At 33.2% G+C, this 143,250-nt stretch overlaps 12 protein-coding genes and 2 long non-coding RNA genes across 21 annotated transcripts; 2 read left to right on the forward strand and 12 right to left on the reverse strand.

The window, feature by feature from the left end:
* Window positions 1-6,187: 6,187 nt before the first annotated feature.
* On the forward strand, window positions 6,188-9,268 carry LOC140956087 (uncharacterized). The gene is made up of 4 exons (XM_073412273.1): window positions 6,188-6,457; window positions 6,523-8,137; window positions 8,569-8,729; window positions 9,035-9,268. Exons 1-4 carry the CDS (start codon window positions 6,188-6,190, stop codon window positions 9,266-9,268), a joined length of 2,280 nt encoding a protein of 759 aa, XP_073268374.1.
* Window positions 9,269-33,932: 24,664 nt separating this feature from the next.
* LOC118047507 (G-type lectin S-receptor-like serine/threonine-protein kinase At4g27290) lies at window positions 33,933-37,574 on the reverse strand. 3 transcript variants are annotated; one of them, XM_073412489.1, is made up of 7 exons: window positions 36,241-37,574; window positions 35,944-36,084; window positions 35,597-35,763; window positions 35,253-35,463; window positions 34,883-35,132; window positions 34,655-34,805; window positions 33,933-34,579 (listed from the first exon to the last, which is right to left on the reverse strand). In XM_073412489.1, the coding sequence occupies exons 1-7, from the start codon at window positions 37,517-37,519 to the stop codon at window positions 34,268-34,270; spliced, it is 2,511 nt and encodes an 836-aa protein (XP_073268590.1). In that variant the 5' UTR covers window positions 37,520-37,574; the 3' UTR covers window positions 33,933-34,267. The 3 variants fall into 3 exon arrangements, with proteins under 3 accessions (XP_073268590.1, XP_073268592.1, XP_073268591.1); XM_073412491.1 differs by having other exon boundaries at window positions 35,597-35,751; window positions 36,241-37,572; XM_073412490.1 differs by having other exon boundaries at window positions 34,883-35,120; window positions 36,241-37,572.
* A 12,209-nt stretch (window positions 37,575-49,783) lies between these two features.
* On the reverse strand, window positions 49,784-54,252 carry LOC118047508 (G-type lectin S-receptor-like serine/threonine-protein kinase At4g27290). The gene is made up of 7 exons (XM_035056816.2): window positions 52,756-54,252; window positions 52,170-52,307; window positions 51,805-51,962; window positions 51,396-51,606; window positions 50,786-51,023; window positions 50,569-50,719; window positions 49,784-50,285 (listed from the first exon to the last, which is right to left on the reverse strand). The coding sequence occupies exons 1-7, from the start codon at window positions 54,032-54,034 to the stop codon at window positions 49,983-49,985; spliced, it is 2,478 nt and encodes an 825-aa protein (XP_034912707.1). The 5' UTR covers window positions 54,035-54,252; the 3' UTR covers window positions 49,784-49,982.
* A 6,426-nt stretch (window positions 54,253-60,678) lies between these two features.
* Window positions 60,679-64,575, reverse strand: LOC118047488 (G-type lectin S-receptor-like serine/threonine-protein kinase At4g27290). The gene is made up of 7 exons (XM_035056794.2): window positions 63,273-64,575; window positions 62,584-62,724; window positions 62,238-62,395; window positions 61,753-61,963; window positions 61,434-61,671; window positions 61,209-61,359; window positions 60,679-61,128 (listed from the first exon to the last, which is right to left on the reverse strand). Exons 1-7 carry the CDS (start codon window positions 64,573-64,575, stop codon window positions 60,823-60,825), a joined length of 2,508 nt encoding a protein of 835 aa, XP_034912685.2. The 3' UTR covers window positions 60,679-60,822.
* A 4,793-nt stretch (window positions 64,576-69,368) lies between these two features.
* On the reverse strand, window positions 69,369-70,983 carry LOC140956124 (G-type lectin S-receptor-like serine/threonine-protein kinase SD1-1). Its single transcript, XM_073412464.1, has 5 exons — window positions 70,959-70,983; window positions 70,640-70,850; window positions 70,238-70,475; window positions 70,013-70,163; window positions 69,369-69,929 (listed from the first exon to the last, which is right to left on the reverse strand). Exons 2-5 carry the CDS (start codon window positions 70,689-70,691, stop codon window positions 69,624-69,626), a joined length of 747 nt encoding a protein of 248 aa, XP_073268565.1. The 5' UTR covers window positions 70,692-70,850; window positions 70,959-70,983; the 3' UTR covers window positions 69,369-69,623.
* A 359-nt stretch (window positions 70,984-71,342) lies between these two features.
* LOC140956181 (uncharacterized) lies at window positions 71,343-72,935 on the reverse strand. Its single transcript, XR_012171284.1, has 2 exons — window positions 71,612-72,935; window positions 71,343-71,484 (listed from the first exon to the last, which is right to left on the reverse strand). It is a non-coding gene; the product is annotated as an uncharacterized lncRNA (long non-coding RNA).
* Window positions 72,936-77,640: 4,705 nt separating this feature from the next.
* On the reverse strand, window positions 77,641-81,462 carry LOC118047487 (G-type lectin S-receptor-like serine/threonine-protein kinase At4g27290). The gene is made up of 7 exons (XM_035056793.2): window positions 80,160-81,462; window positions 79,471-79,611; window positions 79,125-79,282; window positions 78,642-78,852; window positions 78,323-78,560; window positions 78,098-78,248; window positions 77,641-78,017 (listed from the first exon to the last, which is right to left on the reverse strand). Exons 1-7 carry the CDS (start codon window positions 81,460-81,462, stop codon window positions 77,712-77,714), a joined length of 2,508 nt encoding a protein of 835 aa, XP_034912684.2. The 3' UTR covers window positions 77,641-77,711.
* Window positions 81,463-85,712: 4,250 nt separating this feature from the next.
* On the reverse strand, window positions 85,713-89,429 carry LOC140956182 (G-type lectin S-receptor-like serine/threonine-protein kinase At4g27290). Its single transcript, XM_073412772.1, has 7 exons — window positions 87,957-89,429; window positions 87,689-87,829; window positions 87,312-87,469; window positions 86,993-87,203; window positions 86,591-86,828; window positions 86,366-86,516; window positions 85,713-86,277 (listed from the first exon to the last, which is right to left on the reverse strand). The coding sequence occupies exons 1-7, from the start codon at window positions 89,227-89,229 to the stop codon at window positions 85,972-85,974; spliced, it is 2,478 nt and encodes an 825-aa protein (XP_073268873.1). The 5' UTR covers window positions 89,230-89,429; the 3' UTR covers window positions 85,713-85,971.
* A 1,215-nt stretch (window positions 89,430-90,644) lies between these two features.
* Window positions 90,645-91,624, reverse strand: LOC140956190 (uncharacterized). Its single transcript, XR_012171302.1, has 2 exons — window positions 91,260-91,624; window positions 90,645-90,931 (listed from the first exon to the last, which is right to left on the reverse strand). It is a non-coding gene; the product is annotated as an uncharacterized lncRNA (long non-coding RNA).
* Window positions 91,625-96,521: 4,897 nt separating this feature from the next.
* On the reverse strand, window positions 96,522-112,966 carry LOC118047511 (G-type lectin S-receptor-like serine/threonine-protein kinase At4g27290). The gene is made up of 8 exons (XM_035056824.2): window positions 111,280-112,966; window positions 110,694-110,825; window positions 110,323-110,480; window positions 109,889-110,099; window positions 109,255-109,492; window positions 109,030-109,180; window positions 108,653-108,949; window positions 96,522-96,649 (listed from the first exon to the last, which is right to left on the reverse strand). The coding sequence occupies exons 1-8, from the start codon at window positions 112,556-112,558 to the stop codon at window positions 96,641-96,643; spliced, it is 2,475 nt and encodes an 824-aa protein (XP_034912715.1). The 5' UTR covers window positions 112,559-112,966; the 3' UTR covers window positions 96,522-96,640.
* Window positions 97,655-100,533, reverse strand: LOC118047505 (G-type lectin S-receptor-like serine/threonine-protein kinase At4g27290). The gene is made up of 4 exons (XM_035056814.2): window positions 99,142-100,533; window positions 98,611-98,751; window positions 98,279-98,436; window positions 97,655-98,066 (listed from the first exon to the last, which is right to left on the reverse strand). The coding sequence occupies exons 1-4, from the start codon at window positions 100,421-100,423 to the stop codon at window positions 97,851-97,853; spliced, it is 1,797 nt and encodes a 598-aa protein (XP_034912705.2). The 5' UTR covers window positions 100,424-100,533; the 3' UTR covers window positions 97,655-97,850.
* A 3,059-nt stretch (window positions 112,967-116,025) lies between the features above and the next one.
* Window positions 116,026-120,154, reverse strand: LOC118047503 (G-type lectin S-receptor-like serine/threonine-protein kinase At4g27290). The gene is made up of 7 exons (XM_035056809.2): window positions 118,721-120,154; window positions 118,149-118,286; window positions 117,795-117,952; window positions 117,440-117,647; window positions 116,887-117,124; window positions 116,654-116,804; window positions 116,026-116,578 (listed from the first exon to the last, which is right to left on the reverse strand). The coding sequence occupies exons 1-7, from the start codon at window positions 119,988-119,990 to the stop codon at window positions 116,276-116,278; spliced, it is 2,466 nt and encodes an 821-aa protein (XP_034912700.1). The 5' UTR covers window positions 119,991-120,154; the 3' UTR covers window positions 116,026-116,275.
* Window positions 120,155-126,576: 6,422 nt separating this feature from the next.
* On the reverse strand, window positions 126,577-133,259 carry LOC118047502 (G-type lectin S-receptor-like serine/threonine-protein kinase At4g27290). 6 transcript variants are annotated; one of them, XM_035056807.2, is made up of 8 exons: window positions 132,616-133,259; window positions 131,899-132,384; window positions 131,306-131,470; window positions 130,922-131,079; window positions 127,840-128,050; window positions 127,504-127,741; window positions 127,240-127,390; window positions 126,582-127,145 (listed from the first exon to the last, which is right to left on the reverse strand). In XM_035056807.2, the coding sequence occupies exons 1-8, from the start codon at window positions 133,220-133,222 to the stop codon at window positions 126,840-126,842; spliced, it is 2,322 nt and encodes a 773-aa protein (XP_034912698.1). In that variant the 5' UTR covers window positions 133,223-133,259; the 3' UTR covers window positions 126,582-126,839. The 6 variants fall into 6 exon arrangements, with proteins under 6 accessions (XP_034912695.1, XP_034912694.1, XP_034912698.1 ...); XM_035056806.2 differs by having other exon boundaries at window positions 131,899-132,387; XM_035056808.2 differs by having other exon boundaries at window positions 126,602-127,145; window positions 131,899-132,245; window positions 132,616-132,746.
* Window positions 133,260-141,681: 8,422 nt separating this feature from the next.
* On the forward strand, window positions 141,682-142,029 carry LOC118047501 (calcium-binding protein KRP1). The gene has a single exon (XM_035056802.2). It carries the CDS (start codon window positions 141,682-141,684, stop codon window positions 142,027-142,029), a length of 348 nt encoding a protein of 115 aa, XP_034912693.2.
* The last annotated feature ends 1,221 nt before the right edge of the window (window positions 142,030-143,250 follow it).

Below are 143,250 nucleotides of genomic sequence, written 5' to 3' on the forward strand. Positions count from 1 at the left end.
GTAATTCTGTCCATAATTCATATGTTATTCTGTTCAGAATCTCGGAATATGCTCCAGGGACCAATTTGTAATTTTCCAAAGTTCGGGGACTAAACTGTAATTTTCGGAAATTGAGGGACCAAATTGAATTTTCGTCATCTTCAACCTCAAACCCAGAATTTCAACAGATCAACCACTGTTATCCCCTGATTTCTAACACAAATTCACCATTTACACAATTCATAACTCAAAATTATCACAATCTTCCATAATCAACTAAATCATCAATTAAACACAACAATCAACCCTTAACCTTCAATTTAATTCATCAATTTAAACCAAAACACAAATTCTCAAAACCCTAACATTCATCAAAACTGAAATTAAAGCTTAATTAACATATTATACATATTAAACAACCTAAATCTTACCTTTTCCACTTATTTCCTCCAAATCTCTTCCTTTTTCCCTTATTTTCCCTTCTTTTCTCTTCTTCTTCTTTCTCTCTTCTCTCTCACGGTTCTGCTCTCTAATTTCAGATCACTTTCCCTTTTTTTTTTTTTTTTTTACTTCCTATTTATATTTATCAATTTTTGTTCAATTACCATAATACCCCTTATTCATTTATTCCAACTTTAAGCCTCCAAGGGCTTTGTTGTAAAATCCTATCTTATTAATTTAGAAACATTACATATACAAAGAGGAAGCCAGCCAGTTTCAGATTACCCCAACACTGTCAAAAGGCTAGTTGATGAACTCACTGTCATTGATACTCCCATATGCATAGATGACATTACGTTATATATTCTCAATGGAATAGGAGCAGAATTTCGTGATATAGCAACCATGATACGAACCAGAGAAACATCCCTCACATTTGAGGAACTCTGTTGTAACCCACTTTTTGATTCATTAAGATTTTCTTGAATGTTATTTTATTTATATTATTATTCATAAAAATCTAAAAAAAATTCAGAAAAAAAAGTTTAGAATTCAAAAAAATATTTTTCTCGAGTCAACCGCATCTTTCCATAAAAACCTATTTCACCGGGTCAATATGGGTCAAACCATGTCGACCAGGGTAAAAAATGAGTTTTCGTGACGTTTCGGGTCAAAACCATCATTTTTTGTCAAAACCGTCATTTTTCATAAAAACCGATTTCACCAGGTCAAGAAACCATGTCGACCAGGGTAAAAAATGAGTTTTCGTGACGTTTCGGGTCAAAACCGTCATTTTTGGTCAAAACTGTCATTTTTCATAAAAACCGATTTCACCAGGTCAAGAAACCATGTCGACCAGGGTAAAAAATGAGTTTTATGACGTTTCGGGTCAAAACCGTCATTTTCGGTCAAAACTGTTATTTTTTATCAAAACCGAGTCAACCGGGTCAATACGGGTCAAACCATGTCGACCAGGGTAAAAAATGAGTTTTCGTGACGTTTCGGATCAAAACCATCATTTAAAAAAAAAAAACCCGATTTCACCGGGTCAATATGGGTGAAACCATGTCGACCAGGGTAAAAAATGAGTTTTTATGACGTTTTGGGTCAAAACATCATTTTTGGTCAAAACCATCATTTTTTATCAAAATCGAGTCAACCGGGTCAATACGGGTCAAACAATGTCGACCGGGATAAAAAATGAATTTTCATAACGTTTCGGGTCAAAACCGTCACTTTTGGTTAAAACCGAGTCCACCAGGTCAATATGGGTCAAACCATGTCGACCGAGGTAAAAAATGAGTTTCCATGACGTTTCGGGTTAAAACCATCATTTTCGGTCAAAACCGTCATTTTGGATCAAAACTGAGTCCACCGGGTCAATACGGGTCAAACCATGTTGACCAGGATAAAAAAATAAGTTTTAGGCTGTTTCGGGTCAAAACTATTATTTTTCGGTCAAAACCCGGTTCACTAGGTTGATACCCATCAAATTTATTTTTTATTGTGTTCCAATATAATTTTGTTTTTTTTTGCGGTTGAAACGAGCTTTTTCTAATACTGATTTAAGTTTTTAGTTTTATCCATATAAATATTTATTATTATTTATAATAAAATAAAATTAATAATTCAGAATTTAATTATAGTAGGTAATAGTTAGTTGATGCGGTGCATTATTTTCCTTTTCCTTTGAATTAAATGTGTTGTCCCCTACGTATAACCTTTGAATTAAATGTGTTGTCCCTAGTATTGGCTGGCTATAAATAGACTAGTGTATTATTTATATTTTTTTAGTTTTTTCTTCACCAAGATATTGATTTTTTTAAAAAACAATTTGAAAAATATCAAAAATATCCTAGCCGTTAGATCTAATAGTATTAATTGTGGACCTTTGATTTAATAGGATATAATAGGGCTTACCATACTAGATTAAAACCCAAACACATCTCGGCCCTTGAAATAATCTAAGCTTTGATCCCGTTGTGCCACGTCACCAGATGTACCGAGCTTTCGGTACACCGCGCCACACCAGATCTAACCCCTGCTCATCCGGACCGTCCGATCAACCTGCAGATCGAGTCAATCACAGCCGCATGATCTTTTCATCGGAGATCCAACAGATCACAGACTTCAGCTGCACCGGTGTACCGTGCTAGCGTTCACACTGTAGTAAAACCCAGAGCTTCTCTCTCCTCTCGCCGACGACTCTCTCTCTCTCCTCCGATCTCTCATCTCCGGCCGTTTGAAGCTTCCGAACCACAACATAAAGGTTGCTAACCTCCTATAAAGCAACACCCCGGCTGTTTTAAGCTTTTTCGCCGAATCATCTGGCCGGAAAAAGGCCGCGATCTTCGCCGACCACCGAAGCTTCAAGTCGTCGATTCTCCTTCTTCAGCCATCAACTGCCTTCAAGACCACCATAATCAGAATCCTCTACCTCAGATCTACCAGAATCGACCATTCGTTGGCCAGAAATCTCGCCGGAAAAGTTCGCCGCCGCCAATAGGAACCGCGCGTGAGCCACACGCGCCACCAGTGGCATTTTCGTAATTTTTCGAGAAATCCGAGGGTATTTCAGTCTTTTACCTATACAGTGGCACTCAGGTAATTTGTTTTTGGATTTCTAACATTTTTTTTTGTATATAAATTTTCTTGCATGTAAAAAAAGAAAAAAAATAAATATAAAAGGAAAAAACGACGCGGATCCAACACCCATCCTATCATGCCGTCGTTGATGGGTCCAAAGCCCAATTATCAAGTATGGTTATAACTATTTCCCAACGATATCACAATAATTTTTGTTTTTATAAAACGAATATTGTTTGTCGACACATCTCTTTTTACAGAAAAGGACCGATGTCAAAAGTTTAAATACCAAATATGGATTATGTCTATAATTTCTTTTTGGTAACTCAGACGTAATTCTTTTTTTAGGGTTAAACGTCAATATTTTAGACGAGTTTCCTATTTTTAAGAACTGATGTCATTAATTTTTTTTTTGATGCGTCTCCTACGAACGTTGTTTGTCGACACGTCTCTTTTTATAGAAAAGGACCGATGTCAAGGGTATTTATATCAATTATGGATTATGTCCACTATTTACTTTTGGTAACTTAGACATAAATCTCCTTTTTAGGGTTAAACGTCGATATTTTAGACGAGTCTCCTATTTTTAGGGACTGATCTCATTTTTAACGTGTCTTATATTTTTAGGGACCGACGTTAACCATTTTAAAAAACAAAATTGCAAATAAGCTCGAAATATAATATCATTTGATACAAATAAAAAACACACACAAGTAAGGGTAACCTTTCTCTTGAAAGGATGTTTTAAGGGTGGTGTCTACCTTTCCTTAATCATAACTAACCCAGTATCCGAATCTCTAGGACCAGTGTCTAATTTGGAATTTCTAGTTCCCTGATATTACTCTAACCCAGTATCCGAATCTCTAGGACCAGTGTTTAATTTGGGATTTCTAGTTCCCTCATATTACTAGATGGTGACTCCAATAAAATCTTCATTTCCCTCAATAAAAAAAAAAAACAAAATCTTTTTGTTAAATATAACAAAAAAACAGAGTCGTCGCTCGATGTCGTGTATCGATAGAATGGCGACTCCGCTGGGGAGCAAGGGTTGAACCAACTGCTTGTGTGTGCTTTTCATTTGTTTTTTTGTTGCTATTTATTTTTTGAGCATTTATTTTATTTGCACTATTTATTTTATTCAATATCAATTGTAAATCATTTTAATTTTTCAGATTGCATATGTATGCATGTTATTTTTTTGTGTATTCACACACTTCACGGTGAACCCATAAAAGCTCTGGACCCGAGCTCGTCCTTTTACGATTAGAAAAGAACGATTCAGGTGGCAAGTGTGACTTATGTCCACTGATGCTCATTTGGACTTTCGCTTGGATTTAACTCACCTTATGCAATGGGTATTGTGGAATTTTCTTCCCATACTCATGTTGTATAAGGTTAAGAGGCCGACTACCCCATGGGTAATTTGGGCAATCTAAGAACCAAAAAATATCTTTAGGGCTAGACTCAACTGAGCCAAATCTTATGAGCTAGATTCTATCAACTAGGATATACTTTTTAGGACACAAACAAATATCAATGCATTAACATACATGTTCATATACATTTTCATATTCTCATTAAATCTTCACCGATCCTTATAGGAAGTGTGAGATAAAAAAAAAAAAACCATTACTATTGAGGATTTTTTTACTAGATCAGAATTGAACCAACATGATGAAGGGGATTGTTTGCCATCAGAATATGGCATCAAATTTCTCCCCTAAATCGGTTCAAGTTCCTGTAGGTTTGGAGTCCTCAGTGAGAACTTTCTTAAGAGAATCTGATCTGGTCTGTTCCTCATCATAAGTTAAAGGAAAACTTGAAACAAATAACAAGCATGCATAAACCATATGACATTTTGCATCCATTTGTGCATTTCATTTAGTTTACTTGTATTCACTTAGGTTGAAATATAGGTCCCCCAAAAGACCATAAAATTCATTACACTCGACTGCGAAAGAAGATAATGGAGAACGAAGAAATGGCCCATCCAGAGGCTCATTATCAAAGAGAGTTGGAGAACATGAAAAATGATATTACGTGACTTACAAGTCTACTCGAGCAGGCCCTAATATCTAAGTCTGGGGAAGATACCTCTACTCAGCCGGCAATTGCAACTCTATTTGTATCTATGCCAGCAGCTCCTTTTGTATTCATGTCTCAAAATTTAGGGGCAAATCCCTCTTCATTTGAACAACAGTTCACTGTCAATGTTCCACCAGCACAAGTGCTAGTTACTGTAAACCTGGCAACTAATTACTAACATAGAATGAAATTCTCTAAATATGTCGATTAAGATAAATTGACCGCTCTGGAAGAAAGATTGAAGGCATTCGAAAGGGCAGACTTATATGATTCTGTTCATGTTGCAGAAATGTGTTTAGTTCCAAATGTAGTTGTACCCAAAGAATTTAGGGTACCAAAATTCATCAAGCATACTGGAACTGAATGCCCAGTCACTCATCTTAAATCTTATTGCAATAAGATGGCAGAAGTAGTGAATGATGAGAAACTTCTCATCCATTTCTTTCAAGATAGTCTTTCTGGATCGGCACTAAGCTGGTATACAAGGCTGGATAATACTAAGATCAAAAAGTGGAAAGATTTGGTAAAAGCCTTTGTGGAGCAATATAAATTCAACATGGAGGTAGCCCCGGACAGGTCAAGCTTGTTAGTCATGAAGAAGGGCAACAAAGAGACTGTAAGAGAATACGCTTTGAGATGGCGTGAAAAAGCATCTCATGTGCAACCCTCTTTGTTAGAAAAAGAAATGGTCACTCTGTTTTCTAACACTTTTAAATCTCCCTACTTTGAATACTTGGTGGGTAGTTCAGCTCAGCATTTCTATGATGCTGTAACTATCACTGAGAGAATAGAACAAGCGATAAGAACGGGGAGAATGTCAGAGCCTCCTGAGAAGAAAGGCTTTACTGGGAAAAAGAAGGATTCCATGTGAACAATGTGGAAGGAGTGTATAAGGGTATGAAAAAGAATTACCATCATTATAACTTCTAAATACCCACCCAACAAGTTACAAGTGTAAACTTCACTAAACCTTTCCTTACCAACCAACAAAATCAGCTAAATGACCAACAAAGTAATCAGATTGTTAATCCTCCAAAAAGGAATTTTTCAAAAGAACCAAGAACGATTGCCACCATTACCACTTCCCTTGGGAGAAATGTACTCAAAGTTGTTGAGCATTGAGCAAATAACCCTTATTCCCTTAACCCCACTGCAACCTCCATACCCAAATTGGTATAAGCCAGATATGAAATGTGAGTATCATGATGGCGTTGCTGGGTATAACATTGAAAGTTGTAATGCATTTAGAAACAAGCTTCTGCAATTGATAAAAGCTGGATGGATAACTTTTGATGATGCACCAAATGTGAAGTCCCACCATTTGCCCAATCATGCTGCAAGCAGTGGAGGAGTGAATGTTGTAGGAGTAAAGGTTAAAAAGGAAAGAGTTTTGAAGGTTTCCATAGAAATACTATATGGTATGTGGTACAGTCTGGATATTTATCTGAGTTTGAACCAGTGATGAATGGAAATAACTATTATAAGTTTCATGGCAAGGTGGGACATCACATTGATGATTGTGAAGAATTTCACCAAGAAGTGAAAAGGATGTTGACTTTCGGCATGATAAGGATAGGGAGTGAAGAAGAGAGCAGTGAAGTTGGGATAGTAGGCTGTCAGGAGAAAAAAATAAAAGTTTGTAGACTCCAACCAACTGTGGGTGGTCCACCAAAATTAATCCTGACCAGGCCTGTATGCACAAATAGTGGAAGTTATGGCACAATGCCTTACAATTATGGGTATTCTTTCAACATTAAGAACCCTACTCCTGTCTTTCACATTGAAATCGATGGTTTAACTCGAAGTGGTCGATGTTTTACTCCAGAAGAATTAGAGAGGCAAAGGAAAGCTAAAGGAAAAGAGATAGTTGATGCTTTTAAAAGTATGGAAGTGAACAAACCTATAAGTGAAGATAAGTCTAATGAATTTCTGAAGTTGGTGAAGTATAGTGAGTATAATGTGGTAGATCAGTTGAAGAAAACTTCTGCTAGAATCTCTTTAATATCACTTATCTTGAGTTCTGAGTTACACCATAAAGCATTGCAAAAGGTGTTGAATAAAGCATATATGCCACAGGATATTACTCAAGATACAATGGAACATTTGGTGGGAAGAATTCAAGCCTCTAATTACTTATACTTCACAGAAGATGAGCTAGACCCAGAAGGGACTGGGCATAACAAGCCTTTATACATCACCGTGAAATATAAAGACTGTTTGATCGGCAAAGTGCTTGTGGATAATGGTTCAGTCTTGAATGTGCTTCCAAGGCATATACTAGATGAGATGCCAATTGATGCTACCTACATGAGACCAAGCACGATGACAGTTAGAGCATATGATGGTTCCCCTAGACAGGTGATAGGGACCATTGACATTGAATTGTTTATAGGGCCTCAGATGTTTTTGATAACCTTACAAGTGATGGATATCCATCCTTCGTATAACATGTTATTGGGAAGGCCATGGATACATGCCACTGGGGCTGTGACATCATCTCTACACCAATGTTTGAAGTACATTATCAATGGTACTCTAGTGAAAGTTAAGGCAGAAGAAACCTTGTCTATGATAAGGAATGTGTCGGTCCCTTATATTGAAGCAGAAGATTGCAAAGATGGAAATCTCCATGCCTTCGAGGTTGTTAACACTGAATGGGTACCAGAGAATACAGTGTTAAGAAGACCAATGATTTCTGATACTGCCAGAATGATAGCTAAATGCTTTTTGAAACATGGGCTACCATTCCAGAATGATCCAATTACTGGAAATCTTGAGAGAGTCAACATAATGAAAATTAAGGCTGCTGATCAGAGGTTTGGGCTTAGCTTTAAGCCTAAGAAAGATGATTACCAGAGAGCTGCTAGGATTAAGCGAGAAAGAAGGTTGGCCAGAATGGAAGGAAGAAAGCCAGAAGAAGAAGACATTGTAATCCCACCCATCCATGTTTCTTTCCCAAAGTCAGCATATGTGATGAAACCTGAAAACATGATGGAAGTCTTGGGACAAAAAATTGTTGTCATGGATATCAACAATGTAGAGGAAGGTGAAGGAAAAGGCTGGAATTCTAATGACGAGCCAAAAACAGCAAAAGAAGATGAACTGTTACCATAGTTAACTGTCCACTCTTTAGAAGAGGCTCCAACTAACACCTTTGTGCGAAAGCTTTCGGTTGATGAAGTATTCCATAATTGGGAGATTGAAGAAGCCCCAGTTGTTTTCAAGAAGTAATGAACAAGTGTTTGCTTATATTTGCTTTTGTGTGCTTTGTGTGCTTTGCTTTGTAGTTTGCTTTGTGTTTTTTGTACCTAGTTGGAAATCTTGGCCCAAGATGTCAACATAAGGTCTTTTCATAATTATTGAGTCAGCTTTTAAAATAATATTGAGATCATGAATTTTCTTCAACAATTGTTATCTTCTTTTATTTTGTTTGGCTACAATATACGCATTTACACTAAAAACACCTTCCGCTTTCAGGAATTGAAAATGAATATTGCATTGAAAATGAATGGCCAAACTTTGATAAGGATGTGATTGCAATGGACGAAGAGGAATGGAATGAAGATTATATGAAAGAGTTTACTAGACAGATAAAACAGTCTGAGCATGCTTGGAAACCTGCAAAAGAAGAATTAGAGGTGATAAATGTAGGCACCGAGCAAGATAAAAGAGAGTTAAAGATTGGAACTCTAATTACTACAAAAGAAAGATGCAGTTTAACCTCATTACTACAAGAGTATATGGATGTGTTTTCCTGGTCTTATGCAGATATGCCTGGTTTAGACATTGATATTGTAGTACACAGAGTGCCTTGATAGAAGGATGTAAACTTGTCAAGCAGAAATTGAGAAGAACTCGCCCGGATATTCTACTTAAGGTCAAGGTAGAGATAAAGAAACAGTGGGATGCTGGTTTTCTAGAAGTCATTAAATACCCTTAATAGGTATCGAACATAGTGGTTGTACCAAAGAAGGATGACAAAATCAGAGTATGTGTAGACTTCAGGGATCTAAACAAATCTAGTCCAAAGGATAATTTTCTTTTGCCTCACATAGACATCCTGGTAGACAATGCTGCTAGAAGCTCAACTTATTCCTTCATGGACAGATTCTCCGGGTATAACCAGATTAAAATGGCTGAAGAAGATAAAAAGAAGACCACTTTTGTCACACCATGAGGAACATTTTGCTACAAAGTGATGCCATTCGGGTTAAAGAATGCTGGAGCCACATATCAAAGGGCAATGGTGACACTTTTTCATGATATGATACACAAAGAGATTGAAGTGTATGTGGATGACATGATTGCCAAGTCTACGAATGAAGAAGATCACGTTCAGATTCTAAGAAAATTATTTGATAGACTAAGGAAGTATCAGTTGAAATTGAATCCTGCAAAATGCCCATTTGGGGTGAAGTCTGGAAAGTTGTTAGGGTTTATGATAAGCAATAAAGGAATAGAGGTCGATCCTGATAAAGTGAAAGCAATTCAGGCTATGACAGCTCCTAAAACCGAAAAAGAAGTAAGAGGTTTCTTGGGACGTTTGAATTACATTGCACGATTCATATCTCAATTAACAGCAGCATGTGAGCCAATTTTTCGATTACTTCGGAAAAAGAATCCTGGTACCTGGGACAAAGATTGTCAAGAAGCGTTTGATAAAATAAAGCAGTACTTACAGAATCCACCTTTATTAGTGCCACCTATGCCTGGAAGACCTTTGATTTTGTATTTGATAGTAACTGAGGAAGCAATGGGTTGTGTGTTGGGACAACATGATGAGTCTGGAAGAAAGGAGCAAGCTATCTATTATCTGAATAAGAAGTTTACTGAATGTGAATCCAGATATACCATGATTGAAAAGCTATGTTGTGCTCTTGTATGGAGCACGAAGCGTCTTCGACAATATATGTTGTATTATACCACCTGGTTGATCTCAAAAATGGATCCTCTTAAATACATCTTTGAGAAACCTTACTTGTCAAGTCGAATTGCAAGGTGGCAAGTAATGTTGGCCAAGTATGACATTGTATACAAGACAAGAAAATCCGTAAAAGGAAGTGTAATTGCTGATCATTTGGCAGATAATGCTATCAAAGATTATGAGCCTTTGAAATTTGACTTCCCGAATGAGGATGTGTTGATAGTAGAAGAAGACAAAGAGAAGAATGATTGGTGGATTATGTATTTTGATGGGGCAGTGAATGTATCTGGCAATGGAGCAGGGGCTGTGATAATCTCACTTGACTAGAAGCAATATCCCATCTCAATCAAACTACAATTTGAATGTACTAACAATACTGCTGAATATGAGGCTTGTATCCTTGGGTTAGAAACTGCTTTAGAGATGAAAATAAAGAAGCTTGATGTCTATGGGGATTCAATGTTAATAATCTGTCAAGTGAAAGGCGAATGGCAGACCAAAGAAGAAAAATTGATACCATATCAACAATATCTCTCAAAACTGACTGAAGGCTTTGATGAGATAGATTTTACCCATATGGGAAGAGATAAAAACCAGTTTGTTGATGCTTTGACAACCTTAGCTTTTATGGCCAAAATTGATTACGGAATCGGGGTACAACCAATCCGTATTGAGATTAAAAATTTTTCAGCTCATTGTTGTTCTCTTGAAGGAGAAATAGATGGGAACCCATGGTTTTATGACATCAAGCGGTTTATCCAATATCAAGAGTATCCCTTGGGGGCATCTAAAGCAGATATGAAGACCTTGAGAAGGTTAGCCATGGAATTTTACCTGGATGGAGAAATTCTATATAAAAGATCATTCAATGGAACTTTACTAAGATGCCTAGATGAAATCGAAGCTAAGGTAGCATTGCAAGAAATTCATGAAGGAATTTGTGCAACTCATGCAAGTGGGCACATGATGGCTAGACAAATGCAACGATTTGGGTACTTCTAGATGACCATGGAGAAAGATTGCATCGATTATGTCAGAAAATGCCATAAATGTCAAGTGTATAGTGATAAGATAAATGCACCTCCAGTTCCTTTGTTTAATATGACATCACCATGACCATTTGCAATGTGGGGAATAGATATGATTAGGCCAATCAACCCAAACGCCAACAATAGGCATTAATTTATCTTAGTAGCCATTGATTACTTCATAAAGTGGGTGGAGGCCAGCTCTTATGCTCATGTAACTCAAAAAGTGGTCAAGTGCTTCATTGAGAAAGATTTGATATGTCGGTACGATTCACCTGAGAAGATAGTGACCGACAATGCCTAAAATTTTAATGGAAAAATAATCACAGAATTGTGTGTGAAGTGGAAAATTAAACATTCAAACTCGTCTTTTTACAAACCAAAGATGAATGGTGTTGTCGAAGCTGCAAACAAGAATATCAAGAAGATTATCCAGAAGATGGTAGTCACTTATAAGGATTGGCATGAGATGTTTCATTTGCTCTGCATGCATATCGTACAGCAATAAGAACATCCACTAGAGCTACACCTTACTCATTAGTATTTGGGATGGAGGCAGTGATGCCTTTGGAAGTAGAAATTACATCTCTGAGAGTACTAATATAATATAAACTAGAAGAAGCTGAATGGGCTAAAGTAAGATATGAGCAGCTAAACATGATAAGTGAGAAGAGGTTGGCTGCAATTTGCCATCATCAACTGTACCAAAGAAGAATGGCCAAAGCATATGACCGGAAAGTCCGACCAAGAGAATTCAAAGAAGGGGATCTTGTACTACAAAAAATCTTACCATTACCAAGTGAAGACCGAAGCAAGTGGGCACCAAACTATGAAGGCCCATATGTAGTGAAGAAAGCATTCTCCGGAGGGGCTCTGTTGTTAACTAGGATGGATGGAGATGATTTACCTAGGCTTGTGAACTCTGATTCTGTGAAAAAGTACTATGTATGATGGTTTCATCCAATCAAATCAATGAAGTTTTGGCCAGGAAATTCTCTTTGCATTATACCTCACCAAAAAACCCATGCATGATCTCAATGGCTCAACAATTTGATCTTTCAAACTTTTTACAGGAGAATCCATTCTTCTTAAATGAGGTTTTAAAAGAACTGATTTTGTTTGTGATTTCAATGAAATAAATCAATGATTTTGTTTGGAATAATGTTCAGAACAATTCCCTTGAAAGAGATGACTAAACAAGTCAAAAACATGCAATTGAAACAACTATCACCCAAATTATGTCTTGGATCCACATTTTATCAGCATGAATAATGGTTGGTAGTACATTAGTTTGTCATGGAGTTGCAACACGTGGTATCTTACAAATCCAAAGCATTACGCTGGATGTGGACAAAGTTTATTGGTTTTAATTTATCTTACTTGAAATGAGGAAAGACCATCTTTAATATTCCTTTCACTATCTTTAAAATTATCCTTTGCAGTCCCAATTTGAGCTAAGTCTATTTAAAGTTTTTTCTTTCACAATAACCTTAACTAAGATCACACCTTACACTAGGGGGCAAAAAGAGAAATATGATTAAGGAAATTGTCTCGAAGGCGTGTGAGCTTATAAAGAAAGTCTGACAACAAAGAATTCAATAAAACTCCTAACAATTGAGAGAATTCTTGACAAATATAGGAGTAATAAAAGAAAACAGAAGTTCCTTATTTGGAATATTTAGCCTCATTTTTGTTGTCAAGGTAGCAAAAGAAAATGTCAAACAAGATAATAGTGATCTATAGTTTATAAGCCCTTAAACACTTTTTTGAGCTTATGTAATGCTCTTTTTTTTATAGCCTTGAGCCATAAAATACATTACGTGCCTTTGAAGTCCTTTCTAATCAAGTAAGCAACCTGGATCAATAAACGGCGTTCTCAAAATATAAAAGACTTTTCTATAAAGAGTCATGGCGTAGCAAATAATTACTCATTATTATTCATGCTGTTAAAAAGAGTGTTTCTAAAAATAAAAGGCAAATTGTTTCTTTTCTCTCAAAATACCTTCAAGCAATCGCTTGAACACTTTGAAAACCAAAGCAGAAGGTCATCTCATCACTTACCTTCATCTTAGATTACTTTTACTAAGAGATTTGACATAAAGCCCCAGAGTGGCCTGAACATTGTTATAAACAGACATTGAGAGTTTCAGTTTTTGAGAACAAAACAAATCTTTTGAAAAATCATTTTTGGAAAAAGGTTTTCTTTGTAAGAAAAATGAATATATGGCACACTACAAGGCACCATTAGAAAATCAAAGATTCTAATGACAACAAGAGCAAAGGAGGAAATGAAATGAGGCAGTTAATTCTCCCAGGGGGCAGAGAAGCAGTTACCAGATCCTTAATGGCACAAATAAATTTGTTTCCCTAGTGGAAAATACACTTGATAAAACTGTGGACTTCTTCCAGCATGAGGACTGAAATAGTATGATTTGCAGTATCTATGAAAGGAGATTATTGACTCTTATAATATGATCAGTTAGACAACAAGATAACTGATACATCTTCAGTAAGAGAAATGTATATGAAATCCCAGGTGAAGCGGGATAATCCTCATATATTGACCATATGAATTGGTTAAAGAATCTTCAACATTGGGAATGTTGCCTATAGAACAATGTCGGGCCAGGTAGAAGCTAATTCTCTTAGTGAAGTTACCAATAGAGAAAAGTGCAGTGACTGTTGGGAAACTCAAACAAAGCTTATCTTAGAAAAATGAACAACATGGGTCGGCTTGAGTAGATTTGAAGTACTCGTGAATCAGAAGAGCTCACTCAAAGTCAAGATCCTCAGACAAGATGAACGGGGATCTATATTTCAAAAACATGGTAAGATGCATTGCATATCATCTAACTTCACGAGCATTGCATATTTGTTTTGCAGATATTTCACGAAACAAAATTCCTAACGGAATCCAACGAGATTCAGATGAAATGAAGTACTTTTAAACCACATCAAATATGGCAATTCCATAAAAGAAAAATTCATGAATGAAGACGAGAAAGATGGATTTTTATTCATGGGAAAAGGGTTTACAAGTACAAACATTAAACACTGCGAGGACGATTAGGGATATTTTCGTTTTGATGATCCATCATTACTCGAAATTCCTTAAATTGGTTAATTATGCGCTCCATCTGTTCCTCGAACTCGAGGTGTCGTGTGTTAACATAGTCCCTCCAAAAGTCAACACGCGCATTGAGCTCTTGGTTTCTCCTCTCCAATTCATTTATGTGACGTCTCTCATCACAGAGTCTTTTCCTTAAATTCTCAATCTGATTATGGAGCTCAGGAATTTGAGTATTCAACTCAAGTCTTCTGGCATGAAGACGCTCCGCAAGGTTCACCAAAGACGAAGTGGCTTTGATACTGAGAGCAAGTGACTGATTCACTGCTTCAATATCGGTCCTAGCTGCCAACATTATCTCATCACGAGGAAGGATCATGTCTCTAGCCACGGCTACAGCAATATCTTCATTGTCCATTACAGTATCCTCTATTGTAACTGGACGACCATTCACTTCAAAGGTAGTATGCCAAACTACAGGCTCTGCCGCAAGAACAAGGTTTGGATTAGCATTGGAAGAAGAGGAAGACATGGTTAAAACTTCAAAAGTTAAGAACTTTGAAAGTATTGAAAATACGAGAAGTTGATGATGTCTTTTGCCAAATACTACGTGATTTATAGGGAATTTGCTCCTGCCATCATTTTGAATAGAAGCACATATCTCAACCGTACATATAAGACTTTTTGAAGAAGCTTTCATCATTTTTTAGATCAATTTGCAAATCAGATCTTAATCGTACATATAAGACTTTTTGAAGAAGCTTTCATCATCTTTGAGATAGATTTGCAAATCAGATCTCAGCCGTACATATAAGACTTTCTGAAGAAGCTTTCATCATCTTTGGGATCGATTTGCAAATCAGATCTCAACCGTATATACAAGACTTTCTTGAGAAGCTTTCCTAATTCATTTACAAATCAAATTCCAATCGTACATACAAGACTTTCTTGAGAAGCTTTCATCATCTCTGAGATCGATTTACAAATCAGATCTCAACCATACAGGTATGACTTCCTTTATAAGTTTTCATTAACCTTGAAGCTCATTGCCGAAATCATTTTCAAGTATTTCACAAAACCTATATTGAAATCACTTTCAAGTATTTCACTATCGGGTAGGTCGCTTGAAACAATTAGACCACTTGCGAGTTTCCTCGTATTTTATCGTCGGGTAGGTTACCTGGAACAATTAGACCATTTGTGAATTTTCTCGCATTATATCATCGGGCAGGTCGCCTGGAACAATTAGACCACTTGTGAGTTTCCTCGCATTTTATCATCGGGTTTGTCGCCTGGAAAATAGGACCGATGTTGAAATTACTTTCATGTATTTCACAAAAAAAAAAAAACCAATGTTGAAATCACCCTCATGTATTTCATAGACGGGTCGGTTCAATAAACCATTGCTGAAATCACCTTCATGTATTTCACAACATTAATCTGAAATCACTTTCATGTATTTCATAAAACCATTGCTGAAATCATTTTTCATATATTTCACAAGACTAATGTTGAAATCACTTTCATGTATTTCACAAAATCATTGGTGAAATCACTTTCATGTATTTCACAAAATCAATATTGAAAACACTTTCATGTTTTTCACTTGGGCAGGTTGCCCAGAAGAATAGACCAACTGAAAAATCTGTGTATTTTTCAACACCTCCATCGTTTTTCTTTACAAAACTTACTATGCAAAGTCAAAAGAAAATAAATTTTCCAATGTCTTTGCACCGTAAGCATTGTAAAGAGGGGGCAACTATTGTAACCCACTTTTTGATTCATTAAGATTTTCTTGAATGTTATTTTATTTCTATTATTATTCCTAAAAATCCAAAAAAAATCGAAAAAAAAGTTTAAAATTCAAAAAAATATTTTTCTCGAGTCAACCGCATTTTCCCATAAAAACCGATTTCACTAGGTCATTACGGGTCAAACCATGTCGACCAGGGTTAAAAATGAGTTTTCGTGACGTTTCGGGTCAAAACCGTCATTTTTCATAAAAATCAATTTCACCGGGTCAAGAAACCATGTCGACTAGGGTAAAAAATGAGTTTTTATGATGTTTCGGGTCAAAACCGTCATTTTTTATTAAAACCGAGTCAACCGGGTCAACACGGGTCAAACCATGTCGACCAGGGTAAAAAATGAGTTTTCAGGACGTTTCGGGTCAAAACCGTCATTTTTGGTAAAAAACGTCATTTTTCATAAAAACCGATTTCACTGGGTCAATACGGGTGAAACCATGTCGACCGGGTAAAAAAATGAGATTTTATGACGTTTCGGGTCAAAACCTTCATTTTCGGTTGAAACCATCATTTTTTATCAAAACCGAGTCAACCGTGTCAATAGGGGTCAAACCATGTCGACCAGGATAAAAAAATGAGTTTCCATGATGTTTCGGGTCAAAACCGTCACTTTTGGTCAGAACCGAGTCCACCGGGTCAATACGGGTCAAACCATGTCGACCGGGGTAAAAAATGAGTTTCCATGTCGTTTTGGGTTAAAACCGTCATTTTGGTCAAAACCGTCATTTTAGATCAAAACCTAGTCCATCAGGTCAATACGGGTCAAACCATGTTGACCGGGATAAAAAAAAATGAGTTTTCAAGCTGTTTCGGGTCAAAACTATTATTTTTCGGTCAAAACCCGATTCACTAGGTTGATACCTATCAAATTTATTTTTTTATTGTGTTCCAATATAATTTTGTTTTTTTGCAGTTAAAACGGGCTTTTTCTAATACTAATTTAAGTTTTTAGTTTTACCCAAATAAATATTTATTATTATATATAATAAAACAAAATTAATAATTCAGAATTTAGTATAGTAGGTAATAGTTAGTTGATGCGGGGAGAAAAAATGAAAGAAGAAATTCAGTGAATTATTAATATTTTTTTAGTTTTTTCTTTACGAGAGTAAGATATTGATTTAAAAAAAAAAACAATTTGAAAATACCAAAAATATCCTAGCCGTTAGATCTAATGGTGTTAGTTGTGGACCTTTGATTTAATAAAATACAATAGGGCTTAGCACACTAGATTAAAACTCAAACACATCTCGGCCCTTGAAATAATCTAAGCTTTAATCTCGTTGCGCCACGTCACCAGGTGTACCGAGCTTTCGGTACATCGCGACACACCAGATCGAACCCCTGCAAATCGAGTCAATCACAGCCGTAGATATTTTCCAACGGCTCACAGATTTCAGCTGCACCGGTGTACCGTGCTAGCGTTCACACTATAGTAAAACCCAGAGCTTCTCTCTCCTCTCGTCGGCGACTCTCTCTCTCTCCTCCGATCTCCCATCTCCGGCCGTTTGAAGCTTCCGAACCACCACATAAAGGTTGCTAACCTCCTATAAAGCAACACCCCGGCTGTTTTAAGCTTTTTCGCCGAATCATCTGGCCGGAAAAAGGCCGCGATCTTCGCCGGCCACCGAAGCTTCAAGTCGTCGATTCTCCCTCTTCAGCCATCAACTGCCTTCAAGACCACCATAATCAGAATCCTCTACCTCAGATCTACCAGAATCGGCCATTCGTTGGCCAGAAATCTCGCAATTGGCTCATGGAGAAGAATGGCACACAGGAGAAGAAATGGCTCATGGACTCAACAACATCACATCACATTACCTCTGATCTTACAAACCTCTCAATTCACTCTGAATACAATGGAACAGATGAAGTAGTCATCGGTGATGGCTCAGGTTTGAAAGTAACACATGTTGGCTCCATGTTATTGAGCTCATTGTTAAAATCTTTTCTTCTGCATAATATTCTCTGTGTCCCAAACATACACAAGAATTTAGTCTTCGTTCATAACTTTACCCGTTCAAATAATGTCTACATAGAATTTCATCCATTCTATTTTCTTGTGAAGGATCGGAACACGGGGACAACAATACTTCGCGGTGACTGCCAGGATGGTGTCTATCCACTGCCACAACTATCATCAATCAAGAAGCCTTCAGCACTTGCACTTGTTGGTGAAAGAACCTCCCTTGATCGCTGGCACACACGGTTTGGTCACCCCTCCACCAAAATCTGTCGTTCCCTAATCAGTCGGTTTTCCCTTCCAGTTCTAGGCTCCAACCAAACTTTGTCATCTCTGTGTTCAGCTTGTCAATGCAATAAAAGTTATCAATTATCATTTTCCAAAACATCACTTACAACCACACATCCTCTAGAATACATCTACACAGATATATGGGGACCAACAGCTTCAACCTCTATCGATGGTTATCGATATTATGTTTTATTTGTGGATCACTTCACAAAGTATTGCTGGTTCTTTCCAATTCATCACAAAAATGATGTTCGTTCCATATTCATTCAATTAAAAGATTTGTTGAAAAACAGTTTGGTTTTCAAGTTAAAAATCTATACTCTGACAATGGTGGTGAGTACCAGAGTTTGCGTCAGTTTCTATCAGACCAGTCTATAAACATGCTTACTACTGCTCTACACACACCACAACAAAATGGGACAAGTAAACGACGACATCGTCACATTGTCAAGACAGGTCTCACATTGCATCATCAAGCACATCTTCCAGTGTCCTACTGGACACATGCTTTTTAAACTGCGGTTTATCTAATTAACCGCATGCCAACTTCATTTCTTCACAACAAAAGTCCTTTTGAAACCATCTTTGGTCGTCAACCAAATTATCACAAACTGCGCACCTTTGGGTGCTAGTGTTTTCAATGGCTCAAACCTTACAATCACAACAAGCTACAACCAAAGTCCAAAGCATGCATTTTTCTTGGTTACTCAAGCACTCAAACACACATATAAATGCATGGACATTCACTCATCCTGGATTTACATCTCAAAACATGTTGTCATGAAACTGTTTTTCCCTATTCTGCCTCCACTAGTATGTCATCACCATCACATGCAGGGAATCCCACAATTATCTCTACCATCCTGGTGGTTCCACCCTTAGGACAGATACCATCCAGGCAATCAGCAGAGATAATTGTTGCTCCTGTTGTTCCTCCAACTGCACCACCAACACAGATTCTGGATCCACCCCCTGCACCATCAGAAAATAGGTTAGTAATACAGCCACCATTGTCACAACCACCCACAAGACAACACAACATGATCACAAGATCCATGAACAACATCTACAAGCCAAAACAAATCCACCTCACCACCAAACACCCCCTCCCATAGCCTATAGAACCCACACGTGTCTCTCAAGCCCTGAAAGATAAAAAATGACGACAGGCCATGTCTGAAGAGTTCAATGCCTTGGTAAAACATGGCACCTGGGAACTGGTTCCATCCAACCCATCCATCATTCCTGTAGGTTGCAGGTGGCTCTTTCACATTAAACACAATGCTGATGGCATAATATCAAGATACAAAGCACGTTTGGTAGCTAAAGGATATCATCAACGTCCCGGCCTTGATGACAATAAGACCTTCAGTCCAGTCGTCAAACCAGTAACAATCAGAACTGTGTTACCACCATTGTCACAACCACCCACAAGACAACACAACATGATCACAAGATCCATGAACAACATCTACAAGCCAAAACAAATCCACCTCACCACCAAACACCCCCTCCCATAGCCTATAGAACCCACATGTGTCTCTCAAGCCCTGAAAGATCAAAAATGACGACAGGCCATGTCTGAAGAGTTCAACGCCTTGGTAAAACATGGCACCTGGGAACTGGTTCCATCCAACCCATCCATCATTCCTGTAGGTTGCAGGTGGCTCTTTCACATTAAACACAATGCTGATGGCATAATATCAAGATACAAAGCACGTCTGGTAGCTAAAGGATATCATCAACGTCCCGGCCTTGATGACAATAAGACCTTCAGTCCAGTCGTCAAACCAGTAACAATCAGAACTGTGTTATCCATTGTTGTTCAACATCGCTGGTGCATGAAACAACTGGACGTAAATAATGCATTCCTCCATGGGTCCCTACAAGAAGATGTTTACATGATTCAGCCCCCAGGATTTGTCGACTCCACAGTGCCCACACACATATGCAAACTACACAAATCCATCTATGGCTTAAAATAGGCACCACGTGCCTGGTATGACAAACTCAGCTCCTTTCTTCTGACACTAGGATTCAAGCAATCAAAGTCTGACTCTTCCTTGTTTATCTACTCAAAGCAAGACATCATCTTATTTCTATTGGTATATGTTGATGATGTGTTACTCACAGGTACTGATTCCCAGGTTATGGCCGATATAATACGTCAACTTGGTGCCCAAGTCTCACTAAAGGACCTTGGTGACCTGCACTATTTTATTGGGATTGAAGTGCAGCCAACTCGCGAGGGAATCTTCTTATTTCAACAAAAATACATCAGAGATCTCCTCAAGAGAACTAACATGGAAGGAGCCAGACCAATTCACACACTGATGTCCACCAAACCAACACTTCAACTCAATGATGGTCATCCTCTTGCAGACCAGAAACAATATCGAAGTGTCATAGGAGCCCTACAATACCTAGCCATCACCAGACCAGATATCGTTTTTGTTGTGAATAAACTTGCTCAATTCATGCACCAACCCAGTCAACTTCACTAGACTTCAGCAAAACGGGTACTTCGGTATCTCAAAGGCACAATCACTCATGGGATATCATTAACGCCCTCTATCAATCCTCATCTCTCCGGATACTCAGATGCAGACTGGGGCACTGATCCAGACAACAGACACTCTACCTCTACCTATCTCATATTCTTTGGCAACTGTCCAATCTCATGGAGCACAAGAAAACAACATTCAGTTTCCAGATCCTCCACAAAGGTTGAATATAGGGCCCTAGCCTCAGCAACTTCAGAACTCATATGGATTCACAATTTACTTCATAAACTGGGAATCAAGATGTCCCAACGTCCTAGCATCTTCTGTGATAACATTGGTGCTACTCAACTGAGTCAAAATCCAGTTCTGCACTCTCGCATGAAACACATTGCCATTGATCTGCACTTTGTTCGCGATCTGGTAAAGAAAGGAGTTTTAGATGTCTCCCATGTCAGTACCCATGACCAACTTGCTGACTTCCTCACTAAACCCCTTCCACGTATCAAGTTTCAAGCTATGGTAAACAAGATATGCTTACTCATCAGCCCGCCTATCTTGAGGGAGCGTGTTAAAGATTATACACAACACACATGATAATCATCCACTGCAGATAAAGGAAACCACGTATGGCGCATGCATATCCTCTTAAGACTCCCTGTCAACATACAACTCCAGCTGAAACAAACTTCTAGTCATTGTATTTACATTACATACAACTTGTAAGCTATCCTATAAAAAGGAATTCACATTAATAAAGAAAGTATGTTCAACAACTTTCTATATTCAGCACTGAAAATATATCATTCTCTATGACTAAAAATAGGACCAAAACAATCTTAGGTGCTGTTAAATAGTATAACACTAGATTGATTTCATGCGTTAGCGTAGTCGGCAAAATAATTTTTTTCTCAATATCGATGTTTGGGTGATGCTAGTATTAATCCACTAAACTCGATTAATTTAATAATATAATTAAAAAAATAGTAAATAAATGAATTTTAAAAAATAATAATGATTGACTACAAAACATGGATGCTTGATAATATAATGGAAAGATATCATCCTAATATTCTTAAAAGGTCTCAATAATCTTATTTAAAAATAAAATAAACATTAAATAAGAATGATATAACCCTATAAAAAGCAAAAAGAAAACAAAATTGAAACTTAATTCCCAATAAATAAAATATTGAAGGATAAATTTTTTTTTAAAAAAACCAGAGCCAACCTGAGTTAGCTAGCTAAATTTGCTATCTCATTATGAGACTAGGATACTTTTAATAAAATTATAAAACTCAATTCTCAAACTAATACAATGTCGAAAAGTGAAACTTAAAAAAAATATTTTTAAAAAAAAAAACAAAAAACAAAAAGAAAAATAATCCAAGTAAACCTAGGTTAACCCGCCAAGTCCGTAACCCCAGATATGAGATTGAGATAACCTCTTAAAAAAAGTGAAAAAATCATGAACCCGTGACCTTGAAAGAAATTCAATATTTCATGATAAAATTGCAAAATAAAATCAATTGAAAGAAAGGACATAAAACAAACATAAGTCAACTCGGGCTAACTTTTCAAATCTGTGACCTAAGTCATGAAGTCAGGATGACCCTATAGAAGGCATAATAAAACAAAATCACAAAGCACAATTCTCAATCAACAAAATGCTAAGGGATGAAATTGAGAAAAAAAATCAATAAAAAAACAAAAAAAAAAAACAAATAACAATTAATAGAATGATGACCAAATTTGATATAAAAACAAAATAAAATCAAATGCTGAGGGTTGGAATTGAAAAATGAATAATTAAGAGAATTGTACAAAAGAATAGCAATCAAAATAATAATAACCAAATTTGGTATAAAAATCAAATAAAATCAAACATTTAGGTATGAGATTGAAAAAAAAATTCAAATAAAAAAGGGATTTAAAGCAAAACAAATAACAATCAAAATATTGAGAATCAAATTTTATACAAAAAAAAAAAATGACATGACACTTTTTAATTTTGACATAAGTGGCATGCATCACAATGATAGGAAAATAGAAAAGAGGGAGGAGAAGAAAAAAGATCATCAACACCAAACTGTTGCTTTGTCACTGCCACACACCAACCTATTAAGGAGGTCTTGCAAGCCACTTCTAATGGTGCAATGGAAGTAGACGTTTGACTGCTATGATATGTTGCATATACCGCTTGAAGTAGGTGGGCATCTTACACATGCGATGTGTGTACCACTAGCCCTAACCTATTTGCTCAACCTAGTTACCCTAGTCATTATAATTATTTTAGTTTTAATTTTGGTCCATTAATACTTAATTATTCTATATCAACCAAATTTTATTTTTGAAAATTGAACATAAACTGAGCCCTAAAAATTTTCCTGAATGTTGTAAGACCCCTTATATTAAGGTATCCAAAACAAACTACCAAGTTAAATACCAAGTAAAATCAATTTAAAGGGATCAAATTGGAAAAAAAAGAAAGTTGAGGGACCAAAATAAAATAAAAAAGGAATTAAACCTCTCCCCTGATAGTATAAATGAGTCTTTTATTTTGGAAAAAAAGGTACTAAACATTTTTTTATTCCAAAATTTGGTCCCCGAAGCTGTAATTAATTGAAATCAATGAAAATGAATTTGATTTTACTAAACCGAGCATTAACCAAGCGATATAACATTTCCTTGACATATCAAGACCTCTATACACATGCATGAAAACAAATGACCAAGACCAATCACAAATCAAATCAATATTAAAGGATCAAATAAAAAGAAAAAAAATTAAGTGACCAAAGCATAAGAAGTCCTAAAGACTAAATAAATAAATATTTTTTGAATCAAGAATATTTGTCCTCACATGCATTAGTAAAACACTAAGCACATTTAGAATTGATCATCATTTCATTGTATGCGGATCAAAATCTAGTGATTGCATTAAAAAAACATATAAACATCTTGTTATTTTTTCTGCATTCAATAAAGTATTTGAAATAATGATTAAAAACTTGATCAATATATTAGTCAAAATTAATCGACTACTATATATGTTAATAAATAAAAATTAATTGGTGTGACTTATTAACCTAACAAGTCATGAGAGAAGTGGTTGCCCTGTTAAAAAACAATGAGGATCAAATCATATATGGACAAAAGTTCAATTAAAAATATTATTTAAAACAAAGCAAATAACAATCAAAAGAATGATAATTAAATTTAACATATAAAAAAAATTAAAGGAGGATAAAAATAAATAAAAATCCAATTCTATAAACCATTTTCAATAATAATAAAAAAAGATTATGGAACAAATACGAAGGAAAAACAAACTAAATGACTGGTTTGAAATTCTGAAATGCCATGTGCGAAAACCGAGGTTGAGAGAGAAAGAAGAAAAAAGAGCTCACCAACGCCGATCCAGAGGTTAGAACACCACATATACTGTATTGGAAGAGAGGGGTTACCAAGACGAATCCAACCATATCAAGGAAGCTCGTTGTTAATCGCTTTAATTCTTCACATACACTATCCAAAGGCAGCAAAGCACCTAACACGTGTTATGAACATGTTAGTCACCTTTTTTTAATATTTTATATTTATTAAAAGATTAAATTGCCTCTAAATCAACATAAATATAATAATAAAACCATTGTGAACAGACAAAATAGTCCTCCGATAACAATTTATTAATTTTTGCCTTTTAAGGGTATTATCATTATTTTATTGTGCTAACCAGATTAAAAATGTGAAAATGACCCTAGACGACAGTTAATGATTTTTTTTTTGTTTTTAAGGGTAATTTAGTAAATTAACCATGCAAAAAAAATATAAAAAACAGTTGTTCTCAAACAATTTACCAATGACCAATGGAATTTATTAAAAAGATAGAATTACCCTCGTTGGCAAGTTAGCTATTCTTTTTTATAAAGAGCAAAATGATAATTACAAAATACTAAATATTTTTTTTAAAAAAGCTATATAGTAATTTATATTGCACTATGAGTATGTGTACAACGTTTTTAACTGTGCATTTCACCCTTTCATTTTATTTTTTTAATAATTTATAAGATAATATATCAACCATTTGCATCATAGCGACCATAAACCACCAGCCCACAAGGTCTCTCTATGTTCGTTATGCCTCTTATTTTCTTCTTGCATTTTGATCTCTCCCCTTGAAAGAATTTGATCATCAAAACAAAGTGGGGTCCTTCCTGCTTGCTTTGCCTAAACCAAAAAAATACTTAAGGACCAAGACCAAATCAGCAATGGTATTTTGTTGAGACTTATCTTTAAGCCCAATTTCAACCCAAATCACAAGCAATGTAAGGTGACTTCAATTACTGTTTCATAGATTGAACCCATGATACAAGTTGAAAGGGAATACACGCAGGCCTTCATTGACGCACCTTACTAGTTGAAAGGAGACTTGGAGGTCAATTATATTTTTGTCAAGATAATTTGTTTAATTCTAAAAAGAATTTTCATGTATTTCTTGGAGAATAAGTTGATGAATAATTTGTCAAGATGGGTTTGGAGGTCCATTGACTCTGTGAAGATGGTTAGTTTAAGCTCTAGTTATTTTGGCTTATGATTATGGAGATAATAAATCTAAGATTATCATTGTTGATGATAAAAAATTATGCAGTGCTATTACTGTTTTTCATTTTTTTTTAATAATATTACTAATAGTGAATGTGATAATTATTATTTTGGTTTCTATACTTAAAAAGAAATTTAGTCGAATTTCTATAATTTAGTTTTTTTATATTTCAGCTTTTATTAAAGTACAAGTCGAGTATGAGAGTTATGGCGTAAAAAAAACTAGAAGGAATGCTAATTTTACTAAAAATTATTTCCAAATTTTAGATTTACGGGCTCCAACAACTTTTGTAACCAGGCTAGGCCTTGGCTCAGGACAACATCAAATGGGCCTTGAACAAGGGTTTAAGGATTAAAATCAAAAAAGAAAAGGATCATCCTACTTTCTCTAAAGTGCTGTCCCTCTCTGTCAGCATCGAAACAATCACAGAGCCTACAGAGAGAGAGAAATTATGGATTCGTTTTCTCCACATTCAAGTATGGGATCTGTGTCACCCCAAATTTCAACTGAAGACTTGAAGGACCAGTTAAAGAATCAACTTGCACAAGCTTATGCCCAGGAGTTCCTTGAGGTTTACTTGTTCTTTATGAATCTTTCTCTTTCTCTCTTTTTATGTGCTTCTACTATTGATGATGATTTCTTGGCTTGTTACGTAGTCTTTTTCTTTCTTTGCAATCTTTGGTGGTTTAGTAGGGAAATTTGTTTGCCTTTGGGTGGTTTTGGTATAAAAGATGGCTAAAGATAGATTTTTTATTTTTTATTTTTTATGAAAGATGAATTTTAGTTGATTTTTAGCTGAAAGGATCTATTTTTTTAACTGGGTTTCTTTTAATTTTGGTTCTTACGTGAGTGTAAAGGTTAAGTTTTCAATTTGAGGGAATGCATTTTAGGGGAGGAGGTTTTATCCCGTACTTGTGATAATAGTGAACTTTCTGATTAATGTGAATTGGTACTTGTCTCCTCTGTTTAAGGGTTATTAGAGAAGGACGCAATTTTGATATGTTAACAATATTTCATGCACGGCTTAGGTTGGATATTGTCATTAGAGTGAAGTCTAGTTGCCTGCCCTGAGTTGCTTGCTCAATTTTGTGCGAAGAATGTGGAATTAGAAAATATATTTTTGATTGTTAAAATATAATTTTAGGTGGCAGCTTTGTTGTGGATGTTGAGATTATTGCACATATATATACTTATGTGCTCTCAAATGAAATGATGAAGGTGAACTTACAGGTAGATGGGTTTCAGCCTAACAGTAGAGTTTGTGCAGCTTCAATTTTCTTGGAAGAAGTTTTATTCTGGTTACTTTAGTTATTTGTAATTAGAATTACAGTGGAGGTTGCATAAACACATGTGCCCTGATATTAATACCGAAGTTCCAGTTCATCATGTTATAATGTCATTAACAGGCTTTAGTTTCCTGGTAGACAGAAGGAAACATGTAAACAAATTTGTATCTTAATAAAGAGCAGCAGCGGTGAGCAAAAAAACCGATGAACCGATTAAACCGAGAAAAAAATAACCGTAAAAACCAAACTGTAAAAAAAAATCAAATAAATTTTTTGAAAAAATTTAGTTCGGTTCGGTTTCAGTTTCAGAAACATGAAACCGGAAAAACCCCAACCGAATCAAACCAATTCAATTAAGGGGGTACTATATATATATATATATATATATATAAAACACGTTCTTATTCTTAACCCTAGCATTCATACTCCAACCATCCTTCTCCTTGCTCCTAAGTCACTCCCTCAACCCTCACAATTCACACTTTCACTCACAGATCTGTAACGAAATAAAGTTAATCCATCTTTCATCCACAGCCAGCCACATCCCTCTCCCACACCATCTTCATCTTCAAACTAGCCAGTCAGCCACATCCCTCTCTCACACTCGACCTTGAATCGTATGACACTCACCACACAGGCACACCGAACCTCTAGAATCTAACTCTAGATCTAGCAAACCAATCAGGCAGTCACCTCTCTCTCTCATACCCTACCTTGAATTGTGTCACAACTCACACCAGGTATGATTTCTTTTTTTTCTCAATCTCTGTTTTTATTTTATTTTAACATATGCTCTATGATTCGGTATATTTATTGGTATATCTTTACAAAAAAAATTAGAGTTTGAGCTTAGAGTGGTATTTTGGTTGATTTTTTTTTTAATTTTAAATTTTTTAAAAAAATATTATTTATTTTATATTTTTAGATATATTAATATTAAAAATAATTTTAAAAAATATATAAAATATTATTTTAATATATTTAAAAAAAATAAATCTAAACTGCCATGAATATTCCAATACCAAAGAGACCCTAAATTGTAAGCATGAAAAAATGATTGTGACTAAAATAATTATAAGTTGACAACAACATTTATGTAAATTTTGACCGGAATATTTTTTATTATTATTAATGTGGTATTTTGAGTCAGTTTACGTATATTTTAATTAATTTTATATGTTCTAAAATTATTGATCATGTAAGTTTTCAGTGGCCCTGAGATTTATGAGACTCGAATTAGTAATCTTTAAGAAGTATATTTAGAACCTAACCAGTTGAGTTATACTCCTTAAAATTAAAAGAATTTAAAAAAAAATCCATAGAAATTTTCAATTTGACAGGGGATTGAGGGGGATATTTTAGTATTTAAAAATGTTTTTTAAAAAGTTTTAAAAAAATTAATTTTTTTATATTTTTATATTATTTTGATGTTTAAAATAATTTTAAAAAATAAAAATATATATTTTAATATATTTATAAATAAAAAATATTTAAAAAAACAATAATAACCGTATTCTCTCCCGGCAACTATGAGCATTCACGACCGGCTTCTCTCATTCTCAATTTTTTAAACACGGCTGGGTTTTGTGTTTGAATGCTACAGTCCAGTATTGGACTCGAATCCTGACCACAGTCATTGTTGTCGAGAACCAATATGGAAAGTTGGTGCACATTGCCGTGCACCATTGAATAGTCTAACCATCTTCACAATGCCACGCTGCCTAAAAACTAAGAACTTGCCTCGTCCCTCTGTTTACTTTTGAATTCGTAGTTTCTTCTCTACATCTATAGGTAAAGAACGAAGGAAGTCAAATCAAATTTTATTTCAAAACTATTGTAATGATAATTTAGTAAGATTTTATTATATTAATTATATAACACGCAATCTTTTAAAAATTTAAATGTATATATAACTTAGATATGTGACCTTGATCCACTACATGATATATATTTTTATTTTTTATAAAAAAAATTATATATACAACGTTTTTCAACGTAATTCTATAGTTTAGAAAATCTAAGTTTAAATAAAAAAAATTATACATATATATAATTAAATAAATCAAAAACTATATGTATGAATAAATAAATAAATAAATAAATAATCATTAACAATACTTAAAAATAAAATTTAAAAAATCAAGAAATACTTTACTTGGGCCTATACACGAGCTGGATCCATTTTGTCATGGCCTATATGTTGGCCTGCCCTATAAGCCTATCAAATTAGGCCTTTGATTTTTTTTTATTTGCAACTAAGATAGATGACATCCCCTACCTTATATTTTTTTATAAATAAATATTAGCCTAGATTTTGGCAAAAAATAAAAGGGAAAAGGGAAATAATTTAAATATAAATTAAAAAATAGAAAAGAAACCATAAAATAATAATTAATTAAAAAAAAAAAAAAGCAAAGGTCAAAGCGCTATTAGACCTGACAAGTTAGACCAGCTTGCCTCACCTATTTTTCATGGCTCATGCATGGGCCTGTCCTTGCAGGCACGTCTAATTAGGCCCTTAGGTTTTTTTTTTTTTTTTAAAAGAAAATCAGATTTGTCTAGATTCTGTTCACTTTAGTGACTAGAAAATTGATACTCATGTTTTTTTAACAAAAAACTTGTTTTTTAATTTATTTTGATCCAAAATATCTATAAAACACAATAATAATTGTGATAAAACTATATATAACCTTAAAAAAATTTAAAAACCAGCCTCAAAAACCAAAATCAATCCAAGCTCGGTGTTGTTTTTTTAATTAAATTTAAATATAAAAAAACATTTAAATATAAACTCCCATCATCAATAAAATCATTTAAAATAAATATCATTTGTTTTAATAATATAAATTAATATCAACAATTTATTTATTTTTTCTAATCCACCAGAATCTAACAACCTCTCTTTCCTTTGTCAACCTGGAAAATTCTACGACTTGCATGACCCGTAGCAAGTAAACTGTTAAATAATTGTTTTAAAAATTATTTGTCTTCAAGTATGTTATATCAACTTTTAACTTTTAATTGTAACAAAAAAAACTTTTAACTTTTAATAATAACTAGTCAATATCAGCTGTTGTGTGAGTGGTTCGTGTATTTTTTTTCTTTCATTGCAGAAAATTATACATATTTTTTAATATAAAAAACTATATTTTTTTTCAATGACATTTCAAAACTATGTAATGATAATTTAGTAAGATTTTATTATATTAATTATATAACACACAATCTTCTAAAAATTCATATATATTTACTCTTTATATATATATATATATATATATATATATATATATATATATGGTCATTTCAATACAACTTTTAATTATAACTAGTTATGTGATTTATGTTCTAAATTTTCATTTCTTATAAAAAAAAATTTGTATATAGAGGTGTTTTTCAACTTATTTTTATAATTTAAAAAATTTAAGTTTAAATAAAAAAAATTATATGCATTGTATTTAAATAAATAAAAAATTATATGTGTAAATAAAAAAATAAATAAAAAGTTATTAACCATACTTAAAAATAAAACTTAAAAAATCAAGGGATATTTTGTCATGGCCTATGCGCCAGCCTGATCTATTTTGTCAAGGTCCATGTGCGGGCATATTAAGCCTTTAAATTTTTTTTATTTGCAACTTAGTTATCTGCCCCAAATTGTTTTAAGAAAAAAATAGATTTGCCAGACTTTGGCAAAAAAAGTAAAAAATAAAATAATACTAATTTAAATATAAATTAAAAAATTTTTAGAGAAACAACCATAAAAAAATCATTAATTAAAAATAAATAAATAAAAAATCAAGCGCTACTTGTCTTTAACCTGTTTTGTCCGGGTCCATGTACAGGCCTACCTTAGCAAGCATGCCCGATTGAACCCTCAGTTTTGTTTTTTTTTTTTTTAAGAAAAAAGAAAAAAGAAGAAGTTAGATTTGCCTAGATTCCGGGCAAGAAGTATAATCATCTTCAGAATTCCACACTGCCTAAAAACTAAGAACTTGTTACGTCCCTCAGTTTACTTTTTGTAGTTTCGTCTCTACATCCATTGGTACAGAACGAAGTAAGTCAAATTAAATTATATTTTATCATTTTCATTTTAATTAACTCTATTAGAATCTTGTTCTTTGTTATTGGCCAGCCATGCAATGCGATCGTCATTCTAACTTTGATAGCCTTGCCGATGAATGTAAGGATTTGACAACTTTAACTAAACCATATATATATATATATATATATATATATATATATAATAAAAAAAAACTAGTGATGTGACCTACACTGCCTACTATGATAATATATTTTTACTTTCTATTAAAAAAAAAATTATATATACAAGTTTTTTAAATATATTTTTTTAGTTTAAAAAACCTAAGTTCGAATAAAAACATTTATGTATTCATATAATCAAATAAATCAAAAATTATATGCAAATAAATAAATAAATAAAGTTATTAATCATACTTAAAATAAAATTTGAAAAATTAAGAGACAAATCTAAATCAAGAAATAATATTGAAATACAAAATATTTACCCAGTTATGTTTGCTAAATTTTTTTAAGTAAACAATAATAGAAATACAAATACAAATTAAATTAATTGAATAAAATAAAAGGAAAAAAAAAAACCACCATGCTAGGCTACACATATTAAAAGTATTATTTGACAAAAATAAAATTCATCCATATAAAAGATAAAAATAAATTATAGATGAATCATAAAAACTCTTCAAATTTAAATGCATAACTTTAAAAAATTATTATTATTTAAAAAAGACTCTCCAAATAAAATGAAAAAAAAAAGGATACTAATTTAAATATAAATTAAAAAATTAAAAAAAAGTTTAGAAAAAAAAAAAAAAAAGAGCCAAGGTTAGGCATTGATGGGCCCATTTAGGCCAGCCTGTCTGCCTGCCCTGTTTTGTCAAGGCCCGTGCACAGGCAGACAACGTGTTTGGGTTTTTTTTTTTTTTTTTTCAACTGAGGCTAACGAGTCGTTCACCCAATTTGTTTTGAAGAAAACAATTTAGACAACACATCGTCTAATTTGCCCTAATTTTGGCCAATGTGGTGCCTAGAAAATCAGGGCTCATGTTTTTGTTACCCACAAATCTATTTTTCAACTTATTATTTATCCAAAACACCTATCAAACATTGTAGGAATGTTGATAAACATGTCTATGACCTCAAAAAACTGCTATAAAAACTAAAATCAATTGGAATCCAAAAATCAATCCAGGCTTTGATCTGTTTTTTCTTTAACTTTAAATGTAAAAACAAAATCACCTAAATGAACTCCCTTCATTAAATGGAATAATATGACATAAATATCATCTGTTTTGGTGGCCTAAATTGATGTTAATGATACTTTTCTTTCTCTATCGCAGGAATCTGACGACCTCTCTATCTCTTCTCTCAACTAGGGTCTAAAAATAACAAAAATAAACTTTTATACTAAAATTGAATTAGAAGAATATTAGGGTAATGAAATCGTATACTTTGTGTGATTTTTAAAGTTTAATGATCAAAGTGCGTCTTTTGAGAAATTTATGGAATGTCACCCATGTTTGGCGCCTTTTTCATTTTGATCCATCTTCTTTCAATCTCATCTTTTCATAAAAAATCTTAACCAATTGGTCTTCAATTAGGACTAAATTACTAAAAAAAATTTAAGGACCAAATTAAAAATATATAAAATTTTACATAGCCCGTCCACTGTAATGTATAAGAGGAATATGAATTGTGAGCCTTGTATAATGAAAAATCTACACCTTTTAGAATAATACTTAATAAGTGGCATAGAATGACATCATCCATTTTACTATATTGTAGATATAATTCGACATTTTAGCCTCTAGTTTTTATATTATAATACAATGAAAAGAAAAATTGAGGTAATATAATATGAACACATGTCTGATTCAATGAGTTGTTTTCTATTTTCATATATTGCTTTAATTTACAAATACAAATTTGAAAAATTAATTTCATTGTTCACATTATATAAAAAAAGTATTATATTTCTATGACAATTCAATTAGACATTGTATAATGCTTGTCAATTTTACAAAAAGGATACCTTCTAAATATTCTTAAAAGGTATCAATGATCTTAATTGATAACAAAGTAAATATTTAATAAGAACGAGATAAACACATAAAAAAAACATGAACTAAATCTAAAGAAAAACAGTTTAAGAGGTCACTTTGAAAAATTAAAGGGGTTGCCATGAAAATCAAAAAAGAAAAGAAAAAAGAAAAGAAAAAGGTTATTGATGCAAAGTTAGTGGTCCATTGACTACATGCACCACCTAGTCATGTAGGGGATGTCGAGGAGATTCCAACATCATCCTGAAAGCCAGTGTTTAGCTACCTGGTGATGTCGTACGCGCTATCTTAAAAGGATAGTAATCACTCATTTGCTAACGTGAGCAATGCACGTATCAACCATTTTTTTAATAATATTTATAGCAAAAAAAAATCATAGTGAAAAGATAAAAAAATACTTAATGGTAAGTTTTGTAATTTTTGTTTTTAAGAGTAATTTAGTTATTTAATTATTTTGAAAAAATATGAAAAAACCAAGAAGCTCTTAAATGCTGGGCTAATTATATATATATTTTTAACTTTTTAAGAGTAATTGAATTTTTTTACTGTACTAAAAAGTAAAAATATTTATTTAGCCTTGATTAATTTGAAAATGATGAATGAACCTCAAAAAAAAAAAAAAAACCCATAAATTTGAACTTTCTTGGTTTTTACATGGAGGAAAAAAAAATGTAATTAGATTATAGAAATTCACAGTCTTGGCTTAGAGTAAAGCACTGAGCCTTAGTTTTTCTTTTTTTTTTTTTAATTTTAATTATGAGATCAAGTTTACTGAAATAGAAAGATTTGGAAGGGAGAAAATACATAAACCTTATTAATGCAAATTGAGACTTATCCAAAAATTTATTCAGTGCAAATAGCTAGTCGGTTTGTATTCGTTGAACAAGGAACATGTGCACGGGACGATCACCATGCTTAAGTAGGCTTTTTCTCCATTTTTGAGTCTATACACGACGATTAGAACTATGTTTATGTTGTTGGGAGCCATTTAGCATTGTCCCGATTGCAGTGGCCTCAAGTAGACTCGGTTCATTTGGGAATCTTTCGGAGAAAATTATGAGATCCAGTTCACCAAACACTCGGACTAGGCCCAGTTGTTAAATGGTTGTTTCGCTTGGGCCATTTTCTTCGCCACACACACACACACACACACACACACACACACACACATATATATATATATCTGCAACTGTGCGTATGCTTCTCTCCTCATGGGAACAATGCAGGCAACAAAAGGAAAATGGCTATATGCCCAACATGGTGCCTTCAATAATAATACCATGTGTTCCTTTTATTATGGGGAAAGACATACTACAATACAGAAGCCTTTTGTCAACTTACTTCTGCTATCATGCCTATACCTAGTAGTAGTATTTCTTACTTCGTCTCCTTAAACTACAAAAAGTTTAGTGTAGTGGAAGACATTCCTGAAAATGCGCAACTGAGTGCGCTTACCATTACAAGATTATCAAACTGTCATTCCCTGGAATAGATTTATAGCGGTACTATGACAAACATAAGGAGGACTTGGAAGTCGCTATAGCTTCTAGAAATAACCGATCAAGAACTTCATGACCACACAAAACATCAGCACCAAAAGCAATTTATCTTGCCTCTATCATCGAAATCGAGCATTCATTAGCCGAATATGGTTTGCTCTGGCCTGAATTTGATGTATTAGCTGCTCCAATCAAATCCCTTTCAGTGTAAAAACCAGGTTGTTTAGGTCGAGGCAAGGCATCTTCATTACCCAACATCAAAACCACATATGACATGGTTGGCCTGTCTTCTGGATTCTCTTGCACGCATAATAAACCCACGTGAATCAAACGGAGCGCTTCAGATAAATTGCAAGTTTCAACTATTGATTTCGAAACCAGTTCCAAAGGCCTGCCTCCAGTAAACAGCTTCCAAGCCTGATACAATGAAACCAAGTTGTTAGAATGAGATCGGTATTTAAGATTATGAAATGATACAGTGTTTTCACTTACGTGCCCCAGAAGGTTGAGGCTGTGGTCAGGATGACAGAATCCTCGATTCCTGTTCCCACTCAATATCTCTAGCACCAGCACTCCAAAGCTGAAGACGTCGGATTTTGGCGAGTAGAGTCCATCAATGGCATATTCAGGGGATATGTAGCCACTGGAAGTATCCATAAAATGTTAGGTCGATGTTGCTGTCAATTGTAGTGAACAAAATAAGCATCTGGAAACACTTACTATGTTCCAACCACTTTATTTGTATTGGCTTCGGTTTCATTTCCTCCAAGACTTCTAGCCAGGCCAAAGTCTGAGATTTTTGGGTTCATTTCGTAATCCAATAAAACATTGCTTGCTTTTAGATCTCTATGAATTACTCTTAGTCTTGAATCTTGGTGAAGATAAAGGAGTCCACGAGCAATCCCGTTGATGATGTTGTAGCGCTTAGGCCAATCTAGTTTCAAGCTGTGTGTTTCATCTGCCCAATTTTCTGCCCAAGTCAGCCCTTTCTGGTTCTCATCAGATACATAAAGTAAATGAAAGAACAAGAATAAAGGTAATGATAATTAACGTTTTGTAAATTTCTGCGTTTTGTTAGAGAGATCCTAACCGAAAATAAAGAAGTTCAAGCTTTTGTTAGGCAGGAACTCGTAGATCAACATATACTCATCGCCTTCAATGCAGCAACCTAGAAGCTTCACCAGATTCCGGTGCTGAAGTTTCACAATGCATTTGACTTCATTTTTGAACTCATCAATTCCTTGTCTTGAATTCTTAGAGAGCCTCTTCACAGCTATTTCTTGTCCATCTTTCAACGTCCCCTGTAAATAACCACTCAATACCAACAAATAGATCATTGCCCAGTGAAAGAACACTTTGTAATGGTCATTGTTTTAGTTACATGGTTCCAGGAGTTTGTATCATGAAATTGCTTGAATGTTTAATGATTAGTACCTTATAAACTGTTCCGAAACCCCCTTCTCCAAGCTTGTTGTCAACTGAAAAGTTATTGGTAGCAAGAGTCAAGGTATCCAAATAGAACAACGGTAAATCAAGATCTTCTCCTGGATTGTTAATTGAACTTCTCTTAACAATACCTGTGACTTTTCCTGCAAGCAGAACTGCTATGATTAAATAGGAAACAGGGAATCTTTATTTTCTTGTAACACAAATTTCTGAGACACCAAATTAAATGAGATCTTTAACAATTCGTGGCTGTACCTTACATTACTAAAGTCAAATTGGAATACACTAAACTGCCTATCCGACGTGCTGAAAATTTCATGATCTTAAGGACTTACCCTTTTTCTGCTGCTTCTTTTTCCAAATATACCAGAACAAGGCTAGGAAAAGGAATAGAATCCCTGTAGACAACGCAGTGCTTACTATGATCCTCTTCTTCACATTGGATTTAGCATTAATCTTCACAGCGCCACCATTATCTATACCAAGGCAGAGTAAAACTAAGTTGAAAGACAAAATAGGAAATGGAATTATTACGGGCAGCAAACTTTCACCAGCTTATGGTGACGATGAAAATGAAGTTTAAATTCTCATTCTCTTGCATTTTATCTCCTATCTTTGTTAGATTTACATACCTAGTTCTGAAGCTGCTATCCTTACATAAATGTCTGGCTTATTGTCAACGAAAGTTCTGATATCAATCAGGTCACCAAACCAGAGCAAACACCCACTTCCTCCATTCCTGATGTCCAAATTTGAAAATGCTGTACAACTGCAGTTCTTCAAGCATGTGTTCCTGCATTCCTCGAGGTTCATACTCCTGTTAAACCATGATGTTTTAGTCTCAGGCAACTTCAAACCTGAGAGCTGTCGAAACCCATCTCCAGAACAATTTAGTGGAGTCCTTCTAAGGCAACCGCTTGACCAGTCCGTCATCTTCCATTCGCTTTGAACATTCGGTACAAATCCATTCAAACAATTGCACACTGGTGAGTTGTCAATACTACAGATAGCATTTGCACCACATAGGGCATAACGATCACAATTATCAATATTTGCTGTATGATAAATTATCCAGCTTTGTGTCCGAGAAATCCAGGCAAAGCGCTGGACATCGCCATTTTGAGTTATCACGAGCCTTGTAAGCATTGAGCTATTAAGAAGATGATATCGGTAGAATATCTCCTTCTCATTATAAACAAATTCAAATGTGTACATGGGATTTGGTTTCAAATGAGGCGCACCACTGAATCGCAGGCCGTTCCACGGTCCTGTCCGATGCCTCACAATTGAATTCTCCATCACAAGTATCTCCGGATATCCATAAGGAACAAGGATTGCTGAGACGTTACCTCTCGAAGGATCATCCGTTGACTTCCATGATGTCATGTACCAGTTCATGCCCGTTATTCTATTCCGTCCTAGCTTCATTTCTGGCAACAATGTATCACTGAGATGTTCAAAACTCTGCCATAAGAGATTTTCTAGGTTATGATCATCCTTCTCTTTCACAACAAGGTTTCCTGAATCCAAAAGCTGTGCAACTGCATTCCTTGCTGGTGTTGACGTGTTTGAAGACCAAATTACACTCCCGCTACGATTGAGAAGGACAAGAATTCCTTCGTCTGTAAGCCGTAAAACACCCGATGAATCGTTAAGTGGAGCCTCTGTGTTGGCAACCCAAACAGCAGTCAGGACAGATATTTTGCCATACCATATCCCCAAGAACCGGTTTTTGGAATTTCCTGGGCTGAAAAACCCTAACACATAGTTTCCACCGGATGAAGTTATGTTATCGCCATCTCTAATGGGCTGAGTTGTGTTTATGGTGTCAATAGCTGTGGCTGTTTGTATAATCAGCAATAAAGAGGAGCAAAAGAGAAGTATCGGAATGTAATACATTGGTACTCTCATGATTTTTCTGCAGCTCACTTTCTCATCTTAACGTGTGGCTGGCCTAGCTGCAAGAAGCTGCATATTTAAGGTCACAATTGATTTGACTGGAGAGCAATGTCTATTGTTGAGGTAAACGCTAGTTGGATTTATTTGTTGACGACAATTACATGGAAATTTGATAGTGAAGAGAGACTTGTTCCAATTAGTATCGTGATTTGCTGTTGTGCCGAGGACTTTTGGACTTTAAGCACTAAAAATCTACCATGCTGCATCGTATCTGTCTAATTAAATCACTAAATTGTAACCATATAATTGTAAGAATTGCTTTCATTGCTCGATTTCCTGTTTTCAGCACTGATAATATGTCATTCTCTATGACTAAAAGCAGGTCCAAAACAATCTTAGGTGCCGTTAAATAGTATAACACTAGATTGATTTCATACGCTAGCGTAGTCGGCAGATTTTTTTTTTTTTTCAATATGGAAGTTTGGATGATGCTAGTATTTAAAAGAAAAAAAAAATTAAAGATTCAGGTCATTAACTCGACTAGATCTACTAAACTCGGTTAATTTAATAATATAATTAAAAAAAATAATGATAAATAAATGAATTAAAAAAAATAACAATGATTAACTACAAAACATGAATGCTTGATAATATAATGGAAAGATATCATCTTAATATTCTTAAAAGGTCTCAATAATCTTATTTAATAATAAAATAAACATTAAATAAGAACGATACAACCCTATAGAAAGCAAAGCAAAAACAAAATTGAAACTCAATTCCCAATAAATAAAATATTGAAGGATAAATTTTTTTAAAAAAATTAAAAAACAAAAAAATACTAAAACAAACCGGAGCTCAACTGAGTTAGCTAGCCATATTTGCTATCTCATTATGAGACTAAAATAATTTTAATAAAATTATAAAAATCAATTCTCAAACCAACACAATGTCGAAAAGTGAATCTTAAAAAAAAAATAAAAAGAAAAATAACTCAAGTAAACCTAAGTTAACCCGCCAAGCCGTGACCCCAGACATTAGATTGAGATAACCTTTTAAAAAAATAAAAAAAATCATGAACCCGTAACCTTGAAAGAAATTCAATATTTAATGATAAAATTGCAAAAAAAAAAAATCATTTGCAAGAGAGGACATAAAACAAACATAAGTCAACTCGGGCTAACTTTTCAAATCTGTGACCTGGGTCATGAAGTCAGGATGATCCTATAGAAGGCAGAATAAAAAAAAATCACAAAGTAAAATTCTTAATCAACAAAATGCTGAGGGATGAAATTAAGAAAAAAAATCAATAAAAAAGATTCCAAAAAAAAAAAACAAATAACAATTAATAAAATGATGACCAAATTTGATATAAAAATAAAATAAAACCAAATGCTGAGGGTTGGAATTGAAAAATGAATAATTAAGAGAATTATACAAAAAAAAATAGCAATCAAAAGAATAAGAACCAAATTTGATATAAAACTCAAATAAAATCAAACATTTAGGAATGAGATTGAAAGAAAAACTCAAATGAAAAAGAGATTTAAAGCAAAACAAATAATAATCAAAATATTGAGAACTAAATTTTATACAAAAATAAATGACATGACACTTTTTAATTTTGGCATAAGTGGCATGAATTATAATGATAGGAAATAGAAAAGATGGAGGAGAAGGAAAAAGATCGTCTACACCAAATTGTTGCTTTGCCACTGCCACACACTAGGTTATTAAGGAGGTCTTGCAATCTGCTTCCAATGGTGCAATGGAAGCAGATGTTTGACTACTATGATATGTTGCATGTACCGTCTAAAGTAGGTGGGCATCTTACACACGCGATGTGTGTACCACTAGCCCTAGCCTATTTGCTCTACCTAATTACCTTAGTCATTTTAATTATTTTAGTTTTAATTTTGGTACATTAATACTTAATTATTCTATATCAAGCAAATTTTATTTTTGAAAATTGAGCATGAGCCCTAAAAATTTTCCTCAATGTTGTAAGACCCTCCTATATTAAGATATCCAAAACAAACTACCAAGTTAAATACCAAATAAAATCAATTTAAAGGGATCAAATTGAAAAAAAAAGTTGAGGGACCAAAATAAAATAAAAAAGCACCCAAACCTCTCCCCTCCCCTGATAGGATAAATGAGTCTTTTATTTTGGAAAAAAAAGGTACTAAACATTTTTTTAATTCCAAAATTTGGTCCCTAAAGCTGTAATTATTTGAAATCAATGAAAATAAATTTTATTTTGCTAAACCGAGCATTAACCAAGTGATATAACATTTCCTTGACATATCAAGACTTCTATACACAAGCATGAAAACAAAAGACCCAGAGGAATCACAAATCAAATCAATATTAAAGAATCAAATAATAAAAAAAATAAATTAAGTGACCAAAGCATAAGAAGTCCTAAGGACTAAAAAAATATATATTGTTTGAATCAAGAATATTTATCCTCACGTGCAATAGTAAAACACTAAGCACATTTAGAATTGATCATCATTTCATTGTATACAGATCAAAATCTAGTGATTGCATTAAAAAAACATATAAACATCATGTTATTTTTTCTGCATTCGATAAAGTATTTGAAATGATGATTAAAAACTTGATCATTAAATTGGTGAAAATTAATCGACGTTAATAAATAAAAAATAATTGGTCTAACAAGTCATGAGCAAAGTGGCTGCCCTGTTAAAAAACAATGGGGATCAAATCATATATGGACAAAATTTTAATTAAAAAAATTATCTAAAACAAAACAAATAACAATTAAAAGAATGATAATTAAATTTAACACATAAAAAAAATTAAAGAAGGATAAAAATAAATAAAAATCCAATTCTATAAATCATTTTCAATAATAATAATAAAAAAGAATATGAAACAAATACGAAGGAAAAACAAACTAAATTGCTGGTTTGAAATTTTGAAATGCCATACGCGAAAACCGAGGTTAAGAGAGAAAGAAGATGAAAGAGCTCACCAACACCGATCCAGAGGTTAGAACACCACATATATTGTATTGGAAGAGAGGGGTCACCAACACGAATCCAACCATATCAAGGAAGCTCATTGTTAATCGCTTTAATTCTTTGCACACACTGCCCAAAGGCAGCAAAGCACCTAACACGTGTTATGCACATGTTGGTCACTTTTTTTTAATATTTTTATATTTATTAAAAGATTAAATTACCTCTAAATTAATATAAATATAATAATAAAACCATTGTGAACAGACAAAATAGTTCTCGGATAACAATTTATAAATTTTTGCCTTTTAAGAGTATTAGCATCATTTTATTGCGCTTACCAAATTAAAAATGTGAAAATAACACTAAACTACAGCTAATGATTTTTTGTTTTTTTTATTTTTAAAGGTAATGTAGTAAATTAACCATGCAAAAAAAAAAAAAAAAAAACCAGTTGTTCTCAAACAATTTGCTAATGACCAATGGAATTTATAAAATGATAGAATTACCCTATTGGCAAGTTAGCTATTCTTTTTTATAAAGAACAAAATGATAATTACAAAATAGTAAATATTTTTTTAAAAAAGCTATATAATAATTTATACTGCACTATGAGTATGTGTACAACGTTTTTCATTTACCCTTTCATTTTATTTTATTTTTTAAATAATTTATAAGATAATATATCAACCATTTGCATCATAGCAACCATAAACCACAAGCCCACAAGGTCTCTCTATGTTCATTGTGCCTCTTATTTTCTTCTTGCATTTTGATCTCTCCCCTTGAAAGAATTTGATCATCAAAACAAAGTGGGGTTCTTCTTGCTTGCTTTGCCTACACCAAAAAATACTTAAGGACCAAGACCAAATCAGCAATGGCATTTTGTTGGGACTTGTCTTTAAGCCTAATTCCAACCCTAAACCAAAAAATACTTGAAGGACCAAGACCAAATCAACAATGGTATTTTGTTGAGACTTGTCTTTAACCCCAATTTCAACCCAAATCACAAGCAATGTAAGGTGACTTCAAATATTGTTTCATAGATTGAACCCATGATACAAGTTGAAAGGGAATATATGCAGGCCTCCATTGACGCACCTTACTAGTTGAAAGGAGACTTGGAGCTCAATTATATTTTTGTCAAGATAATTTGTTTAATTCTAAAAAGAATTTTCATGTATTTCTTGTAGAATAAGTTGATGAATAATTTGTCAAGATGGGTTTGGAGGTCCATTAATTATGTGAAGCGGTTAGTTTAAGCTCTACCCATTTCGACCTATGATTATAGAGATAATAAATCTAAAATTATCATTGTTGATGATAAAAAATTATGCAGTGCTATTACTGTTTTTTATTTTTTTTAATAACATTACTAATAGTGAATGTGATCATTATTATTTTGGTTTCTATACTTAAAAAGAAATTTAGTTGAGTTTCTATAATTTAGTTTTTTTTATATTTCAGCTTTTATTAAAGTACAAGTCGAGTATGAGAGTTATGGCGTAAAAAAAAACTAGAAGGAATGCTAATTTTACTAAAAATTATTTCCAAATTTTAGATTTACGGGCTCCAACAAGTTTTGTAACCAGGCTAGGCCTTGGCTCAGGACAACATCAAATGGGCCTTGAACAAGGGTTTAAGGATTAAAATCGAAAAAGGAAAGGATCATCCTACTTTCTCTAAAGTACTGTCCCTCTCTGTCAGCACCGAAACAGTCACAGAGCCTACAGAGAGAGAGAGATTATGGATTCGTTTTCTCCACATTCAAGTATGGGATCCGTGTCACCCCAAATTTCGGCTGAAGACTTAAAGGACCAGTTAAAGAATCAACTTGCACAAGCTTATGCCCAGGAGTTCCTTGAGGTTTACTTGTTCTTTATGAATCTTTCTCTTTCTCTCTTTTTATGTGCTTCTACTATTGATGATGATTTCTTGGCTTGTTACGTAGTCTTTTTCTTTCTTTGCAATCTTTGGTGGTTTAGTAGGGAAATTTGTTTGCCTTTGGGTGGTTTTGGTATAAAAGATGGCTAAAGATAGATTTTTTTTTTTTGTTATGAAAGATGAATTTTAGTTGATTTTTAGCTGAAAGGATGTATTTTTTTAACTGGGTTTCTTTTAATTTTGGTTCTTACGTGAGTGCAAAGGTTAAGTTTTCAATTTGAGGGAATGCATTTTAGGGGAGGAGGTTTTATCCCGTACTTGTGATAATAGTGAACTTTCTGATTAATGTGAATTGGTACTTGTCTCCTCTGTTTAAGGGTTATTACAGAAGGACGCAATTTTGATATGTTAACAATATTTCATGCACGGCTTAGGTTGGATATTGTCATTAGAGTGAAGTCTAGTTGCCTGCCCTGAGTTGCTTGCTCAATTTTGTGCGAAGAATGTGGAATTAGAAAATATATTTTTGATTGTTAAAATATAATTTTAGGTGGCAGCTTTGTTGTGGATGTTGAGATTATTGCACATATATATACTAATGTGCTCTCAACGAAATGATGAAGGTGAACTTACAGGTAGATGGGTTTCAGCCTAACAGTAGAGTTTGTGTAGCTTCAATTTTCTTGGAAGAAGTTTTATTCTGGTTACTTTAGTTATTTGTAATTAGAATTACAGTGGAGGTTGCATAAACACATGCGCCCTGATATTAATACCAAAGTTCCAGTTCATCATGTTATAATGTCATTAACAGGCTTTAGTTTCCTGGTAGCCAGAAGGAAACATGTAAACAAATTTGTATCTTAATAAAGAGCAGTAGTGGTGAGCAAAAAAACCGATAAACCAATTAAACCGAGAAAAAAATAACCAAAAAAACCAAACTGTAAAAAAAAAACAAATAAAATTTTTGAAAAAATTTTCAGTTCGGTTCGGTTTCAGTTTCAGAAACTTGAAACCAGAAAAACCCCAACCAATTCAAATAAGGGGGTACTATAAAAAAAAGAAAAAAAAAAACGCGTTCTTATTCTTAACCCTAGCATTCAGACTCCAACCGTCCTTCTCCTTGCTCCTAAGCCACTCCCTCATCTATCTTTCATCCACAGCCAGCCACATCCCTCTCCCACACCATCTTCATCTTCAAACTAGCCAGTTAGCCACATCCCTCTCTCACACCCGACCTTGAATTGTATTTCACACACCACACAGGTACACTGAACCTCTAGAGTCTAACTCCAGATCTAGCAAACCAATCAGACAATCACCTCTCTCTTTCACACACCCGACCTTGAATTGTGTCACAACTCACACTAGATATGATTTTTTTTTTTCTGTCAATCTCTGTTTTTTTTTTTTTTTTAACATATGCTCTATGATTCTGTATATTTGTTGGTATATCTTTACAAAAAAAATTAGAGTTTGAGCTTAGAGTGGTATTTTGGTTGATTTTTTTCTGCATTAAAAAATCTATGATTATGTGGATTTTGGGAATATGGATAAATTTAGCGTAGGGATGATTAATTTAGCAATTTATTTTAATTATAATGTCTAGGTTATTTTTGGATAAGGTTTTGTGTATATATCAAGATTAAATTTCTTCGTGGTCAGGAACAAATTATTAGATGAATTTAGTTTATCGTGAGTTTACTTGCATAAAATCTGTGCAACCTGCTATAAAATGATCGTGCAGTGCAGGACCAAAATTATAAAAATTTCCCTTCCTAGCATGACATCTATATTTAGAGTCTAATAATCTATTTCCATCAATTTCCAGCCCTCCTACTCCATGCTCCAGCAATAACAATGAATATGTTAATCCACAAATACATGAAAGCAATAACAATGAATAATGCATGAAATAATTTGATGATGAAATGGCAATCTATGAAAAGCGATTCTGATTTTTCTCTCAACAAAACTTTCCTCGCCATCCAATCAAGGGTTACTGCAAAACAAGTAAGGACTTGCAAATTACATCTATAATTTCAAAGTTGACTCAGAGAAACAAATTAAACCATATATTACAAATGAAGTTCTAGATGAAGAAAAATCTAGGGAATGAGACAGCTGTGGAAAACTAATAGCAAGGCCTTCCTTAATTTGACTCCAGAGTTTGTTAAAGGATAGTAGTTAATGAAAAATTTCTCTAATTCTCACAAATTTAGCTGAATTTGGTTTAACATTGTTCTCAGCTCCAAAGAGAGAGAGGGGGGGGGTTTCGGTGGACTCTGTAATTTATCAATTCTGAAATCTGAATTTTTTTTTTCTAGTTGAATAACTTACCATTACATGCAAACCACCCCGTCCACATGTACTAAGGTCAATTTTGAACCATAACTTGAGACTGAGACCTCAACACAGAATCATTGGCTGTAAAAAAGGCTAAGAATCAAACTTGAGGGGTGAGAAAAGAGAAGGTGGGTGGATTTTCCAGCATCTGCATACAATCATTCATGTGGATTGAGTTTTAATACATTTAAGTATCTATTAGTTTCTTTAAGATGGAAGAAAAATAGGTCATGTGTTAGTGACTGCAGTCCAAATTTTGGATGTAAATCATGTGTTAGCTTAAGCGTGTCCAGAATTTTAGTTTTGACTGTAAAACATGATGCATGTTTCTTTGAATTTTAGTACATTTAAGTTTCTATTAGTTTCTTTGAATTTTAGTACATTTAAGTCTATTATAAATTATGGTTGTTGACATGTTTTCATTATGTAATAACAGATGGAAAATCCTCAAATTCAAAATACTTCATCAACAGGTACTACACCAACATCAACCAATTCTCCAACTTCAAAAACTAATGCGGAATCAACCACTGCAGGATCCACCACAGATACAAACGGTAAACAACCTCAAATCTTTACATCAAGGAAAAGAAATGCTGATGATAAAATAAAGTTACAAATTTGGGATCACTATACAAAACTTGATGTTGATCTTAAAGCCCCTAGAGCTGAATGTAATTATTGTGGAAAACATTATGCATGCCATGATATTGTTAATGACACAAGTAATATGTGGAGTCATTTAAAAGCATGCAAAAAGTTTCCTTTTGTAGTTGATGAGAAACAAAAAGTTTTGGTATTAGAACCTAAGATAGAGAAGGGTGAATTGGGAGAACAAAATGTGGGAACTCTTAAGGCAATAGGTTATAATTATGATGAATGTAGACAAGCACTAGCAAAGATGGTTATAATTGATGAGTTGCCTTTTAATTTTTTGGAGGGTTGGGGATTTAAATTGTTTACTAGTACTATGCAACCTAGATTTGACATTCCTTCTCGTTTCACTATTATGAGAGATTGTTTGAAACTTTATGTCGAAGAGAAGGATAGACTGAAGACAGCTCTTAGAGGTCAACGATTGTGCTTAACAACAGATACATGGACATCAATCCAAAATATTAACTATATGTGTTTAACAGCTCATTGGATTGATAATGAGTGGAATTTGCATAAAAGAATTCTCAATTTTTGTCAAGTTTCCAATCATATGGGTGAGACAATTGGTCAAGTTATTGAGAATTGTATCTTAGAGTGGGGGATTGATAAAGTTTTGACTGTCACAATAGATAATGCAAGCTCTAATAATGTGACTATTTCATTTTTGAAAAATATGATGAAAGATTGGTCAACTAATATATTATCAAATGAGCATTTGCATGTTAGATGTTGTGCACACATTGTAAACCTCATTGTGTGTGATGGCTTGAAAGAGATTAATGTTTCAGTTGTTAAGATTCGAAATGCAATTAGGTTTGTTAGATCTTCACCGTCGAGGCAACTTGCATTTAAGAAGTGTGCAGAAGAGTTGCATATAGAGTGTAAGAAATCATTGTGTTTAGATGTTGCAACTCGATGGAATTCAACTTATCTTATGCTAGAAGCTGCTGAAAAGTTTGAAAAGGTGTTTGTGAGGTTAGGTGAAAAAGAACCTAGGTATATGAGTTACTTTTTGGAGGTTGATTCAAAGGGGAATAAAAAAAACATAGGGCCACCTGGTTTGGAGGATTGGGAAAGTGCTAGAACTTTGGTGAAGTTCTTAAAGATCTTTTATATGGTTACATTGAGATTTTCTAGCTCATTGCATGTCACATCAAATTCTTTCTTCAATGAATTGATTTACATGCATACAAACTTGTTGCAATTGTGTAAAAATAAAGATAATATTTTAAGTGGAATGGCGATGAATATGATGTTAAAGTTTGAGAAGTATTGGAGTTTTGAAGTAAATCAGATTTTTTTGTTATATGTGGCTAATGTCTTAGATCCACGTTTTAAGTTGAAATATGTGAAATTTTGTTTTGGTGATTTGTATGATTATGACAAAGTACAATTGCTAACAAATAAGGTGAAAGATACTTTGATGAGCTTGTATGAGTTTTATTTGAAAATTGATGAAGTGGTGGATGATAATAGGCATAAACAAGATGTTAATGTTATTGATGATGTGGACGTAGATGTTGACATTTTGGTTCAATTCAAAAGATATTTACAGGAGATGGAGAGAGTGGAAAATAAAAATGAGGTTGAGAGGTATTTGATTGATAGTTGTGAGGATCCTGATGATGATAAGTTAGATATTTTGGGTTGGTGGAAGAGTAATGCTTTTAGATATAAGATACTTTCAAAAGTTGCACAACATGTTCTGGCTATTCCTATATCCACAGTGGCTTCTAAATCAGCATTTAGCACAAGTGGTCATGTACTTGATCAATTTCGAAGTTCTCTATCTCCAGCAACTGTTCAAGCACTCATCTGTTGTCAAAATTGGTTGCATCATGAATCAAATCCAACTGATATTAGAAGCTCGATAAATGATCTTGAAACTTATGAAAACCATGAGTCAGGTAAATTTTTTTTTTTTTTATAAACTTGCATCTTTTATTTTGTGATTTATTAATTAAATCGTCTGCAATCATCTAATATGTCTAATTTTTTTATTTTGTAGAATTTGGTGAAAAGTTACATCCAGTAACGGATGATAATTAGTTCAAAAGTTACTTTGATGGTAAAATACTATCTTTTTTTTTTAAACATATTTTAATTTATTTTATCATGTTATAATTTTAGATCTTGATTTCTAGGTTTTGATGTCAATGGTATTAAGGAATCAAAGTGCAATGTTCTTGTCATCTTGATGTGCTTTTCGACTGGGATGATATGCACAATGAAGATTTATATTTTTTACATGAAGTGTTTTATTTTTTATGGCAATGTTATTTGTTGTTTCTTTTTAATTCTTTTTGAAGGCACTGCTTTGTAATTTAAATTTTAACTTGGTGTGTGTTATTTAAACTTTGATGTAGGAGGAGTTCAAAACACAAATATTAGAAAAGACTTGCAACATATTAAACATAATATTAAGCACTAATAATTTAATATAAATGAATATTTAGTGACAAAAAATATTAAATGTATTATAGAATCTTGTAACAAAATTAGATAATATTAACAGTAATTACAAGCTTATTAGAAAGCCTAAAAAAGCTAAAAAAAAATATAGGTTTTTATGTTAAAAAATCAAATTAAATTGATAGTTGTTGGTTTGAATTGGTTCTGGTTTGAATTTTTTTAATTTTTTAAAATTTTATTTTAGTTATATTTTTAGATAAAAATCAAACTAAAATCAAACTGAAAATGCTCACTGAAGAGGGTGATATTGGTAGAGGTAACTACACATATCAGTTGCAATCACTTAATCTCTCATAAACCTTTTTATCAATTTGGGGTTTTTTGCAGCACTTGAGTCGTCACTTTAGTAAACAACTCCTAAGATGGAAGTTTTACAGTGGTTGTTCAAGCTTGTTCTGTGAAATGACAGTTCCCTCAAGGATAGGTGACACATTTACGTTGTCCATTCCCATGACATTGCAGACAATTACAACCACTAGCATTCTACACATTTCTGAACTTCCTTTCGGACCTGTTTTCTCCTTAATTTTGAGAGTAAGAAATTTGGGCTGGAATATTTGTCAGCTAGGGAACGTGTCCTTTTTTCGTTGGACTTGTTTCTTTTAGATTTTTAGCAGTTCATCCTATCGAATGCAGTAAAAGGATTCGGAAATAATGTAGATTGAAGATATTATTTATATTATATTTTAATATATAATTTTGAAATAAAAGCTCAATAACTGATGTTGATGATATTTAAATTTATAATTGCTTGGTAATCAAGACTTTGATACCATGTCAAAAAAATCATTAAAATTCAATAGTTTAAGCTATTAGGTGGGGTCTAAAGATATGATATATATTATTCTCTAACATACCTATTTCAAGTGAAAGTTTTTTTAACTTGAAATTTATACAAATCTATATTATCATGTAATTGATTTTTATTAGATAAATAGGAATAATAAAATTTGAACTCGTGACTATTTAATCATCAAAAGTTCTAATATTATATTAAAAAAATCAATTCAATACAGAAAGTTAAAGCCGAAAATTTCAAGATATAACATGTTAATTATAGTTGTATCGACTGTATCCATAAGAAACTGACAAAAAGCTGAAGGAAACAGCGTTAATATTCTTCCGTTTTACTCTGGCTGAGACTTTTTACCAAGTTTAAAAAGACAGCCCCACCTTTGAAATCGACATCAAAACTTTCTAGTATGGCTCTTGACATATATAATCTGTATATGCTCGATGTCCCTACAAAATTAATTTATTATGTATTAATCGATGTCATTTTCTTAGCTTAGCATCGATTCAAGTTGCTTGTCAAATGGATACACGATGGGCTTTATTCGACTGCGTATGCGTATGGATAGATACGAGTATTGTGACAGGACTAATGTCCATGCCTTTTCCTTGAGATGTATTAGAGAGATCTGCTTCGAAGCAGGGTTTAGGAGAGGAAGAATAGTTTTTAAATCTGGTCTAGATCAAGAATCGAGTTTTGACCGGGTCACCGGATTTCGATCAAGTCATCAGGTTAATTTCTATTGTTTTAAAAAAATTAAAACATTGTTTTGGTAAAAAAAAAACAAAAACAAAAGTCAACAGGTTGCAACCGGGTCAACTGGGTCACTGGGTCAATTCATTAGATCAGCTGAGTCACACTGAGTTTTGACTTTCCTTATTTTTTTTTTAAATCCGGCCCGGTTTTAGATCCAGGTTTGTCAAGTCCCGGGTCGACCCGCCAGGCCGAACCGGACCGGGTTTTAAAACAATGAAAGGAAGGTCTAACTCTTACTTCTTTTAGCCTTTCATAACAAGTGTAAGCAATTTAGCTTAAAAGAGAAATAATTCTTAATTCCTTTTTATCTAAATAGCCCTTTTTCAATAAAGAATCTTGATATATATATATATATATATATATATATATATATAAACACCGACAGAAAAACTATGACTTCTTTTAACACAAGGTTGAAACAAATAATAGTAGTGCAAAAATAAATTCCCGTTCAGGGAAAAAAAGATTCTGGTTGCATTGGCAGAGCAATGTGCCTTCACCACACAACATTGGAACTACAGCTTCTAAGATACAAAATCAAGCCCATCAAGACGAAACAAAAGATATGAACACAAAATGGGATCTACCTTGCCTGTAATTGTGTAATCGAGCATTTGTTAGCTGAATATGCTGTGCTCTCGCTTGTTGAACTTGCTTCAGCTGGATCCCTTTCAATAAAAAATCCTGGATGTTTAGGCTGAGGTAATGTATTTTCATTACTCAACATCGAAACCACATATGACATGTCTGGTCTATCTTCTCGATTATCTTGAACACAGAGTAGAGCCACGTGAATTGAACGTAGCACTTCAGATAGATTGCATGCTTCAATTATTGATTGCCTAACCAGTTCCATAGGCCTCCCTTCTCGAAATAGTCTCCAAGCCTAGTAAACAAAACCATGTTACCAATAGCAGATTTGGTATCTAGAAGTAAGAAATGTTTCCATTGACACAATGTTCTCTAGACTCTGAGATCCAAATCCAAAAAGAGATGTGTGTCCGACATGCTTAACCTTCTCAGAATTGTTTTCTTTTCAATATTTATTCATTTCTTTTTATCAATTTAAGGCGTACTATCAGTAGACATGACCAAGCCTATGGAAACCTGACGCAGGTTTCAGAGTAAAGAGAAATGATGAGTCGAAGTAACATAGTTTTGACACTTACATGCCCTAGAAGGTTGAGACTGTGTTCTGGATGACTGAACCCCCTGTTCTTATATCCACTCACTATCTCTAGCACTAATACACCAAAGCTGAAGACATCCGATTTTACTGAGTAGAGCCCTTCAATTGCATACTCTGGGGAAATGTAGCCACTGCATGTATTCAACGAATGTTAAGGTTGCATTTGCAGAAAATGAAGGTAAAATCATATCACTTACTATGTTCCAGCCACTTTAAGGGTATTGGCTTCAATTTCATTTCCTCCAAAACTTCTAGCCAGGCCAAAGTCTGAAATCTTTGGGTTCAATTCATAATCCAGTAGAATATTGCTGGCTTTCAGGTCCCTATGAATTACTCTTAGCCGTGAATCTTGATGAAGATAAAGAAGTCCACGAGCTATTCCATTGATGATGTTGTAGCGTGTTGGCCAATCTAGTAGCGTGTCCTCTGTTTCATCTGCACAATTTGTTTCTCAGGTCAGTACATTAGGTCCATAAATGTGTTTGAAAGAAAACAAAACAGCTTGTGATGATTAACACTTGAGAAATTTTAAGTTATAATCTCAAATAAATAAGGTGGCAGGTGTGACAAAGAAAGTGGAGGAAATACTTCCCACCAATCCTTTGTCATAAAGGCTATAAAGGAAGCTCAACAAATGGTTGTTTTTGGTGCTGATGGCAGCCTCCTTTTCCTCAGAACTACCAAACTTAATTTTAGGTCTTTTCTCAAAGCAGTACACAGAGACTTGTTTTTGGTACTAGTACAAAGTCGGAGATAAAGAAGTATGATTATTAGCATGCATATGTACAGGTTTTGAGAGATTCTTACTGAAAATGTAGAAGTCCAAACTTTTGTTTGGCAGTAACTCATAGATTAACATCTTTTCATCTCCCTCGAAGCAGCATCCTAGAAGCTGAACTAGATTCCGGTGCTGAAATTTCACAATATACTCAACCTCAGTCTTGAACTCGCCAATTCCTTGTCTCGAATTCTTAGAGAGCCTCTTCACAGCAATTTCTCGCCCATCTGTTAATGTTCCCTGCGAAAAATCACTCGCTATCATAAGTAAATCATACTGTCTAGTGAAAGTTGGGAATCATGATGGGATGTTGCATATTACTAGCAAACCAAATCTGTTGGAACTCTTTCCAAACGGAATGCTTTTTTGCGTCATGTGGTGATAGGAGTTTATATAATGAATTTGAAAACCATCAAGATATTGTTTACAGATTAGTACCTTGTAAACAGACCCGAAACCCCCTTCTCCGAGTTTATTGTCAACAGAAAAATTATCTGTTGCACAAGCTAAGGTATCCAAATCAAACAATGGTAGTTTTAGATCTTCCTTTTTGTGCTTCTTGTATGACCATCTTTTAAAAGCACCAGTACTTCTTCCTGCAGGTAGAACTGTGTGTAAATAAAAAGGAAGCAGGAGATCTCTATTTATTGTTATAATCAAATTTCTTGAAGACAAAGTATAACAATTTGCGAGGCACCTAGGAAAACTCGAAATCAAATTCTCAATAAGGTAAAGCTCATTTATGTAAATCGAGGGATGGGGCGATAGAAGTGGTTAGATTTTCATGCTGTGCAGATATATACCTTTTTTCTGGTGCTTCCTTCTCCAAACATACAAGACCAAAACCAGTCCAAGGAGAAAAATTCCTGTAGACAAAGTGCTTATTATGATTATTTTCTTCACATTGGACTTAGCATTGATCTCTGCACCGTCACCATTATCTGCACCATAACAGAGAGAAACTGAAGTTATAAACTATAACAGGAAATGCAAAATGGCCAATGTATGTTTTTGGTTAGTAATTACTAATTAGAATGGATGGGAAATTTTCTTCAGCTGATGGAATCCTTACACTTCAGTTATCAACTCATACACTCATAGATTAACACTGCTCTAGGCAGGACAAATCAGTCTATGATGTTAGAAAGTGACAACACATTCGTAAATTTTCATGTTTCATGTCATGTCATGTTCTGTAAAACCACAATAGGATGGCCTGAAAGAAGAGGAGGCAGAAAATATGCTTTTAATGCCATTTGATTTCTATGTTACCTTTTGCTTGAGCAAATTTAGTATTAGAACCAATCATTTAGGCAGTTAGACAAGTCAATAAATGACTCTCTACAATTAAGAAATTTTGAGTTTTGTAGTCTGAGGATAAATTCATACCTAGTTCTGATGCAGCCATCCTGATATAAATATTTTGCTCGTTTTCAGAAAACCTTCTATTATCAATGAGGTCACCAAACCAGAGCAAGCATCCACTTCCTCCACCCCTGATGTCCATATTTGAATATGCTGTACAGCTGCAGTTCTTCAAGCACGTGTTCTTGCATTTCTCAAGATCCAAACTCTTGTCAAACCATGACGCTTTTGTCTCAGGCATCTTCACTCCAGAGAGCTTTCGAAACCCATCTCCAGAACAATTAAGCGGAGTCCTTCTAACACAGCCACTTGACCATACTGTCACGGCCCAGTCTGTTGGAACTTTTGGTACGAACCCATCGAAGCATTCACACACTGGCGAGCTTTGAATACTGCATAAACCGTTTGCACCACATAGTGCATAGCGATCACAATTATCTGAGTTTGCTGTTTCATAAAGCAACCAACTTTGCGTTTGCACTAACCAAGCGAGGCTCGGGATATTGCCACTCTGATCTGTCATGAACCTCCAAAGCATTGACTTATCAACAAGACTTTCTCTGTAGAATGTCTCCTCCTCACTAATAACAAATTCAAATCTATACACGGGATTTGGTTTCAAGTTAGGTATCCCACTGAACCGCAGGCCTTCCCATGGCCCTGATCTGTACTTAATTTTTGAACCTTGCATCACAACCAACTCAGGATATCCGTAAGGAATAAGCATACAAGTAAAGTTACCTCTGGAAGGATCATCTGGTGACTTCCACGATGTCATGTACCACTCCATGCCTGTTATTCTATTCCTTCCTAGCTTCATGCCTGGCAAAATTGTATCAGTTGGATGTTCAAAACTCTGCCACAAGGAATTTTCCAGGTTATCACCCTCCTCTTTCACAACAAGGTTTCCTGAATCCAGAAGTTGAGCAGCTGGATTAGAAGCAGATCTCGATGAGTTGGAAGACCAAATTATGGTCCCATTCTGATTGAGAATGACAAGAATTCCCAAGTCAGTTAGCCTTAAAACACCTGATGAATCATTAAGGGGGGTCTCTCTATTGGCAACCCAAACTAGAGTCATGACAGGTATCTTGCCATACCATATCCCTACGTATCGGTTCTTGGATTCTCCAGGGCTGAAAAATCCCAACACATAGGTTCCTTCAGCTGAAACTATGGTATCACCATCTCTAATGGAGTTAGTTGTGTTTATGGTGTCAATAGCAGTTGCTGTTTCTACAATAAGCAATAAAGAGGAGCAAAAAAGAAGTACAAGAATGCAATGTTCCGTTGGTACTCCCATTGTCTCCTTTTCCCTGTACCTCACTTTTTGTTATTGATGGCTGCCATAGATGGTGAAAATGTTCTTGCTAAAAACGGCATATTTGAGGGCACAAGTGGTCTGCTTTGAGCTGAGGCGCGCGCGGTTAGGTGGGATGTCACAATACTCTTCGAACTTTTTTACAAGATCGCGTCAATGGCTTTTGATTTGATTGAATCCCTGTATATTATGCAGTATCTATCATGTGCCTCCTCCTTTAAATTTGACTGTTAGACAGCAAGATTGCACCAAACAAGTAAAAACAAAAACATGTGAAAAAGAATTAAAATAAGTAGTTCCAATCCATAATATTGCGAACCTTCACATGCTTTTTCTCTGCTTCGAATCACCCTATATTTTGTTTATAAATTGAAAGTATCCCTATGTTAAGGGTTTGTCCATTTAGACCCCTATAAAATGATTACTTATAATTAACCTTTTGGCCCCATCTCTCTCACAGATACCATCCATCTAGTCGGTACCAGATTGGGAACCGACTCAATTTTTTTAAATATAAAAAAAATTGATTAGGCGATGATAATGTTTTTAAAAAAAACAAGAAAAACCTAACATTCAAGTTAGTAACTTGGCTATATCTAGTAAGATAGTTAATTTTTTAATATGATTTAAATCGAAGACAACAATAATAAATGTACATAAAAAAAATACTTGGTAATAATTAACTAAAAAAAATAAATCATCAATATCCTATATGTAAGGAGAAGAAAGAAAAAATTGATGGAGACCCAGTACTACTTCACTGTAGACATATCCGATGACCATAAGAGTTTCATGAGATGGTTCAAACTCCACTATAAAAGGATATAAAATGACATTGAAAGAAGATGTATGGTTCAATAGAGTAATGGCCTACAAAAGCAAATCGAACAAAACACAACGAAGTAAGTATCCAACTATATTCAATTAATCAATTCTATTTAATTTAAGAATAAAATTTATTTTGAAAAAATAAATTTAATAAAGAAAAAAAACATAAGGACCCTAATAACCCAACCAAATAAGAAATAAATAATAAAAAAAAGGGATAAAACAAAGGATGTAAAAAGCATATAAAACACACATAGCCCAATCTCTAATAAAATAAATATTAAACTATAAAATTTTTAAAAAAAATTAAAATAATGATTAAAAAAACAAAGCAACCCCTAGTTAACGTTCTTAACCTAACTTAGTTTTTCAAAATACAACCAATGAAATTTCAAAATGGGCTTAACCTAAAAGCTCAAATTTAAAATAATTCAATGTTGAAAGATGAAATTAAGTATAAAAAATATCAAACTAAAAAATTTGGTAAAGCAAAGAAAAAAATAAGGAAAAAATCTAATAGGAAAAAAATGATCGAGGGTGAATCAGCCAAAAAATTAAATTATAAAAATTATTTTAGATGACATAAATAAAGATTGAAAGATGAAGACCAAATCTAACAAAAAAAAATCAAATGAGAATGAAATTGAAATAAATTTTGATTTTCATAAGTTATTCCAAATAAAACAAATATTAACCAAAAGATCAGGGACTAAAATGAAAAAAAAAACTAGGTGCATGATTTGAAATATTGCATGGTAGGGCATAAAAATCATGGGAGAGGGAGGAAAGAAACAAGAAAAAAAAAAAAAGAAATGGTTGTTGGAGCTAAATCGGAGTTCTATTTTCTATACTCATCATCATTACATAAAATAGACATTGAGAAGAATCTAAAAAGATATTTTTGGTTACCAGAATTAACCACACGCGTCGTGTACGTAGAGAAGAGCTGTTATGATTTTAGATGTAGTTAGATTATATGATATAATATTAAAAGAATTATGAATAGATAATTACATGTATTTAGTTTAATTTTAATAAAATATTATATTAGATGAATCATTCTGTTTAATTATGAAATTGGATTGTTAATTGTTATCAAAGATGGGTTAGACATTGATAGAATTAGAAAACTAATTTGGTTTTTTCTAGGGGTTAGCTAAAAAACTTAAAAACTGATTAAATCGAGAAAACTGAAAAAATCGAACCAAAAAAAACGATTAAACAAATTAGAATTTTGAAAAAATTAACCAGTTCAGTTTTGGATTTTATAGGTCTAAAACCAAAAAAACCGAATTGAATTCAAACAAAAAAAAACCCTGGAAAAAAACCGAGCCAAACAGAGAAAAACTGAGCCAAACTGAGAAAAATCGAGTTAAACTGATTTGAACAGAATTTTTTTCTAAAATAATCAAACCGAACTAAAATCAGTTAGTTTGAACCGATTTCAATTTTTTTTTAACTAATTTTATTAAAAAAATTTTTTTTTAATACAGGGATGGAGTTAAAAGGCTAAAAAACTTTCCATCATTGCACCTGGTGAAATTATGTTACATCCTTGAATATTCTACGGAACGTGCTCTATTACTAAAAGAAATTAACTGTGCTAAGGAAAAAAAAAAACTCTCCTCTCCCCTCCTAGTGTGCCACCAGCATTGACTAGATGGGGATAGCTGATAATTATTGTGCAATGGGCAGTCATTGCTTATCTTCCTTTAGTCAACCAAGTTGTTGCTCGAAATTCTTACATTTTGATAAAAAAAAAAAAGTTGTTGCTCGAAATAGCAACTTGCACAACGACCACGAAGAGAAAAAAGGGATGTCTGCAAGTATGAGAATGATTATTTTTTATTAAAATAATATTATTTTTTAACTTTGCTAAGGTGAAAAAAACTCTCCTCTCCCCTCCTCGTGTGCCACCAACATTGGCTAGATGGGGATAGCTGATAGTTATTGTGCAATGGGCACTTATTGTTTAATGTTCAGTTTAGTTTGTGTAAATTTTGATTAATTTTATAGATTTTAAAATTAATAATTATGTAATTTTTAAGTGGTCATTATATTAACAATTATAAATTTAAATCTAAAATCATAAAAAAACAAACTTTTTAATCTTAAGTTTTTACTACATAACACCACCTACTATAAGGTTGCTTAATTTGTTGCTTATCTTCCTTTTTTTTTTTTTTTTTATTAACGTAGGTATCCGGGCCAGCTTGCGCGCACCACGACTAATCCCAAGGCCCACTGAACATCCTACAAGCTCAGCGAGCAGGTAAGGCACTGCGGGGGTGACAAACATACCACACAGAGAGGACCCAATAGAGACAGGAAGGGAACAAACTCTCCAGCCCCACTCCCACTAGGACTCGAACCGAATTTCGAAGAAAAGAGAGCTACCCCCAACAACCACTGAGCCAAACACCTGTTGGTTGGTTGCTTATCTTCCTTTTAATCAATCAAGTTGTTGCTCGGAATTCTGATATTTTGAAAATTAATCAATCAAGTTGTTGCTCGGAATTCTGATATTTTGAAAAAACAGTTGTAGCAACTTGCACAATGACCATAAAAAGAAAGGGGATGTTGTAATAAATAATTATTTTTTATATATTTTAAAAAATTTATTTTAAATATTATATTAAAAAATAATTTAAAATAAAAAATAAATTGAAACTGAATACCAAACCTCCCTAAAAGAAAGAAAAATTAAATATTTAAAATCTGATTGTCGTAGAGAGGTGGGCTGAGCTTGTGAAATATGCTTAAACTAAATAAAGCAGTCAAAAGTGACGCCGCAGCGGTTGGCAACTCGGTATTTTTAATTTGTATTTGTGTGGATATGTACGTGTTTATTTATTCACTTTTTTTTTCCTTGACAAACCAAGTTGCCATGTGAAACATTTTTTGCTTAAAAATACTAGACTAAACAATTAACAATTATTATAGTTTTAGATTTATTCGCAACGTCATTGTTTCTTCACTCCAAGAAATTTAAATTGGTTTTCAAAAATATCAAAATCATTTTACATGATTGATTTATCATTTCTAAGTAGATCGATACCAAGTAAATATTTTCTTCATTTTGTGTTTTATATAGCAAGCATCGTTGAGCATGCCCCAATTTCTCACACTATGAGTCGGCAATATTGTGAAACTTTTACTGCTTAAAAATATTAGATTCAACAATGGTTGCCTACTGTTTCCCTACTCCACCTACCACATACCACACACACACACACACACACACACACACACACACACACATATATATATATATATATTCAACAATGCTTTCTCTGTGTGTGTGTGTATACGTACACACACAAACAGAGCAAGCATTGTTTGAATATGACCCATTATGCAGAAAATGCTGGGGCATCGTCGAGAAAGGATGGAAGATGAGTGTAGTGGGAAGGCTCTTTGTAGGAAAATAATGGCTGTCGTGGGGACAGAAGAGATGCCATTACATCGGGAAATCTCTGATAATTTTCTTTATTATTATTATTTTATCTTTTCTCTTCACCTGCCTTGAATCCGAAAGATCCTGATCTGCATGATTGGCCTTGGTACGAAGATTGATAAGAACAGACTATATAGGTCAAAATTCAAGTTCATTATGTCTTCATTCATCACTTGATGAATATATAAAAGGATGGATTGCTTATGAGTGGATAATTTTTGTAAGAAAATTAATTCTTTTGACTTTTTATATACGTTTTCCTGACAGAAAATTAATCGAAGTATTTTATACAACATTTATGACAGAATAAGAGTGTACCATAGGTGAAATATTTTCATATTTTAATTTTCGAAAAATATAAAATTAGAAAACCTTTTAAATTTCTTATCATAAAAATATATAAAAAAAACTCAAACATAAAAATCTGAAATTAAATAGAATTATAATGTAATTAAGAAAACATGTGTTTATTTTTCCATATCATTATCAATGAATTGATTTTTTCAATTAAATTAAATGAAGAAAATACACAAAATACAAATCTAAGAGATTTATGCAAAACAATATATAATATCCAAAATAAGCAAAAGGCTGAAAAGAATTCATAAAACCAAAAATATTTTTATCATCCCCAATTACAAGGTTAGACACTATATTATTTTAACAATAACAAAATGACAACAATAAAAATATAATATCATAACAAAATAATCAGCCTTAATATCTAAGAAAAAAACTTCAAAAAATTGTAAAGAGAAAAGGTAAGAAAGAAGATACTTTTTTTTTTTTCTTTCTAAGATAATCTTGTTGGTTGATAGATTATGAGAGTGGAGAACCAAGAACAATGGAGAAAGAAAATGGAGAATGGAATTGAGAGGGGATGTTGGAAATTTTGTTTAAAACATGATTAATGAATATATTTGAAGTCGAATTAAAATATGATCTATTTAATTTTGTTAGAATTTAATTTCCAACATAAACTTTAACATGAAATATTAACATGATTTAAATAAATGATGGGTGAACAAAAAATTGATCTCAAGGAATTTTTGATTAGTATGTTTTGAAGAAACTCATAACCCTCCAAGGACTTCTATCCCATGTAAAAAAGAAATAAGCTTTCCTAATTGTATATATGGTGGGAAAATAAAAAGTTAAAATTAGCCCTAAATTGTATCCAAGTTTTTAGAGAAGAAAGAATCTAAGTAAAGTGGGATTTAAGTTTAAACTCACACGCGCAGATTAATTCGTACTCGGGATTCAGGCTTGGGTTTAGATTTATTGTAAAATAATATTTTAGGTATAAGAGATTATTTTTCCCAACTTAAATTTTTACTTGCCCATAAATGATAGAATATAGTTTTCTTCCAAAAGGATTTTTCTCTAAACTTGAACAGAAAGTTGATAGAGGAGAGAATTCCATCAATTTTAGTTCCTAAAATTCTTAATAAAATGAGGCTATAAAAAAGTGTTTCGGGTTTGTTTTTCAGCACAAATTATATAGAATTTTTTATACTCTTCTTCACCTAAATTTTCAATTTTACTTCTGTAATTTAAACTCTGGTTTTCCTTTTTATTTTCTTTCTGATCTAGAGCCTATAATCAATTTTTATGAAGTACAAATGGTGTTATGAAAGGTTTATTAAATATGGTTTTTTTATGCAAAAGACGAATACAGACAGCCCTTAAAGCTCACGTATCGTAATAGAATGAGGCGAAAACCTACAGGCCCAGTATCGTTCAGGTCCATTTGCTCCATACAACCCATAAAAAGCATTTGATTTTCTTCCGACAGATGTCTTCCAGTGTTCGACAAAAGTCCTCAACGAGAAAAGCACTGCTTGGAGTTGGAAGAGACTTCATTTTAACCAAGTATAGCACATCAATTTAGTCTCTCACAACGAGCACTTTAGGTTCCTAAAGGAAACCCAGGTAGGAATTCGATTTAGTTCTACAATTATGCCACCATGAAGGTAAATAACTTGAAGCTCTTCATCTTTAGATTTCATGTATTACTCCAACGTGCCGTGGTTTCCTCGGCTGCTGGCAAGCGTAAAAGCTACGGGAAAAGTCCACAACGAGAAACTGTGCCACCTCTTGGACGAGACTTTGCATTAACAATATACTATCATCGATCTAGTCTCTGCAAATTGGATGGCAAGTACATCCTTGACGCAGAAAAAGAAAGGAAATGAAAGTAATCAACAATTTCATGCTCTATTTCTTTATGTTTCATCCACTGGTGGCATGTGGTTTCTACTTTTCTTTTAAGTACCATATGGAAGTCATATATTTTGCTCCATTTCAGCTACTTTCAGTGGTTTTTTCAAGTTCATGTTGCTAACAAAAGTATCTAACTGTCGTTTTCATACATAGACCCAATAATCTATACAAATAGCAGAGACGAGTGAGCCTAAAAAGAACAATAGTTTCTGTGAACATGACAAGAAACAAAATATATCAGTGACAAAAAAGAAAAAAGTTTCTATCTTGCCTCTAATAGGGTTATGGTGGAATCATTGACTGAACATGATGTGTTCTTTATTGATGAAGAATTTGCTTCAACCAAAGTCCTTTCAGTAAAGAAACCTGGTTGTTTTGGCTGAGGCAATTTACCTTCACCACTCAACATTAAAACCACAGATGACATGCTTGGCCTATCATTTGGATGACATTGTACGCATAATAGACCCACATGAATTGAACGAAGCGCTTCTGATAAATTGCATGATTCTGCTATTGGTTCAGTAATAAGTTCAGAAGACCTGCCTTCTGTAAATAGTCTCCATGCCTGATGATTAAAATCATGTTATAGGAAAGAGATTCGGTAGGTAGAATTAAGAAAATGTTTCAACTTTTTTTGAAACTTACATGGCCAAGAAGGTTGAGGTGGTGGTCTGGGTGACTGAATCCTCTATTCCTGTTCCCATTCACTATTTCTAGCACCAATACTCCAAAGCTGAAGACATCAGATTTTACTGAATAGAGCCCATCAATTGCGTACTCTGGTGATATGTAGCCACTGCAGGCAAACATTGGATGTTAAATCGCATTTGCTAGTAATGGCCATAAACTGCAAATGCCGGAGGTACTTACTATGTTCCCACCACCCTATTTGTGTTGGCTTCAGTTTCATTTTCTCCAAAACTTCTAGCGAGGCCAAAGTCTGAAATTTTTGGGTTCATGTTGTTGTCTAATAAGATATTGCTGGCTTTCAAATCTCTGTGGATTATTCTTAGTCGTGAATCTTGGTGAAGATAAAGAAGTCCACGAGCAATTCCGTTGATAATGTGATAGCGCTGTGGCCAGTCCAGTAGTGCGCTATGTGTTCGATCTGTGAAATTTTTGCTCAAGTCAGTAAGCATATACAAAAGAAAGTCTAATTAACTTTGTAATGGTATGCAGAGTTTCAAACCAAAAATAAAGATGTCCAAGCTTTTTTTAGGCATGAACTCGTAAATCAACATCCTTTCATCTGCTTGCATGCAGCATCCCAAAAGCTTAACCAGATTCCGGTGTTGAAGTTTTGCAATATGCATGACCTCATTCTTGAACTCATCAAGTCCTTGTCTTGAGCTCTTTGAGAGCCTCTTCACAGCTATTTCTTGTCCATCTTCTAGTATTCCCTGTAAATAATCATACCTTGCAGTTAGCAAAGTCAGTTTGTATGTAAAATTTGAGAAATTGCTTAATGCTGCATGTTACTTGCATTTGTTTGAACTGATTAAAGTTGGAACACTTTGTAAGCAATTGCTTTTTCATCTATAAGAAAGGGTAAATTCAATCTATCAAATAGATTAGAGATAACTAGTACCAGCGAACTACTATGGTGGCCTGGAGTTTCTTTTATGAATCTCAGTGCCCATCAATAAATTGCATGATTACTTGTTATATCATTACCTTATAAACAGGTCCGAAACCCCCTTCTCCTAGTTTATTGGTAAGAGAAAAGTTATTGGTGACACAAGCAATTGTACCCAAATCAAACAGCTGAAGTTCTGGATCTTCCTTCTTGCAGGTATCATCTCTTCTTCCTCCAAGAATACCTGTCACTTTTCCTAAAAAGTAAAGTAGAGTAGGTATCATCTCTTCTGGATCTCTATTTTATGATGTACACACATTTCATTGTCATTTCAAATATAATAATGATTGTGATTTGTCACTCAGATTACTACAGATCAAAGTTAATTGTAGAAAATTGCAGTGGGCAGGGGAAATAGTTAATTCTTTAGATTGAACAACTTACTGCCCTTCTGCTGCTTCTTTTTCCGAACAAGTAGAACCAAGACTATGCCAAGAAGCAGCATTCCTGCTGATACCACAGAGATCACTATGATCCTCGTATGTTTCGTTTTATTGGATTTAGTCCCCTCTTCATCATTGTGATCTGACACAAGGCAGTTGGCAGAAAACTGGCAGTTAAAGATCAACAATATGAAAGTAGGGCCGATCACCATTTTATTTTTTGGTTGGTTAGTATAGTATAGATAACATTTCAGCTATCTAATGAATTCACAATAAACAGTGTCACTGAATATTTTAATACTACTTGAGGTTTTTAGAAGTTACAATTACCACTTTTGTAAAGTAAATCAGTCCATCATGTTGCCAGATGATATGTTTACCTATTCATTTTTATTGTCTCAAGTTCTCTTATACCCTATGAATTTAGAGCCAAGTATTTACGCGATGTAGACCAACTAGCATCAACAAAGACATGCTTCCACATACCTATGGCCTGATATAAACTTCAATTCCCTGATTTAAGGATGTTAAAGAAAGCAAGAAAATTTGCTTCACTTGCATGTTGCTTTTTTTCTAACCTTTCACACCAGTTATCTTGTGGCTAATCTACTTTATACGTGAATTAAATTTTAATGTTATTACAATCCCAGAATTAGAGACTGTTTTTTCAGGTCATAGATAACTTCATACCTTGTTCTGATGCAGCCATCCTTATATAAATGTCCTGCCCGTTATCATTTAATTGTCTAATATCAATCAAGTCACTGAACCAGAGCAGGCACCCACTTCCTCCTTCCCTGATGTCCAGATTTGCATAAGCTGTACATGAGCAGTTCTTCATACACATGCTCTTGCATTGCTCAAGAGTCATGCTCTTATCAAACCACGATTTTCTCGTCTCTGGCAGCTCTACGCCAGAATACCTTTGAAACACATCTCCTGTGCAGTTTAGTGGAGTCCTTCTAGCACAACCATCTGACCAGTTCATCATGTCCCAAGTTCTTGGAACTTTCGGTAGAAATCCCTTCAAGCAACCACATGCTGGGGAGTTGTTAATATCACAGCTCCCATATGCACCACACACTGCATATCGTTTACAATCATCAACAAGTAGTGTAAGATAAAACGACCAGATGCCTGTTTCTTTGGTCCATGTTAAACGCCGGACGTCCCCGTTTGGAGTTAGGACTAGCCTTGAAAGAATTGAATTGTTAAGAAGCTGGTATCTGTAAAATATCTCCTTGTCATTAAACACAAACTCGTATTTGTATACAGGGTTCGGCCGTAATTGAGGACCACCAAAACGCAGGCCATTCCAGGGTCCAGACCGAAACCGCCGAATTGAATTCTCTGTCAGAATTTGCTCAGGATAACCACTAGGATCAAATCTGAAAGTAAAGTTACCTCTAGATGGATCGTCAGTTGTCTTCCACGATGTCAAGTACCGATCAAAGCCTGTTATTGAATTCCTTCCCATCTTCATCCCTGGCAGGAGTGTATCACATGGATAATCGAAACTTTGCCACAAGGAGTTTTCCAGGTCATTATCATCCTCTTCTCTGACAACAAGATTCCCTGAATCCAAAAGCTGTGCTACTGGAAATCTTGCAGACCTAGAGGCGTTGGAAGACCAAATGATGCTCTCGTTGTGATTGAGAAGGACTAGAATTCCCTCGCCAGTAACCCTTAACACACCTGATGAATTGGTGAGGGGGATTTCCCTGTTGGCAACCCAAACTACAGTCATGACGGATACCTTGTTGAACCATATACCCAAGTATCGGTTTTTGGAGCTGCCTGGGCTGAAAAATCCCATTTTAAAGCTCCCATCAGCAGAGACCATGCTGTCTCCATCTCTGATAGATTGAGTTGTATTTATGGTGTCAATTGCAGTGGTTATTTTAATGATCAGCAACAAAATAGAGATATAAAGCAGCGCAGAAGTGCTATCTACATATGCTTTCATAATTTTTGCTGCAGTGAACTTTGTCATGGTAATGCTTGAATAAACTTTTATTTCTTGCCTTCTTTTACTTTGATTTTCGGTGAGCAAGTGATGAATTAGAGAAATGATAAGTCCAAAATTTCTATTATTTTTCAATGTTTTACTCTTATGGTCTCTGAAATGGACTTTCCATGCATCTTCTGAATGATAATAGGCATATAAGACTATTCGATAATAACAATTTGACCACCTCTGTGCGTTCTCATTCTCTAATTACAATGTCGCCATCATTGAAGTTTCAAATATCTTCTATGAGTTGTATGATTAGCTCATTTGAACACTTTTTTTTCTTTAAATACTAACAAAACGTGAATATTTTCTTAATAGTCATTGAAACTGTTATTTTCAGTCTTGAGGAGTTGTATATATCTTTGTGAATGCGTTCTCATTCTCTACTTACAATGTGGCCATCACTGAAGTTTGAAATGTCTTCTATGAGTTGTATGATTAGCTCATTTGAACACTTTTTTTTTCCTTTCAATACTAACAAAACGTGAATGCTTTCTTAATAGTCATTGAAACTGTCCTTTTTAGTCTTGAGGAGTTGTATATATCTTTGTGAATGCGTTCTCATTCTCTACTTACAATGTCGCCATCACTGAAGTTTCAAATGTCTTCTATGAGTTGTATGATTAGCTCATTTGAACACTTTTTTTTTTTCTTTCAATACTAACAAATCGTGAATGCTTTCGTAATAGTCATTGAAACTGTTCTTTTTAGTCTTGAGGAGTTGTATATATCTTTGTGAACTTGGTTAAGTAGTTTCATAGGGGTGTTTAAAAGTACACTAACGGTTGTTTTTTTTAAAGTGTTTTTTATTTAAAAATATATTAAAATAATGATTTTTTTATTTTATAAAATTATTTTTACATCAATATAGTAAAACGATAAAAAAAATAAAAATATATAATTTTAAAAAAATTTAATATTTATGAAACGTTAATATATATATATATATATATATAATTTTAAATAGAAACTTTAAGATTGACTTGATATTAAAAGGTTATATCTTCGGTTCAAATCTTAAAATTAATATTTAATAACATTTATTAGGTTTTTCTAGATATACTAGACAAGTACAAGGATGCATCCTTGAGATATTTTTAGAGATAAAATTTAGTCTTCATTGTCGTGTAGAATAATCTGGTTTTCAAAATTGAAATTTCGTTGACACAAACATAAATTTCTGCGCAAAACCAACTCTTTGTTTGAATGCTATTGTCCCTGAGCTGGATGTACATGACCAAATCACACATGCAAGTTTTGTAAATGAGAAAAAAACTGCAAGGAAATAATTAAAATATATTTGACCGATGGACGGTAAAAGACAGATTAATATTGTGATAATGCTTATTTTTTTAAAAATATTTTTTATTTTTTAAAATTTATTTTAAATATTAACTAATCAAAGCGTTACAAAAATAACAAAAAAAAAAAAAAAGATTTGCTCATGTTATGCATAAAAAAAATTCAATTTTTTAAAACTAAAAATAAACAAGCTCTAACTCCTCGCTGATGTAGCTAGTCAATCAGCTCGTGTCATGCATGCTTGGGACAGATGTGAATTTCGCCCTTTTTCTTCTTCCTCTTCTTTTTTTTTTTCCCCCATTCAATATGCTGTTTTATGATGTGTGCTCTATGAATATGGAATACTTCTTACATAAATATTAGTTTATGGTTGAAATTGAAATATATGTTTTGATTTTTTTTTTGGTATTTCACCTTGATATTTAGAAAAATTCTAATATAATTATTATGTGTGTTTGATATTGTACACAAGTAATATTAACAAAAAGAATTATGTATTCTAAAAATTAAAAAACAAAGAATGCTTATTTAAATTGATTTTTTAGTGGAAAAATTCATGAAAATAATAATAAATAAATTAGATAGAAAAAGGGTCTGGAAAAAAAATAAAAAAATTAAAATCTTATTTATAAAACCAAGAAAAAATAGAAAATGAAAGAGAATAAAATCCAAATCAAAAAAACTCAATCGAAGTAAAAAGCTTGTCATTCAAATAAAACACTCCAAACTCTTTTGACCCAAAACCACAAGAAAAGCTGAAAGCTAAGAGGCCAAAACAAGAAAAGAAAACAAAATTGGCCTCGAGCTGGACGACGCGATTCATTTACCACCTGTTGGAATTTCCTGTTATTATTAGGTTTAAAAATATGGTTGTAGTTATTTTTTATTTAAAAATATATTAAAATAATATATTTTTTTAAATTTTTTTAAAAAAATTTTTTGTTATTAGCTCATCAAAATAATCTAAAAACATCAAAAAAATTATTAATTTAAAATAAAAAAAATAATATTTTTACAAAACGTTTTTTAAAATACAAAAACAAATAGAGTTGAATACAAACTCTGATTTTAATTTTTCCAACCCTAATTCCCAATAACTACCAAAAATAATTTACTCTACTTCCTAAACAATATTGAAGCAGCTAAAACTAGGCATTGCTGCGAATTAGCTTTCACATTCTATTTTAATTTAACTTGATTGCAATCAAAATGACTATTGATAAAATTTTAATAGCTAGCATTGAAGAATAAAAACAAAGGTAAAATGGAAAAATATATTTTTATCCTAAGTTATCATGCAAAAACTTTTTCGTATTTGTGTTTCTCGACATCATTGACTATTGGTTAGGGAATGCTTGATTATCAAACAATAGTGATCACCCTTCAAATAAACCAAACAACTCCCTCCTCAATCTTTCCAAACAATAAAACAAGAATGTTGCAACGAGGATAACATGAACATTAAAAAAGTTATGATCCAACCTCCCATTATAATAATCAGGCATCATCCTTTGATTACTAAATATTGATATCTGGGTAAAACTAACATATGAGGACTAAATCCAAAATAAATATAAATTGTAGGATATAATTAAATCTGTCAAAGCTTTATATATATACTAAAACTTAGGAGAGAGAAAAAGAAAAAGAAAAAAAAACTAATGTCACTGAATTATAACTCAAATGATAAAAAAACATCACCTAAAAGATATCTTCTATATTGAGTAAGTAGACAAATTAATCTTTTTTTTTTTGCCACTAGAATAGGGCGAGGTGGCAATGATGTGGTTACATATGTGTAGCACGTGTAGACCTATTTTATTGATTTATTAATATTTTAATAATACAAATTACTAAAAAGGCTCTAAAGGCATTTGAATATTACAAAAAAAAAAATAATGATGTAAATACAAAAATACCCTCCCAAAGTAGCCTTTGATTTTTTCAAAGTCTAAAGGTAAACATAAAATTTTAATGTACATAAAATATACAAAAATAAAACAACCCCCCTTTTAAACGCCAATATTTTCTAGACTTGAATGGAACAAATGTTATTTAACTATATCAATAAATCTATAAAGACACAAAAGCTCTTGGACCAAAGGTTAATTTTTTGAGCTCCCAAGGGTAATATAGTATTTTTATTGCTATAGAAACCTGAGTTCTTTTAGTTGTTTTTTTTTGTTAATTAAAAAGACTTTACAAGAATCTTTGGTTTCTATAGATAAATGGTAGACACCTGATGTGCTGGAATGATGATTCCGTTGTGATTGAGAAGGACAAGAATTCCCTCACCAGTAATCTTTACACACCTGATGGATTGATGAGGGGGGTTCAGTCATGATAGATACGTTGTTGTACCAAATGTCCAAGCAACGGTTTTTCGAACTGCCTGGGCTGCAAAATCCCAGTTTAAAGCTTCCAGCAGCTGACACCATGGCGTCTCCATGGCTGATAGATTGAGTTGTATTTATGGTGTCAACTGCAATGGATATTGTTATAATCGGGAACAAAGCCGAGGAAAAAAGAAGCAAGGGAATGCCATTCTCTGATAATCCCATGATTCTTTTTTTTTTTTTTTTTTTTTTCCTGGAAGTACATTGTTATTTCAATGGCTACTGAGATGTAAGAAATGACCTTTGGGAACAAAAATGAAGATTTGGGATATCTGTGCCTGAAATAAACCTCTTTTTTTTTTTTTTTTTCCTTTTTTCGGAGAGGAGAAATTCTCATTGTTCATGTTAAAGACCTCGAAATCTAGTCTCAATGCTGATCCCTTACACTCTTTGAAATTGACCTTCACCTTTTGGATTTTATGAGGTGGTGAACCTGCTGTTAATCAGCGGACCGTGAGGAACCAAAAATCAGAACATATTTTCAGACTGGTTTTATTAAGTACATACAATTTAGTTTACATGGCTCAGGTTTATGGAGTATCTAGATGAAGCTTAGACCACCCCTCCATTGATGCTTTGTGGACCTGGACTTTATATTTCTAGTGAGTTTTTGAGATTTTCTGGCTTTGTTGGGGTTTTTTTTACAACGTTGAAATAAACATTTTTTCAGCAAGTTTCGTGCTGTGAAAATAATCAAGAGTACCAGTAATGAAAGGAAGGACTTCTGGAAACGTATGACAGAAAATAGGACAAAATTGGTAGGATGCACTGATTGAGATTCAGAAGCAATACCTAGCTTTAGCTTCTGCAAATCCTGTGAAGCATACTTCCAGAATGGTTTGCTTTCTCTCGTACAAAAGAAAACCATCGTGTTCAAAGAAAACCTCCGTCAAACCCAGCGGGGATAGTTAGGAGAATGACTTGGGACCTAAGTGGGATTTGGTTTGTGGTTAGACCAGTTACGATGTTTCCCATCAAAACAATCTATTTCCTCACAAATTGAATTAGATCGAAGAGCCTGTATCTCTGAGAATGTTGGTGAAGTCTTGCCTTCAATACAAGTTTGTGAAAAAGTAAAAGAAATGAATGTAGTATAAGACATGAAGACATTCTTATAAGTATACAAAACAGTTCTTGTTAAGAAGATAATTACAGACATTTCTTGCAAAAGCAATGATCAAACAACTAACTTAAACATTATATATACATACGAATGTAACAAGTATACACGCTGTCCTACTGCCCAAGTAGATGAGAGGAAACGTAAGTGAGACTCAATTAGAAGCAAACTACAGCTTCAAGATGTAGAATGTCTAGGCAAAAACTAATCTATCTTGCCTCTACCAGTGAAATCGAGCAATCGTTTGTTGAATATCGTTTGCTGTGGCTCGGTTGATTACTCACTTCAATAACGTCCCTTGCAGTAAAATAACCCGGCTGTTTAGGCTGAGGCAACTCAGCATCATTACCTAGCATCAAAACCACATACGAAATGCTTGGCCTATCTTCAGGACTTTCTTGCACGCATAATAGCCCCAATTGAATCACACGGAGAACTTCAGACAAATTGCATGTTTCAGTCGTCGATTCCGCGATCAGTTCCAATGGCCTGCCTTCCTTAAACAGTCTCCAAGCCTGTTAAGATAAATCATGTTACTAAAATGAGATCTCTACCCAGAACTGAAAAAACCTTAAGTTTTTTTTATGGCAGTACTTACATGTCCAAGGAGGTTGAGTTGGTGATCTGGATGACAGAATCCTCTGTTCCTGTAACCACTCACTATCTCTAACACCAAAACACCAAAGCTGAAGACATCTGATTTTAATGAGTAGAGTCCATGGAATGCATACTCTGGAGATATGTAGCCACTGGAAATATTCAAGGAATGTTAGATGGCATCTGTCAGAATTGGAAGTAAACTATGTATGCTGGAAACACTTACTATGTCCCCACCACTTTCCTTGTTTTGGATTCAGTTTCATTTCCCTCAACACCTCTCGCCAGCCCGAAGTCTGAAATTTTTGGGTGCATGTTGTGATCTAATAAAATATTGCTGGCTTTTAGATCTCTGTGAATTACTCTTAGTCTTGAATCTTGGTGAAGATAAAGGAGTCCACGAGCAATCCCAATGATAATATTGTAACGCTTAGGCCAATCTAATAGCATGCTCCGTGTGTCATCTGTCTCAATTACATATTTTTGACACGTCAATCCATAACCTTGTCAGATTCTTAAATGCATGTCAAAGAACCACTTGGATCCTATATAAATTATCATTACAATGATGAAAATACTAATGAAGTGTAAATGATCAACTAAATCGGTGTAGGTTAGAGATCCAAACCAAAAATAAAGAAGTCCAAGCTTTTGTTAGGCAAGAACTCGTAAATCAACATCTTTTCCTCTCCTTCAATGCAGCATCCTAGAAGCTTCACTAGATTCCGGTGCTGAAGGTTCACTATATGCCTGACTTCATTTTTGAACTCATCGAGGCCTTGTCTTGAACTCTTAGAGAGCCTCTTCACAGCTATTTCAAGTCCATCTTTCAGCGTCCCCTGATTATCATAAGCAACTAAATAATATTTTGTCCTTTGAGATCGATCAAGTTGAGAATCATAACATGATGTCGCATAGAACTTGCATGGCAAGTAATAGTTTAATACCTTATAAACATGTCCGAATCCTCCTTTCTCCCAGTATTATTGTTAAGAGAAAGTTTATTTGTTGCAGAAGCCAAGGTATCTATTGTAAACAACAATAATTCCAGATCTTTGTTCTGGTGCTTGTATTATTTGAACTTATTCCCGAAACACCGGTCATTTTTTTTTTCCTGCCAGAAAAAAGAAAGAATGGATCTCTGTTCTCTGCTAAATACAGATTTCTTAAGAAAATCAAGTATAGTGACCTCCTTAACAATATTTGGTCGTAGATTGGATTACTAAAACTCTACTTTGAAAACAAACTACACTGCCTATATCAATACAATATGGAAACACAGGGGAAGGGGCATAGAAGAGGTTAGAATTTCATGGTGTGAGTGTAACATACTGTTTTTCATCTGATGCCTTTTCCAAACATAAAAGACCAGGGCCAGGCCAAGGAACAGAATTCCTGTAGACAACACAATGCTTAGTATGATCCTTTTCTTATCATTGGCTTTCGTTTCAATCTTTGCACCATAACCGTTATCTGCAAATCAAGGAGTAAAAAAACTAAAGTTAAAAGATAATAATAGGTAAAGCCAATATGCTATGTATGTGTTTTGTCAGTTAATATGGCTTGAGAATTTTCATTAGTTCATATGATAACTATATACCTAGTTCTGAAGCAGCCATCCTTATATAAATGTCTGGTTCATTTTCAACAAGTATTCTGACATCAAGCAGATCATCGAACCAGAGCAAGCATCCACTTCCTCCATCCCTGATATCTAAATTTGAATAAGCTGTACAAGTGCAGTTATTCAAGCACTTGTTCTTGCACTCTTCAAGATTCATGCTCCTGTTAAACCATGATGTTTTTGTCTGAGGCAACTTCACAGCCGAGACCTTTTGAAACCCGTCTCCAGAGCAATTCAGTGGAGTCCTTCTAACACAACCACTTGACCAGTCCGTCAACTCCCATTCGCTTTGAACCTTCGGTACAAATCCATTCAAGCAACCACACATTGGAGAGCTGTTGATACTACAGATACCATTTGCACCACACAGTGCATAACGTTCACAATTATCGGTATTTAAGGTGAGATAAAGCAGCCAACTTCGTGTTTGTTCAATCCACGTGTAGCGCTGGACATCACCACCCTGAGTTACCGTGACCCTCCAAGGCATTGACTGACTGAGAACATGATATCTGTAAAACATCTCCTTCTCATTAAAAACAAATTCAATTGAGTATTTCGGATTTGGTTTTGATTGAGGCATGCCACTGAACCTCAACCATTCCACGGTCCAGACCGGTGCTTAACAATTGAATTCTCCACCACAATTATCTCAGGATATCCACAAGGAACAAGAATTTCTGAAACATTACCTCTTGAAGGATCATCCGGTGACTTCCAGGATGTAATGTAAGAGTCCATCCCTGTTATTCTATTCCGTCCTAGCTTCATTTCAGGCAATAATGTATCAGCTGGATGTTCAAAACTCTGTCACAAGGAGCTTTCCAGGTTATCATCACCCTCCTCCTTCACGACAAGGTTTCCTGAATCCAAAAGTTGAGCGGCTGGATTAGTCGCAGGTCGCGATGAGTCGGACGACCAAACTATGCTCCCGTTCCGATTTGAAAGGACGAGAATTCCTTGGTTGGTAAGCCTTAAAACAACTGATGAATCATTAAGAGGGGTTTCTCTGTTGGCAACCCAAACCACAGTCATCACAGATATTTTAGCATACCATATCCCCAAGTATCGGTTTGCAGAATTCCCCGGGCTAAAAAATCCCAACTCATAGGCTCCATTAGCTGAAAGAATAGTATCACCGTCTCTAATGGATTGAGTTGTGTTTATGGTGTCAATTGCAGTGGATGTATCAATAATCAACAATAAAAAGAGAAATATGGGAGCTATGCGATCCATTGTTGTTCTCATGATTTCTTTGCAGCTCACATCTTTTATGTCAAAGTCAGACTTAGATATAGATTTATTCGCAACGTCATTGTTTCTTCACTCCAAGAAATTTAAATTGGTTTTCAAAAATATCAAAATCATTTTACATGATTGATTTATCATTTCTAAGTAGATCGATACCAAGTAAATATTTTCTTCATTTTGTGTTATTAAAGAACTCTAGAACACTTAGGTTTTTCACTGTAGTTTTTTTTTTTTTGTTTGTTTCTTCTGTTTTTACATATCAATCACTGTGCACACATGTACAGGGAAACACTTGTTTTTTTTTTTTTTTTGCTTATGGGTTTTTTTTTCTTTTTTTTCTTTGTGTTTTTTTTTTTCTTTTAATGAATTTTTTTTGTTTAATTTAGTTTTTTTAATATGAAAAAAAGTTTTTTATTTAGTTATCATACTTTCATGACACGGATCTCAGGTTTGACGGGTTAACCTGGTTTAAACGAGTTAACCTGAATTTTTTTTTTTTCCTTTTTAATCAATTTTTTTTCGTTTACTTTAGTTTGTTAATTTATTTTTCGTTTGACCCATAGATTTTTTTTTTATTTAGTTATCAAAATTTCATGACGTGAATCCCAGGTTTCACAGGTTAACTCAGTTGATTCAGATTTTGTTTTTCTTTTTCCTCATTAGTAATAGGATTATGTCTTTTGTTTTTTTTAATTAATTTTTTTCATTTAGTTTAGGTTGTTAATGTTTATTTTTTTTTCTATTTCTTTTAATGAATTTTTTTTTTTGTTTAATTTAGTTTGTTAATGTGAAAAAAAAAAAATTATTTAGTTATCACACTTTCATGACACAGATCTCGGGTTTGACAGGTTAACATGGTTTAACGAGTTAACTTGAATTTTTTTTTTTCCTTTTTAATCAATTTTTTTTGTTTAGTTTAGTTTGTTAACTTTTTTTTCGTTTGACCCATAGATTTTTTTTTTTCTATTTAGTTATTAAACTTTCATGACGTGAATCCTGGGTTTGACGGGTTAACTCAGTTGATTCAGATTTTTTTTTTCTTTTTCCTCATTAGTAATGACTTATGTCTTTTGTTTTTTTTTAATTAATTTTTTTCATTTAGTTTAGGTTGTTAATGTTCAAATTTTTTTTTCTATTTCTTTTAATGAATTGTTTTTTGTTTAATTTAGTTTGTTAATTGTGAAAAAAAAATTTTATTTAGTTATCATACTTTCAATGACACGAATCTCGGGTTTGACGGGTTAACCTGGTTTAACGAGTTAACCTAAATTTTTTTTTCTTTTTCGTAATAGGCTTATGTCTTTTTTTTTTAATTAATTTTTTTCATTTAGTTTAGTTTGTTAATCTTTAATTTTTTTTCTATTTCTTTTAATGAATTTGTTTTTTTGTTTAATTTAGTTTGTTAATGTGAATTTTTTTTTTATTTAGTTATCATACTTTCATGACACGAATCTCGGGTTTGACGGGTTAACCTGGTTTAACGAGTTAACCTAATTTTTTTTTGTTTGACCCATTGATTTTTTTTTTCTATTTAGTTCTCAAACTTTCATGACGTGAATCCCAGGTTTGATGGGTTAACCTAATTTGATGGATTAACTCAGTTGACTCAGATTTTTTTTTTCTTTTTCCTCATTGGTAATAGACTTATGTCTTTTGTTTTTTTTTTTAAAATTAATTTTTTTGTGTTTAGTTTAGGTTGTTAATGTTCAATTTTTTTTCTATTTCTTTTAATTAATTTTTTTTTTGTTTAATTTAGTTTGTTAATGTGAAAAAAATAATTTATTTAGTTATCATACTTTTATGACACGGATCTCGAGTTTGACGGGTTAACCTGGTTTAATGAGTTAACCTGAATTTGTTTTTTGTTTTTTTCCTTTTCAATCAATTTTTTTCGTTTAGTTTAGTTTGTTAATTTTTTTCGTTTGACCCATCAAATTTTTTTTCTATTTAGTTATCAAACTTTCACGACGCGAATCCCAGGTTTGACGGGTTAACTCAGTTGATTCAAATTTTTTTTCCTTTTCCTCATTAGTAACATGCCTATGTCTTTTGTATGTTTTTTGTTTTTTTGTTTTTTATTTTTAATTAATTTTTTTTTTTGTTTAGTTTAATTTGTTAATATTCAATTTTTTTTTTCTATTTAATTATCACACTTTCATGATACAGATCCCGGGTTTAACAGGTAACCTGGTTTGACGGGTTAGCCCGATTAATTCTGGGTTAACTCGTTAATTTTTTTTTCTATTTAGTTATCAAACTTTCACGACATGAATCCAAGGTTTAATGGGTTAACCCAATTAATGCAGATTTGTTTTCTTTTTATTCATTAGTTTTTTTTTCTTTCTATTGGTTTTTTTTCTTTTTAATTAATTTATTTAATTATCACACTTTTATGACTTGACCTTGCAGCTAGATCCGCATCCAACTCTTTGAGTCTAGTATTGGAGCTAAACCTACTGGGTCATGTAAGTTTAATAATATTATTATTATAAATATTACTTTTGGGTTAGACGTTATAGCCAAAATCCAAGATTCTTGGATATAGCGTTATATAAAGACCTAACATTTTTAGATATTAGTTTTTATTTTGGTATTTTTTATACAAAAAAAATTAATCCGCAGCATCGCGCGGGTTATAAGACTAGTATATAGCAATCATCGTTGAACATGCCCCATTTTCTCACACCATGAGTCGGCAATATTGTGAAACTTTTACTGCTTAAAAATATTAGATTAATTCAACAACGGTAGCTATATATATATATATGGCGCCTACTGTTTCCCTACTTCACCTACCTATATATATACATACATACACAGAGCAAGCATTGTTGAATATGCCCCATTATGCAGAAAATGCTGGGGCATCGTCGAGAAAGGATGGATGTAAAGTATAGTGGGAAGGCTCTTTGTAGGAAAATAATGGCTGTCGTGGGCACAGAAGAGATGCCATTACATCGGGAAATCTCTGATAATTTTCTTTATTATTATTATTATTTTATCTCTTCTCTTCACCTGCCTTGAATCCGAAAGATCCTCTGCATGATTGGCCTTGGTACAAAGATTGATAAGAACAGACTATATAGGTCAAAATTCAAGTTCATTATGTCATCATTCATCACTTGATGAATATATAAAAGGATGGATTGCTTATGAGCGGATAATTTTTGTAAGAAAATTAATTCTTTTGACTTTTTATATACGTTTTCCTGACAGAAAATTAATGGAAGTATTTTATACAACATTTATGACAGAATAAGAATGTTCCATAGGTGAAATATTTTTTCTTTCATATTTTAATTTTCGAAAAATATAAAATTAGAAAACCTTTTAAATTTCTTATCATAAAAATATATAAAAAAACTCAAACATAAAAATCTGAAATTAAATCGAATTATAATGTAACTAAGAAAACATGGGTTTATTTTTCCATATCATTATCAATGAATTGATTTTTTCAATTAAATTAAATGAAGAAAATACACAAAATACAAATCTAAGAGATTTATGCAAAACAATATATAATATCCAAAATAAGCAAAAAGCTGAAAAGAATTCATAAAACCAAAAATATTTTTATCATCCTCAAATACAAGGTTAGACACTATACTATTATAACAATAACAAAATGACAACAATAAAAAAATAATATCATAACAAAATAATCAACCTTAATATCTAAGAAAAAAACATCAAAAAATTGTAAAGAGAAGGTAAAAAAAGAAGATACTTTTTTTTTTTTTTTTATCTTCTAAGATAATCTTGTTGGTTGATAGATTATGAGAGTGGAGAACCAAGAACAATAGAGAAAGAGAATGGAGAAGGAATTGAGAGGGGATGTTGGAAATTTTGTTTAAAACATGATTAATGAATATATTTGAAGTCAAATTAAAATATAATCCATTTATTTTTAAGGTTAAAATTTTGTTAGAATTTAATTTTCAACATAAACTTTAACATGAAATATTAACATAATTTAAATAAACAATGGGTGACCAAAAGACGAATATAGAGAGCTCTTAAAGCTCACGTATCGTAATAGAATGAGGCGAAAACCTACAGGCCCAGTATCGTTCAGGGCCATTTTCTCCATACAACCCATAAAAAGCATTTGATTTTCTTCCGACAGATGTCTTCCAGTGTTCGACAAAAGTCCTCAACGAGAAAAGCACCGCTTGGAGTTGGAAGAGACTTCATTTTAACCAAGCATTAGCACATCAATTTAGTCTCTCACAACGAGCACTTAGGTTCCTAAAGGAAAACCAGGTAGGAATTCGATTTAGTTCTACAATTATGCCACCATGAAGGTAAATAACTTGAAGCTCTTCATCTTTAGATTTCATGTATTACTCCAACGTGCCGTGGTTTCTTCGGCTGCTGGCAAGCGTAAAAGCTACGGGAATAGTCCACAACGAGAAACTGTGCCACCTCTTGGACGAGACTTTGCATTAACAATTTACTATCATCGATCTAGTCTCTGCAAATTGGATGGCAAGTACGTCCTTGACGCAGAAAAAGAAAGGAAATGAAAGTAATCAATAATTTCATGCTCTATTTCTTTATGTTTCATACAGTGGTGGCATGTGGTTTCTGCGTTTCTACTTTTCTTAGAAGTACCATATGGAAGTCATATATTTTGCTCCATTTCATTTACTTTCAGTGGTTTTTTCAAGTTCATGTTGCTAACAAAAGTATCTAACTGTCGTTTTCATACATAGACCCAATAATCTATACAAATAGAAGACGAATGAGCCTAAAAAGAACAATAGTTTCTGTGAACATGACAAGAAACAAAATATATCAGTGACAAAAAAAAAAAAAGTTTCTATCTTGCCTCTAATAGGGTTATGTTGGAATCATTGACTGAACATGATGTGTTCTTTATTGATGAAGAATTTGCTTCAACCAAAGTCCTTTCAGTAAAGAAACCTGGTTGTTTTGGCTGAGGCAATTTACCTTCACCACTCAACATTAAAACCACAGATGACATGCTTGGCCTATCATTTGGATGGCATTGTACGCATAATAGACCCACATGAATTGAACGAAGCGCTTCTGATAAATTGCATGATTCTGCTATTGGTTCAGTAATTAGTTCAGAAGACCTGCCTTCAGTAAATAGTCTCCATGCCTGATGATTAAAATCTTGTTATAGGAAAGAGATTCGGTAGGTAGAATTAAGAAAATGTTTCAACTTTTTTTGAAACTTACATGGCCAAGAAGGTTGAGGTGGTGGTCTGGGTGACAGAATCCTCTATTCCTGTTCCCATTCACAATCTCAAGCACCAAAACACCAAAGCTGAAGACATCAGATTTTACTGAGTAGAGCCCATCAATTGCGTACTCTGGTGATATGTAGCCACTGCAGGCAAACTTTGGATGTTAAATCGCATTTGCTAGTAATGGCCATAAACTGCAAATGCCGGAGGTACTTACTATGTTCCCACCACCCTATTTGTGTTGGCTTCAGTTTCATTTTCTCCAAAACTTCTAGCGAGGCCAAAGTCTGAAATTTTTGGGTTCATGTTGTTGTCTAATAAGATATTGCTGGCCTTCAAATCTCTGTGGATTATTCTTAGTCGTGAATCTTGGTGAAGATAAAGAAGTCCACGAGCAATCCCGTTGATAATGTGATAGCGTTGTGGCCAGTCCAGTAGTGCGCTATGTGTTCGATCTGTGAAATTTTTGCTCAAGTCGGTAAGCATATACAAAAGAAAGTCTAATTAACTTTGTAATGGTATGCAGAGTTTCAAACCAAAAATAAAGATGTCCAAGCTTTTTTTAGGCATGAACTCGTAAATCAATATCCTTTCATCTGCTTGCATGCAGCATCCCAAAAGCTTAACCAGATTCCGGTGTTGAAGTTTTGCAATATGCATGACCTCATTCTTGAACTCATCAAGTCCTTGTCTTGAGCTCTTTGAGAGCCTCTTCACAGCTATTTCTTGTCCATCTTCTAGTATTCCCTGTAAATAATCATACCTTGCAATTAACAGTCAGTTTGTATGTAAAATTTGAGAAATTGCTTAATTCTGCATGTTACTTGCATTTGTTTGAACTGATAAAAGTTGGAACACTTTGTAAGCAATTGCTTTTTCATCTGTAAGAAAGGGTAAATTCAATCTATCAAATAGATTTGAGATAACTAGTACCAGCGAACTACTATGGTGGCCTGGAGTTTCTTTTATGAATCTCCGTGCCCATCAATAAATTGCATGATTACTTGTTATATCATTACCTTATAAACAGGTCCGAAACCCCCTTCTCCTAGTTTATTGGTAAGAGAAAAGTTATTGGTGACACAAGCAATTGTACCGAAATCAAACAGCTGAAGTTCTGGATCTTCCTTCTTGCAGGTATCATCTCTTCTTCCTCCAAGAATACCTGTCACTTTTCCTAAAAAGTAAAGTAGAGTAGGTGTCATCTCTTCTGGATCTCTATTTTATGATGTACAAACATTTCATTGTCATTTCAAATACAATAATGATTGTGATTTGTCACTCAGATTACTACAGATCAAAGTTAATTGTAGAAAATTGCAGTGGGCAGGGGAAATAGTTAATTCTTTAGATTGAACAACTTACTGCCCTTCTGCTGCTTCTTTTTCCGAACAAGTAGAACCAAGACTATGCCAATAAGCTGCATTCCTGCTGTTACCACAGAGATCACTATGATCCTCGTATGTTTCGTTTTATTGGATTTAGTCCCATCTTCATCATTGTGATCTGACACAAGGCAGTTGGCAGAAAACTGGCAGTTAAAGATCAACAATATGAAAGTACGGCCGATCACCATTTTATTTTTTGGTTGGTTAGTATAGTATAGATAACATTTCAGCTATCTAATGAATTCACAATAAACAGTGTCACTGAATATTTTAATACTACTTGAGGTTTTTAGAAGTTACAATTACCACTTTTGTAAAGTAAATCAGTCTATCATGTTGCCAGATGATATGTTTACCTATTCATTTTTATTGTCTCAAGTTCTCTTATACCCTATGAATTTAGAGCCAACTATTTACGCGATGTAGACCAACTAGCATCAACAAAGAAATGCTTCCACATACCTATGGCCTGTTATAAACTTCGATTCCCTGATTTAAGGATGTTAAAGAAAGCAAGAAAATTTGCTTCACTTGCATGTTGCTTTTTTTCTAACCTTTCACACCAGTTATCTTGTGGCTAATCTACTTTTTACGTGAATTAAATTTTAATGTTATTACAATCCCAGAATTAGAGACTGTTTTTTCAGGTCATAGATAACTTCATACCTTGTTCTGATGCAGCCATCCTTATATAAATGTCCTGCCCGTTGTCATTTAATTGTCTAATATCAATCAAGTCACTGAACCAGAGCAGGCACCCACTTCCTCCTTCCCTGATGTCCAGATTTGCATAAGCTGTACATGAGCAGTTCTTCATACACATGCTCTTGCATTGCTCGAGATTCATGCTCTTATCAAACCACGATTTTCTCGTCTCTGGCAGCTCTACGCCAGAATACCTTTGAAACACATCTCCTGTGCAGTTCAGTGGAGTCCTTCTAGCACAACCATCTGACCAGTTCATCATGTCCCAAGTTCTTGGAACTTTCGGTAGAAATCCTTTCAAGCAACCACATGCTGGGGAGTAGTTAATATCACAGCTCCCATATGCACCACACACTGCATATCGGTTACAATCATCAACAAACAGTGTAAGATAAAACGTCCAGATACCTGTTTCATTGGTCCATATTAAACGCTGGACGTCCCCGTTTGGAGTTAGGACTAGCCTTGAAAGAATTGAATTGTTAAGAAGCTGGTATCTGTAAAATATCTCCTTGTCATTAAACACAAACTCGTATTTGTATACAGAGTTCGGCCGTAATTGAGGACCACCGAAACGCAGGCCATTCCAGGGTCCAGACCGAAACCGCGGAATTGAATTCTCTGTCAGAATTAGCTCAGGATATCCACTAGGATCAAATCTGAAAGTAAAGTTACCTCTAGATGGATCGTCAGTTGTCTTCCACGATGTCAAGGGCCGATCAAAGCCTGTTATTGAATTCCTTCCCATCTTCATCCCTGGCAGGAGTGTATCACATGGATAATCGAAACTTTGCCACAAGGAGTTTTCCAGGTCACTATCATCCTCTTCTCTGACAACAATATTCCCTGAATCCAAAAGCTGTGCTACTGGAAATCTTGCAGACCTAGAGGCGTTGGAAGACCAAATGATGCTCTCGTTGTGATTGAGAAGGACTAGAAGTCCCTCGCCAGTAACCCTTAACACACCTGATGAATTGGTGAGGGGGATTTCCCTGTTGGCAACCCAAACTACAGTCATGACGGATACCTTGTTGTACCATATACCCAAGTATCGGTTTTTGGAGCTGCCTGGGCTGAAAAATCCCATTTTAAAGCTCCCATCAGCAGAGACCATGCTTTCTCCATCTCTGATAGATTGAGTTGTATTTATGGTGTCAATTGCAGTGGATATTTTAATGATCAGCAACAAAATAGAGATATAAAGCAGCGCAGAAGTGCTATCTACATATGCATTCATAATTTTTGCTGCAGTGAACTTTGTCATGGTAATGCTTGAATAAACTTTTATTTCTTGCCTTCTTTTACTTTGATTTTGGTGAGCAAGTGATGAATTAGAGAAATGATAAGTCCGAAAGTTCTATTATTTTTCAATGTTTTACTCTTATGGTCTCTGAAATGGCCTTTCCATGCATCTTCTGAATGATAATCGGCATATAAGACTTCGATGATAACAATTTGACCCCCTCTGTGCGTTCTCATTCTCTACTTACAATGTCGTCATCACTGAAGTTTCAAATGTCTTCTATGAGTTGTATGATTAGCTCATTTTAACACTATTTAGTCTTCATTGTCGTGTAGAATAATCTGGTTTTCAAAATTGAAATTTCGTTGGAACAGACATAAATTTCTGCGCGAAACCGACTCTTTGTTTGAATGCTATTGTCCCTGAGCTGGATGTACTTGACCAAATCACATATGCAAGTCTTGTAAATGAGAAAAAAACTGCAAGGAAATAATTAAAATATATTTGACCGATGGACAGTAAAAGAGCGATTAATATTGTGATAATGAATATTTTTTAAAACGTTCTGAAAATAATATTAAAAAAAAGATTTGCTCAAGTTATGCATAAAAAAAATTCAATTTTTTAAAACTAAAAATAAACAAGCTCTAACTCCACGCTGATGTAGCTAGTCAATCTGCTCGTGTCATGCATGCTTGGGACGGATGTGAATTTCGCCCTTTTTCTTTTTCTTTCTTTTTTTTCCCATACAATATGCTGTTTTATGATGTGTGCTCTATGAATATGGAATACTTCTTCCATAAATATTAGTTTATAGTTGAAATTGAAATATATGTTTTGATTTTTATTTTTTTTTATTTCACCTTGATATTTAGAAAAAATTCTAATATAATTATTATGTGTGTTTGATATTGTACACAAGTAATATTAACAAAAAGAATTATGTATTCTAAAAATGAAAAAACAAAGAATGTTTATTTAAACTGATTTTTTAGCGGAAAAATTCATGAAAATAATAATAAAAAATTTAGATAGAAAAGGGTTTGGAAAATAAGAAAAAAAATAAAAATCTTATTTATAAAACCAAGAAAAAATAGAAAATAAAAGAGAATAAAATTCAAATCCAAAAAACTCAATCGAAGTAAAAAACACTCCAAACTCTTTTGACCCAAAACCACAAGAAAAGCTGAAAGCTAAGAGGCCTAAAATAAGACAAAAAACAAAATTGGCCTCGAGCTCCACGACACGCCATTCATTTACCACTTGTTGGAATTTCCGGTCATTATCGGGATTGTTTAAAAATATAATTGTAGTTGGTTTTCACTTGAAAATGAATTAAAATAATATATTTTTTAATTTTTAAAATTATTTTTATTATTAATATATTAAAATAATTTAAAAACACTAAAAAATATATTAATTTAAAGTAAATTTAAAACTTTAATTTTTTTTAAATTATTTTTGAAATGTAAAAACAAACAGAATCAAATACAAGTGTCAGATTTTAATTTTTCCTCCCCTGCATTCCCAATAACTACCAAAAATAATTTACTCTACTTCCTAAACAATATTGAAGCAGCTAAAACTAGGCATTGCTGTGAATTAGCTTTCAAATTCTATATTAATTTAACTTGATTGCAATCAAAATGACTATTGATAAAATTTTAATAGCTAGCATTGAAGAATAAAAACAAAGTTAAAATGAAAAAATATATTTTTATCCTAAGTTATCATGCAAAAACTTTTTTGTATTTGTGTTTCTCGAAATCATTGACTATTGGTTAGGGAATGCTTGGTTATCAAACAATAGTGATCACCCTTCAAATAAACCAAAAAACTCCCTCCTCGCACTTGAGGTCTTGGCCCAGCGGTTGAAGGACTTGTTCCCTTCCTCTGTATCCTGGGTTCAAACCTCACCATGCACGCCTGTCATCCCTGCGGTGCTTTACATGCTCACTAGGTTTGCAGGATGTTCAGTGAGCTGTGGAATTAGTCGTGGTGCGCGCAAGCTGACCCAGACACCCACGTAAATAAAAAAAAAAACTCCCTCCTCACATCTTTCCAAACAATAAAACAAGAATGTTGCAATAAGGAGGATAACATGAACATACCAAGTTATGATCCAACAACCCACTATAATAATCAAGCATCATCCTTTTATTATCTCTTGTCACCTGATGATCATGATTATATGTCTAAATATTGATATTTAGTTAAAACTATTATCCGAGGACAAAACCCAAAATAAATATAAATCAGAGGATATGATTTAAAAAAGTTTGAAGAGAGAAAAGAATAGGAGAAAAAAAAACCAGTTGTCACCAAACTACAACTCAAATGACAAAAAAACATCACCCTAGAAAATATGCTGCCACCTTCTGTTTTGAGTGAGTAGCCAATCAATTGTTTTTGGCCACCATTCGTGTCACCTGAATAGCGTGAGAGGCAATGACGTGGCTATATATTTATAGCATGCTTAGACCTATTTTATTAATTTATTAATATTATAATAATGCAAATTACTAAAAAGGCTCTAAGGGCATATGAACATTACGGGGAAAAAAACAATGATTCAAATACGAAAATACCCTCCTAAGACAACTTTTGATTTCTCAAAGTCAAAAGGTAAACATGAAATTTTACTATGCATAAAATATACGAAGATAAAACAACCCCTTTTAAAGGTCATTATTTTTTAGACTTGAAGGGCACAAATGTTATTTAACTATATCAATAAATCTATAAAGACGTAAAAGCTCTTGGACCAAAGGCTAGCTTTTTGAGCTCTCAAGGGCAATATAGTGTTTTTATTCCACATAAAAAATAATAATTAACAACTTTATCCTTTTTCAATTCTCAGATGACATTTAAATTTCATGAAAAATGCGAGTTTATCCTCACTACCAAGGCAATTGTTAAAAGCAATGAAAGGTAAAATTATCATTACACTGCTTAAATTAACGGTAATTCTCCTCACCGAGTTCTTTTAGTTTTTTTTGTTAATTAAAAAGACTTTACAAGAATCTTTGGTTTCTATAGATTAATGGTAGACACCTGATGTGCTGGAATGATGATTCCGTTGTGATTGAGAAGGACTAGAATTCCGTCACCAGTAATCTTTACACACCTGATGGATTGATGAGGGGGATTCAGTCATGATATATACGTTGTTGTACCATATGTCCAAGCAACGGTGTTTCGAGCTGCCTGGGCTGGAAAATCCCATGTTTAAAGCTTCCAGCAGCTGACACCATGGCGTCTCCATGGCTGATAGATTGAGTTGTATTTATGGTGTCAACTGCAATGGATATTGTTATAATCGGGAACAAAGCCGAGGAAAAAAGAAGCAAGGGAATGCCATTCTCTGATAATCCCATGATTCTTTTTTTTTTTTTTTTTCCTGGAAGTACATTGTTATTTCAATGGCTACTGAGATGTAAGAAATGACCTTTGGGAACAAAAATGAAGATTTGGGATATCTGTGCCTGAAATAAACCTCTTTTTTTTTTTTTTTTTTCCTTTTTTCGGAGAGGAGAAATTCTCATTGTTCATGTTAAAGACCTCGAAATCTAGTCTCAATGCTGATCCCTTACACTCTTTGAAATTGACCTTCACCTTTTGGATTTTATGAGGTGGTAAACCTGCTGTTAATCAGCGGACCGTGAGGAACCAAAAATCAGAACATATTTTCAGACTGGTTTTATTAAGTACATACAATTTAGTTTACATGGCTCAGGTTTATGGAGTATCTAGATGAAGCTTAGACCACCCCTCCATTGATGCTTTGTGGACCTGAACTTTATATTTCTAGGGAGTTTTGTGATTTTTGGCTTTGTTGGATTTTTTTTACAACGTTAAAATAAATATTTTTTCAGCAAGTTTCGTGCTGTGAAAATAATCAAGAGTACCAGTAATGAAAGGAAGAACTTCTGGAAACGTATGACAGAAAATAGGACAAAATTGGTAGGATGCACTGCTTGAGATTCAGAAGCAATACCTAGCTTTAGCTTCTGCAAATCCTGTGAAGCATACTTCCAGAATGGTTTCTTTCTCGTACAAAAGAAAACCATCCTGTTCAAAGAAAACCTCTGTCAAACCCAGCGAGGATAGTTAGGAGAATGACTTGGGACCTAAGTGGGATTTGGTTTGTGGTTAGACCAGTTACGATGTTTCCCATCAAAACCATCTATTTCCTCACAAATTGAATTAGATCGAAGAGCCTATATCTCTGAGAATGTTGGTGAAGTCTTGCCTTCAATACAAGATTGTGAAACAGTAAAAGAAATTAAGACATGAAGACATTCTTTTAAGTATACAAAACAGTTCTTGTTAAGAAAATAATTACAGACATTTCATGCATGCATGCTGAAACCAATGATCAAACAACTAACTTAAACATTATATATACACACGAATGCAACAAGTACACACGCTGTCCTACTATCCAAGTAGATGAGAGGAAACGTAAGTGAGACTCAATTAGAAGCAAACTACAGCTTCAAGATGTAGAATGTCTATGCAAAAACTAATCTACCTTGCCTCTACCAGTGAAATCGAGCAATCGTTTGTTGAATATCGTTTGCTGTGGCTCGGTTGAGTACTCGCTTCAATAACGTCCCTTGCAGTAAAATAACCCGGCTGTTTAGGCTGAGGCAACTCAGCATCATTACCTAGCATCAAAACCACGTACGAAATGCTTGGTCTATCTTCAGGACTTTCTTGCACGCATAATAGCCCCAATTGAATCACACGGAGCACTTCAGACAAATTGCATGTTTCAGTCGTCGATTCCGCAATCAGTTCCAATGGCCTGCCTTCATTAAACAGTGTCCAAGCCTGTTAAGATAAATCATGTTATGTTACTAAAATGAGATCTCTACCCAGAAGTAAAAAAACCTTATGTTTTTTTTATGGCAGTACTTACATGTCCAAGTAGGTTGAGTTGGTGATCTGGATGACAGAATCCTCTGTTCCTGTAACCACTCACTATCTCTAACACCAAAACACCAAAGCTGAAGACATCTGATTTTAATGAGTAGAGTCCATGGAATGCATACTCTGGAGATATGTAGCCACTGGAAATATTCAAGGAATGTTAGATGGCATCTGTCAGACTTGGAAGTAAACAATGTATGCTGGAAACACTTACTATGTCCCCACCACTTTCCTTGTTTTGGATTCAGTTTCATTTCCGTCAACACCTCTCGCCAGCCCGAAGTCGGAAATTTTTGGGTGCATGTTGTGATCTAATAAAATATTGCTGGCTTTTAGATCTCTGTGAATTACTCTTAGTCTTGAATCTTGGTGAAGATAAAGGAGTCCACGAGCAATCCCAATGATAATATTGTAACGCTTAGGCCAATCTAATAGCATGCTCCGTGTGTCATCTGTCTCAATTACATATTTTTGACACGTCAATCCATGTCCTTGTCAGATTCTTAAATGCATGTCAAAGAACCACTTGGATCCTATATAAATTATCATTACAATGATGAAAATATTAATGAAGTGTAAATGATCAACTAAATCGGTATAGGTTAGAGATCCAAACCAAAAATAAAGAAGTCCAAGCTTTTGTTAGGCAAGAACTCGTAAATCAACATCTTTTCCTCTCCTTCAATGCAGCATCCTAGAAGCTTCACTAGATTCCGGTGCTGAAGGTTCACTATATGCCTGACTTCATTTTTGAACTCATCGAGGCCTTGTCTTGAACTCTTAGAGAGCCTCTTCACAGCTATTTCAAGTCCATCTTTCAGCGTCCCCTGATTATCATAAGCAACTAAATAATATTTTGTCCTTTGAGATCGATCAAGTTGAGAATCATAACATGATGTCGCATAGAACTTGCATGGCAAGTAATAGTTTAATACCTTATAAACATGTCCGAATCCTCCTTCTCCCAGTATATTGTTAAGAGAAAAGTTATTTGTTGCAGAAGCCAAGGTATCTATTGTAAACAACAATAATTCCAGATCTTTGTTCTGGTGCTTGTTATTTGAACTTATTCCCGAAACACCGGTCATTTTTCCTGCCAGAAGAAAAGAAAGAATGGATCTCTGTTCTCTGCTAAATACAGATTTCTTAAGAAAATCAAGTATAGTGACCTCCTTAACAATATTTGGTCGTAGATTGGATTACTAAAACTCTACTTTGAAAACAAACTACACTGCCTATATCAATACAATATGGAAACACAGGGGAAGGGGCATAGAAGAGGTTAGAATTTCATGGTGTGAGTGTAACATACTGTTTTTCATCTGATGCCTTTTCCAAACATAAAAGACCAGGGCCAGGCCAAGGAACAGAATTCCTGTAGACAACACAATGCTTAGTATGATCCTTTTCTTCTCATTGGCTTTCGTTTCAATCTTTGCACCATAACCGTTATCTGCACATCAAGGAGTAAAAAAACTAAAGTTAAAAGATAATAATAGGTAAAGCCAATATGCTATGTATGTGTTTTGTCAGTTAATATGGCTTGAGAATTTTCATTAGTTCATATGATAACTATATACCTAGTTCTGAAGCAGCCATCCTTATATAAATGTCTGGTTCATTTTCAACAAGTATTCTAACATCAAGCAGATCATCGAACCAGAGCAAGCATCCACTTCCTCCATCCCTGATATCTAAATTTGAATAAGCTGTACAGCTGCAGTTATTCAAGCACGTGTTCTTGCACTCTTCAAGATTCATGCTCCTGTTAAACCATGATGTTTTTGTCTGAGGCAACTTCACAGCCGAGACCTTTTGAAACCCGTCTCCAGAGCAATTCAGTGGAGTCCTTCTAACACAACCACTTGACCAGTCCGTCAACTCCCATTCGCTTTGAACTTTTGGTACAAATCCATTCAAGCAACCACACATTGGAGAGCTGTTGATACTACAGATACCATTTGCACCACACAGTGCATAACGTTCACAATTATCGGTATTTAAGGTGAGATAAAGCAGCCAACTTCGTGTTTGTTCAATCCACGTGAAGCGCTGGACATCACCACCCTGAGTTACCGTGACCCTCCAAGACATTGACTGACTGAGAACATGATATCTGTAAAACATCTCCTTCTCATTAAAAACAAATTCAATTGAGTATTTCGGATTTGGTTTTGATTGAGGCATGCCACTGAACCTCAAACCATTCCACGGTCCAGACCGGTGCTTAACAATTGAATTCTCCACCACAATTATCTCAGGATATCCATAAGGAACAAGAATTTCTGAAACATTACCTCTTGAAGGATCATCCGGTGACTTCCAGGATGTAATGTAAGAGTCCATCCCTGTTATTCTATTCCGTCCTAGCTTCATTTCAGGCAATAATGTATCAGCTGGATGTTCAAAACTCTGCCACAAGGAGCTTTCCAGGTTATCATCACCCTCCTCCTTCACGACAAGGTTTCCTGAATCCAAAAGTTGAGCGGCTGGATTAGTCGCAGGTCGCGATGAGTCGGACGACCAAACTATGCTCCCGTTCCGATTTGAAAGGACGAGAATTCCTTGGTTGGTAAGCCTTAAAACACCTGATGAATCATTAAGTGGGGTTTCTCTGTTGGCAACCCAAACTACAGTCATCACAGATATTTTAGCATACCATATCCCCAAGTATCGGTTTGCAGAATTCCCCGGGCTAAAAAATCCCAACTCATAGGCTCCATTAGCTGAAAGAATAGTATCACCGTCTCTAATGGATTGAGTTGTGTTTATGGTGTCAATTGCAGTGGATGTATCAATAATCAACAATAGAAAGAGAAATATGGGAGCTATGCGATCCATTGTTGTTCTCATGATTTCTTTGCAGCTCACATCTTTTATTTCAAAGTCAGTCTTAGATATAGAAATACTCCATGTCAAAAAAAATTGCGATAATAGTAATCAGTTCCATTTAGAGGTCCACTACCCACTACTAAGCTTTATTTCTAGATGACAACGCAATTTCTATATTTATTTTCAAAACTTGACATGCAGTGTTTTGAAGCTTAGTAAAGCTGAATTAGTGATTTGTCATGGTCCGTTGGACTTGGACGAGGAGACTTGTACTCCCCTTCATCTAAAATTCTTTCATTATCGAGCAAACCTTGGATACCATTACTATTACGATATATTTTTGTTGGTGTTTATTAATAAATATAGCGAAAGATTATTTTATTTACTAATAGATACAGCAAAAGTTTATTGATAGATCTGTTGATATTTTTATTTGTATTTATTATTCTTGTGACGTGACATTCAATAATAGCCATACAAATTTAAGAAGCTAATTGGTTGTTTGACTTAATTAGCCAGCATTCAATCATCTTTCTTTTATTGCTAGGATTTCTGATTCTTATTCTGACTGTTGGCTATGGCAATGATCAAGGTTTTCAACGCCCCTTATTTCACGCCATTAGACTGTGATTTATATATGAATCGGGTTTTCAACCCCTTTGAATCCACGCCAAATCGACATTTGTTTTTGTCCTTGTGGGAGATGGGCTGCTGCTATTTCTTGAGCTAATTTAATCTTAGGTGTCTTCGTCAAAAAACCTCCAAGTCTTGTAGACTTGAAACGTGAAGACATGCTATATTGCTATGGAAGGTCAGGGGGGATGAATGAATGGACGACTAATCCTCCAAATTACTGATGAAACCTTCTGATGTCTCTCTGTTATCTGCCCCAGTTGCGACAGCCATGACAGAACTACAGATACTTTGACGTACAAGGAGACGAGCTCTCTTTTTTGACCCAGTCACAAGCCTACTGGATTGAGATGTTTTTGTGATGTCAGCTATGACGAACAGATATTTTAAATTCTCTCATACTTATTGTATTGAATATTTGTGATGCCTAAATTTTTGAACAAATAATAAAAATTAAATATAGTTGATAATTAGGTTAAGACAACAAATCTTGAAGTTTAGGGATAATATTTTCAGATTTGAGAATAAATTGATCAGTTGAAGAATTAATAAGTTTGAAAATTTACTTAAAATTTAAATTATTTTAATTAATGAAATTATAAGAATTAATAAGTTTGCGGACTTAATTAAACTTTGATTTAGTTAATTAAATAAATTCAGGGATTTAATTGAAATTTATCCAAAAGGGATAAAATTAAAAGAATTAATTAAGGACCAAATTGAATAATCCAGGAATTAAGGACTGTTTTGTAAACAGTGCACCAATTTAAGGATTTAATTGAAATTTATCCAAAAGGGGCAAATTAAAAGAAATGTTTTAATTGCTCAGGGGTCCAATTGCAAAATTTCCAATGTTCGGGGGTCAAACTGAAACTGTCCACGGGTTGCTTGAAAACGTTGCCGTTCCTGGTGGAGTCCGTTGCTGCCGAAACGCTGCCGTGGCTGGTGGAACAGCCGTGTTCGTCTTCTCCATCCCGATTCAACAGGCTGAAGATCTGCAACAGATTTGATCGCCATGGACCACGTCTCTTGCCCCAGATCATGGCATGGAAGAGAAGAATCCGGCCTAGAGAGGCAATCGTGGGGATGCCTATAAAAGAGAGGCAGAAATCAACAGTGAAAAAAGGGAGGAAAGGCTAAAAAAAACCAGGCAGAAAAACCCAGTATAAACAGAGGAAGAAAACCCAGAAGGAAACCGGGGCGATAAACCTAGAAAAATAGAGCAATCAAAACATAACCCAGAAAAATAGAGAAGAACAGAAACATCAACACAAAACAGAGAAAAGACAGAGGAAAAAACAGGGCATAAACCGGAAAAAAAAACATACACAGAGAAGGAGAAAATAGGAGAGTAACAGATACAGAAGGGAGAATTATCCCTGCAATTTTCTGTGCTTCATCTCAAGAAACAGACATACCCACTCAGTTTCTTCATTGCAAGAGGAGGAAATCAGACGAAAAATTCAGGGGAGGACGGGGGCAAGTTGGAAGCAGAGGAAAGGGAAGGCAAAATTCCTTCACAACTTTGGCAGCCACAAACAGTAAAGGAAAACCAGAGGGAGCACAGGAGATCGATCAAATACCAGGAGCACGGGAACGAACCGCTTGCAGAATCATAAGAACAAAGAAGAAAGGAAAAACGGGCAGCAGACCAGGTAAGTAATCTGTTCTTCTTGCGCTTTGTTTAAATTGCATTTGCACTGTGCAAGTGAATTTTAATTCACTTGCACAGTGTAGCAACACGCGTGGATTAGCACGCGTGTTGCTAGCCCAGCCGGGCCACTGGCTTAACAGGATTAACAGGATGCCAGAAATCCGTTCTTTCCAAAGATTTTTAAATTTTTAAGGGCCGCCGCGATGTCGGGTGTGACAGAATGGCGATTTGTGTGGGCAATTTTCCTCTTGCTTCTTCAGCACAAGCTTGCATCCTACAACTTTTTCAAGTTTCCATTCTGAGAACATCTTCGACCAAATTTACAGGTAGTTGCTCACACCAAAGGATCACTTCAACCAGATGGTCTCTCACATAACATCTGAAGAATGTTAACGCTTGTTTCTAGGACATAACATTCCCCTTCGAGCGTATCAACCATGCTCGGCCCGTAATGATTTTTTCAAACCTCACACTAAGGCTTACAACACCCCCCAAATGGAAATTTCTATTTCCAAGTGTGACAATTATTATCTAAGTATTTCAGTGTGATCACGAGCTCACCACTCTTCCAAGAGTCTACTCATCCAGGAGTTGCGTCTGCCTTCTGTTCCACCTTAAGAGCCACGCCTTACTTCTTCGTGAGTCTCTCGCTCTTAGTCTTAAGAATCCAGGTAGCTCTCCATCTTTAACTATGGGGGAAACCCATTAAAAGTTGATCCATATATGTCTTCATACTATGAGTATTACAATGCCATCACCGAGCTCACCACCTTGACAAGAGTCAACTTGTTCCAGGAACCTACTCATGCCCTCTACTTCTACATAGCAGTCGCGTCTTAATGCTTCACAAATCATCCACTTATTGTCCAAAGCAAATGTCTTATAACTCATTGATCTTTAGCATAGAGGAAATATCCATTAAAGTCAATTCGACATTTGTCTTCATACTCATCATAACCACTTTATTGGCTATCTATACACCTGTCCACTCATATCCAGCCATCACATCAGCTTTGGGGTTGTACTTGGGCTCATATAATAGCCCTCACACCTTCTCTGAGGTGTCTTCGCCAGTTTTCATGAGACGGTCTGATCTTTGGCTCATATCATGGCTCTCACACCTTCTTTTTAAGGTGTCTTCGCCTTTCATAGGCGGTCGCATCCTCTTTCATCTGGGACGCCTCAAAGTGGCTCTAAGATTCTCTACCACTAATCACATAAAAAGAGAGAGTTGTGGTACACTCCTCGCAATCCTTCATCTTAATTTCTATGTTTGGAGCTTCTACGCCTTTCTGCTTAACACCTCCACTTACACCAACTCTCTTTGATGTCTTCACCTTTCATCATAGGTTGTCACACCCTCTCAATTAGATGCCTCTGCAACAACTCATTTTTCTATCCTTGCATGCTTTGGAAAGGTCCTCGCATGTTGTCTTTATTAAGAGCACAAGAGATTTCTTGTTGTATAACTTTCCACACAGTCTCTGATCTGAGCTTCATATGGGAACTCTTCTTCTTCTTGCATCTGTTGTCTCAATACAGTACCTCATTAGATCCTACGAGTACTCCTGCACAATCTCTATGTGCCCTCGTACAATTTCTGTTCTTTAGATTTCTCCCTATTTCTTGCTTGTGTTTGACAACAACTCATTATGTCACAACATCCATCCAAGTCAAAATAGGGTGTCAATATTTATCCCCTTGATGTACTTCTCTTCCATTATTAGGGTCTTCATCAATTCTCCATTCGAGAAATTACAATCACCAAATCTAACTTCTTTGAAGAAATCAATACTCCATCAGATCTTTGAACATACGGAACCCAACTGTTTCCCTTGTGCCATCATCCTGCTAGTCTTCACCAGTTTCATTACAAACTATTAAATATATAAAAATAGTATCGTATGGATAATCCTTCAACTAAGCAAGTTCCTAAGAAAGATTGGAGGGGTCACACCAATCTTGCTTAAAACCCAATCTCCTAGACAGAACTTCTTAGGCCATATCTATCCATCGTACTGTTTTTCCGTACATACAACCATTTGCTAGCTTTGTTGCGGCTTTCCTTTACAAGTGATTTGGAATATTTTGATATTATACATGATTTCTCAACATCTAGCGAGACTATTAGTGCTTAGATTCGTTAAGATTGGTCTTCATCAGTTTTCACTTTACACCTCTAATTGTTCACATGATCGGGTGTCCAAAGTGTCTTAATTTTGTGTCCCAATTTTGCCTTCCCTCAAGGCTATTAAATTTCTTCCCATTTAACAATTCAGCACACATAATTGGGTAAATGTGTGCAACTTCTTCTTCATTTTCATCGACCACCATGATGACCTTTAGATGCCTTCTCATCAGGTAATCTCTTTTGTTCATTCACCACCACCACTTTCGATTCAAATCTCAATAATCAAACCATACCATTGCATCTGAAATAATCAAATTAGTTGGAAACAAGTCTAAAATCATTCAAATCGCATTTCAGATGGCTACAATTTGATCAAAACAATTCTAGCTTAATAAACGACCCAAATTCAATATCAGATCCGGTTGCACGTAGGATCAGCCATATTGGATCCTATCCCTCAGCTCGTGGCTCAGCTCAACTCAACTCGGCTCGAGGCTAATGACATGGCAAATAGGTCCCACTATGCTGACGTGTCAGATGAATTGGCGTTATCATGCATGCCAACTATGCATGCTGATGTCATCCTTATCCGGGTCAGTCACGTGGGTCGAGTCATCTGGTATTCATGTCGGGTCAGACCATCTGGGTGAAGAAGATGCGTGGGGCGCGTGGGCAACCTCCTTGTCGATACGAGTTGGCACGTGCGGCCATGTCTCACGTCAAAATTTTATGCCGTTTTCACTAGTGTGCTCGTCTCTTCATCCTCTTCACAGTGGTATGGTCAAAACACAAGTTTGACAACTTTTATTTTTTAGCAAAGATCAAACACCACTTTAAACCAATTGTTGGGGAATTTGACTGGTGATGTTCTAATCATTGCCCATTAGAGGCTTAGCACACTAACACAATATTTAACGTGGTTCGGCAAATTGCCTACATCCATGAGAGTGTTCCATATTATTAGAGATAGAGAAAGGATACAACACAAATACATAGAAAATGAGGATTACATCCACTCTACTCAACTCCCAACTCACATTGCTGCACTTGCAGCTACTGCAATGGCAGTAACCACTCTCTTCTCTCTTTTCTCCCCACACTCTCTCTCTCTCAACCTTTGCTCTCCAATAATGTCTCTATTTATAGGCATCAATGGTAAACTTCTCCAACACATTTGTCAACATGGAATGGATAAAAAAAATATACAATATGGCATCAGTTATGACACAAAATGTGCTTCCACCTTGTACTAAGTGGGTGATGATTTGTTCTACTTGTACAAAGTGGAAGTGGGGTATTTGTCACAATAATGGCCCTAACTGAGAATGCCAAAATTGATATATAAGGATATTGTTAAGTAGAATATAAAGGTTAAGAGTAAGAACATGAGAATTATAGGGTGTTATTTCGATACTTGTTTAAAATTATCTTTAAATATTAGGAATTATTTTATATTTTTAATAACTTCGAGGGAATCTGATACCTTTAGCATAATCTCAATTATTAACATAAACTCTGAAAGATGTTATCATTCGTATGGCTTATACTACTTGTTGGATGCACGATCTACAATTCATTTATGTTGTTGCTCACATGGACTTTTCATTTCATTGGTGCACTGCCTGATTTCCACGCTAATGTAATCATACTCCAAGATCTCTCCTACACAACAGGGAAGCAACTCTACTCCTTGTCAAGTAAATCTATGTCATTTTAAGTAACTCGAGGGTGTATAAATACCCAAGGATCATAGGTGCAATGCATAACTTCTTCATATAAATACCCGAGGATCATAGCTTGTAACATAACTTAGTCTGTATCAATAATCTAGTTTAATAGCCTATCTATGTTGTCTTATATTGCATACATATGAAATCAAACGCTTGACGGACCTTGTCCAGGAACAAACGCTTGACGTCTAATGTTTTTAGAAACGACCTGCTTACAAGCATAGATATCAGATCCCATACCCATCATGACAGGCCTTGTCTACTTCTGGACCTCCTACAAGCCCAAATTATTTAGGCTCACTTTTCTCACAAAAAGAAGAAATCACCACGTTATGTCACCACGTGTTCGAAGAAAATCCCCAACAAGAAAATGTTCTCCCGCTTGGAAGTGAGTTTTAGAGACTAATATAATATTTACAAACTCTTGGTTAACTTCTGGTGGTGGCATGTGATTTCTTTGTTTCTCATTGGTGCATGCAAGTCATAAACTTTATTCCTTTTAATATTTGTTTGTTTAGTAGTTTTTATATAATAATATCATCATTAAAAAATCATAATTCAAAATATTATTTCTAAAATTTTTTATTTTAAGCTTTCTATTAAAACAAAAGTTAAACAATCATATTTATAGTAGTTATAGGTCTATTTTTTAAAAAAAAAAAAATCATAATGAATAATTATAAAATTATTCTATGAATTCCTAAAATATAGGATTGAAATACAAGTTAAGAATTAAAATGTGACCCTCATAAACAAAATAATGGAATATTAAGGGTTTACAATATGTTTTATAAAGCCTAAACAAAGAGTATTTTCTCTATTCATAACAATATGTTTTATTATTCCATCAAAACTTGCCTAAAATAATTTAAAATGTTAGAAGAGAAAGACAGTTTTTTTCATCAATTCACATCCAATATTTTAATTTAAAGAGGTTTACTATAGATGATGAAGTTATAAGATGATGTGAATTATTATTTTATTTGATCATGTTTACAATTAAATAATTAATTAAAAAAAAAGCCATATTTATACGAATATAACCATATATGAATGAAAGAAAACAAAACAGGTACGAGGAATGTTAGTTATAAAGCCTAAACAAAGAGAGTCAGCTCCTACAAAAAGACGTTACTTTTACTTTACCTGTGAATCAAATTATCAGTTCAAAAAAAACACGTACATTGATTAAATATATAGTTACCCTGGTGCAGAAACATAAAAAAGAATCTGAAGCAGCTAGGCTAGAGTAGCTAGGAGAACCTGTGGAGCACAAAATGTAATCTATCTTGCCTCTAACAATGAAATAGAGCATTCATTAGTATATGGTTTGCTCTGGGTTGATGAATAAGTCACTTCTATCAGATCCCTTTCTGTAAAAAAGCCAGGTTGTTTAGGCTGAGGCAATGCATCTTCGTTTCCCAGCATCAAAACGACATACGACATGCTTGGCCTATCTACTGGATTTTCTTGAACGCACAACAGACCCGCGTGAATCGAACGTAGCACTTCAAATAAATTGCATGATTCAATTATTGATTCTGAGATTAGTTCCAAGGGCTTGCCTTCTATGAATAGTCTCCAGGCCTGATTGATGAGTGAGAACATTTCATTAGAAAGAGATTTGGTATCTCGAAATCATTCAATGTTACAATTTTGAGACTTACGTGCCCGAGAAGGTTGAGTTGGTGGTCTGGATGAGAGAATCCTCTGTTCTTGTTCCCGCTCACTATCTCTAGCACCAACACACCAAAGCTGAAGACGTCTGATTTAGTCGAGTAGAGACCTTCAGATGCATACTCCGGGGATATGTAGCCACTGGACATGCACCAAAAATGTCAGTCTGGATTTGCGAGAAACGGAAGTAAACTACACTCTGAGGAGATACTTACTATGTTCCCATCACTTTGTTTGTATTGGCTTCGGTTTCGTTTCCTCCAAAACTTCTAGCCAGGCCAAAATCTGAAATTTTTGGATTCATTTCATGATCTAATAATACATTGCTAGCTTTCAGATCTCTATGGATTACTCTTAGTCTTGAATCTTGGTGAAGATACAGGAGTCCACGAGCAATCCCTTTGATAACATTGTAGCGCTTAGGCCAGTCTAGTTGCAATCTGTGTGTTTCATCTGCCAGGGTTAATTCATTCAGCTTCTTGTAAAATCTATAGATGCATATGAAAAAAAGTACGAAAACAAGGTAATGCATGCTTATTTTGATGAAATTTCAAATGCATATGGCAGTATGAATAGCTATGAAAGAAGTGAAAGATCTTCTCGAACATTTTCCACAAAGATTTCGAAGAAATCTAAAGGATTTTTCTTTTTGTCTTGTGAGTTTCAATTTCTTCTCATACTTCTGTCTCCAAATGATCTAGGAAACACACCTTTGGGCCGCTGGTCAATGCAAACTCACCCATAATTGATGTGGTTGTCTGTATGACCACAATAAAGTATAGTAATCGAACGTAAATTTATACAGTTTTGAGCGATCCTAACCGAAAATAAAGAAGTCCAAGCTTTTGTTAGACAAGAACTCATAGACCAGCATTTTCTCATCTCTCTCGATGCAGCATCCTAGAAGCTTCACTAAATTTCGGTGCTGAAGTTCCACAATGTGCTTGACTTCATTGATAAACTCATCAAGCCCTTGTCTCGAAAACTTAGAGAGCCTCTTCACGGCTATTTCTCGTCCATCTTTCAATGTTCCCTGAAAAAAGTCGCTCGATATTGTCAGCAAGCCATACATTGTTTCATGAAAGTTGAGAATCATGGTTTGATGCTCCATATTATATTGCTTCTTACTTCTGTTGGAACTTATAAAATTAGAACACTTTCCCACTACGAACATTGGTGCCAGTAGATTGTATCATGAAATTGAGAAGCCATAAAAATATTGCATGATTGTGTATAGATTAGTACCTTATAAACAGTTCCAAATCCCCCTTCTCCCAGTTTACTGTCTTCTGAGAAGTCCATTGTTGCAGCAGCCAAGGTATACAAATCAAACAACGGTAAATCCAGGTTTTCTTTCCTGAGGTTGCTATTAGAATTTCTCTCAAAACCACCACTTACTTTTCCTGCAAGCAGATCTGCTATGAGTAAAAAGGAAACGAGGGATCTCTATCATTTGAGACTGTAAAATTGTACCTTCAATTACTGAAAAACAAAATTCAAAATAAATTAAACTGCCTATCTTTACATAGATTTGGGGGGGGGGGATTGGTTAGAATTTCATGAAGATAGTAACATACTGTTTCTCCGTTGCTTTCTATTTCGAATATACAAGACCATGGCTAGGCAAAGGAGAAGAGTTCCGGTAGATAACACGGAGCTTAGTATGATCATTTTCTTCGTGTTCGATTTATCATTAACCTTTGCGCCATCACCATTACCTACACACAAGGGAGAGGAAAATTTGAGTGAACTGACAGTAATAGAAAATGCCACCTTGCCCTTACATTTGTTTGGTTAGAACTATAATATTCTGGGCAGGCAAATCAGTCCCTTATGCTACAAGTTTCTTTCCGCTTAATGATATATAACTGATAGGAAATGCAGTCATCTTGTTGTAAGATGCTTATGTAGCGTTTGCTGTAATGGTTAGAATGAAAAAGAAAAGAATTTTCCTGTCTAGCAATATGTTTCTGATCATATAATTTTCTTGACTTCCTTGATATTTGAATGAATCATTTAGGCAGTTATTCTAGTTAATATAAGACTTTCTATAATGTACTAAAGTCCAAGTATTAGCTATTGATTTGTCCAGAGGATAACTTTCGTACCTAGTTCTGAAGCAGCCATCCTTAAATAAATATCCTGTTCATTTTGACTAAATACTCTGGTATCAACAAGGTCGTCAAACCAGAGCAAGCAACCACTTCCTCCATCCCTGATGTCCAAGTTTGAATATGCTGTACAGCTGCAGTTCTTCAAGCACATGTACTTGCATTCCTCGAGATTCATGCTTTTGTTAAACCATGATGTGTTCGTCTGAGGTAACTTCACACCAGATACCTTTTGAAACCCATCTACAGAACAATTTACTGGAGTTCTTCTAACACAACCACTAGACCAATCCGTGGCTTCCCAATCACTTCGAATTTTGGGTACAAATCCATGCAAGCAATCACACATTGGAGAGTTTTGAATACTGCAGATACCATTTGCACCACATAGGGCATAACGTTCACAATTATCAGTATTTGCTGTGCTAAAAAGCAACCAACTTTGTGTTTGATCAATCCATGTGAAGCGCTGGAGATCGCCTTCTGGACTTATCACAAGCCTCCAAACCATTGAGTTGTTGACAAGATGATATCTGTAAAATGTCTCATTCTCATTATAAACAAATTCGAATGTGTACCTGGGATTCTGTTTTAATTGATTTGAGCCACTAAACCGGAAACCATTCCATGGTCCGGACCGATATTTCACTTTTGAATCCTCCATCACTTGTATCTCCGGATACCCATTAGGAGAAAGCATGTCTATAAAATGGCCTCTGGCAGGATCATCAGGTGACTTCCATGATGTCAATGACCAGTCCATTCCTGTTATTTTGTTCCATCCCTGCTTCATTTCAGGCAATAATGTATCAGTTGGATGTTCGAAACTCTGCCACAAAGAATTTTCCAGGATATCATCATCCTCCTCTTTCACAACAAGATTTCCCGAATCAAGAAGTTGTGCAACTGGATTCCTCGCAGGTGATCTCGATGTGTTTGAAGACCAAATTATGCTCCCACTGCTATTGAGAAGGACAAGACTTCCTTCGTTGGTAAGCCTTAAAACGCCTGATGAATCATTAAGGGGTGTTTCTCTGTTGGCAACCCAGACCGCAGTAACGACAGATATTTTGCCAAACCATATCCCCAAGTATCTACTTTTGGATTCGCCAGGCTTGAAAAATCCTAACACATAGGTTCCATCAGCTGAAATTAGGGTCTGGCCATCTCCAATGGACTGAGTTGTGTTTATGGTGTCAATGGCCGTAGCTGTTTCTAGAATCAGCAATAAAGAGAAGCAAAGAACAAGTACGGAAATGTAATCCATGGATGTTCTCATCTCATTTTTCTTTCTTGTAGCTAAAGGTTTTGAATATATGGGTGGCTTAGACTAGAAAATAATCAAATATTTATCGTTAGATACTGCATACTTTCAGACCTGTCTTGTCACTGTCATCTGAGGGCTGAGAGAGTGTTTGTCTATATCGCTGCTTCTGTTTTTAAAGCCGACAATAGAAATAAATTGTTTAGTTAATTATTAAATATTATTTATTATTTGTGGGATCCAATACAATTTACATTTGAAACGGTGGGTAACTCAAGCTACTTTTCCTTCCTTTGCCGTCTTCACTAATAGTGGAGAGTGAATTAAGTGAATTAATTTATTCTTTACTGTTTACATTAACCGTGGATAATATTTTTATTTTTCATGGCCAGGTCGGATTAGATTTAAATTTAAATGTATTAGACCGGGTTTGATCTAGTAAAATAAAAAAAATCTAATTTTTTTATTTTTAATTGTATTTTATTTAAAAAATTAGTATTTAACATTATTTAGTGATATTATATAAATTAAAAAAAAGATCATATGATGACATAACATTTACAAAATTTGATCGCAATTTCTAATTTTGTTCCTTATAATATTTTATATGGTTTTGTTGCACGTCTATAAAACCATGAAAACAGTAGTTATTGTCGGATGGATTTCATACATGATGGAATTGTAGATAGTTTAATAAAAATAATAAAAAATATTTTATATAAAGTATTATTTATTTCATGATGTAATAGCAATAGTTAAATTTACAATATTAAAATTAAAAATTAAAAATTATCAATATTAATATATATATATATATATATTAGTTATTTTTATTAACCTCAATTTCGAAATTCCATTCTTAATCAAATATATTAAATTATTTTTTATTAAATTTTAATTTTAATCATAATTTTTAATAAAATATATATAAATACCAAACCAATCTTAAGTAAAATATTTTTTATAAAATAATTTTTTAAAAAACATAATTATAAATGCTATCATAAAATCAAGAGCAATATTCCATCCATCGAGTGGGAAACGCCGCATGCAAAAATATTGAAAGTCAAGAAAAGGCTGAAGGAAGTGGGGATAAGGGGGATTATCATGGCCTTGTCCGTGGACTGATAAAGTCTAGCCACCCACCCCCACTACATTATTAAGTCTAAAAGTTGCACAGTTTGATTAATGATTTAGAAACTTCTCTGGTTACGTTACCTCTCAGCGTTGATTTTCCTACAAAGGATGATAATTGATGTTGACGGAAACTAAAAATAACAACTAATAAATGATATATTATTTTTTTTATACATTAATATTTTACAATTTAATCATAATTGTCTTCTTCTTCTTTATTCTTCAATTTCATCATCATCATCATGTCTATCATAATCATCTTCATTGAATTGATGATCATTGATGTCATTATCTTCATTAACTTCTGTATGTTCAATAGTTCTCAATACATCATTTAACTCATCAACATCAATATTAACATAGCCATTCTCAACAACATGAAAAATTGAATTTTCTTCTAAATTAATAGACATATTAACTTGAGATGCATCAACTAACTCATTAATTTAAAAGATATCGTGTCTTGTAGTTACTTCATCGTTACCCCCAAACAACATGGACACAACCCTTAGATTTAGTTTTCACCATGGATAACCAATCAACCCTAGAATGCTCTTTCCTAAATAAAAAAGTATATGTGTAATAAACTTGTTATTGCTTGAAAAAATTAAAGATATCATCGATGTTGTGAAGTCTAGCATTTATATTAATTTTAACCAAACAATGGTGAGGATCTGCTCTGAATTTTTTATTAGTGGTATCATACCAATAACTATATTATTGTGAAGATTTTCTCGCTATGATATTGTAGTTTAATCACCTCTTCTCACTTCCTATAATAATCAACTTTAAACTTATTAAAAGTTAATCCCTTAACACAAACTCCACTATTATAAGTTTTTCTACCATGACCATACTTTTTAGTATAAAACACATATACATTGATGAAATACACGTTATAGAACTTGACCTTTTCTTTTAGAACGTAAAAATAGTAAATTCAAACTACCATTAACATTCTCATTTGATAAACTTGGTAATTGATTACAGACAGTAACAATTAAAGAGAAATGTTTAATGAAATTAAGTATTATAAGAGATAAAAAAAATATATTATTAAGTAGTGTTCAGAAACCATGTTGTAAATTGTTCATCTTGTAATTGAAAACTTTAAGATTCAATCAAAATATGAATTTGAGATAGTAAAAAATTAACAATGTTACCTACGATGAAGTTTTCAATTTATCAATTTATAAGAGTATGAGAAAAAATATTTTAAAATAACAACATGTTAATATTGTACTTACTGAATAAAATGTATCAATCCATCGTAGTTAAATAACATATAATTATGTACATGTCTGAATTAGATTTTTGTATAATATCTTTCATTCACTATAATTTTTTGTACAAGTCATCCAGGATGGAAAAATATTGACAAGTTCTCACTTAAAGGCATTTTACCATCTTTATTGTGTCTTTGAATGTGATTGATTCTTACTTTCAAGTGAGGCTCAAAATAGTACGAGATAAATGTTGAAATCTTTTCAACAATATAAGCCTAATATAACGAAGCCTCAACATGCACTTTGTTTTTAAATTTTTTATTTAGGTTGAACAAATATTTGTATGGAATTAAATAAATGTTTTAAATTAAAAAGAAAAGGAATAAAAATTTAATTAGGATGAATTTATAATTCCTAACCCCTCAAATAGATACATCAATTTATACTGGACAAGGCTTTCAACTTTTTTCTCAAACAGTAGATGTATAGGTAGATGCTTTATTGAGTCGAAGAAAGATTGAGAGAATATTATCTTAAGTTTATAAATTGTATGAACGATATTGAGAATATAACTTGTTAAAGCATATATCTCTAAAAAAAAAAAATGATTGATTTTCATGTGTGCATCCTGGTAAGTAAGTGAAATGATGTTTGCATAAATACATGGCAATCTTGACTTTTCATTTCATACAATTTGTCATCCTCTAAATTCATCAATCTAGATATATTTGAAGCATATTCATAAGAAAAAAGTAAACTCTTAAATTATTGGTAAACAAGTAATTGTACATTCTTGTCTAAAACAAAACTAGCTTTTGGCTTTATAACCATTGATCAATTATAAACTAACTCCATATTCTTACAGTGAAAAAATAAAGGTATATTTATTATAGTTTTTATATTGTCCTTTGTCTTCCCTTTCACATCCATCATGTTGTTAAAAATATTTTCAAACACGTTCTTTTTAATATGTATGGCATCCATATTATGATGGAGAATATTAATTTTCCAATATAAAAGCTTTCAAAAAATACTTCGTCTAACCCAATTGTGAATCACATTAAAATCAAGAAACTTTTGTTTACTGGATTGAAAACCAAACATAATGCCCTTGTACTACGAGATCACGTTATACAATTCTTCACCCTACAATACTGGCGGTACAACATCTTTTTCAAATCTACCTATAAATAAGTCATTTATGCTCTTTGTGTATTTGTGTTCGATTAGCAAGAACATCCAATTACAATAATAATAATAATAATAATAATAATAATAATAATAATAATAATAATAAAAACATGTTTTTACCACTATTTTATAAGGTGAATGCCCTGCTATTTTTCATATAGTATTAGATATGTTAACTTTCCATGGTGCTCTAACCAAAGACTACAACATACGCATGAAAATCATTGATAGTATACATCAAAGTTATTTTCTTTTAAAAATTTTATTTTCTTGAGACATCATGTTAAAGTCTTGGATGACCATAATTGCTTCAACTCATTAATCAACAGTTAAAGAAAAACATCTATATTTTTACCTCGATTATTTGTATTAGGTATGATCATAGATAAGAACATAAATTCTGGACTTATACACATTCTTAATGGTAGGTTATAAATCGTGAGTATCACCAACCAACAAGAATATGATGCAACAAATGACCTAAATCAATTGGATCTATCTGTACATATTACAATTTATACATTCACTAGCTTTATTAAAAAAACTTAGGATACACCCTATTAAATTGTTTCTAGGCTTCACCATTAAAAAGGTGCATCACTACTTCATCCACTATATCATATGAATGATACCATGTCATGTACTTAACAATCTTTGTAGACATAAATAATATTTACAGTTGATGAGTGATTGAGAAGTATCTCAATTTTCTATATGCAACAACAATCCTTCTATTGCTAATTCAAAGTTTATACCAAACATGCACATAGGTTTTACACTTAATCAAATCTGTATTTCCTAAGTAATCCAACATGTAAAAATTTAGACATGTGTCAATTTCTAATATCCTGGACCAAGAGGTTTTCATCTTGGATTTAGCAGCATATAAGTTTTTTTTTCAACATATTCCCTTCAAGTAAAATGTTTCTCACTCATTTGACGATCTTGTCTTAACCAACCTTACTCAGCCCATAATCTAACTTGATAATGAATACTAGTGCAATAGTCAATAATTTACTGTAATTTGTGCACCCATTCTATAATGGTTCGTAGAAAGCTTTCAAAAGATCAAAAAATCTGGATGCATCTGCATTTGGTTCTTCATTTATGATTGAACATTCTCTTGCATCACCCTGATTCATTCTCATTGCATATATAATCATACTTCTATAATGATTACTATTATCATTTACAACTCCATACACATTGCTAGAACTAGAAGTTAACTCAACCATTTTTTCTACCATGATCTTGTAAGGAATATATGATTTTTTGTATGCAAACCAATATAAATATTTCTCCATGAACCTTTTTTTTTTTTATTATATATATAGAAGATACATTGTAACAACTTCTGGATCAAGAAACTTTCTATTTTTACACCTCTTATATGGACATCTAATACCATATCCACTATATTTTTCGGATTAGTAATGCATATTTAATAAAACTCTTAACCTCGTTAAAATAATTCATCCTTCACAAACCTTCGAGTGAAACTCGATACATCCAAGAATGATCATTCATTACTTATATGAAACCTCTATAGAATATTAATGATTAAATATATTAATTAATAATGTGAACTAAACAAATTATCAGTACCCAACTAATTAGCTATTATTGATTTAACTCAAACTTATTTAATTTATTTTAATGATACCCTTAAATCTTTATCAATTTCCTAAAAAAAAATCAAATTCTTCCAAATTTATCAAAAATTTCAACTTAACAATAAAAATGACAAAATGTAAAATGTACCTATTAAATAAGCTATAATTTATTTCATTATAAAACAACTAAGTTACAAAATCAAACTCAATTTTATCAAATAATAAACAAATATAATTTTTTTAAAAAATCTCAAACAAACCCTAACATGTACAAATTATACATTTATAAAATAAATTTTTATGCGTATTATTTATTAGATTCAATTATAAGATTATTAAATCATAAGAAAATTATTTATATTTTATTGATTATAGAAGTTGTTTGTTTTGCTCCACAATGATACTTGATGATAACCATACAACTGAAAATTATTCTTAAATCTAAAATAATATATGCCAATATTAATTTGATGGATCAACTAAATTAAATAGATACATAAATTAGACACTGAAAGTATAGATAATGTTTACATGATAATAATACCTCTAGAAAAAGAATTTGGGTGGTTAATGTGCTATGTGTGACCAAGGTTTTGAATGCCGCAGATTCCACGGCAATGGTATTTTGTCCATGGTAAGGCTAGCTGCCTTAGTGGACCTACTTTACGAGTATACTAGACCTGCAATGATACTTGGAGGACTGGTCCTAGTTTCAACTAATTTAAAATATTTTTTGGCATCTTTTCGGAAAGGTTACAAGAAATTAATATTGGCAAATGATTCATTTAGGCAGTTAATTAACAGAGGATTCTACAGTGATTAGAGCATCGTCACCTGAAAGTTGGCTCTCAGGTGGGAAGATTTCCTATATTTTTGTTTTTGTTTTTATGTATTGAAAGTATTCTTTAAAAAAATTAAATTTTTATTTTATTTATTTTATTTCAAAATAATAATTTTTTAGTATTTTTTAAATTATTTTGATAAATTGATATCAAAAATAATTTTTAAAAAAATAAAAAATATTTTTTTAATATATTTTTTTAAAAAAATATATTTTAAAAAATTACTGTAATTACATTCCTAAAACAATGAGGTTATGATGCTGCCATCCTTTATGAATTCATGTGTGCAAGAATGACTAAATAATGATAGACTATTTTCTTATAGTAATGAATTAATAGTTTCTTTTAGTTATATTGTATTTTATTATTCTATAATTTCAATTACTCATATTCTTTTATTTTTAGCGTAATGTTTTTCTTCGGATTCCAATTTTTTTCAATTACTCAATTGGGTTCTGGCCCATTCCTTTTCTCTGCGCACCCTTCAAAACGTTTTATTTTTCAAGAGATCATCAACATATGCCACCAAGGCCCTTTTGATTTTCTAGTTAAAGTATATTTTTTCTAAAAAATAAATTTTAAAAAAATAAATTATTTTTTTATATTTGATAGTATAATAGAAAATAAACTAGAAAACATTTTCTAGTGTTTGGTTATGTTATGAAAAATGAGCTGGAAAATAACTTATTAATGCTTTATTTTTCTCAAGTTTATTAAAATAACGAGGAACAAATCTTACAAATAAAAAGTTAAATGCGAATAAAATTGAAAAAAAATATAATTTTATAAATTATCTCAAATAAAATAAATAATAATCAAAATAATAGAGATCAAATCTAAAAAATAAAATAAAATAAAAGATGAAGAAATTAAAATAATAACAATTAACATTTCATAAATTATTTCAAATAAAATAAATAACAATCAAAAGAATAAGGATTAAATTTGATAGATAAAAAATTTCAATAAAAAATAATAAGGAAAAAAAAATAACAATTATAAAAATGAGAACCAAAGTTAATATAAAAATTAAATTTTAAAAGATGAAATTAAAAAATAAATATTAAAAAAAATACAATAATAAAAAATTTAAGGATAAAATTTAATATAATCAATAAATAATATAATATTTTAAAATTTTTATATAATATTTTTCTTCGATTCCATTTTTCTGCAAGTCTTATTTGAGTCGACCATCGTTTTCTTCGGTTAATCTAATAAAAGTCGAACAGGAAAATTGATGCAAAGTTTCAAGTGGTCATCCAAAAGGAAAATTGTAAGGCTTAAGTCGAAAACATTATTCATTGAGGGGTCCATTTGACCAAATATAAAACATAGAGGGACTGCTAGTGACTTTTTGCCACTATGAACTGAACCAATAGGGCTCTGGCCCATTCCTTTTCTCTGCGCACCCTTCAAAATGTTTTATTTTCCATGAGATCATGAACATATGTCACCAACTGTTCGATCAAAATCCTCAACGAGTATATGGGCCACGGCTTGCAGATATTTTTCGAGGCGTCATTCGTCTCTCAAAATGGGCTCGTGCGCTTGCCATACAGACACAGAAAGGAAACGGACCTCATTCTGCAAATGTGCCACCATGGAGGTAACACCACTACACCATCCATTTCCTTACATTTCATGTTCTTGTAAATAAGTTAAGTGAGATTTTAATATATAATTTATAAATTTTTCTAAGTGAAATCCTTTTAAACTTGAAATTTATATATTTCTCTAACCTTTTTTTTTTCCTGCTGCAAGTCAACTTCTTCATTATTGATATATACAAGTCATGATATTTACTCCATTTGAACCACTTCCCGTGCTTTGTCTCATGTATATGCCTAGCAGTATTAGTATTTGCTTTGTCCGATACTTTCCTTTGCTGTTGAATCACAAATGCCCGACAACATTGGAAGTTGTTTTAACATGTAAATGAGAATTTGGCAGGTACTTGCCATCTAAGCTCTAACCGAGATAAAAAGAACAGGAAAGAATGTACTAATATAACACGAAGACATTCTTGTCAACGTTTAAAAGAGTTCTTGCTAGGATAACAAGGTTGTCAAATAGTCCTTTCGGTATGTAGGCTCGTATATATTTGTACTAAATTTATAACCCTGATACAAACCTAGTATTGGAGCATAAAGAAAAAAGCTTATGTGGAAGCAGCTATAGATTCTAGGACAATGCGAATCTTATGAATCAAGCCACAATATGTATCTATCTTGCCTCTAACAATGAAATAGAGCATTCATTAGCTGAATATGGTTTGCTCTGGGTTGATGAATAAGTCACTTCTATCAGATCCCTTTCTGTAAAAAATCCAGGTTGTTTAGGCTGAGGCAATGCATCTTCGTTTCCCAACATCAAAACGACATACGACATGCTCGGTCTATCTACTGGATTTTCTTGAACGCACAACAGACCCACGTGAATCGAACGTAGCACTTCAAATAAATTGCATGATTCAATTATTGATTCTGAAATTAGTTCCAAGGGCTTGCCTTCCATGAACAGTCTCCAGGCCTGATTGATGAGTGAGACCATTTCATTAGAAAGAGATTTGGTATCTCGAAATCATTCAATGTTACAATTTTGAGACTTACGTGCCCGAGAAGGTTGAGTTGGTGATCTGGATGAGAGAATCCTCTGTTCTTGTTCCCGCTCACTATTTCTAGCACCAACACACCAAAGCTGAAGACGTCTGATTTTGTCGAGTAGAGACCATCAGATGCATACTCCGGGGATATGTAGCCACTGGACATGCACCAAAAATGTCAGGCTGAATTTGCGAGAAACAGAAGTAAACTACACTCTGAGGAGATACTTACTATGTTCCCACCACTTTGTTTGTATTGGCTTCGGTTTCGTTTCCTCCAAAACTTCTAGCCAGGCCAAAGTCTGAAATTTTTGGATTCATTTCATGATCTAATAATACATTGCTAGCTTTCAGATCTCTGTGGATTACTCTTAGCCTTGAATCTTGGTGAAGATAAAGGAGTCCACGAGCAATCCCTTTTATAACATTGTAGCGCTTAGGCCAGTCTAGTTGCAATCTCTGTGTTTCATCTGCCATGTCAATTCATTCAGCTTCTTGTAAGATCCATAAATGCGGATAAAAGAAACAGGATAAAAGCTAATGCATACAAAATTTTGATGGACTTTCAAACAGAACTTCAATTGCGTTTTCTAAATACATAGATGCTGCTGAATGCACGACAACGAAACTAGAGAAAGATCTTCCCCACCAAGCCATTTTCCTAAGGAACTCAATGTATTTTTTATCATGCTTATGGTTTCCCCTTACATTCCTTAGATCATCTCTCCAAATGTTGTGGTAAACATACTTTTGGGCTGTTGTTCAAAGCATAACTCACACAGAGTAGGTGTTGGTGTTTGTATGATGACAATAAAGTAAAATATAATACTTGAACTAAGAATTTATGGGGTGGGAGTGATACTAACTGAAAAGAAAGAAGTCCAAGCTATTATTGGACAAGAACTCGTAGATCAACATCTTTTCATCCACTTCAATGCAGCATCCTAGAAGCTTTACTAGATTCCGGTGCTGAAGTTTCACAATATGCTTGACTTCATTTTTAAACTCATCAACTCCTTGTCTTGAATTCTTAGAGAGCCTCTTCACCGCTACTTCTCTCCCATCATTCAACGTTCCCTGTAAAGAATCACTCAATATCAGAAGCAAACCAAACACTGTCTCATGAGTAGAGAATCATAATTTGATGCTGCATGCTACATTGCCACTTGCATTTGAAACTTAATTAGCAATGTAGTTACAAAAGGTCCAAAGAAACTAATACCACAGAAATACAGTGGAGCCAGGAGTTTTTCTCATTAAATTAGGAAAAGAAATTGCATGGTTGTGAATTGATTGGTACCTTATAAACAGGTCCGAAACCCCCTTCGCCTAGTTTATTGTCAACTGAAAAATTATTGGTTGCCCGAGCCATGGCACCAAAATCAAACAATGGTAAATCCAGATCTTCTCTGTTTCTCTCGTGCTGTAAATTTCCTTCAAAAACACCAGTCATATTTCCTGCACACAGAACTGCTGTGACTAAATGGAAACAAGGAATCTCTGCCTTTTGTTAAATTCAATTTTCTTTGAAACATCAATTATAATGAGCTCTTCAACAATTTTTTATTGTAACTTAGATTGCCAAAATTCAAATTTTAAAGTGAACTGAGCTGCCATATTTAAAGGGACGGGGAGGAGAATGGTCAAAATTTCACAGGGTTAGTCACGTACTGTCTTTCAGCTGCTTCTTCTTTCGAATATATAAGACCAAGCCTAGGAGAAGGAGAAGAATTCCTGCAGACAACCCAGAAATTACTATAATCCTTTTCTTCACGTTGGATTTCGTCGCACCATCACCATTATCTACCCCAAGGCAGAGAAAAAGTGGAGTTAAAAGACAACAATAGTAAATGTCAACTATCCAGCATATATATTTGGTTGGTTATTATGGGTGGAAAATTTTCATTAGTAAATGGCTATTATGCAAAAATAGAAAATTTTCTTTATCTGTTCATACAATGTAAACAATACAGATCGAGGCAGAGCACTTAAGGCTTATGCTAAAACAATACTACGCATAGACAGGAACTCTTCAGTGCATCTTGTCATAAGATGTTTTAAGTAACAGGATATGATGGTTAGAATTAAGAAGAAAATTTTCTTCTGCTGCATTTTAAATCCCTCCTCAGCTTCTAGTTGAGCAAGTGCTTGAAAAAAATTATATTAACAGTTAATATACATAATTTATGACTTTACTACAGTAACTAATAAGAAACCAAGTATTAGCAATTGATTTATCCATGGGTTGACTTCATACCTAGTTCAGAAGCAGCCATTCTTATATAAATCTCCGGCTCATTTTCAACAAATACTCTGATATCAAGTAGGTTGCCGAACCAAATCAAGCAACCACTTCCACCATCCCTGATGTCCAAACTTGAGTACGCTGTACAGTTGCAGTTCTTCAAGCATGTGTTCTTGCACTCCTCGAGGTTCATGTTCTTGTTAAACCATGATGTTTTTGTCTCAGGCAACTTCACTCCAGAGAGCTTTCGGAACCCATCAACAGAGCAATTGAGGGGAGTTCTTCTAACACAACCACTTGACCAATCTGTGACTTTCCAGTCACTTTCGATTTTTGGTACAAATCCATGCAAGCAATCACACACAGGAGAATTGTCAATACTACAAACACCATTTGCACCACATAGCGCATAGCGTTCACAATTATCTCGATTTGCAGTGAGATAAAGCTCCCAACTTTGTGTTCGATCAATCCACGTGTAGCGCTGGATATCACCTTCCTGACTTACCACGATCCTTGAAAGCATTGAGCTATTAAGAAGATGATATCTGTAAAAAATCTCCTTCTCATTGAAAACAAATTCAAATGAGTATACGGGATTTGTTTTTAATTGCGGTACACCGCTGAACCGCTTACCATTCCATGGCCCAGAACGGAACTTCACCCTTGAATCCTCCATCACAAGTATCTCAGGGTAACCATAAGGAACAAGTATGTATGAAATATTACCTCTGGATGGATCATCAGGTGACTTCCATGATGTCATGTACCAGTCCATGCCTGTTATTCTGTTTCGTCCTTGCTTCATATCTGGCATTAAGTTATCACCTGGATGTTCAAAACTCTGCCACAGAGAATTTTCCAGATCATTGTCACCCTCCTCTTTAACAACAAGGTTTCCTGAATCCAAAAGCTGTCCAATTGGATTCCTTGCAGGTCTCAACGTGTTGGACGACCAAATTATGCTCCCACTCCGATTCTGAATCACAAGAATTCCTTGATTCGTTAGCCTTAAAACGCCCGATGTATCATTGAGGGGAGTTTCCCTGTTGGCAACCCAAATTACTGTCTGGTCAGAGATTTTTCCATACCATACCCCCAAGTATCGTTTTTTGGACACGCCCGGGCTGAAAAATCCTAATATAAAGCTTCCATTAGCTGAAACAATGGTATCCCCATCTCTAATGAACTGAGTTGTGTTTACGGTGTCAATGGCTGTGGTAGTTTCTATTATCAGCAATAAAGAAGAGCTAAAGAGAAGTAGGAAAGTGTAATTCTTAGATATTCTCATCGTTTTTCCTGCACTTCTCTTTGTTAATTCTTCGGCTGGCTGATATGTTGAAAGTATTCTCTGGAAAAGCTCTGAGCCCTGTACTTAATGCAGTGGGATAGGCTTCTGTCCACGGCACAACTAGAACGGCAACAACCGCTTCTGTCAGCTCTCTATATAGCGTTTTTACAATCAATTCTTCCGGTCATTATCATCTAGAAATAACGCATATTACCGTTTTCAACTGATAAGTGAAAAAATTGTCTCCCAGCAGCCGGATAGTTGGATCAAAAGCTGGTTCAATGACTGATTATATTTTTACCCTGCTGGATAAGATCTTTTGGTGGCCGTTTAGAGGACATTCCAGGCACTTGGCATTGATTTACCTCTCCCTTACCAGGAATTTTGTCTTGCTGTGATCAGTAATATTAATGTACTGTGAAAATGGTTTTGAATGCCCGGCTACCTAGGTTAGCTGCCATATTGGACTTGCTCTAGTGCATGTTTTCGAGACCAGAAATGGAAATTCAAAAGGAGAGAGGAATACAAATGAGTGGTATTGGTTTGATCATAGTGGCTTGTCCCCACGGTGATACCTTCTGGACAACTAGTTTCGTCAACTTGAAATTTAGGCCAACTTTTGGATTTTTTTAACACAGTTTCGTCAACTTGAAATTGAGACCAACTTTTGGATTTTTTTAACATAGTTTCCTGTAACAGGTTGACAAATTATCGGGATAACTAGAAACGAGTCCCACTTTATGCTCAGGTCAATTTTTTTATATAAAAAATATTTAAAAAAATTTAAATTTAAAAGTATTAGGTTTTTCTACAGAATTATATCTAAGAGTATAGGATCAGTCTGTTACTCCTGATCCAGAAATTATATTCATAATATTAATAATAATATTAAACTTACATAACCAAGTTTAAATGACTTTGATTGCAACATCAAACCCGGAGCCTTTGATATGAGTCTAGTTGCAAGGTTTTGTTATAAAAAAATGATAATTAAAAAAAAAATAATAATATTATAGAATGAAATTAAAAAAAAATATTAATTGAAAAGAAAAAAAGAATAAAGCAAAGCATTATTACGATGAATAGTGCTTTGCAAGGAGGGGTATAGTAAAATCCCTCATGAGATCACACTAATTTAATGACCGGTAAACAAAACAAATCATAAAGTTTAATTCTTAATCAAATCGATAGTAAAAGATGAAATTGAAAGAAAAAAACTACTTAAGAAAAAGAAAAAAAATCTTAATTAACTGGTTTAACCCGTCAAATCTGGGATTTATGTCATAAAATTAAAAGAAAAAAAGATTGATGTCTTTTAGTTATAGTTAATTCCAATATTTAAAGATGAAATTGGAAGAAAAAACTAATAAAGAAAAAGAAAAAAAAAATATGAATCAACTGGGTTAGCCCACCAAATTAGGTCAATCCGTTAAACCTAAGATTCGTGTCATGAGAGTATGATAACTAAATAGAAAAAAATTAACATTAATAAACTAAAATGAACAAAAAAAAAAGATTAATTAAAACGAAAAAAAAAAACAAAGGAAAAAAAAACCTATAGGAAGAAAAAAAACTAATGAAGATAAAAAAACTGAATTAACTGAGTTAACCTGTTAAACCAGGTTAATCCGTCAAACCTGGGATTCGTGTCATGAAAGTTTGATAACTAAATAAAAAAAAACTTAATATTAACAAACTAAATTTTTAAAAAAATAATTAAAAAGCAAAAAAAAAAAACAAAAATACTAAACAAAAAAAATATTATTTTTTTTTTAAAAAAAAAAGCAAAGACATAAAAGCTTACATGAAGAAAAAAACTAACGAAGAAAAAGAAAAAATCTAAATTAACTAGGATAACCCTTCAAACTTGGTTAACCCGTCAAATCTGGGATTCGTGTTATGAAAGTTTGATAATTTAATAGGAAAAAAAAACTTACGGGTTAACCCAGAATTAGCTGGGTTAACCTGTAAAACTCGAAATCCGTTTCATGAAAGTTTAATAACTAAATAGAAAAAATTTAATATTAACAAACTAAATTAAACAAAAAAATTAATTAAAAAGAAAAACCAGAAAAAAAAAATCAGGGTTAACGCGTCAAACCCGGAACCCATGTAATGAAAGTTTGATAACTAAATAGAAAAAAAAATTAAACATTAACAAAAAAAATATTTATTAAAAAATAAAAAGAAAAAAAAAACAGCTTAAAAAAATAAAGAAAAAAAAAAACAGCTTAAAAAAACAAAGCAAAAAAAAAAAAAAAAAAAAACAGCTAAGCGTTTACTATGGATTGCACTTGAAAAAATTAATTAACAATAAAAATCAGAAAAAAAAAAATCTGGATTAACTCATTAAATCCAAAACTTGTATCATGAAAATTTAATAACTAAATAGAAAAAAATTTAATATTAACAAAAACAATAAAAATAAAACATTCATTAAAAAAAGTAAAGAAAAGAAACAGCTAAAAAATACAGCCTAAAATAAAAAAAAATAAAAAAAAGAAGAAGACAAAAATGTTGTAAACTGTAAACTATATATTTCTGATTTCTAAGGCATTCTTTGGTGCAGAAAGAAAGAAATGGGAAAGCTGTAAACTGTAAAAAAAAAGACAGGGAGAAATATGGCAAGGAGCTTGCAACGTTGCCACCAAAACTAACAAAAAAAAAAAAGCCAGAATTTATGGCGAGAATGAAATAAAGTTGTTTAGTAAATATTTCAAATATATATTTTTTATAAATTAATTAATCTAAATAAAAATCAACCAAGATTTTTATAAAAATTTAGTGGCTAAGAAATAGATTCAATAACTAAGAAAAAAAAAAGAGATAATGGATATAACATGTGAGAAAAATAACAAAAAAAAAAAAAAAAAGAATCATGGAAGACACACTAAAACTTTGTTTTCAATATACTTGGTACTATTAGAAAAATTTAAACAAGATAATTTTAACTACACCTTAAAAAAATACTATATGAATTTGTAATTAAATCTGTACAAAACTATTACCAAATCATAATCATGATTAATGGTCTTTAAATATATGATTAGAATTGTTTTATCGAGATTTTTCTAATAATGCTAGGTGTGTCAAAATAAAGTTATGGTGTGTTCTAGTAATTTTTTTTTTTATCATTAGATTAAAAAAAAAATTTAATCATTGAATCTTTATAAAATTTCAAGTTGACTTTTTATGCATGTTAATTAATTGAGAGGGATATAATTTTTTAAACTAACACTATTTCCGGTTGTGTTTTTATGTTCAAGGTATGCTATATTCCTAATATTTTTTTTAACATGTTGCCTTCCCAAAATTTATACGAAAGAAACTGTGTTAGAATTCTTAAATACCAACTTTTCCAGAGGAGGACTCCAAGCTTTAGATGCATGAAACTGAAAGCAATGGAATTCACGTCGGATTTGCCTGAATTTGAAACTGAAGAACACAAACAACGGGAGATATTCCTATTGCTGTAAACATGAATTCCCTTTTTTTTTTCCTTTTATATTCAGTAGATCATAAGCTTACATCAAACGAAAGCCTGGACAATTATCATAATTAAAGTGGGGCAAAAAGCAAATGCCTGTACAAATGATTGTATAACTTTATACTTCCGAATGGTGAAAAGATTACCAAAAGAAAAGAAAGAAACTACTTTATATGAACAGTTCAGTCCCAGGTATGATGAACCAAAAAACTATCAGTACAAAAAGTCAACTATCTTGCTTCTAGTTGTGTCATGGTGATTTCATTAGCTGAAATCTTGCTCTGAATTGATGAAGAACTTGCTTTAACACTATCCTTGGTGGTGAAAAAACCAGGTTCTTTCGGCTGAGGCAACTCACTCTCACTACCCAGCATCATAACCACTGTTGACATGCTTGGTCTGTCTCTTGGACTCCGTTGCACGCATAATAGACCTATTTGTATCGAACGCAGCGCTTCATATAAATTGCATGATTCTACAATTGATTCTGCAATGAGTTCTGGGGACCCGCCTTCTATAAATAATCTCCACGCCTGGAATCAAACATTTATTAACAGGCAGCTTGGCATTATGCACAGATATTAAAATGTTTCTGCAGTGAAACTTACATATCCAAGAAGGTCCTGCTTGCTGTCTGGATGACAAAATCCTTTGTTTCTCTTTCCACTCACTATCTCTAGCACCATCACACCAAAGCTAAAGACATCTGATTTCACAGAGTAGAGCCCGTCGATTGCATACTCTGGTGATATGTAGCCACTGCAGGAGGTTATTCAATGTTAGAAGATGATAAATCAAATTTCAGGGACCGGAAACAACTGGCAAATAGGACAGCACTTACTATGTTCCCACCACCTTATTTGTGTTGGCTTCAGTTTCACTTCCTCCGACACTTCTAGCCAGGCCAAAGTCCGAAATTTTCGGATTCATTTCATCATCTAATAAAATGTTGCTGGCTTTCAAATCCCTGTGAATTATTCTTAGTCTCGAGTCTTGGTGAAGGTAAAGGAGTCCCCGGGCAATCCCGTTGATAATGTGGAAGCGTTTAGGCCAGTCTAGTACCTTGTTCCTTGTTTTATCTGCCAATATTTTTGTTCATCATGTGATTATTATCACGCTAGTAAATGCATGGAAAGGAGGAACGAGAAAAACAAAACTAATATTTAGATGTATTTTCAATAATAAAAAATTTCCAAGGCAGCATGTGTGACAAGGAAAGCAGAAAAACCCCTTCCACAGCAGATCATTTTCAAATGGATTTTGGAGGAAGCTTAAGAGATTCAGGCTGAGGTACTTATGATTTCTCCTTTATCTTGATACATATTTTAACAACTGATATAGAAAAACTAAGTAAAAAACACTAGCTAGATCTGTAAGGGTTTTGAGATACAAACCAAAGATGAAGTCCAAGCTTTTGTTGGGCATGAACTCATAGATCAGCATCATTTCATCGGCTTCAATGCAGCAACCTAGAAGCTTCACTAGATTTCGGTGCTGCAGTTTCACAATATGCTTGACTTCGTTTTTGAATTCATCGAGTCCTTGTTTTGAAGTCTTTGAGAGCCTCTTCACAGCTATTTCTTGTCCATCTTTTAGTATTCCCTGTAAATGGCCATTCCATATATGTTATAACCATGTCTTTTTTTTACTAAAACTAACACCACGCACAGAGCTATGTTGGTGCAGCCAGTAGTCTGTACCACGAAATTCAAGAAATTGTGTCCCTGTTTACTGAAGTAGTATTATTACCTTATAGACAGTTCCGAAACCACCTTGTCCGAGTACATTGGCCGCAGAAAAGTCATCGGTTGCACGAGACATAGTACTTATATCAAACAACGGCAGTTCTAGATCTTCCTCCTTGCCTTTATTATTTTGACTTGTTTCCAGAATATCTTTCATTTTTCCTGCGAAGTATCATAACAATGACTCCAAAAGCAACAAATAGTCCTCTATATTCTGCTAATAATTCAAACGTAATGAGTTCCTTTACATATTTTTGAGGCATCACATATCCGTAAAATCCAAGTATAAATGTTCCCTGCTATGCTTGAAAAAGACTAGACTGAGGGAATTTAATATTTGAAGGATTGAATAACTTACTCTTTCTCAGCCGCTTCTTTCTTCGGAGAAGCAGGAACAAGGCTAGACTGAGAAACACCACCGCAACAGATGGCACTAAGATTATTATAAGCGTTTGTTTTTTCTCTTTGGATTTAGCCTCCACGCCTCCCGCATCGCCTAGACACAAGGCAGTTAAGAGAAGAGAAGCTGGAAGTTAGGAATCAGATAGGAAATCTCATCACCACCTTAATCAGATGGACAAAAATCATTAGGGAGGCAATACAATCAATCTTTTCAGGTTTATCAGTTTTGTAACGAAAAAGTATACTGTTTTTTTAACATCTCCAACAATCTCCCCATAAGGTAGGATTTTATTAGTTGAAGCACTTTTTTTCTTGAGGCGAGACTGATCCAATTTATTATTAGTTGTGAAACAAATAAAATCCTACAGAATGAGTAAGAGGTCAATCTAGAAGAGGAAATAAACCTGCAGTTAGATAGCTTTTCAAGCTAGTCATTGAGGCAGTTAATTCATATAATATGCACTGCATTTGCAAGTTAATAGAATCTCAGTATTAGAGAGTTGCATCTGAGGCGAGAGGATTTCATACCTAGTTCTGATCCAGCCATCCTTATGTATATTTCTTGCCCATTTTCATTGAACTGTCTCATATCAATAAGGTCACTGAACCAGAGCAAGCACCCACTCCCTCCATTGTTGCTAATGTCCAAATTTGCATAAGCTGTACAAGAACAGTTCTTCTGGCACGTGCTTCTGCACTCGTCAAGACTCATGCTCCTGTTAAACCAGGATTTTCTTGTTTCAGGCAACTTGATGCCGGTGAACTTTCGAAACCCATCTCCAGAGCAATTCAATTTAGTCTTTCTATCGCAGCCACTTGACCAATCCATTGTATCCCAATCTTTACGAATTTTAGGTGTAAATCCATCCAAACAATTGCATACAGGGGAGTTGTTGATACTACAAGTGGCATATGCACCACAAAGTGCATAACGATCGCAATTATCAGTTTGCACTGTGAGATAGAGGTCCCAAGATTGCGTTCGATCAATCCAGGTGAAGCGCTGGACAGCACCATTCTGATTTATCACCATCCTTGAAAGAAATGAGTTGTTAACAAGCTGATAGGTGTAGTATTCCTCATCATTATCATAAACAAATCTGTATGTGTAAATCGTATTTAGTTTCAGTTGAGGAGTACCACTGAACCGCAAACCATTCCATGGTCCAGACCTAAACCTCTCAGTTGAATCCTCTCTCACAATCAACTCAGAATATGCAGCAGGATCAAGTCTGTAAGTCCAATTACCTCGAGAAGGATCATCAGATGACTTCCATGATGATATGTACCGATCCAGACCGGTTACAGTGTTCCTTCCAAGCTTCATCTCTGGCAGGAACGTATCGCCTGGATAGTCAAAACTCTGCCACAAGGAATTTTCCAGATTTCTATCACCCTCCTCTCTCACAACAAGGTTTCCTGAATCCAAAAGCTGCGCAACCGGATTTGTTGCAGGCCCTGATGAGTTGGAAGACCATATTGCGCTCCCAGTTTGATCGAGAAGGACAAGAATTCCTTTGCTAGTAATCCTCAAAACACCAGATGAATCATTGATCGGGGTTTCCCTGTTAGCAACCCAAGCTACAGTCGGAGTAGATATTTGGTTATACCATATGCACAAGTAACGATTGCTGGAGGCGCCAAAGCTGGAAAATCCCAATTTAAAGCTTCCACCGGCTGAAACAAGAAAATCTCCATCTTTAAATGGTTGAGTTGTATTGATGGAGTCAACTGCTATGGATGGAGCTATAATCAGCAACAAAGAGAAGCAAAACAGAAGTGAAGGAAAGGAATCCATTGATATTCACCTAGTTTTTTCCCGCACTGCAGATTGTTATTTGATCAGGATGGAAGATAACCAACGGAAAGAAAAGGGAAGAAACAAGATGTAAGCCCCTAGAAATGATCCAGTAATGGTATTCTACTGTGCAGGTTATAATGTGATGAAAAGAACAACCATAGGAAGTAGTAAATGTCATCGTAGATGTTTATGCGGTGTAAAAATATTTTTTTATTTTAAATTAATTTTTTAGAGGTGTTTTGATATATTATATAAAAAATAAATTTTAAAATATAAAAAAATATATTTTAATATATTTATAGAAAAACATTTTAAAAAAATTCAAACGCGTTCGGAGTGCAGAGAAATGCTGACCCTGTATTCCTTCAAGACAAAAATAGTTCAAAAACGCTGACACTAACATCTTGTCATTGACATGCACGCTGTCTTGAGCTTTGATTGCCTTTGTTTATTGTTTTTTTTTTTTTTTTTAATCCTATCTTACTAGTCTGGTTAAGAATAATGTTCATATACAACCGGTCCAGTGGTAAAAGTTTGGGATCAAGAAGTTTGTTTTTTTTGTGGTCTCAGGTTCGAGCCCTGGGTTGCTCATATGATGGTCACTGGAGGCTTACATGGTCGTTAACTTCAGGGCCCGTGGGATTAGTCGAGGTGCGCAAACTGGCCCGGACACCCACGTTAAACTTAAAAAAAAATAATTAATGTTCATACGCAGAAATCTTTGAATTAAATCCCGGCTCCACTACAGTTATAGAAGACTAATTTAGAGTGCACGTGGATGTGGGGGTAATAGTTAATTTTTAAAGAGTGTTTTACTTGAAAATATATTAAAATAATATTTTTTATTTTAAAAAAATTATTTTTGATATTAGTATATTAAAATAATATAAAAACATTAAAAATATTAATTTGAAATAAAAAAAATTTTAAAATATTTTTAATCAAAAAATTAAAAACTTTTAAAATACAAAAACAAATAACTATTTAATAAGTTTAGAACTTATGCTTACCAAACACGTGTACTCGGTCCTTGGGACCATCAAGATGGTTGTGTATTTGACATTTTTTTTGCTAGATTTTAAGTGAAATTAGTGACCTTCAAATGCTGGTGATATCTAAGAGCTGTTCTTGAATGTGTCTGCACATCATTTTCATTAATCACCTGCTCTTGAATAAGGTAACTTAAAATGCAGAGAGAGGTCACAATCCTTTGCTGAGGGATAAGTATGGCTTTTTTTCAATGATGGTCCAAGTGACTACTCGAATCGTGGTGGGCCTTGAAGGATTTTAAATTTAGACACTTAAAAGAAAATAAAAATCACACGTTTTTTTTGGGATCCGAGTGTGGTTGAGTTTTTTTTTTTACAATAAAAAACATGTATTATATATATAAAACTCAATCTCATCTTATTATATTATATTCTCAATTATATATTTATAATTTGTATTTTTTTTATTATTTTAATATATTATATCAAAACTAATTTTTAAAAACTAAAAATATATTATCTTTATGCATTTTTAAATAAAAAAATAATTATTATTATATTTTTAAACATCATCTTAACACGAAGATGAATCATTTTTTTTGTAATATAAGATTCCAAGTGTTTATTTTTTTTTATTGATTTACATGTGTGAAATGCAATAAATTATTATATAAGCTGTTAATATTTGATAATTTCAATAAGTATTTTTATCATTCAAATTATTAAAAAGATTTGTTATTGTTAATAAAATCATCTTACAAATAAGGTAATGAGAAAAAATAATTTAATTGTGCTCTATTTAACATTTAATAAATTGTTGTTTCCAATTCTAAAAAAAAAAAAAAAGAATAAAAGAGAAAAGTATTGGATACCTCCTTCCTTGCACAAACATTCCTGCCTTAAATTAGGGTTAGCCGACGTGAGGAAAGGACAACTGATTGTCTGATTGTGTCGGAGCAAGTATAATTTCGTAAACGACGTGCATTTAATAAGTCTTTGCTTTTATTTGTCCGGCGGCTCCGGCCGTCTAGTTTGAAAAGCCAGTGGCTATTCAACATAAATAAAGGGTGGCTTATGCAAACGACGTGTATTCTAATATGGACGCGCTCTTTCATTTTGGATTCTGATATCTCTATCTTTTTCAACTAAAATCAAAGTCTTAAAACATGATTCCTGGTGCGAAGAGGGTCAAAAATAAAAATAATTTCTACAGGTTAAATTTCAGTAGATTTTAGCTCTAAAATTTAAATTTTATTGGATTTATGATGGAATATTATTATTATTATTATTATTTCCAGGGGCTCCTACTAGCATCATGTTTTCGTCACTATCTATACTCTATATTTATATGGAGTTTAGTTCCGATTGTTTTTTAAAGTTTTTCGTGTTCGAAATGTATCAAAATAATATTTTTTTATTTTTTAAAAAAATATTCTTAAGATCATTTACAATCCAATGTCTTGATCCACTTGGCTACATCCGCCCCTAATACTCTATTTAAAATTACCAAGATTTGAATTTCTAACATTTAACATTAAATTTAGTGCACCAAAACGATCAAAAACATATTAAAAAAAATTATTTTTTAACAAAAACAAAATGAATTTTTATGGAACACAGTTTGCACGAAGTTCCAAACAGTTTCTAAATAATGATTTAGTTTAATAATCAAATCATTGATTAATTTTAATTGAATCCTCGATTAAATCAATTATTTATTTAATTTGATTTCAAAATATGATTTAAGTTTTAATTTATTTAAACCAATTATATGGTTGGGAAGACCAACTTTATAGAAGAAGAAGAAGAAACTAGAACGACCTAACTTCTTCTAACATTGACATATGAACAATATCAGCATCTATTTCAAAGTGCACAAAATCTGGTAAGAAACTGGTGGCCAACCCAATTTGCAATTAATAATTTTTTTTAATTTATTAATCTTTAAGTTATTTTTATATTAGTTTGTATATCAATCCAAGATTATTTTTTACAAATAATTTTAAAAGCATAAATTTCATTTCAAATTAATACATTTATAGAATAAATTTGAAAAGTAAAAAATAAAACAACCATTCAACTTATTCCTTAAGTTGATAAATTGTTATTATAGTCTTGATGTTACTCATATTAGTCGTGCATGACTAATAATTTTGCTCCCTTTATGAGGAAGAAATATGCGTTTTCAGTCAAGAAAAAAAAAAAAAAAAAAAAAGAAGAAGCAAGTCTTTTCGCCGGCCCATTTGTTTTTAGGGTTAATAATTTGACATTATATTCTTCTGCCACCAACATGTATGTATCATAATTTTGGTTTGTTAGCCGAAAATTTTACTGTAGTTAATTTTTAAAATATTTTTTTATTTAAAAATATATTAAAATAATATATATATATTTTTTTATTTTTAAAAAATTATTTTTGATATCACAACATTGATCTAAAAATACTAAAAATAAATTTAATTTTAGACAAATAAAAAAATAAAAATTTAAATTTTTTTTAAAAGAGCTTTTGAAACAAAAAAACAAACAGAGTTAAAGATGCTTTGCAATAAATGGGTGCTTGAAAGAGAAATCTAACCATTTTTTTTTTTAAATTATAAAATATTTTTGCTTTAAATTATTTTTTTAGTGTTTTTGGATTGTTTTAGGGTGTTTGGAAGTGTGGTAGCGGTTGCTTTTCAAATAGCTTTTCGTGCCGAAAAGCATGCAAATAATGTGTTTTCATTTTTTAAAAAATTATTTTTTATCAGACGATCCAAAAGTTTTAGTTTGTTCAACCTCAATTCTTAATGTGCTAATATCAAAAATAACTTTTTTAAAAAAAATTATTTTAATACATTTCTAATATAAAAAAAACACTTCAAAAATCAACATTTATTACTATTATAAACACTTCTAAGTTTATGGAAAGGCTATAAAGTATTACTCTAAAAGACGTAGGTTTTTCACTATGTCAGGATCCATTGTTCATTCTCTCACACATTATTGTAAATGAGTTAAGCAAATTTTTATTTTTTTTCAATTTGTTCCTCAAACTTTTTTTTTCTGACAATTTAGTCCTAATTGAAGACCAATTGATTTATTTTTTTAAGGTGGGATTGAAAGAAGAGACACCAAAAAAAAAAATAAATAAAAAAAAAGCATCAAATATGAGTGGCATGCCATAAGTTTTGCAAAAGATGTACTTTGGTCTTTAAATTTTATAAACCATGCAAATTATACAATTTCAGTATCAGAAATTTTATTTCCAATTTAATTTTGGTACAAAAATTTATTTTTATTATTTTTTAATTTCAGATTGAGAGAGAGAGAGAGGTCTTCGAATTCCAATAATAGAAAGAGAAAAATATCGTTGACACCAATTTAGACTACCAAAATAGACTATATTTGTGTCAAATGATTCTATTTCTTAAGAGAAGTTCATATTAAGTATTTTTATAGTTTTGAAGTTCGTTAAAAATAAATCTGAACTCGGGTTGATTTTGACTTTTAAAGCTATAAATAGATTTATCACGATTTCTACTATGTTCTAAAGGTGTTTTGGGTCAAAAATGGGCTGAAAACAAGTTTTTGGGTAAAAAACTTAAGTTATGATTTTTCAGCCACCATAATAGTTGGAATCTAGGCAAATTAAACGACACAACGTCTACTTTTTTTTTCAATTAGGATGGACAACATGTCATCCATCCCAATTGCAAAAAAAAACATTTAAGGGCCCAATCATGCAAGCCCTGACAATATAGGCTAGGTGAGCTAGCCTAGCTTGCTAGGCCCGGTAGAGTATTGCCTTTTTTTTTTTTTTTTGTTTTTCTAATTCTTTTTTTAATTAATGATTCATTTTTTATGGTTTTTTCTCTCATTTGTTTTAATTTATATTTAATTAGTACCACTTCTCTCTTTTAGTTTGTTTGGAGAACTTTTTTTAATAAATAATTATTTTTTTAATTATGCATTTAAATTTGAAGAGTTTTTCTAATTAATTTATATATATATATATATATTATTTATCTTTTGTATGGATGCATTTTATTTTTTAAAATAAAATTTTTTATTTTTAGATAACATTTTTAATATGTGCAGCCTTGCATGATGTTTTTTCCCTTTTTGTGTCTCTATTTTTATTATCATTTTCTTAAACAAAAAAATTATTTTAATAAAAAAATTTAACAAATACAATCAGGTAAATATTTTGGTTTTTGATATAAAATATCTTGATTTATATCAATCTATTGATTTTTAAAGTTTTATTTTTAGATTTTGTTAATGACTTTTTATTTATTAATTCACGTATATCATTCTCGATTTATTTGATTACATATATATATATATATATAATCTTTTATTTGAACTTAAATTTTTTAAATTATAAAAATACATTAAAAAAACCTATAAATAAATAAATTTTACAAATTATAAAAATATTTGAACCACGACAAAACACAAATTAAATAACTTGTTCAATGTCAGTATAATGTCATTGGGCTCTCATTGCTTTTTGAAGAAAATCTAGTGCGGCAGTATTTTCCGTAAATTCATGATTAAAATGTGACCACTAGACTCAATAGTGATTTTCATTTTTCTCCTTTTTTTTTTTTTTTTTTAATGTTTAGAAGTGCTGTTGACTTTACAATGGAAGTAAAAGAAAAATATTTGATAATTTTTTTCAAAATTCATGTTATCAGACATACTTAACAAATCACGAAGGAACATATTTAACATCCAGGAAAAAAATGGCATATTTTCAAGCTCACCGTCAAAATCCGCATGTGGAAATTAATGGGATTTTCCTTCAGGATGTTTCGAGGAAAAATCAAGTACTCAAGAAAGAATTCAAAAATTGGGTCAACTATAAGTTCAATAATCAAATAAAAAAAAGTCATAATCGTCGCTGCATTGGCTATAAATTAATGTTTGAATAGACGTGTAAAATAATTTCAAAGTATTTTTTACTTAGAAAAATATATTAATAATATATTTTTTATTTTTTAAAAATTATTTTTAAAATCAATACATCAAAAATATATTAATCTAAAATAATTTTTTTTAATTTTTTAAAATATTTTTCAAATACAGCACCAATTGTCTTCTTAATTAGCATAGGCTGGACGAGGCTGGCATGATCCATCACTAGGCTGGCTGGCATACCACTTGAACCGTGCCCAGGAGTCGCCTAGCCCAAACATTTGACTTTAACAAACCGCTGAATCCTTAAACCGTAATTTGACTTAGTTTTTCTTTATATTTGATGTCGAATCTACCCTATATAATTATTTCAAATTAATATTTTTAATATAGAACAATTATCAAACTTATTCTTTTACATATATACCTCTCAAAACTGATGAAAATATTCCAATATGAAAAACTCAAATTCGTTCTAATTTATTATAAAGAAGATTGGGTTTGTTTATTTTTTTTTATTGGATGTTTATTTTTTTTTTTTAATTTTTAGAGTGATTTTATGATATTTTGGGGTTGCAAATGGTTTCTCAAGAGTTATAGAATATTTTAGAAGTATTTTTAAATAAAAATAAATTAAAAAAATCCTCTCATCCTTTAATTTTGTTTTTTGTTTTCCCTCTATAATTAGATTTTGTTAATAATAATTATACACGCAACGGAACACCATTGATGACAATTCCACTCTTGTAAAAAAAAAAAAAAAAAAAAAAAACCCTACATTCTCGATCATATTTTTACAATCAAATGTAATTTATCCTTTCTCTTCGAATTCCTCAAAACTTCATCCTTGAAACGTGAAAGGATAGAAATACATTTTACTGCCGAAAGCCAACCATGGCCATGTTCCCACCCCCAAAAGATTCAAAGGATAGAAATACTTGACATGAATTTCTGCTTATCTACCATCAATTAATGTGACAGTAACTTCATTGACAGAGCAAGATTCTTGCTTGCTTGATGAAGAACTTGCATCAATCAACTTTCTTTCTGTGTAAAAACCTGGCTCGTTTGGTTGAGCCAGTGTCCCCTCACCACCCAGCATCAGTACCACTGTTGACATACTTGGCCTCTCTCCTGGGGAGTGTTGAACGCATAATAGACCAATATGGATTGACCTCATCACTTCATTTTGATTACAGGTTTCCACTATCAAATCATCGACCAGCTCCAAGGCTCTTCCCTCTTTGAACAGTTTCCATGCCTGGAAATTTTAAGACACGTTTTGTTAATACACTTGTTTTAACATAGCTAATAAAAGAGATTGGGGTGGGGGGAGATCGCTAGTTAGCCCTTACATGACCAACAAGGTTGAGTTGATGTCCTGGATGATGAAATCCCCTGTTTCTTTTCCCGCTTACAATCTCTAACACCAAAACACCAAAGCTAAACACATCGGATTTTATAGAGAATAGACCGTCAATGGCATACTCCGGCGACATATAACCACTGCACAACATCAGCAAATTGATCAATGAATTTCAAGCAATGTATGAAGGTAATTCTAAACATTTTATTTTCTTCTTGAAATGAACAGATGAAAAAGAATATCAATTTCTTACTATGTTCCAACTACTCTTTTTGTATTTGCTCCTGTTTCATTCCCTCCGAAACTTCTAGCCATGCCAAAGTCTGAGATTTTAGGATTCATCTCTTCATCTAGCAAAATGTTGCTCGGTTTAAGGTCTCGATGAATGATTCTTAGTCTGGAGTCTTGATGAAGATAAAGAAGTCCTCTTGATATGCCATTGATGATATGAAACCTCTTAGTCCAATCCAGGGCCTTGCTTTGCTTTTTATCTGTCCATTGCATATTTATTATGCTCATTTTAATCCAATATATAATCCATATAATCAATCACATAATATAAAAGTTTATCAATTTAGCAGGTTCTTACCATTTATGTAGAAGTCTAGGCTTTTCTTGGGCATGTATTCATAAATCAAAATCTTCTCATCTAGTTGAACGCAATATCCTAGCAGCTTTACAAGGTTTCGGTGCTGAAGTTGTGCAATGCATTTAACTTCATTCATGAACTCATCAAGCCCTTGTCTGGATTCCTTGGAAAGCCTCTTCACAGCTACTTCTTGGCCATCGTTAAACACACCCTGCCAAATATAAAAATATATAATTAAGTTATTAAAATGATTTTTTTATGCTAATACGTCATTACGTTGAATGTGGACCTTAATGGCAGGTTAGTTGAGTGTTGATGTCATGTGACGAACACCTACATATTAATTCTAGGTATCCCTTATATCTTAGTTTATAAAAGTAGCTACTTTCATTCATAAAGGAAAGAACATAACATATATCAGTCTCAATTGACAATTTTAATTAATGTTTAGTCTTAGTAGAACATGGACAAGGAACATTTAGGAATAATGCTATAATGCAATAGAAATCTTATAATTATAACAACTTTATAATGTCCTATGTAAAACATTTTTATTTCATATATTATCTTTACTTTAGATGCATTAATCAAATATTAGATTTATTTATCAAATATAATTGAATATTAAAGATAAGAAAGTCTTTATTAATAATAAATATGTTTTACATTAATAAAATTAGTGCTTTGTGTAACCAACCGATTGACTATAGATCATATTCACTAAAAATAAGTTGTTAGATATATAAAGGAGTTGAACTCTACAATTAGAGATAAAATTGGGCTTCAGATGTTGTTACTGATGCATAAAATATAGGTATAATGATAGAGATGTTGATATAAGAGAGAAATAATACGAGATTTAATTATCAAATGAGGGTTCTTACCATTGAGCATTGATTTACACCTTCTAAGAAAGGTAAGTTATCACAGACAATAAACAGTCAATCTAATCAAGCTAATGTAAGCTTCAACTATGATTAAAATAGGTCTTAAGCAATTCCTGATAAGGATAACTAGAAGAGAGAAAATCCATATGCCCAGTCGCCTTCCATAAAGTGTTAAAGATGCAATTAGGAAGGTCATAGATCCAATGTTTATCCTTATAAAAAGCTTATAACATGGTTGAATGCAAGGATAAAACATGTAGACAAGGTAAGGAATTATATTCGAAGGAGTGTTATGAACCTAATGAGGAAGGTGAGTATAGGATGATGATGATTAAGCTTATATGGCGAGATGTTTGTTGCTGGCACCAAAAATTAATAATGAGACACAACAACATAAGCTTTTTCATACTAGATGCACGATAAAACCAATATATTTTTAACTTTATAATTGATGGTGATAGATGGGAGAATGTTATTGGTAGGGAAATAACTATTGAATTGAGTTTGGAAATTGAGAAACATCCTGAACCCTACATTATAGGTTCGATTAAAGAGGTACCAAACATAACAGTAATTGAAACATGTAAAGTTTTTCTTTTCATAGGCAAGTATACTGAAAAGGTTTATGGTGAAGTAGTTAATAGAAACGCTTGTAACTTGTTGTCTGCTAGGCCACGACAATATGATATGAATATATGGCATAGAAGATGGGAAAATATCTAAAGGTTTGTAAAAGATGGGATCGATTTTACTTTGATGTCTCTAAAGGAGAGTTCTTAACCAAAAGCCTAAAAGGCTAGAGGAAAGGCATTCTTTACTATTACGTAGTGTTTGTAAGAAATTAAAACAGATTTGAAGAAGATAATGAAGTAAATGCTTTAATTGTGAAGTTCTTCTAGTTGTTTGAAAGAGTTGACAAGGTAGTAAAGGTCCTTAAAGTTGTTAAGCCTTCATTACAGAAGTTTCAAGAAGTTATTTCATATGAGCTACTAGATGAGTTATCTTTTACATATGATACCTAACACTTGATTGATTTGATAACAATGTTAGTCTTTTAAATTTACCTCATTATATGATGAGCCCAAAAGAGAGGAAGATCTTGATGAAGAAAATATAAAAAAATGTTGAAAAAATTGTTGATTCAATAGAGCTTAAGTCCATTTGTTATCCCTACTTTACTAACACTAAAGAATAATGGTAGTTGGTATACATGTATTGATAGACATGCTATTAACAAAATTATTATGAGATACAAGTTTTTAATTCTACGATTGGATGATATACTAGATCAATTGTATGGTGCAACATGTTTTTGAAAGATTTACTTAAAGAACATGTACCATCAGATTTAGATTTAACTAGATGATGAGTAGTAAATGACTTTTAAAACAAATAATGAGTTGTATGAGAAGTTAGTCCTATCTTTCAGGGTAATAAATGCACCAAACATATTCATAATACTAATGAATCAGGTTTTGTAACCTTTCATAAATAAATTTATTAAGGTTTATTTTGATGATATTCTTATGTCCAGTCATAATGAAATAAATCATATTAAGTATTTAAGGAGTGTCTTATAGGTGTTGCTAAAAAACAATTTGTATATGAGTTTGAAGAAATGTAGCTTTATGACTAGTAAATTGTTAGTCTTGGATTTTATAGTATAAGGTGATAGAGTTGAAGTTGATTAGGAGAAAATGGAGAAATTCATGATTAGCCTAAACCCAAGACAATCAGTGATGTGCAAAGTTTTCATGGCTTAATTATTTTCTATAGGAGATTTATTTAAAATTTTAGTAGCATTATAGTGTTGATCAAGGGGAATTTTAAGTGGGATGAGGAAAAAGAACAAATTTTTTTCTTAATAAAGAAGAATCTTCATTTGAATAATGGTAGTTGGTTGAAAGTGATGTTTATGGAGTGGGTATTAGAGGACTTTTTTCTCGAGAGAAACGTCCTATAGCTTTTTTTCAATGGGAAGTTGAATAAAACTCATTTAAAGTGGGAGTTCCTATGATAAAAACTCTATAATGTTGTAAGGGATTTGAAAATTTAGGAGTATTAATTGATTAATAAATATTTTATTTAATTTAAGAGAGAATTTTCTCTAGATTTTTCTACAGTTAAATTTGTAATCTTAGGGTTTGAGATCCGTAGTTTTATCTATGTACTGGGTTAAAAGCTCAATGTGTTACCTTATAAACCGGTCCAAATCCACCCTCCCCAAGCAAATTGCTGAATGAGAAGCCATTGGTAGCAATAGCTAATGTATTCAAGTCATAGTGTGGTAGATCAAGATCCTCCTCATCCTGGTAAGGTAATGTGAAGTTATCTTCTGGAATCTGCTCCCTCCCTGTGAAATGGTAAAGAGGGTATAAACAAAACAATGTAGCTCTAATCTTCTTTCTAATTCTCCAAGTTATAACTACAGAGGGTCAAATATGAACTGAAACAAGCCTTCTTCTCATACTTACTTGCATTTTCAGTATCACGAGTTTCCATATTTAATCATGGTCCTAAATGAACATTATTACAGAAAACAAAATCAGAGAATTGATTTAAGGGTAAATGTTACTTACTTGACCTACCACGACTGCTATTATATCTGTTTTGCTCCATCTTTTTCTTCCGTATGAGTAGACATATGCCCAGGCATAGGACGAGCAATGGTGCCAATACTGAGCCCAATATAACAGCAACTTTGTTATTCCATTTGGAGCCCCCTTGACCTTGATTTGCTGCAGCTACAAGAAAAATAGTCATTACTCAGTAATTAATTTGGAGAAATGCTTCCACCTGAAGGCAGACAGTGACACTTGAACATATTTTTTATTTCGTTGTCAAGATGACATTTGAACACAATTGACTGTGCATTTGGATGGTTAACTCTTGGTTTTAGGAGACATGTGAACAAGCAGATGCCAAAATCTCAACTTTGACGAAGTTAAAAATAGATGTTTCTTTTTCTGCTGTCTAGAAAACAGCACATCCATGTTGGATTCAAATTCAATCCTATAACATTTCAAGTTAGGCGGCTAGTTCTTTTTTTTTATTTTTTTAAAAGAGAAAAAATTCTTGAACAAGATAAAACTGAAAATTCCCGAATTTTGCTTCAAAATATTTATGCAGGGCAAAATGTTCTTCGATACCAAGCCAAAAAATGTGTACTTACCTGCTTCAGAGGAAGCCATCCTAATGTAAAGATCCTGCCCATCATCTGTATACTGTCTGATATCAATCAGGTGTTCATCAAACCAGAGAAAGCATCCACTTTTTGCTATTACATCTGAATTGGCATAAGCCATGCAAGAACAGTTCTTCAAGCATTCCGTCCTGCATTCTTCCGTCGTCATGCTTATATTAACCATCCAATTATTCGCTTGAGGCACTTTAACGTTGGAATACTTGATGAATCCATCTCCATTCTTGCAATCCAATGGCATCCTTCGAACACATCCACCAGACCAATCTGCACTTTGCCACAGTTCTTGGTTTCCCGGCATGAATCTGTCCAAACAACTGCATGCAGGAGAAGTGCCAATGTTACACCTTCCATAAGCACCACATAAATTATAATTATCGCAGTTGTCCGCGGGTGCGCTCGCGTACACAATCCAACTATTAGTTCGATCAATCCAAGTAAGCCGATTCATGATACCTTCTTCAGACAAAACCAATGTTGTAATAACAGAAATGTTAAACAGATTAAAAGTGAAGTATGCCTCCTTGTCATTAAAAACAAAGGTATAGTTATAAATTGGATCTGGTTTCAAATAAGGCAGACCACTAAACCCGATGCCATTCCACGGCCCTGAACGAGCCTTCAAATTTGAATTACGATTGACAACCAACTCTAAACGCATGGGGTCTACCTCAAAAGTATAATCACCTGGAGAAGGATCATCTGTGCTCTTCCACGACGATATGATCACATCCAAGCCTGAAGCTATACGTCCAACTTTCATTCCTGGTAGAAATGTGTTCCCCGGATGGTGGAAACTTTGCCACAAGAAGTTTTCCGGGCTTGGATCATCTAGATTTCTGACAGCAAGATTTCCTGTTTCCAGAAGCTGCGCAACAGGGTTTCGAGCTTGCCTCGATATGCTGGAAGACCAAATAACACTGCTGTTCTGATTGTAAAGCATGAGGATTCCCCTTTCATCGACCTTGAAAACTCCGGATTTATCAGTGATTGGTTTTTCTCTGTTGGCAACCCAAACAACTGTTCCTTTAGATATCCTGTTGTGCCATATTCCCAAGTATCGTTGTGTGGAATTTCCAGGGCTGAAAAACCCCATTCCATAGTTTCCACCACTTGATACAATGGTCTCCCCATCAGTGATGTTTTGGTTTGCAGCTATGGTGTCTGCTGCCAAGGATTTTGTGAAAGAAGAAGAGAAACATAAGCAGAAAAGAAGGGTAAGGCCAAGGCCAAGGCTTTTCATCTCTGTTTCGAGCAGAATTTCTTTTAGTTTGAGACTAACCGGCAATGGCATTAAATGTGTAATGGAGACTTGGTCAGTAGCCAAGTACTCCTCCATGATATTATATTATGTGACATATTGTTTTATTATGATATTCAAATGCTTTATTTATTTATTTATTTTTAGTTGGATGATTATGACATACGTGAGAAACTGAGATTGCTTTCCTTATTTAGTCTTTTACTAGTACAATGGTTTCCGCTCTTACGGCAGCTAGACTAATTTTTTTAACTGTAAGAAAAAAAAACATTGAATGTAGGGATTTTTCTTCTTCTGATGTTATTAAACTCTGGCAAATAAGCAAGTCTTGAAACTATTTGACTTGGCTCCTTCTCAAGTGTCCGTTTTCAACCAAACCATATAAAATAACTTTGTGAATTGGTTAATTTAATGAGTTTAAAGAAAATCTAGATGATCAAAAGAAAGCATAGATCAACTTTTAAAAATACTAAGAAGAATTTTTTTAAAGTATTAAGAGAGTAATATATTAGATGATCCAGGTCACATGTGAATTGGTTCATGAATATAACTAAGTTTAATATTTTTTTTAAAAAAATTAATTTTTACTTAATTATATAATAAAAAATTTTGTTTAAGATTGTGATAATCTTAAATAAAGCAAAAAAAAAAAAAATCATTCATGAAGTCTATTTCCCAATTAATTAGACACTTATGGATGAAATTGGAAATTTTTTTTTAATTATTATCAACATTAAGTAAAAGATCAAATTGCCCCCGAGATGATGATTAATCCTTAGAAGTCAAGCTTTAAAAGTTAATTTTTTCTTCAAAAAAAAAAAAAAAAAAACCCTTGGACCCAATTTAAGTGGTGTTTTGTATTTATAGCATTATAACAACTTAACTTTGCAAAAACTAAAAATTAAACAACAACAATAACTTCGATCAATTAAAAAATAGCTAATTCACAATAATTGAAGGAGAATGAGTATGAAAATCATTATGGGAAAAAACAACAAATTAAATGTTTAAATCCATACTAATTAATTAAAATAAATGATTCTTGCAATTAAGCCTTAAAAAATTCTAATTGAGTCCTTAAACATATAATTTTAAATTTTTATTCCAAAGGCCTTCATCGGTCCATATTGGCCAACCTTGTATATTTTAATCTTCATTAACTAGTCTTTGGACATGTTATGGGTGTTCTTCATGTTCTCTCAACTAATATTTTATATATATATCCAACTTCCAACTTTGTTGTATTTTTTTTTATGAGTTTTTGATTTATTTTTTATTTTCTTGTTTTTTGTATATTTATGTTGGCCTCAAAATAAATAACAACAGAAACCATAAAAAAATACTAAAAAACATCAATTAAAATTTTTTAAAGCAAAAAAATCTTTTTAAAAATCCTCAAAAACAAAAATAGAAGCTCTCCCAATCACATCACTTGATAATTGTAGCAGATTTTTCTTTACTTGTATTCAAAATAGTTTGGACAATATAGATTTTACAAGGCGCAGGTCAGCGCACCGGCATTTGGAAGTAATCTATGGCCACTGGGAATTGCAAACCCGGTGGGCACCACACGTGCCGTGCGGAAATGGATTGCAAACGGCAGCATCTTGCCATCCACACACGCCGTGACTTCTAGACATAGCTGATGACTTTTCAAATCTTCTTATGCAATCAATTTGCAGCTACCGTGGTTGACTGCCATTTCAAGCCTGTCATCTTTGAATTCACTCTTAAATTATAGCCTGACAATTGTACGTTTTTTCAAAAAAATTTCCTGGAAAATATGGACTTTTCCGAGCAGTTGACACGTATCAATCAATTAAAAAACAGTAAAAATTAAAACTACATGTTCTGTCAATTTTTTTTTCGTAAGAACATCAGATTAGGTTTTGATCAGACTCTGAATTGAATTGGTTAGTTAAATTCTAGATTATTTTTTTTTTAATTTAATCTAGACTAAGACCTAAGTCGGTCGTATATTATGTTGACTTGTCAAATCAAATGGGATTTAATAATTGTGGGAAAAACTAAATTAGGACAAAGCTTGTATTACACATGGCCTTTACTTTTTGTAAATCACATGTATATGTTGAGATTGAGGGTCCAGCAACTAATTAACAAAACACTGTAAAGTATGGCTAAATCACTATTGCAATACCCATAAAACACTATTGTTGTTTTGTGTTCTTTTTCTTTTTCTTTTTCTTTTTTAGTTATTTTTTCAATCTCACCCTTTACCAACCCAACCTTCTATTTTTTAAAGGATTTTTTTCAATTTAATCTTTAATATTAAAATATTTTGAAAATTATACTTCATAATTATTTTTTATTTTCTTTGTATTAGGTTATATATTGGTCTTATAAATTTATGTATTTTCTCGTTTTCAATCTTCAACATTAGATCTATTGGAAATGAGGTTTCATATTTTTTTCAATTTTTTTTTTTATGAATTTATCATAATCTCATGACATAGATCGTAGACTTAACAAATTAACTTGAGTTGATTTCATTTATTTTTAGGGCAACTTTTTCTAATAATTTTTATTTTATTTTATTGTTTAGTATTGTGTTGGTTGGAAATTAGGCTTAGTATGTTTTTTTTTCTATTATTTTTATGGGGTTATCCGAATCTTATGACCCAAGTCACTGGTTTGACAAGTTGACCGGGGTTAACTATGCTCATTTTTACTTTGATTTTCTTTATATAAGATTATCAGGGTCTTATAGCAGGGGTCAAAGATATGATAAGGTAACCTAAGTTGATTTAATTTATCATTGTCTCAATATTTGAAAACAAATATAATGTAATATGTCGCTATATAAATATTTTAAAAAAATCATGTAATATACATTATATTTTGAGTTCATCATTTTTTTTATTGTATAACACATTAGCAATGTTTGATTATTATTTTTAAGTAAAAAAAACTTATTCATTCCACAAAGCAGCACTAGCAAATTATCTAATTCTATTGCCAAAAGTTGAGTCATGTTTTACTTTGATGGAAAAGAAGAATGCTATACATCATCGCAATGTTTTTAGAGCCTATTTATTTTCGCAGTGGAATTTTTTTAAAAAAAAAAATAAGTTTTTTTTTCTTCAAATTATTATTATTATTTGTTATTTTTAGATTGTTTTGATGTATTGATATCAAATATAAATTTAAAAAAAAAAAAAAAAAAAATTAGTTTGATGTATTTTCAAATGAAAAAGCAACTTGTAAAGCAACCACTACCACAATGTTAAATAGGCTCATAATTGGGGGTAAGATTAGGCATTAATAATTGTACTGAAACAACAGAAAAAACTTCTTTGTCCATCCTTTTTATTTTATTTATTTTCATTATTTTTTTCAATTCCTATCTTAATTTTTTTTATTTAATCCTTTTGTAATCTAATTGCTTGAGATAAAGTTTTACAATTACTATAGAAAGATCAAAGTAAAAGAGAGAGGATTGCAATTATAAATACAAAAAAAATGTTGTCAATCTCAAAGTTTTTAGAATTTTTATTTTTGTTTAAAAGTTTATTTTATTTATTTTTTAATTTTTATGTTTGAAAAGGAGAGGGAAACTCGATGAAAAACAAAGAAGGAAAAAGAAGGTTATCAATTAAGCACATTCCAGTCATAAAAAAAGGATATGTGTATCAATGAGTTTTTGTTCTCTAGAGAATTTCAATGGTGTTTTTCCCCTCTAAACATGGTTGGGAAGGTAGATAGGGTTCTGTTTGACTTATTTTGATTTGATTGATTTTTATTTTTAGCATGGTTTTTGAATCTTTTAGGGTTGTTTAGTGATTTTATAAGGTTTATATGGTGTTTTGGATATGTTTTTTGGGTAAAAAAACAAGCTAAAATTGAGTTTTTAAAGGTAAAAAAATAAAAGAACCTTGAATTTCCATTCACCAGAGGTGCCTAGAAAAAAAATCAATTGATGATAGTTTGTCTGCTATTTCAGGTGACTTGCACTTATCTTTAAAAAATTAAAGAAAATAGAGGAGCAAATGAAATGTAAAGGCTAGGCTTTTAGGCTCAAGCATTCTTGAGTTTTTGTTTTTGTTTTTTTGTTATTAAAGTTCTTCAGGACCATGTCTTAGTTTATTTTAAAAAACAAAAACAATTTTTTTTTCATTTTTTAAATTAAAATAAATATGATACATGAAAACATATTCATAATTTAATTATTTTTCTATCATGTTGGAAATTTATTTGAAATCATACCCGCAATATAAACAACATGTTAGCATTTTTTAATTAAAAGAAATCATGATATATTAAAATACATTGACAATAGTAACACATTCATTTATTATGTTTGAAATTAACTTGGAATTCTCTTTGCATCGTAGCGCCAATGATAAAACTAGTTAAATTCTATAGAAATGTAAAAAAACACTTAAAAAAGAATTTTAAGGATAGTAAAGTATCATTTATTTTTTTTTAATTGAAATTGAAAATAGAAAAAAAAAACATATAAAAATAACCAATTATCAAGATCATTTATAATCAAACAAAGAAATTTTCAAAAATTAGTTTTTGTGCAAATTCATTGTAAACGACCTCCATATTATCAATATTTTTATTTTATTTTATTTTTTTAATTATTAACTTTTTATCTTATCTTGAATTATTTTAATTTATTTATAAAATCAAATACATAATTTTTCTAGAAAAAAAGAAATTAAGCATCAATGGTGACAACAACCTCTTCACTAATGGTAAAAAAATAACAATTCATCATGAGAAACTTGCAACTCCATACACTATAATATACTTGCAACTCCACTCACCACAAGGTACATATAACACTTTCTACGAGGTAAGATAAAATGATCGAATTCTATAAATATCTTGGATCATTGGGTAAGCAAGCAAGCCAAATTCATTCAATAGCTCCATGCTAGATTATTTAACAATCACCACTCCTTATGTTTTTTATTTTCCTTTTATTTCTTGTAAATTGCTCCTCTAAAATTTACTGACTTAAGCATTATATGGTCTTTTTATTTTGATAATGAACTTGTTTTGTAGGAAAAAACCAAGCCTAAAGACAAAGTTTACATTCAAGCCCACACATTTCAGTATAAGATGCAACCATGTAGAACATAATTCAACCCTGAAGTTTTCATGACCTAATTAGTGACATTGTTTGTGGGAAATTGAACAAAAGCTTGTTCATTCTCATTTCATACATCATTATAAAATTTAAACAACTCTTTTAACAATAAACATAATAAATAGCCATAGTGAATGCATATAAACAACTCTAGTTTCTTGAAGGAACAATATAGAACAACATGCAAGTAAATAGAAACAAGAATACCCATACTTTAGCCACTTTTGATTTAAGTGAGTATACCTATAATGTATGAAAAATCCTAGATCTTGTACTATAAGATAGTAATGTTGTGTGTAAAGTCCTCTCAATAACATTCCAAGTATCTTTTTAAGTGTGGCATAAACTAAAACCTAGCTCTGTTCTTAAATTTCATGATCTTAGTGTCAAACTCATCTCCTTGAGCTTCATTTATGATTGATTGACATTCTTTGAGCTTATAACAATACTTTTTACCACCACACATGTTGAGATATTAACTACCATTAAGAGAAAATAATTCTTGTGATACCCACCTCTTAAGAAAAGTGGTATAAACATAAGGAACTCTAATAAGTTTTTTTTTTCTTTTACCATGACCATTGTCATGATAATGAGAAATGACATGCCCTAAAAAAAGAGATAGAAAGAGTAATATCTAGGGATTATGTCCAATAATTTCTAAGGAAGGAAATGCAACTTGAATAAATAGAGAAAGATCTCTACAATGCATTACCTAAGATCGTATAATCTTTAGAAATTATATCTCCAATTGTATAAGAAAAGTTTTTGAACCTTCTATAAAATCAACAGTGTCTCTCAATATCTCCATTGTCTTTAATGAAAATCTCCATGTCTCTAATGAAATCTCCACGACGAGATATCCATAACCTAATTCTCCATGTCTCCAATAAAATCTTTATGATGAGACCTTCATGTCTCCAACAAAAATCTCCATGAGAATCTTCACATCTCTCAACACAATGCTTTGGCACTACTTTTATGATCGCAAAACATTCTCCACTTTTTAAGTAATAATGTTCTTTGCTTTAAGAAAAATTAAAAAAAAATTAATCAAAATCTCATCTTTTATGTAAGAAACCTCTCATATCTCTTACAGACAAGTTAACAAAAGTCATGAGAAAGTAACATGACAAGAACAAAATAGGCATGTTAACAAAAGTTGTAACAAGGTAATATGACATGTATGATTTTCCTTTCCTCTAGCTCTACTAGTTAAGTCTTTTAAACATAAATGTTTAAACGAATAGGGCGCAAATGATGATACACTATATATAATACTAAAAAAATCCTAGTCATTCGAGCTAGGCTTGAATGACCTCAACACTCACCAAGCCCAACATGTTATTAGCCATGTTTTAGAGGCCTCGATCCAATATCAACCTCTATACATATATCTCAATATATTTTATAATTTTAAAAAGTCAAAATAGTGTTGCACACCATTTATTAGTGCACTCCAAGTTTTCTATGTAGAGTATAAGGATTTTTTTTTTTTTCACTTTATTGATTATTTCCTTCTCACATCTCACCTTAAGAGGCATTGCCAATCACCAACTCTTTTCTAATAGCACTTTAAGGGACACTACCAATCACCAATCTTTTCACTAATGGCACAACAAGATATTATAATCAATGGCGAGCACCAAATTCTCCAGCAATAGTGAAACAACTAACAACTCACCACAAGATACCAGTAACTTGTTCATACTAGTTCATTCAACACTCATACATTTCCTATGCTTTTCATTTTTTTTTTTAAGCACTTGCTCCTCTTATATTTACTTACTTAAATATCAAGGATCTTTTATTATGATAAAAGACTAGTTTAGTGGGAGAAAATCAAGTCTAGGGACAAAACTTACATTGAAACCATGCACTTCAATCCAAAACGCGAACATAAAAAACCAAACCCAATCTTAAGGTTTTCAATGTCTCAATGCAACTGGAATTTTTACTTTATTCCATTTTAATATTTCTATATAACGATTCATATGCATGCCTTCTGTACAGAGTCTTGAATATTAGAATAGAACTGTACAGAAGGCATAAAAAAAAAGAAAGAAAAATAAAAGAACAAATATCACTTGAAAGCAGAGCTTCCATTTAAGCGTTTCTCCTACATGCCCCAAGGCATATGGACTCGATAAAAAAAAATGGAACCCAAACAAAGAACATAGCAGAAAGGGCCGAGAGAGACTGGACCCTGGCCACAGGGCTCATGCATTTGATGGGCTCGTTATAAAAGGCCCAATCCAAGAAGGAAAAGTTCTTGTGATCTCAGCATTGAGTGTTGGACTCTTTGACGGTAAATTAAAAATGTTGTCTGAGTGCTTTGGTAGAGTATTAAAAATTCGAGGAGTTGACGACGTGATGATTAAGAGGATATGTTATCTTTCTTAACTTTCAGTTTAAATTTTTTAAATAAAATTAAAAAAAAATTTATTAAATTTTATTGATGTAAAAAGTATGCAATTGAGATTGCATGCAGAGAAAAATTAATCTTGGTTGATGCACAAAATGATATAAATATTGTTTAAATCCTAAGAAAAACCATAAAAATATTTTTTATAAATATATTTCTATAAATATAGATAAAGAATTAATCTTGACATGGAAAAAATTAGGGAGATTATTTTTTGTTCGGTTTGATTTTTATTAAAAAAAATAACTAAATCAAAATTTATTTTAAAAAATTAAAACCTATTCAAAACCGACCAGTTTTGGTTTGGTTTTTTAGGACAAAAATCAATTCAAATTAGTTTTTTTTATATTTTTTTTATTTAATTAATTTTTTCAGTTTTTATCTTACCCTAGCAAAAATAACTAAGTAGAATCACATAAATGATATTTGCAAGTTGTAACCAGTTGTAACCTGCAATTATGTCATTTGGCAATTTGTAAACTAATAAATAATCGTTATTTCCTGTTTGATAAGAAAATTTATTTTAGTGAAAAGTGTTTATTTTTCTAACAATAACAGATGTTAATATCCAAGATTGTCCACGAAAGTCCACAAGAGAATACCTTCTTTCTACAAATTGTCCATTCTACCCCTACTTTCCATCAGAAAGTTCCCAAGAACAGGCCTGCAAGCTTCCCGTAGAATGACCACCTTACCCCCTATCAACCTTCCCCGAAACTCACAGGCGCTAGGCAGCAGTTCACCGGGGAAAAAGAACGTGGTCTTGACCTTCCTTCCTTCATGACCTGTCCCCTAGCTGGCTCACATGGCCTCTCCTTCTTCGAAATCCCAATTCCCTATCTATATATGAACCAAAGCCATGAACCTAAACAACCATCTCTCAAATACCCACAAACCAAGTTTCTATTTTCCTCTGTTTACACTTTACACCTTTCTTTATATAGAAAAATGGCTGCTTCTTCAAATTTTGAAGATTTCTTGCCTCTTATGGCCAGCAAGCTAGGTGGTGACGGTCTTATAGGAGAACTATGCAACGGTTTCAATCTTTTGGTGGATAGTGAACAGGGTGTCATCACTTTTGATAGTCTTAAAAAGAACTCAGCTTTATTGGGTTTGCAAGATTTGAGTGATGATGATTTAAGGTGTATGTTAAGAGAAGGTGATTTTGATGGTGATGGAGCACTTAATCAGATGGAGTTTTGTGTTTTGATGTTCAGATTGAGTCCTGAGTTGATGGAAGAGTCCCAGTCTTTGTTAGAGGAAGCACTTTTACAGGAATTCAAACATGATTGCTAATTTTTTTACTTTTGTTTTTACTACAATTGTTCCCATTTTATGGGGATGTATCTAATCTTTCTCTTTATTGGTTGTAATGGCTTGTATTATTGGATCATTGAATATAGTGAACAAAAGATTATAAATTGAAACAAGTTGCCATTTTCACTCCAGTGTTATCTGTTTATCTTTTGTCTTTGTTATTATGCTTCATAATGACATGATCTCAAGCTTAATTTATTGAGTTTGATTGAAATTAAGGTATGTTCCAGCGACCACTGTATGTTTAGTATTTTCTTATGTTGTTTTCCTCGAAAAGCAGAGGCAGAGGATGTACTTTGTTCTTCCTATCTGTGTTGTGGCCCCTACAATCTACTTAGTACAGAATTGATAGGGGCATTAGAGAACGTAAGAGGCCCGGCTGCAGATTACAGACTCTATTCTAGATCCTCAAATTACATACAAGTGCTTCCTAGAATGTTGGGCAACTAAGTTTCTGTGGAAAAACCGTGCACGTTAATGGAAATAAAACAATTTTTTTGTCTTTTTGGAGTGGGAATTCATGCACGAATTGAATCTGCATGCTTTGACGCTTTAAATAAGTCAAGCATGTGTTTTTTTGTTCTGTGAGAAGCAAAAGGTTGCTAGCAAAATTAGAAGACTTGAAGTTTAGAAAACAGAAAGAGTTGTAAGTTTTGATGCTCTGAATCACTCCTAAAGTGTTTAGGGGGTCAGAAGTTGTTGCCTACTGGAATTGAGCAACAGACGAACCAGTTCTGGATAAAGCACGACTAATGAGGCATATAGTCAAACTAACTTCACTTTTTGAGTAAGCTCAATCTGGTTTGATGAACTTTCCTGTTCAAGTGGATTCTTTCCAATGAAAAATCAGGTTATTAAGGCTGAGGCAATGGATTTTTATAGTTGACATTTCAGCCTGTCTTCTGCTCTTTGTTTCACCCATAATAAAGCCACATGAATGCATCTTAAAGCTTCAGATGTATTCCTAGATGAGCTAAACTTTCACCATTCAGTTCCAATGGTGCCCCTTCTTTCCTAAGAATCCATGCCTAAGAAAACAAGGCAATATGTCATGTCGCAACAGAGAAATCGTTACTAGAAACTCCCAGATAAACAAATATGTATTTTGTTGAGTAAACAAAAGAAAGCATCCTTGAAGTAATCTCTGTCTGGAGCCTTGATGGAGATAAAAGAAGCCCTCGAGCAGTTTCGCCTATAATG

Source organism: Populus alba, chromosome 11 (assembly GCF_005239225.2).
Source record: "Populus alba chromosome 11, ASM523922v2, whole genome shotgun sequence".
In the NCBI taxonomy this organism is placed as follows: Eukaryota; Viridiplantae; Streptophyta; class Magnoliopsida; order Malpighiales; family Salicaceae; genus Populus; species Populus alba.

Coding starts and splice junctions, on each gene's coding strand:
- LOC118047507 (XM_073412489.1), bottom strand. CDS start 37,519: ATGAGAGTACCAATGTATTACATTCCGATACTTCTCTTTTGCTCCTCT. Junction 35,464..35,596: donor GTTTCGGAACAGTTTATAAG/GTACTAATCATT, acceptor GGTTATTTACAG/GGGACGTTGAAAGATGGACA. Junction 34,580..34,654: donor GCCTCAACCTTCTGGGGCAC/GTAAGTGAAAAC, acceptor TCATTGTATCAG/GCTTGGAAGCTGTTTACTGG.
- LOC118047501 (XM_035056802.2), top strand. CDS start 141,682: ATGGCTGCTTCTTCAAATTTTGAAGATTTCTTGCCTCTTATGGCCAGC.
- LOC140956087 (XM_073412273.1), top strand. CDS start 6,188: ATGTACTCAAAGTTGTTGAGCATTGAGCAAATAACCCTTATTCCCTTA. Junction 6,458..6,522: donor GAGGAGTGAATGTTGTAGGA/GTAAAGGTTAAA, acceptor TATGTGGTACAG/TCTGGATATTTATCTGAGTT. Junction 8,730..9,034: donor CTGCAAAAGAAGAATTAGAG/GTGATAAATGTA, acceptor TACCCTTAATAG/GTATCGAACATAGTGGTTGT.
- LOC118047508 (XM_035056816.2), bottom strand. CDS start 54,034: ATGGGAGTACCAACGGAACATTGCATTCTTGTACTTCTTTTTTGCTCC. Junction 52,308..52,755: donor GATGGCTGCATCAGAACTAG/GTATGAATTTAT, acceptor GTTATGGTGCAG/ATAATGGTGACGGTGCAGAG. Junction 50,286..50,568: donor GTCTCAACCTTCTAGGGCAT/GTAAGTGTCAAA, acceptor TTTGTTTACTAG/GCTTGGAGACTATTTCGAGA.
- LOC118047511 (XM_035056824.2), bottom strand. CDS start 112,558: ATGAGAATATCTAAGAATTACACTTTCCTACTTCTCTTTAGCTCTTCT. Junction 110,100..110,322: donor GTTTCGGACCTGTTTATAAG/GTACCAATCAAT, acceptor GATTCTTTACAG/GGAACGTTGAATGATGGGAG. Junction 109,181..109,254: donor AACAAAGTGGTGGGAACATA/GTAAGTATCTCC, acceptor GTGCATGTCCAG/TGGCTACATATCCCCGGAGT.
- LOC118047488 (XM_035056794.2), bottom strand. CDS start 64,575: ATGACAAAGTTCACTGCAGCAAAAATTATGAAAGCATATGTAGATAGC. Junction 62,725..63,272: donor GATGGCTGCATCAGAACAAG/GTATGAAGTTAT, acceptor GCCTTGTGTCAG/ATCACAATGATGAAGAGGGG. Junction 62,396..62,583: donor AAAGAAGCAGCAGAAGGGCA/GTAAGTTGTTCA, acceptor TTTACTTTTTAG/GAAAAGTGACAGGTATTCTT.
- LOC118047487 (XM_035056793.2), bottom strand. CDS start 81,462: ATGACAAAGTTCACTGCAGCAAAAATTATGAATGCATATGTAGATAGC. Junction 79,612..80,159: donor GATGGCTGCATCAGAACAAG/GTATGAAGTTAT, acceptor GCCTTGTGTCAG/ATCACAATGATGAAGATGGG. Junction 78,561..78,641: donor CTTGGACATCTTTATTTTTG/GTTTGAAACTCT, acceptor AAAATTTCACAG/ATCGAACACATAGCGCACTA.
- LOC140956182 (XM_073412772.1), bottom strand. CDS start 89,229: ATGAGAACAACAATGGATCGCATAGCTCCCATATTTCTCTTTCTATTG. Junction 86,829..86,992: donor CTTGGACTTCTTTATTTTTG/GTTTGGATCTCT, acceptor TAATTGAGACAG/ATGACACACGGAGCATGCTA. Junction 86,517..86,590: donor AGGAAAGTGGTGGGGACATA/GTAAGTGTTTCC, acceptor GAATATTTCCAG/TGGCTACATATCTCCAGAGT.
- LOC118047502 (XM_035056803.2), bottom strand. CDS start 133,222: ATGCCATTGCCGGTTAGTCTCAAACTAAAAGAAATTCTGCTCGAAACA. Junction 127,742..127,839: donor CCTAGACTTCTACATAAATG/GTAAGAACCTGC, acceptor TGCAATGGACAG/ATAAAAAGCAAAGCAAGGCC. Junction 127,391..127,503: donor AAAAGAGTAGTTGGAACATA/GTAAGAAATTGA, acceptor GATGTTGTGCAG/TGGTTATATGTCGCCGGAGT.
- LOC118047503 (XM_035056809.2), bottom strand. CDS start 119,990: ATGGATTCCTTTCCTTCACTTCTGTTTTGCTTCTCTTTGTTGCTGATT. Junction 118,287..118,720: donor GATGGCTGGATCAGAACTAG/GTATGAAATCCT, acceptor CCTTGTGTCTAG/GCGATGCGGGAGGCGTGGAG. Junction 117,648..117,794: donor GTTTCGGAACTGTCTATAAG/GTAATAATACTA, acceptor GGCCATTTACAG/GGAATACTAAAAGATGGACA.
- LOC140956124 (XM_073412464.1), bottom strand. CDS start 70,691: ATGTTGATTTACGAGTTCTTGCCTAACAAAAGCTTGGACTTCTTTATT. Junction 70,476..70,639: donor CTTGGACTTCTTTATTTTTG/GTTTGGATCTCT, acceptor TAATTGAGACAG/ATGACACACGGAGCATGCTA. Junction 69,930..70,012: donor AACTCAACCTCCTTGGACAT/GTAAGTACTGCC, acceptor TTATCTTAACAG/GCTTGGAGACTGTTTAAGGA.
- LOC118047505 (XM_035056814.2), bottom strand. CDS start 100,423: ATGAGAACATCCATGGATTACATTTCCGTACTTGTTCTTTGCTTCTCT. Junction 98,437..98,610: donor TAGAAAGCAACGGAGAAACA/GTATGTTACTAT, acceptor ATCTGCTTGCAG/GAAAAGTAAGTGGTGGTTTT. Junction 98,067..98,278: donor GATTTGGAACTGTTTATAAG/GTACTAATCTAT, acceptor GACTTTTTTCAG/GGAACATTGAAAGATGGACG.